At 45.6% G+C, this 125,942-nt stretch overlaps 18 protein-coding genes and 2 long non-coding RNA genes across 48 annotated transcripts in view; 10 read left to right on the top strand and 10 right to left on the bottom strand.

Annotated features, from left to right (window-relative positions):
* Positions 1-6,255: 6,255 nt before the first annotated feature.
* Positions 6,256-7,524, top strand: LOC105182199 (GPN-loop GTPase 3). The gene is made up of 3 exons (XM_011139453.3): positions 6,256-6,494; positions 6,599-6,795; positions 6,872-7,524. The coding sequence occupies exons 1-3, from the start codon at positions 6,450-6,452 to the stop codon at positions 7,446-7,448; spliced, it is 819 nt and encodes a 272-aa protein (XP_011137755.1). The 5' UTR covers positions 6,256-6,449; the 3' UTR covers positions 7,449-7,524.
* A 52-nt stretch (positions 7,525-7,576) lies between these two features.
* On the bottom strand, positions 7,577-10,258 carry LOC105182198 (PHD finger protein 12). The gene is made up of 5 exons (XM_011139452.3): positions 10,095-10,258; positions 9,753-9,952; positions 9,358-9,632; positions 8,190-9,214; positions 7,577-8,092 (listed from the first exon to the last, which is right to left on the bottom strand). The coding sequence occupies exons 1-5, from the start codon at positions 10,140-10,142 to the stop codon at positions 7,709-7,711; spliced, it is 1,932 nt and encodes a 643-aa protein (XP_011137754.1). The 5' UTR covers positions 10,143-10,258; the 3' UTR covers positions 7,577-7,708.
* Positions 10,259-10,755: 497 nt separating this feature from the next.
* Positions 10,756-16,266, top strand: Pcif1 (Phosphorylated CTD-interacting factor 1). Of its 3 annotated transcripts, none has more exons than XM_011139444.3 (7): positions 10,756-10,869; positions 11,071-11,162; positions 11,513-11,792; positions 11,862-12,017; positions 12,086-12,237; positions 12,320-13,684; positions 13,772-16,266. In XM_011139444.3, the coding sequence occupies exons 2-7, from the start codon at positions 11,074-11,076 to the stop codon at positions 14,046-14,048; spliced, it is 2,319 nt and encodes a 772-aa protein (XP_011137746.1). In that variant the 5' UTR covers positions 10,756-10,869; positions 11,071-11,073; the 3' UTR covers positions 14,049-16,266. The 3 variants fall into 3 exon arrangements, with proteins under 3 accessions (XP_011137746.1, XP_011137745.1, XP_011137748.1); XM_011139443.3 differs by having other exon boundaries at positions 10,756-10,901; XM_011139446.3 differs by lacking the exon at positions 11,071-11,162.
* JMJD4 (jumonji domain containing 4) lies at positions 15,335-18,209 on the bottom strand. Its single transcript, XM_011139448.3, has 4 exons — positions 17,741-18,209; positions 17,380-17,677; positions 16,962-17,232; positions 15,335-16,869 (listed from the first exon to the last, which is right to left on the bottom strand). The coding sequence occupies exons 1-4, from the start codon at positions 17,973-17,975 to the stop codon at positions 16,405-16,407; spliced, it is 1,269 nt and encodes a 422-aa protein (XP_011137750.2). The 5' UTR covers positions 17,976-18,209; the 3' UTR covers positions 15,335-16,404.
* Positions 18,210-18,510: 301 nt separating this feature from the next.
* On the top strand, positions 18,511-23,262 carry dock (SH2/SH3 adaptor protein dock). Of its 4 annotated transcripts, XR_849687.3 has the most exons (5): positions 18,511-18,936; positions 20,464-20,763; positions 21,424-22,355; positions 22,432-22,754; positions 22,833-23,262. XR_849687.3 is itself a non-coding variant. In XM_011139438.3 (4 exons), the coding sequence occupies exons 2-4, from the start codon at positions 20,745-20,747 to the stop codon at positions 22,651-22,653; spliced, it is 1,173 nt and encodes a 390-aa protein (XP_011137740.1). In that variant the 5' UTR covers positions 18,511-18,936; positions 20,464-20,744; the 3' UTR covers positions 22,654-23,262. The 4 variants fall into 4 exon arrangements, 3 of the variants coding, with proteins under 3 accessions (XP_011137740.1, XP_011137743.1, XP_011137741.1); XM_011139438.3 differs by having other exon boundaries at positions 22,432-23,262; XM_011139439.3 differs by lacking the exon at positions 18,511-18,936 and adding an exon at positions 19,027-19,266 and having other exon boundaries at positions 22,432-23,262.
* A 263-nt stretch (positions 23,263-23,525) lies between these two features.
* drongo (Arf GTPase activating protein drongo) lies at positions 23,526-28,359 on the bottom strand. Of its 3 annotated transcripts, none has more exons than XM_025303127.1 (6): positions 28,005-28,359; positions 25,095-25,618; positions 24,785-24,979; positions 24,474-24,653; positions 23,886-24,013; positions 23,526-23,812 (listed from the first exon to the last, which is right to left on the bottom strand). In XM_025303127.1, the coding sequence occupies exons 1-6, from the start codon at positions 28,166-28,168 to the stop codon at positions 23,780-23,782; spliced, it is 1,224 nt and encodes a 407-aa protein (XP_025158912.1). In that variant the 5' UTR covers positions 28,169-28,359; the 3' UTR covers positions 23,526-23,779. The 3 variants fall into 3 exon arrangements, with proteins under 3 accessions (XP_025158912.1, XP_011137744.1, XP_019696500.1); XM_011139442.3 differs by having other exon boundaries at positions 23,526-23,795; XM_019840941.2 differs by having other exon boundaries at positions 23,526-23,795; positions 28,012-28,358.
* A 500-nt stretch (positions 28,360-28,859) lies between these two features.
* Positions 28,860-31,060, top strand: unc-119 (unc-119 lipid binding chaperone). Of its 2 annotated transcripts, none has more exons than XM_019840938.2 (4): positions 28,860-29,276; positions 29,439-29,552; positions 29,901-30,200; positions 30,312-31,060. In XM_019840938.2, the coding sequence occupies exons 1-4, from the start codon at positions 29,243-29,245 to the stop codon at positions 30,437-30,439; spliced, it is 576 nt and encodes a 191-aa protein (XP_019696497.1). In that variant the 5' UTR covers positions 28,860-29,242; the 3' UTR covers positions 30,440-31,060. The 2 variants fall into 2 exon arrangements, with proteins under 2 accessions (XP_019696497.1, XP_011137736.1); XM_011139434.3 differs by having other exon boundaries at positions 28,860-29,304.
* A 24-nt stretch (positions 31,061-31,084) lies between these two features.
* Positions 31,085-32,885, bottom strand: LOC105182192 (protein ABHD11). Its single transcript, XM_011139435.3, has 5 exons — positions 32,570-32,885; positions 32,403-32,511; positions 32,156-32,309; positions 31,606-31,971; positions 31,085-31,526 (listed from the first exon to the last, which is right to left on the bottom strand). Exons 1-5 carry the CDS (start codon positions 32,595-32,597, stop codon positions 31,206-31,208), a joined length of 978 nt encoding a protein of 325 aa, XP_011137737.1. The 5' UTR covers positions 32,598-32,885; the 3' UTR covers positions 31,085-31,205.
* Positions 32,886-33,134: 249 nt separating this feature from the next.
* On the top strand, positions 33,135-34,465 carry LOC105182193 (transmembrane emp24 domain-containing protein 2). Its single transcript, XM_011139437.3, has 3 exons — positions 33,135-33,369; positions 33,689-34,035; positions 34,121-34,465. The coding sequence occupies exons 1-3, from the start codon at positions 33,243-33,245 to the stop codon at positions 34,268-34,270; spliced, it is 624 nt and encodes a 207-aa protein (XP_011137739.1). The 5' UTR covers positions 33,135-33,242; the 3' UTR covers positions 34,271-34,465.
* LOC105182187 (uncharacterized) lies at positions 34,294-42,558 on the bottom strand. Of its 3 annotated transcripts, none has more exons than XR_849685.3 (7): positions 41,572-42,558; positions 40,841-41,049; positions 39,917-40,110; positions 38,348-38,677; positions 37,145-37,296; positions 35,893-36,107; positions 34,294-35,784 (listed from the first exon to the last, which is right to left on the bottom strand). It is a non-coding gene; the product is annotated as an uncharacterized LOC105182187 (long non-coding RNA). The 3 variants fall into 3 exon arrangements; XR_003113602.1 differs by having other exon boundaries at positions 39,962-40,110; XR_003113601.1 differs by lacking the exon at positions 39,917-40,110.
* LOC105182188 (protein Wnt-5b) lies at positions 37,216-50,884 on the top strand. Its single transcript, XM_011139431.3, has 8 exons — positions 37,216-38,386; positions 45,141-45,248; positions 48,375-48,640; positions 48,848-49,028; positions 49,529-49,640; positions 49,798-49,900; positions 50,239-50,406; positions 50,691-50,884. Exons 2-8 carry the CDS (start codon positions 45,145-45,147, stop codon positions 50,876-50,878), a joined length of 1,122 nt encoding a protein of 373 aa, XP_011137733.2. The 5' UTR covers positions 37,216-38,386; positions 45,141-45,144; the 3' UTR covers positions 50,879-50,884.
* Positions 42,616-45,126, bottom strand: LOC109503751 (uncharacterized). The gene is made up of 4 exons (XR_002162714.2): positions 44,700-45,126; positions 44,064-44,248; positions 43,682-43,921; positions 42,616-43,578 (listed from the first exon to the last, which is right to left on the bottom strand). It is a non-coding gene; the product is annotated as an uncharacterized LOC109503751 (long non-coding RNA).
* Positions 50,587-53,372, bottom strand: mRpL18 (mitochondrial ribosomal protein L18). Of its 3 annotated transcripts, XR_003113600.1 has the most exons (5): positions 53,043-53,372; positions 52,782-52,895; positions 52,471-52,701; positions 51,471-51,713; positions 50,587-51,247 (listed from the first exon to the last, which is right to left on the bottom strand). XR_003113600.1 is itself a non-coding variant. In XM_011139433.3 (4 exons), coding segments are annotated over exons 1-4 (540 nt in total). In that variant the 5' UTR covers positions 53,237-53,371; the 3' UTR covers positions 50,587-50,867. The 3 variants fall into 3 exon arrangements, 2 of the variants coding, with proteins under 2 accessions (XP_011137735.1, XP_025158945.1); XM_011139433.3 differs by lacking the exon at positions 51,471-51,713 and having other exon boundaries at positions 50,587-50,868; positions 53,043-53,371; XM_025303160.1 differs by lacking the exons at positions 50,587-51,247; positions 51,471-51,713 and having other exon boundaries at positions 52,470-52,701.
* Positions 53,373-54,685: 1,313 nt separating this feature from the next.
* Positions 54,686-56,467, top strand: LOC105182200 (mitochondrial mRNA pseudouridine synthase Trub2). Of its 6 annotated transcripts, none has more exons than XM_019840945.2 (5): positions 54,689-54,957; positions 55,139-55,293; positions 55,436-55,844; positions 55,922-56,058; positions 56,159-56,467. In XM_019840945.2, exons 2-5 carry the CDS (start codon positions 55,146-55,148, stop codon positions 56,416-56,418), a joined length of 954 nt encoding a protein of 317 aa, XP_019696504.1. In that variant the 5' UTR covers positions 54,689-54,957; positions 55,139-55,145; the 3' UTR covers positions 56,419-56,467. The 6 variants fall into 6 exon arrangements, with proteins under 6 accessions (XP_025158944.1, XP_019696504.1, XP_019696501.1 ...); XM_019840942.2 differs by having other exon boundaries at positions 55,092-55,293; XM_019840943.2 differs by having other exon boundaries at positions 54,689-54,978; positions 55,092-55,293.
* A 47-nt stretch (positions 56,468-56,514) lies between these two features.
* Positions 56,515-62,543, bottom strand: drosha (ribonuclease 3 drosha). 5 transcript variants are annotated; one of them, XM_011139427.3, is made up of 12 exons: positions 62,495-62,543; positions 62,147-62,251; positions 60,852-61,819; positions 60,527-60,770; positions 60,238-60,432; positions 59,793-60,150; positions 59,291-59,708; positions 58,033-58,984; positions 57,731-57,940; positions 57,335-57,657; positions 57,050-57,195; positions 56,515-56,948 (listed from the first exon to the last, which is right to left on the bottom strand). In XM_011139427.3, the coding sequence occupies exons 3-12, from the start codon at positions 61,802-61,804 to the stop codon at positions 56,761-56,763; spliced, it is 3,987 nt and encodes a 1,328-aa protein (XP_011137729.1). In that variant the 5' UTR covers positions 61,805-61,819; positions 62,147-62,251; positions 62,495-62,543; the 3' UTR covers positions 56,515-56,760. The 5 variants fall into 5 exon arrangements, with proteins under 5 accessions (XP_011137729.1, XP_011137726.1, XP_011137728.1 ...); XM_011139424.3 differs by lacking the exons at positions 62,147-62,251; positions 62,495-62,543 and adding an exon at positions 62,061-62,136; XM_011139426.3 differs by lacking the exons at positions 62,147-62,251; positions 62,495-62,543 and adding an exon at positions 61,994-62,132.
* Rab9 (RAS oncogene family member Rab9) lies at positions 62,544-65,156 on the top strand. Of its 2 annotated transcripts, XR_849683.3 has the most exons (4): positions 62,544-63,747; positions 63,879-64,135; positions 64,214-64,539; positions 64,635-65,156. XR_849683.3 is itself a non-coding variant. In XM_011139430.3 (3 exons), exons 1-3 carry the CDS (start codon positions 63,322-63,324, stop codon positions 64,233-64,235), a joined length of 705 nt encoding a protein of 234 aa, XP_011137732.1. In that variant the 5' UTR covers positions 62,544-63,321; the 3' UTR covers positions 64,236-65,156. The 2 variants fall into 2 exon arrangements, 1 of the variants encoding a protein (XP_011137732.1); XM_011139430.3 differs by having other exon boundaries at positions 64,214-65,156.
* Positions 65,157-65,918: 762 nt separating this feature from the next.
* On the bottom strand, positions 65,919-74,663 carry Ctr1A (Copper transporter 1A). 2 transcript variants are annotated; one of them, XM_011139422.3, is made up of 5 exons: positions 74,399-74,661; positions 68,300-68,557; positions 68,002-68,234; positions 67,745-67,774; positions 65,919-67,324 (listed from the first exon to the last, which is right to left on the bottom strand). In XM_011139422.3, the coding sequence occupies exons 2-5, from the start codon at positions 68,555-68,557 to the stop codon at positions 67,123-67,125; spliced, it is 723 nt and encodes a 240-aa protein (XP_011137724.1). In that variant the 5' UTR covers positions 74,399-74,661; the 3' UTR covers positions 65,919-67,122. The 2 variants fall into 2 exon arrangements, with proteins under 2 accessions (XP_011137724.1, XP_011137725.1); XM_011139423.3 differs by lacking the exon at positions 67,745-67,774 and having other exon boundaries at positions 74,399-74,663.
* A 2,123-nt stretch (positions 74,664-76,786) lies between these two features.
* Positions 76,787-78,041, top strand: LOC105182182 (anaphase-promoting complex subunit 15). 2 transcript variants are annotated; one of them, XM_025303154.1, is made up of 3 exons: positions 76,787-77,074; positions 77,155-77,214; positions 77,625-78,041. In XM_025303154.1, the coding sequence occupies exons 1-3, from the start codon at positions 76,943-76,945 to the stop codon at positions 77,850-77,852; spliced, it is 420 nt and encodes a 139-aa protein (XP_025158939.1). In that variant the 5' UTR covers positions 76,787-76,942; the 3' UTR covers positions 77,853-78,041. The 2 variants fall into 2 exon arrangements, with proteins under 2 accessions (XP_025158939.1, XP_011137723.1); XM_011139421.3 differs by having other exon boundaries at positions 76,795-77,068; positions 77,625-78,034.
* A 7,974-nt stretch (positions 78,042-86,015) lies between these two features.
* Positions 86,016-125,942, top strand: part of Eip74EF (Ecdysone-induced protein E74) — a 205,822-nt gene continuing 165,895 nt past the window's right edge. Inside the window, exon 1 of one of the 2 annotated variants that reach the window (XM_011139419.3) lies at positions 86,016-86,850. The gene's annotated coding sequence lies outside the window, so the exon portion shown is untranslated. Of the gene's footprint in view, positions 86,851-102,029; positions 102,987-125,942 lie in introns of those variants that run through there. The other variant, XM_011139418.3, reaches the window with a different exon arrangement.
* Lsm11 (U6 snRNA-associated Sm-like protein LSm11) overlaps positions 120,104-125,942 on the bottom strand; it is a 25,613-nt gene continuing 19,774 nt past the window's right edge. Inside the window, exon 5 of one of the 4 annotated variants that reach the window (XM_025303151.1) lies at positions 120,104-121,121. In XM_025303151.1, coding sequence (XP_025158936.1) covers positions 120,973-121,121 — 149 coding nt within the window. In that variant the 3' untranslated portion in view covers positions 120,104-120,972. The remainder of the gene's footprint in view (positions 121,122-125,942) is intronic. The other 3 variants (XM_025303153.1, XM_011139416.3, XM_011139417.3) reach the window with 3 other exon arrangements.

Below are 125,942 nucleotides of genomic sequence, written 5' to 3'. Positions count from 1 at the left end.
AATGAAAGAATAAATCAGTACCAGAAAAATTGAAGACCGATCAATATTTAATTGTATGTATACTTTGTTGAATTCCCCTGGGGGGGTTACTAAATTCCATAAACAATTCTCCTTACTTCCTATTATACGACTCGCCCCCTATTCCTCTTGCACACACAACACACAACCACACACACACACACATCCACATCCCATCCCCTCCTCCTTAAAAACTATTTAAACAAATATCTTATGATCTACTCGCTCGCTTATCTCTATAAATTAATTGTTCGCGCTTATCATCTATTCTTATACCATAAGTATTATTTCTATATTTCTATGCCCTGTTTACTCCTATAATTCTTATATCCTAACGCCGATTTTCGCTTTCCCTCCATTCATTACATTCATTCACAATTTCCCCCCTCGCTCTCTCACTCTCTCTCCATCCTTTTAATCCTCCTCGTCCTCCCTCTCGCCCTCCTTTCCTCACCTCTCTTCATCCCCCTCTCCCTACCCCTCCTAGCAGCCTTTCTACCACCTATCCCATCCCTCTCCCTCCCCCCCAACCCATAAACGGACGACCCGTCCACAATCAATATTTATATTTTTCAGCAAATTAACGCGGATAAATGAACGATTCGTCTCAATTTTTTCTTTTCTTATACAGAAATGAAAGAGTAAAACAGTATTGAAAATGAATATTGATTAATACCATAAAATCAGTGTCAGAAAATTGTTTAAGTGCAATGACAATTTGTTCTTATTTTTCACATACTTAATCCTCTAAACTTATTCAACAAATTAACTCGGATAAACGAACGATTGGTATCAATTTTTTTGTCTTATAAAAAATGAGAAAATAAATCAGTACCGAAAACCGAAGACTGATCAATACCATAAATCAATGTGAAGAAAATTGTCCAAGTGCAATGACAAGTTGTTTTCATCTTGCAGGTACTTACCCCACTAATTTACTCAACAAATTAACTCGGTTAAACGAACGGTCCGTATCAATTTTCTTTTCTTATAAAGAAATGAGAGAATAAATCAGTACCGAAAACCGAAGACTGATCAATACGTAATTTTTCCATCAAATTAACGCGGATAAAATGAACGATTTGTATTAATTTTCTGTTTTCTTATAGAGAAATGAAAGAATAAATCAGTACCGAAAATCGAATATCGATTAATACCGTAAATCAGTGTCAGAAAATTGTCCATGTGCAATGACAATTTTTTCTTATTTTCAGGTACTTACCCCTTTAATTTACTTAACAAATTAACTCTGTTAAACGAACGATCCGTATCAATTTTTCTTTTCTTATAAAGAAATGAGAGAATAAATCAGTACCGAAAACCGAAGACCGATCAATACGTAATTTTTCCATCAAATTAACGCGGATAAATGAACGATTCGTATTAATTTTCTGTTTTCTTATAGAGAAATGAAAGAATAAATCAGTACCGAAAATCGAATATCGATTAATACCGTAAATCAGTGTCAGAGAATTGTCCAAGTGCAATGACAATTTGTTCTTATTTTCAGGTACTTACCCCTTTAATTTACTTAATAAATTAACTCTGTTAAACGAACGACCCGTATCAATTTTTCTTCTCTTATAAAGAAATGAGAGAATAAATCAGTACCGAAAACCGAAGACCGATCAATACGTAATTTTTCCATCAAATTAACGCGGATAAATGAACGATTCGTATTAATTTTCTGTTTTCTTATAGAGAAATGAAAGAATAAATCAGTACCGAAAATCGAATATCGATTAATACCGTAAATCAGTGTCAGAGAATTGTCCAAGTGCAATGACAATTTGTTCTTATTTTCAGGTACTTACCCCTTTAATTTACTTAATAAATTAACTCTGTTAAACGAACGATCCGTATCAATTTTTCTTCTCTTATAAAGAAATGAGAGAATAAATCAGTACCGAAAACCGAAGACCGATCAATACGAAATTTTTCCATCAAATTAACGCGGATAAATGAACGATTCGTATTAATTTTCTGTTTTCTTATAGAGAAATGAAAGAGTAAATCAGTATCGAAAATCGAATATCGATTAATACCGTAAATCAGTGTCAGAGAATTGTCCAAGTGCAATGACAATTTGTTCTTATTTTTCAGGTACTTACCCCTTTAATTTACTTAACAAATTAACTCTGTTAATCGAACGATTCGTATCAATTTTTCTTTTCTTATAAAGAAATGAGAGTATAAATCAGTATCGAAAGCCGAAGACCGATCAATACGTAATTTTTCCATCAAATTAACGCGGATAAATGAACGATTCATATTAATTTTCTGTTTTCTTATAGAGAAATGAAAGAGTAAATCAGTATCGAAAATCGAATATCGATTAATACCGTAAATCAGTGTCAGAGAATTGTCCAAGTGCAATGACAATTTGTTCTTATTTTCAGGTACTTACCCCTTTAATTTACTTAATAAATTAACTCTGTTAAACGAACGATCCGTATCAATTTTTCTTCTCTTATAAAGAAATGAGAGAATAAATCAGTACCGAAAACCGAAGACCGATCAATACGTAATTTTTCCATCAAACAAACGCGGATAAATGAACGATTCGTATTAATTTTCTGTTTTCTTATAGAGAAATGAAAGAATAAATCAGTACCGAAAATCGAATATCGATTAATACCGTAAATCAGTGTCAGAAAATTGTCCATGTGCAATGACAATTTGTTCTCATGTTTCGGATGTTTATCTTTCTAATTTACTCAACAAATTAACTCGAATAAACGATTGATTCGTATCAATTTTTCTTGTCTTATAGAGAAATGAGAGAATAAATCAGTACCGAAAATTGAAGACCGATCAATATTTAATTTATTCATCAAATTAACGCGGATAAATGAACGAGTCGTATCAATTTTGTTTTCTTGTAGAAGAATGAAAGAGTAAATCAGTACTGAAAATCGAATATCGATCAATACCATAAATCAGTGTCAGAAGATTGTCCAAGTGCAATGACAATTTGTTCTCATTCCCGAGTCTTTCCCGAGTCGAAATATTAATTCTACATTGATCCTGCAAATTGCATCCAATTTGAAAAATCATTGCAGAATATCTAGATGCGCAATAGTGAACAAGCTTTGTCTTACCTGAACGTTACATCTGGCTACTCTCGCAGTCTCGCCCATGATGAGTCTTCAACAGCGACGTATTCCGCAGTTATTTAATACTCGTTTATCTCGATAATGTATATGTACTTAATCCTTATATTCTTAATTTAAATGAGCAATTTTTGTTGATATTGATTATATATTTGCTTAACAGCGCAAGAAAGAGAACAAAGATAAACACGTAAATAGAACTGTCTTTGTTAGAACTGCGCGTGAGATAAATATATATGGATTAAATAATCATATAAGAATTAGAGGAAATGGGAGATGAAAAACACTTTTTATTCTCATCATTCTTAAAGTTCTTTTTTTCTTTTTTCTTCTCTTTTTTTTCTTTTCTTTTTTCTAATGAGAATGATGAGAATTGTAGCTCTCAAAAGAGCTGAAGCTGCAAAAAGACAACGGTTATGTCTAATAATGCTGTTTCACTAATAGAGATTTTAATTCTGATTCGGTACAATAAGAAAGATAAACAAGAATGAGAAACGGACATTCTAGCAGATTCTAAACGAAAACAGCAATCTGAGCATTATTAGACGAATAAAAATCAACACTTGTAAAATTTATATCAGATTCTAAGATCATTATTCATAGTTTTTTAAATTATGTGCAATTTTTCATTAAGAACATAATTACAAATTTGTATTCATAAACCTTAGCTTGCCTTAGCAACCTTGCTTGAATAGACATTCATATCTTATGAGAAAAGAAAAGTAGAACTCATGTTACGTGAAATTAGTTTAACGAATAATCAAATTTCAAGCTATTTTTCAGATGATAAACTATGAATGCTGATCTAATTTCGACTCGGGTATGTCCTTACTTCGAGTAAGGTCCGTTAAAATCAGAAAAATCTTGCGTAATAATAATGACTCGAGGTACCTCGAATACCATATATGATGTATCGCTGTCCACATCTCTCGGCGCGCTCCAAGTGTTCTCTGCATCCTGATTTCTCGATCCGACGTCCTCCTTCTGGTTACTCCGTCGCAGCACCCCCGGATACTCCATCGTAGCACTGGCGACGACACTGACTCTAGCTCTAACACTCGCGCAAGTAAGATTCGGGGATAAAGAAACGCGTATTAACCGATTACTGCGAACTCTGCGTCGCGGTATGCGCGTCGTTCGTCGGCCCGAGGCGCAATGTCCTTTCCGCAATCACGGAGTCATATATAAGCGTACGAAAACAAACAATCGGGAAGGCACGGTAACCCCCCACCAGTCGCTGACCTTGCCGATCAATGTTGATGCCTGCGTCGTCCGTTAGCTGAAAATGAAAACAACTCGTGTTTTCAAAGCATGCCTGTGAGAGACTCGCTTCAAACTTCACAATACTTGTTTACGTCTGTTCCAAGAATCATATTACGCCGAATTCAAACTGTCTCTATTGACATGACATAGACGAGATCTGCGATCGCATTATTGATCTTTCTTTGGACAAGAAAATCCTGAGAAGAACGCTGTTCGAGAATATCACATTTTATGTTTCAGGTGCCTTGCAGATTATCGAATCCGATGTAACAGATCAGCGGCGCGATTCTTTAACTCGTTATTGGAGTTAACGAAACTGTCGTTAACTCCAATAACGAGTTAAAGAATCGCACCACAGGGAATGCGTCGCTATGAATAACACGCGTGGACACGGAGTACTCCAAGTCAATCACGTTATACGTGAAACGTACGTATATTTAATATTATATAAAATTTACCTTTTTAAATAAAAAAGTAAAAAAAAGGCGCCAAGTACAAGCGTAACACGTATTGTGTTATTTTTAGAAGTATCAAACTCAAATTATTTTTTTATTGTATATATGTGTACATAAGTTTTTTTACAAGTAAAACTTATAACTATAATAAAACTCTGCAACGCTTTTCTACTGTACAAAAGAAATGATATATTAGGACAGTAGCGCCAACTGAGAAACCTAACATAACATAACTAAAACTCATTTAATACATATATGATAGCATTTTTATTATAATAAAATGTTCTTGTAAATTCTCTTTATACATATACGGCATAATGTTTTATTTAAGTTTATATAGTATTATAATAAATAAATTATAAACCTTCATTATAGAATATATTATAATAAAAATGTTGTCATATATGTATTAAACAAGTTTTAGTTCGATATAGTTTTTGATGCAGCCGCGCCAAAATTTTATGAACAATTAAACCTACGCGTAAGTTGCAAGTGCGTTTTGCATCGCGCGCTACGCGCACAATTGTTGAAACCTACGCGTAAGTTAAAAGTGCGTAAGCTGCACGCACGGTTATTAAAACTTACGCGTAATTGGGCACGCACAGCGTGCGATACAAAACGTATTTGCAACTTAAGGCCATCACACGTAGAAAAAACTTAACCGTAACCGTAAGGTTGTAAGAAAACTGACCAATCACAGTCGATCCATTCTCTTGCGACATTATAATAATCGACTGTGATTGGTCAGTTTTCTTACAACCTTACGGTTACGGTTAAAATTTTTCTACGTGTGATGGCCTTGATGGCCTTGATTACGTGTGAATTTTCTCACTTCAACTTGTTGCACCAGTTCAACAGTGCAGACAAAACGAACAGGCCTATTGTCTGGCATAGAGATAGTAACTATGGTTGCAGCACGGACATAAACTGCCTGAAAGTGGATGTAGCATGAACTTCCACCATATGCAGATTTTACCACCGAGACCTGAAAGTGGATGTACTATCGTAGTTCCCCTCTCAAAATGGATGCAGATGGCGTCCTTTCCCAGTGCGGAAAGTCGGTGTCGCAGAAAATGGCGTATTGGCCGCTCTCAGGTTACTTTCTGCTATTATCATCGCTCTTCAATTACTTCCGGGTCCCTTGGAGCCCCCTTGGTCAATACGAAAATTTACCTAGGGTTGACAGTCTTTATATTACCAGAGAGGAAGCCATCCACACGCATCGGATACTCACGTACGCACTACAAACACACACCGCCGCCATGTTTTGGCGGTCTTCATGGCCGAACCGGAAAATAGGCGGGACACAGCTCTTGTATAGGTCAAAGATCGAAGTTAGCAATCTAGTATAGTATAGACATCTGTGGCTACAACACATATTGTAGACCAGACCTTAAAGTCCACTTTTGAATAAAAGGTTTAAAGGCTAGTAGCTGTTCTGTTTAGCTGCACTATTGAACTGGTGCAGTAAGTTAAAGTGAGACAAATATAGGTTTCCTCACTCTAGCTTATTGCACCAGTTCAGCAGTGCAGCTATTGCCGTACGGAACAGTGTAGTATATAAATCACGTGCCGTACGGAACAGTGTAGTATATAAAAAATGAGATACGCACAGTTAATAATGGGACCAGCCGGTAGTGGCAAGGTAATGCATTTGAATCTTTTTATCATTAAACTTATATTAATTGGACAACAATATGTGCTAAATGAAATAACATTAAATATTCAAAATTATTTTGCTTTCAACAGTCCACATATTGCTCTGTTATGCAAGAGCATGCTGCTAACTCTAGGAGGCCAGTATCTGTTATAAATTTGGATCCTGCAGCGGAATATTTTGACTACGAACCTGCAGAGGATATAAGAGAATTAATTCATGTGGATGATCCCATGGAAGATGATGAACTTCGATTTGGGCCTAATGGTAGCCTTGTATTCTGCATGGAGTAAGTTTTTTCATATCTATAAATTTGTTACTATTTATATATCATAATCTTATATAACAAATTCATTTTTTTGCAGATATTTGGTTGAAAGTAAATGGTTGGAAGAGAAATTAGATGAAAGACAGGATGATTATATAATATTTGATTGCCCAGGACAAATTGAATTATATACACACATGATTGTAATGCGTCAATTGATAACTATTCTACAGAATTTTGATTTTCAAGTATGTGCGGTATTTTTAATCGACAGCCAATTTATGGTGGATGGGCCGAAGTTTCTGTCAGGCACAATGGCTGCTCTTAGTGTAATGATAAATCTAGAGCTTCCACATGTTAATATTCTTAGTAAGATAGACTTGTTGTCAAAGAGTGCGCGGAAACAATTAGATATGTACTTAGATCCTGATCCAGTGGCATTATTAGGAGACGTGGAAAGTGATCCCATAAATGAAAAATATCATAAACTTACAGAAGCTCTTGGTAGACTCATAGAAGATTATAGCTTGGTGCGTTTTTTGCCGCTAAATATCAAGGATGAAACTAGTATCACAGACATTAAGATAACTATTGATAATGTATTACAATATGGTGAAGATACAGAAGTTAAAGTTAGAGACTTTGATGAGCCATGTGTAGATGATAATGATTAACATAGACTTGATAATATAGATTATATATCTAATATGTGACCATGCTTCTCTTAATAAAATTATTTTTCTTTTCTTATATCCAGTTATAGTTGAGCTATTAAAGTATATCTCATTCCCACTAATTTTTAATATACCTAATTTAATATACTTAAAAACAAGAAAGAGAAGGGAGAAGAACTTTGATATACTAAGAGTTAACTTTTTGTTAACTTGTTATTTATAAAATTATTTTTACAGTCAAATATTTACAATATGAAATTTTATCTATCTACATACGTGCCTGATGTATTAAATATAAACATGAGACATCCGAAAGTAATAGTCGAGCCATGTGCAATGATTGCACTACCTTCCCATCCTTCTTCTGGATGTTTATTAGTTGTGATATCACGCTTCCTATTACATTTACATAAAACCTTATTAATTTCATGTGTATGTTGTTGCAAAGAAACTTCCTCTTCTTTATGTAGAATAGTTTTTATCATTTCAGATGTTTCTTCTTCCTTGGTGACATATGTCACTTTGTCATTCTTCTGATCTTTCGAATCTTTTTCCATGATGTAAGTATAATTAGAACAATATAATACATCATCCACCACTGTTCCATATTCACTATAATTGAGTAACTCGTAACGTTTAGTCATCTGTAATAATATTAATTAAGAAAGAGGATATAATTAATACACGTAATTTCTTTGATTCAATATATTTTGTTGAGAAATTTTCTGATATTTCACTCACCTCATCGAAAAATATAATTGCATGTTTAGATGATATGAAACTACAATTACCATAATTAGATAAAACTAAATCACAATTTGGACCATTGCCAATAACAAAAGTTCTATGAGCCATGTAAGCTGGTGGACTAGGTTTAGAATTTAAGGAAAATAACACAGCTCTAATATTTTTATGACGAGTTACTGTTTCATAATATTCACCGTCAGGATTTAATATTTGTTCTAATCTTTGTTGTGCTAATGCTTCCAACACTGGTCTCTCTAACAGCTGTACACCTTCCTTAATATCATAATCATAATATCTTGAATGAAATTCAAGATTATTGTATGCTCTAAAAGCATCTGTTGCAGCTTCATTTTCTATTTTATTCGTGCATTCATTCACATCAGACTCTTTTTCTTGATTACTTTCTCTATTTGTAGTTACATTCTTTTCTTCTGTTTTTATTTCTACTTGGCTGCTTTCTTCAGTTCTCTTATCTTCTAATCCACAATTATCCTTGTTACTTTCTATTTTATTGGAATTTGTATATTGTTCATCTCTGCTTGCAGTATTCTTTACAGGCCGTATAACAATATTTTGATTAAAATATATAGAATCCAATTTCGATGGGTTCTCGTAATGATATTTTATGCTGCTAGGAACTTTTATTCTCGGACGACCTTCTAATCTTACTTTTGTGCGAAACAATGGATTAGCAGCACGGGCTTTACGCAGGAAATCTAATTTTACCGCATGTTGATCTATTCGTTGATTGGCATATTTATCCCACAGTTTTATACGTTCTGTTACTCTACATGAAGTTAACAGATTTTGATCTATGAAGTGATTTGGATGATTAGGACACATCCATCTACCGATAGGAAAGGTAGTCAGTGGTGGATCCAAACAGTCCTGATGAAAATACAATGGACAGTAATCACATGCAATTAATGGAGCTTTCCTGCAACTACGTCCACATTCAAAACACAAACGGGCTGGTAATGGAACCATTAAGTTACTGTCCAAACAGTGACTTTTTCCAACTAAAAGAAACAAATATTATATTTAATATTTATACAGTGTAAATAATCAGAAATAATTAGGATAATTTATAATTTTTAAAATAAAATACATATTTTTCCAGAAAAAAATGAAAAAAGTATACTTATATTAATAGTATCCTTACCATTATTGCATGATGAACTTAGCTGTTTACCTCTTCTACCAGATACATAATCCATCTTATTACTACCAGGGAACATTATAGGTAGTTGTAATTCCTTGGGTAATTCAAATTCTCTAGGATTTACTAAGGAGGCTGCAAATGCCAATATTTCCAAAGCAGACATTTTCTTTTTCTTATCATTTCCTTTATTATCCATCTCTCTTTTAGCAGCACAACGACAGGTATAACACAACCATTCTCCATTAGGAATATCCATTGGGTCAACTGCAGGATAGCTAGAAAATAAATAATTTTTTAATCATGTTTCCTTCAGGAAATTAAATCGATTCAATTTCTTACAATAAGCGCTGGAATCGGTCACAAAGACGGATGAATCATACACTGGCTATACTTACTGACATTGTAAGTGATAAGAAGCTGGGCATCTGTCACAGCATATAAGTTCTCCTCCATCCTTACAAGCATCACAAAAATCATGGTTATGACCACGACCTCGTCTCTTGAAGTATGGATGTTTTTTCTCCTCTTTCTCTTTCTTTGTCTTGGCTGTTTTAGAATCTTCAGATACTGGTGGTGCTATAAGAGCTTGTATTTGCTAACGACAAGAGAATTATGTTTAAAAGAAATGTATTATTTCAGACAAAAAGGTTAATTAAAAGGAATTAACAATTGTATATCTTCTATATTCCTCACAGAAAATGTATACTGCTACTGGTAAATTTAATTGTTTTACTTACTGGCATTAATCCGCCTATCGTTGGAAAACCATATTCAACAGTACCCATTGTTTTAATAAATAGAACGATATTTAAAAAAATTAAGATTTATATCTTCGCTCTCTCCAGATTAATATCTACCATCTATACTGACACTCTACACTTGCTTTTAGGTTCTATAAGCGCGATACCAACGATCAAACGAAAAATTCTTTTTAGTGATCTATTAATTACTGCAGTTTTATGAACTGATAAGTCCCGGTCTACAATAGATGGTACAATAGGTGATTTAAGCTTTAAGCAATAACAAAGTAACCAATCACAGTCGAATGTAAGGAAAATAGTCGATTATGATTGGTTAATTTTTTACAGCTTAAAGCTTAAATCATCATTGTAGATCCGGGACCATTTTCCAGCAAGAAACGCTGTTTACATAAAACCATTTAATTGGCTATAAATTATCTAAGAAAATATTATAGATAATATATATCCAATAAAATATTAGTGTGTAACACTGTGTTCCTTAGCTGGAAAACGCCCATTATGTAGTGTTTTCTAGGAAAAAGATATCCTACATTCGACATCATTGAGTTTGCAACGAAAGCCGTGCGCGGCGTAAAGATGGTCCCGTTCGTTTCGTTGCGAATGCAACCTTACATCTTTTCTCTCCTCGGTATTTCAGTTCAAGCAAATGGCGTCGTACAGGTGGAGATCGTTGCGTCAAATTACACAAATCATGAATGAATTCTAAGTGTTGTGGCATATTTCTCATGAATTAAGAGTATTGTCAGTTCCGGTAAGCCTCCTCACGACTGCAGTGTAATTTATGTAAGCGAAACCGCTCGTGCAACAACACAAAACTTCTATTTTGTCAGACGTTTGCCTAGTATGTAAACAAACATCGTATCGCCGTCAGTGCTGTCAGACAAATTGTGAATCGTGATATTCTCCAAAACTTTGTAATTGTCGCGAAATTGTTTGTGTCCCATTTTTACAGTTTATGTCTACGATTATAAATTGGAGTCAAGCGGACAACTATATTGTGCAACCTGCAACATACTCCAGCCACAGCATCAGTACTCGTTCCTTGTAATTTCTTATTTCTATTGCATTTAATGTATTTTATTGTGAACTTGTTTCTTCTTAATGCTAATGTTTAATTGATGAAAGTGTACACAAAATATGGAAATAATATTTCATCTATTCGATAAAATATATTTCACCGATGCTATGAGCTATTATAATGGTATATGTATATATATGTTCAATTTGTGTTAGCAGAATATTTATATTTTATATATCTATACTAAATTATTATATTGGTACATGTAAATTAATATAAATTTACATATCTATCTAATCTTTTAATTATATAATATATACTTTTAGTAGATATCTCTTGTGTATATAATGCAATAATAATTTGGAATAATTTTTAGTACTCAGCAACAAAGTGCATATCACAAAATGAACGAAGTAAGCGGAGGAAAGCAAGATATACCTAATACTTCGAGTTGGGAAGCCCTGTCAGGGCAATCAGTATCTTCCTTGCCGATACATCATCATCAGATACTACAGCAAGACCCAAACTCAACAGTAGCACAAGTTATAGTTCCTACACCTGTTAAACTTCAACCACCTATGCTAACACCAGCGCAAACTATAGCTGATCACTGTCCACAACTTGGTCACATGCAACAACCACCTCTGATAACTCAAGTATACATGACATCTCATATACTTTGACAATTTTAACTGATCAGATTATACGATAAAATCATGTTGCAGGGTGCACCACCAGGAGCCTTTCCAGAACCTGAATTATCACCAGAACTTCAGCAGCAAGGATGGAAAAAATTTTGGAGCAAAAGAGAAAATCGACCATATTTCTGGAATAAGTTGACTGGAGAATCTCTATGGGTGATACCTTCTTTGAAACCACAGGTACATAAACTCGAATATAAACAAATATCTATTCTGTACAAAATATGTATATATTTATTGTCCTGAAGTTTGATCCAATCACGGATCCACTTGGCATCTGTGGTGTACCACCTATACCAGGGAACGGAGCTATTCCAGCAGCTGGTACTCCGGGTGGTACGTTGAAACGTAGAGCATCGGAAGACGGAGCAGTCCCTCCAGCAAAGAAATTTGTACTGGCGTATGTATCTTGATCTTATTGAGACATATCGCACGTATGTGTATCATAAGACGGATGAAAAATTCTATTATAATTATATTAGGGGCCCATGGGATTTGGAGATACCTACGAATGTTATAATATACGAGAGAGCGCCATCGAATTTACCGCATGTCCATCCCGAGGCGGAAGCATTGCGTTGCGCTTTATTAGCGAAATTGCGACAGTGTTACCAGGAACTGTGTCATACTCGCGAATCTATAGACGCACCGAAGGATTCCTTTAATAGATGGTTGATGGAACGGAAGGTGATCGATTGCGGTTCGGATCCGCTGTTACCGAGTCAATGTTTCCCTGAAATCTCGATGTCCATGTATCGCGAGATCATGAATGATATTCCCATCAAACTGGTGAGACCTAAATTCACGGGCGACGCCAGGAAACAGTTATCGCGCTATGCCGAAGCCGCGAAGAAGATGATAGAGTCGAGGGCGGCATCATCCGAGAGCAGGAAGGTGGTCAAATGGAATGCGGAGGACACTTTTCAGTGGCTGAGACGAACGGTCGGCGCGACATTCGACGATTTTCAAGATAGGCTCGCCCATCTCAAGCGACAATGTCAGCCGCACCTAACGGAGACTGTTAAAGCTAGCGTCGAGGGGATATGTTTGAAAATTTATCATCTTTCCACGGAATATGCAAAGAAGGTGAAGGACAGGAATAATCAGATCCTCAAGGATAATGGCTTGGGAGATGTCATACCGCTGGGCGGGCCAGCTAGTACGCAGAGGAAAGTTTGGTGTTATCCAGTGCAGTTCTCTCTTCCTACACCAAGACTCCCGCAGACGGATTATCTACCAGAGCGCGAGCAAACGATGTTACGCTTTCACGGCGACACCATGTGTATCAATAACATACATCTCACCAAGCTGGAACACTTGTACAGGTACAACTGTTTCGACGACAAAAAGTTCGAAATGTTTCTGCCACGCGTGTGGTGTATGTTGAAGCGTTATCAAACGTATCTTGGAATCAACGAGGGTCAAGCCACCCAGATGGCCCTGCCCGTTACAGTCTTCGAATGCCTTCAGAGATCGTTCGGCGTGACGTTCGAGTGTTTTGCATCGCCTCTAAACTGTTACTTCCGACAGTACTGCTCAGCATTCGCTGACACGGACTCGTACTTCGGATCGAGGGGACCGTTTCTGGACTTCAGGCCAGTCAGCGGGTCGTTTCAAGCGAATCCGCCATATTGTGAAGAATTAATGGAAGCGATGGTTAATCATTTCGAACGTTTGTTGGCTGATTCGACGGAACCTCTATCGTTCGTGGTGTTTCTACCGGAGTGGCGAGACCCAGCACCCAATGCGCTCATCAAACTCGAAGGGAGTCACTTTAAGCGCAAGCAAGTGGTGGTGCCCGCTATGGAACACGAATATAGACACGGATTCCAGCATATTCTTCCAAAGTACGTTCACAATTCATGCAATTGGCTGACAAGATGTAATATCACGCAAAAAACATGGAATCATCCTTTTCGTTCTTTCTATTCTAGAGGAGAAGTCAACATCCGAGCGGCGCATGGCACGCTGGTCGTATGGTTGCAAAACCCAGCCGGTGCTGCACGATGGGGACCTACGGAGGAGCGAGTCGAGGCCTTATTGGAAGCGTGGCGACCCGGTCGGGAACGAGAACGAGACAGGCAGGAACTCCTATCTCCGCCAAGGCAGACACATCAGCCGATACCCTCAACACCAGTGCCTGTACCAACGACGCCGACCACGCCAACAATTGTGCCACCAGTGCAGACATTACCCACTCATCCCATATAATTGTTGAATAATCTACCGGAAGAGGAAAAACACGTATATAAATAGTCTCGAAAATAAATCTGAATGATTGAGAAAAAGAGGTACGAAATTTATACCTTGTAAAATAACAAACATTCTCGTGGTGGAGATTGGTTTTATACTATTTTATTAGTGATTATGAAATTGGCAAGGGATAATGTGTGAGAAAATAGGAGAGACATTAGGCGATCATGTGTGCGAGAAAATTGCACTATAGAGACACATATGAAAACATTATTTGCTCTATAGTAACAATTTTATATTGATGACAAGATGATCCATTGTGATGTCCCTTTATGTTTCCAAACGATCTCGTAGAAATCGTTTTTATTGACAACCGATGCTTGATCATTCGGCCTCCTTGTTCTATATTGAGACGGAATCAGATTCCGTTGTCTATGTTAACAAATAGCAAAATTATTATATAGGAAGTACATTGAGGAATATGCATCTATAATTATCTGCTATATATAAATAGAGTTTACCTATCAACACGAAAACAAGCACACATTGCAGAAAGTCTAAATTTGTCAGTTTGGACAGTTAATTGTTGTCGGGATACTGTGTTGGACTTTGTGACATGTGATGCTTTGAGTAACAGTTATACTTGCTATGCAAGATAAAAAAATTGGCACTATTACAAATGTCAAAAGAAACTGAATTTACGCAAGTAACAAATGTACATGCGTATGTGTATGTGTGTATGTATGCGGGTACAAGTAGGCATACACGTTGCCTAGAAATCTGCTCGTTTCTCGTGAAGAAGACGTTTTATCGAAAAATTGTTAAGTAACATTGCTGCATTTTCAATCATGACAATCTTTTCTTTTCATACAGATGAACGCTCGGAAGAAAAGGAAGAAGTCAGCGACGCATTTTATTTTAAATAATTTTGTTGGTGCAATATTTTGTATCGATTTATATCTGAGATCTGTAGACACCAGTATACAGATTAGAGACTCCCCCTCAAGAGAAATATTTTTATTCTTTAATGAATACATGTATCATGTAGAGAGTATACTCAACGCAATTATACTTTTGTGTTATTCTTTTCTATGATATAATAGGCATTCGTATTTATCTGGTGATATGTTTGGAGTTTATCTTCTGTACATATTCTTTTGAATATTCTACGAAGTTCTTGATATATAAAAACAATTGAAATGCCATCAAGGATACATTATACATTTTCACAAACTTTTTCACATCAAGCATATCTATATTGATTATAGCGTATATCGAGAGGGTAGATAGATAGATCACTTAGAAACGGAATAATAAAGTTATATTATACGCACATTTATAAGTAATGTATCGGAGATCACATATACGTGTATGTTACTGAATTGATTTTATTAAAAATATTTGTGGTCTACAGTCTTTTTACAAGCGGTTGTCGACATGTCGGCCACTTCTCATTCAAGAAGAGAAATAATATTTACATCTCTTATAAATTTTGTATATTTTTATTAAGAGAGTATATGTGTGCTAGATGTACGCTAGAGAGGAGTAGAGTGTGTACATACACATGTGCATATAGGCGCACACATGCCCATGCGCGTGCGTGTGTATAGCCATCTTTAGCATGCGTATATTTATATATATAATATATATACATATACATATATGCTTACGCAATTGATAGTAAATAAGACAATACGTAAAATATAAGTTAAGAATTTTGTGAGATACTATATTGTTTTATAGGCAGCAAAAACGATTAGGTATCTGCGATTAGGTTATATTACAACTGTATTGTATTACAGCTTGATAGAGTCCAAGAGTAAAAAAATTTTTCTTGTAAATCTTTACATTTAGTGAATAATGTATCTTCCACTGGGAAAAAATTACATTTTCCCACGTTTAATCGTTCTATTAGATTGTAAAAGTCAATCTTACTTATCACATCCGCGCGAGCTTTTTATCATAGATATAATTACACTTATTATAGGACATGAGATAATTATTGCTTTTCTTCATGCTTTATTTTGTGTTAACATTTGCAGTTCTTTTCTTTTCCTTCTTCCTTTTCGTCGTGAATATCTCTTTCTAATTATCTCATGCATTTTACTTGTGTTTTGCTATAATTCAAGATGGCATCTAATATAGTGCTTACTGTACAAACGTAATCTTAGAATGCGGCATGGCGAAATGTTATATCTTCTAAGAGGAAATTTAAATAAAGTTAACGTGAAGAATTTATAAGAATTTAGAAATTAAGAATTCGGTACGAAAGTTGTAAAAGTGAATATCATCATACAGAAACATGAAAATTTATAATCTGCGTTAATTATTAACGATTTATTGAATATCGTTTTATATTCATAGAGAAATTACATTACATCTTCAGTGAAATTACATTTCCAATGTTACAGGATGATTCAAGAATCGAAGTAATATGTTTCAATAACGCACGGGCTTCATCATTTTTGCACATCAAATTGTGCACAGACAAATCTTGCACATCTGTGACAAAATTCTTCAGTACATTTTTTAACGCTCGTAAGTCAAATAAACAGTGATTACGTCCAAGAAGATACTTATTGAAGTTTATAATTTGAGTATTTTTTGCCATAGCATGTAGACGATTCTTAGCAATAAAAGATATAAATTCGAAGAACTGTTTGTAGTCCATGCCATATGACGTTTTTAGCATCAATTGGCAATGTTCGTTCCAATTTTTCATGTCCTTGCAATCATCAACTTCTTTCATGACAGACCTCAGTTCCTTTTTTAATGCAAGCCATACATTGATGATATTACAACCATTGATCCAATTGTGATTAATAGAAATTGTATCCCTCTAGGTAAAAATGATGCGTATAATTAACTATCCTTTAATTTATCATTAGAATTTATCATTAGAATGTTCCGCAAAATCTTACAAATATTTACCAAGTTCCAAACTTGATGATGCCATCCAGATGGCACAAATATAATCTCCCCTGCTTCTTGAATCACATCCAAATATTTTAACTTTGTGCTATCATACATCTTGTACTTTGTACGATCGTTAAGCTCCTCCGAAGCTGCATCGTATGCTAATTGTCCATAAAGATCACGGAGACGGTCTTCTTCGTGCGGAGGGAAGAGCAGCCACCTCTTTCTTCCAACTATATTTGCAGACCAGCTATATGATGTAAAAACATCTGCATGCAACGGAGTCCTGAGACATTAGTAACAGTTCAAATATAAGTTGATACAAAATAGCAATAAACTATTAAATATGACTCGTTTAAAGATGAATTCTAGCAAGTTTTACATGTTGCGTAAGTAACACAAGTATATTCTGTAACATTGGAAATGTATTTACCATGATTCTTTCGGACCCATATACACGAACATGTAATCGTCATTTAATTCGGGATGAGCGATATAGTATTCGTTCAACCAGTCAGATACAAAATATTGAGGCACTTCATAAATTGGAACACCGGGGAAGTTTTTCACGCAATGCCAATCTTTCAGGTACAACAGCGGCATCGTTTTAGAATAATTATTCCGCCTATAATTGATCCAGTAGTCCAAGTAACTTCCCACGGACATGTCATCCTTGAATTGCGAGTTGTAAAACTTTCTATTACAATCAGCAACTGGGACAACGGAGTGTCCTAGAAATTACGTCGCATTAGTAATCTCATCACACATAATCCCCAATGGAACTCTCCACCTACCGAAAGACGTGCGGAGCATCTCGAAATTGGGTGCATCTTCCAGCACCCACTCGCGCCTGCATGGCCAATTCTCGGTGGCCTGCGAACTGATAATACACGGTCTATTACGTATCAGATACTCGGAGAAGAAATCATTGTACGTCACCGTCGAATCGATCCGCTCGATCGTGTTCGGAACGCAAGCATCCTCGTTAACGGGGCACAGACTACTGTCAATCTCAATAAACGTTGACATGACCAAGTTTCTCCGGTCCTCATCGTCCGACTTGGCATGAAATTATCGCGTGTGCAACGTAAGGGCGACGAAGATGTTCCTCCTGTCCGACAACGACGCGAGTCTAAGAATCTTCATCTCACAGAGTCATCATCGACATGCATGACACTTCTCACCGCCAAGTAACACTCGCACCAATGCGAAGCTATCACGACCCTCCACGCTGCACGTCTCACGAACGACTGCGGCGGTTTTACGTCATGAATCAAACAAACGTACCTAGAATGGCAAGTGCGCTCGCGATTCTGACCTAAAGGCCTATCGATATAGAAAGATCTTCATCCGGTCGCCGCGAGATAGTGCGCGGCCATAGCGGACGGAGGCAGATGCGGAAGGCTACTACCTCCACCCAATACCCTCGGTATACACCTCCGGCCTAAGGGTGGGTCTGTCCTTCGTGCGGGAGGGGTCGCGTGAACGCGGCCGCGAGAACGTGTGTCTGAATCAACGCCGTTCGCTCGCTTCGTATCGCTTTCGCGCGACCGGCGTGAAGGAAGGGCGGTGCGCGAAGAAACGCCGTCGAACGTTTGCTCGCTTTCGGCAGCCGCTCGCATTCGCGTGTTCACGGAGGCGCGCTGCCGCCGCCACCGCCGCCGACGACGAGGACAATCGGATCGAAAGCGGATGGTACGCGGCGCTCTCCGCGCGCTCCTTCCCTGATTCCTCGCTCCTGTTCGCCCCCCTTCCTGTGACAAAGAGAGGGAGAGAGAGGGAGATAGAGAGAGAGAGAGAGAGAACAGGAGATACAGGGTGATAAGCGGAGAGAGACAGGAGAGGAAAAGAGAGAGACACACGAGCCCCCGGTACGTAGGTACGCTCCAGTCGTTCATGGCTGCGGTAGCACGAAGTGGGGGAAAACAAGCCGTGTAACAACGTAAGATCCCGAAAGCTTTATGCAGGAATATGTCAAGTTTAAAAATCGGTAAGTCCGACGATCGACGCGCCCGACCGGCCGCTCGCTCGCTCGCTCGCTCGTTCGTTCGTTCGTTCGTTCATTCGCTCGCTCGCTCGCTCGCTCGCTCGTCCGCTCGTCGCTTGCGTTCCACGCACGATGATTCGTAGCGCGTTTGTGTCATCACGTCGCTCTCGCCTGTCCTCTCTTTCTGTATTACGAAGGAGAGAGGAGAGCAGACGAGCCTCTCGTTTAGAGCCGCGGCTACTTCGGAGCCAGTTGTGCCTTGGTTAATTCCGCTCAGCGATTCCCTCGGTCACTTTCTCAATCGCCGGCGCTCCTTAGATCATCATGTGGACGGTAATCTTTTCACTAGCCGTAGTTTTGCGCATACCAATGCAACCGGGCTTCCCAAGGGGAAGGGCTCGCTCTCTCGTACGCGATCCAAATCGTCGGGAGCTGTCTCGGGAGCAGCGAGAGTGATGTACTGTGTCGATGCAGCGTTAAATTTATCATACGGAACTGACATTTAATCGATCGTGTATCCCTCGTAACCCATCTCGAGGATGCTAAGTGAATTCTCATGACGCGGAATAGAGAGGGAGAGCGAGCAAATTGGAAGATGTTAACGTTATTATGTATCTTGTTACATTTCATTGAATCAAATACATTCCTCATAAATCCTATTAGATATTGACTGTATTGAGTTGACAAGATCTATTTAAATCACAAACATGTCGATAATCATATTTTTTGAATTTACCTTGGATTCTTTTTGTCTTAACTGTTAATTATGATAGTTCAGTAGTGTTTGTGTATGCGTGTATGTGTGTGTATGTTTGTACGTATAGGTACTGTATATTTTTTTTCTATCGCATGTATGAATTTAGAATATACTAGAATAGATTGTATATTCAGTAGATATGTTGTTATTATGTTTACATACACATCTTTCTACTTTTGTTGAGTTGACTTAAGCCTAACCTTGTATTCAATTAACTGACGTATTAGGCCAAATTTTGTATAAAAATGTCATTAACTTTATATAATCTGTATTTATTGTGATATAATATTACCATCACTCTTAGTCACAGAATATATATTGCATGTTTAGGAAAATTAAGCACTACAATATTAATAATAAATTTTAAATGAAAAACAGGCACACATATGCACAGGATGAGTCATTCAACTTTATAACCTATAACATAGTCTACAAACCACTACTAGTACTATTCTTCTAGTTTTTACCATAATTAGAAATTCTTAGATGTTTACTGTATGATGTCATAGAAAGAGAGAGAGAGAGAGAGGGAGAGGGAGAGAGGAGGATACATGTCATCAATATTATCAGTAATATGAGCAATATATTAGAAAGCCATAAAATTATCTTTATTAATTTTTAGTCTTTAGTGATAAAAGATAGAAATAACATTCTAGGACAAAAAGTTAGGTGACTCGCTCTGTCTATTAATTTTTAATAACTATGATAATGTTTTCAAATTGTCTATTTGATGATCTCATGTTAATGACTGTTATTTTATTTTTTTCCCAAAGTGTTGGTAATGCACTTGCTTGCGCTACCCTTGAGAACGATGGATTCTGACCAAAGAAATCAGCAGGTGCATCAGCACTGAACAAAATACAAAAAAGACTAAATAATGAATGCCTGCTGCACTCACGCCGCCAACTCTGTACAAGCAGACTTAAGATTTGTTGAAGTAGTACGTGAGTAGCAGCTACTCACGCCACACTCTCAGCTGTATATACCAACCTAAATACATATATATACATATATTGTCACGCATATATATGTATATATATTTATTTTATCGCACATGGCAGCCATGAAGCATGGTACGTTTTATTTTCGTATGCTTTGCTTTGTATGTAAATTTCTTTCAATTTGAATCGTATACAAAAGCTCATCAGGTTCACATAGAGGCGTGTTACTTTGATTGTAACTTGAGCCCTGCATATATTTTGCAAATTTATGTATGTACTTCTTTAGGAACATTAAAATCTTTTTAGTTTTGTGATCTTTTTCCACTTTCATGCTCAGTCCACGAAATTGGATGTTGCGTGGATCAAGCATTATTGTATTGAGTGAGATGTTGCTCTATATATAAATTTATACAGTATTATATATTATTGTGTATATATTAGAAGAAGAGAGCGTGTGACAATCAACAATAATAAGCTTGACTTTATTTCCTGTGCCTGATTATGACCAAACAGTATAAGCAAAACCTGATGATCTTGTTATACTGTAACTTCACTAAAGTTACACAGTACGTGTAAATCTCTCTCAATGTTTATAATCAACAAGAACAGCTGGCTGAGAAGCTGGTAGTTTATAATCTATAATGAAATAAAAATTATATGTACGTTAAAGTCTCGATAAATATGAATGTTAACAGAAAATACTTAGTTTAGTACACAACCTTGTAGTACTCAAGCGTTCGTGCTTCGTGCGTTAGTATGCGCAAACGATATTTACTGCGAAATATATTTCAGGCAAGACGAGTCAAGACGACGTGTGTTACGTTGTCGCCAAATATGATTACGGAGCACAGGGCGCCCAAGAGTTAGATTTACGTAAGAATGATCGCTACCTGCTCCTGGATGACTCGAAGCACTGGTGGAGGGTGCAGAGTGCGAGAGGACAGGCGGGTTACGTGCCGAGCAATTATGTCAAGAAGGAGAAGCCCTCGCTTTTTGATAGTATTAAGAAGAAAGTCAAGAAGGGCTCTGGTTCTAAGACCTTGCCATCCAGTAACTCGCCATCCCGCGCAGTCGAATCGCCCGTTATGGCGCGACGACTGCCGGCTGATCCGAGCGAAGCAATCGGCACCGCGGTCGTCAAGTATAATTATCAGGCGCAGCAAGCGGACGAATTGTCCCTCGTGAAGGGTACTAGGATCTTGATATTAGAAAAAAGCAATGATGGCTGGTGGAGAGGTCAGAGCGGCACCCAGGCCGGTTGGTTTCCGTCGAATTATACTCAGGAGGAAGGCGACGCCGATGATACGCTGCATACGTATGCGATGGCCGAGAACGTGCTCGATATTGTGGTGGCCCTGTACTCGTTCTCGTCTAATAATGATCAGGAGCTATCGTTCGAGAAGGGTGACCGCCTCGAGATCCTCGACCGTCCACCGGCGGACCCCGAATGGTACAAAGCAAGAAACAGCCAGGGACAAGTCGGCTTGGTGCCGCGCAATTATCTTCAGGAGCTAAGCGAATATTTGACACAGCCATACCGCGGTATGACAACTAGTGAAGTTAGCACAGGCGATTCCTTGGAACGAAGGCCAGACCCCGGCGATCGGCCTCATCTCGTCGGCAAACCTTGGTACTACGGTAGTATTACGCGCTCGCAATGCGACACGCTGCTCAATCAACACGGCCACGATGGTGATTTCCTGATCAGGGATAGCGAGACAAACGTGAGTACGGCTGCTTTCTCAGTCTCGAAACTGCGCGTTGATTATTATTTACTTGTTAATTCTTGAAAAATTTCAGATGGGCGACTATTCGGTATCCTTAAAAGCACCAGGACGTAACAAGCATTTTAGGGTACACGTGGAAGGAGCGCTCTACTGCATCGGCCAGAGGAAATTTCACACATTAGATCAGCTCGTAGATCATTACCAGAGAGCCCCAATTTACACCAATAAACAGGGCGAGAAGCTGTACTTGGTGCGCCCATTACCAAAAGGCAATTCTAGTAGCAACGGTTGCTAGGTGAATTCGTGCCATGATGAAGGAGACAGTCCATGATGCGCTTTCAGATGTATCGCTAAGATACTCGACGCCTGCCTAGTAATATCAATATCACACATCTCGTACGTTTATACATAACAATTAATATAATTGGTCTACTCGTATATTAGTGTTTCTCAATTGTTTCTCCATTTACACAGCGACGTATAATTTATATTACTCTAAGTGATCGGTAACTGTCATACATACATAGACACACAATACACACCACACCTCGGAGCTTCCAAACTACTACTATTACTCAGCAAACGAACAAAGCATTTTTAATACGGCAGCTACGTGAGACATTCGAACTAGTTGACAACACAAGGCTTATCTTTATATTCATATGTAATTGTAAAAGGCGAAAACCGACCATGTTATTACGATTAATAATATATTACAACTACATATAATATAGACTGCAAGTGTAATGAACAAGTAATAATTAATTATGCAATTACGAATGATTAAGTGGATCTCTACTCTGGAGCTATTGGTATTGAATTATAACAAAGACTAAGTGTTCATTTGTGATTTTGTATTTATTAGAAGTTTTTAAGTAAATAAACTGTATTTAAGTGTGCATAAGACGCATCTACTCTTTCAATCTCTTCCTCCGTCTCGTGTCTACCTTATACTGGTAGTACAATATATATATATATATATATATAATCTTTGAGATGATATCGTGTAATTCCCACTATATTTCGCAATTATTCTCTTCTCTATAAATATACATATTTATATCATTAATTTATAACAGGAGTTAAAACGCGCTTGAATTTCTAATTCATTTAAACATTTGTATCACGAGGTAAACAGGAATACAGCCGTAAGTAAGACTCACGCGATTAGTAACAAATATTAATCTTTATTAACGTGTATATTATATTCATAAATAAAAGTATTATTTTATTTATATAGATATGAGATTGGTGCGCTCCTGGGGATAAAAGTTAATGGCACTAATTGCCAGTAAGGTCACGTATAACAATTCGCCTAGTCTAAATGTATTTCAGTTTCGCATTGTTTGTTCGTAAATCCGTTAAAAGCTTATGCGTACTTAATCATAAGAAGGGGTTGTTCGAATTTCTTGTCATGTTGCTTACACCCGTGCCCACCTGAAACATGATGAAATCTGAATGAACGAGAATGCGATGAACAAGATTCATCGCCAATTCGTGCGGGAGATCACACGATTGTGAATTTACCATGAATGGATTTGCGTGATACGCCGGAACTGTCGGTTGCCACACTTTATTCGCTAACGGCGTCATGAGCTGACTGAATTGGAGGACGTCTCCGTTACTCGCTGACCCGATGCCTAGCCACTGCGGGTCTGAAAATTTATTTTCAAGTTGTACAATTCAGCATTGATACAATCGTAAACTGGACTCACTTTGTAACGCGGCATTTCCCTTCCTTTTTTTTTTAATCACATTGCGCACCGACATGATGCAATTTATCAGCAACTTATCGATATTTGAGAAAGTAACGAGAGCGTAGATATGCAAAATCTAAATATAAAACACAGAAAAGGAACATCGTGTCGCGTAAGACTATCTTCACTGTTACAAAGTATTCTCTCAACTTTGCACGATACTAGGTAATTGTCGAGAGAGAGAGAGAGAGAGAGAGAGAGAGAGAGAGAGAGAGAGAGAGAGAGAGAGAGAGAGAGAGAGAGAGAGAGAGAGAGAGAGAGAGAGAGAGAGAGAGAGAGCGAGAGAGAGAGAGAGAGCGAGAGAGAGAGAGAGAGAGAGAGAGAGAGAGAGAGAGAGTTCCACCGCTGTGCGACTTACCATTATTTACAGGAAATGTAGTCGGTTTGAATGGATTTGCAGGATTGCACAGAGAGCTATCGACGGGTTGAGTATTATTATTGACTACGTTCGCAGGCGGCCGCCATAAATCGCCACCGGTGAACGGATTCGAGATGACGTGTGGTTGATTGCTCACGATGCTCCATGTGGCGTTTGGTGCTAGAAATTGAAAGTTTCACCTATTTTAGTACTTCACCTCGCGCGAGCCGCGTAACGACGAATGCGCCACGTTAACTCGGTCGATGAAGTCATTCGGCGGAATTGAAGCGGATAATCCGCTGAATACGCACCATTCGAATTATTCGCGTTCCATGTAGACGCGGATAGGGTGCCTGTGGTCTCCTCTTTCAGTTGCGTCTGCTTCATCAGCGAGTCTAAGTCTTTGAGTGCCGCGTAACGATCTTCCGAGGGTGGCGCATGTGCCCCGTTCATATTCATCGTGGAATTGCCACCGACCTGATTAAACATTGCCGACGTTTCCGAACCTCGATAATAAAATCATCTCATTACAAACATCGTCCTGATGATCTCGCGATTGTTTCTTTGGATTGTTCTTAACACGAAGAGAAGGAGGATACGCGCGGCTGGACTGCTACTCACTGTTTGAATTATTGAAGACTGGATTGTTATCGAAGTTAGCGAAGAACGGCTGAGGCGCGATCGGTTGATTCGAGAACTGGTTAGCCGGCGTCGTCGAGCAGAAGGGGTCGGGAACTTTGCTGAAGTCGGCGACGAAGTCCGTGGAGAAATTGTTCGTACTAATCGGCGCCGCGTTGCTCGTCGATCTCTGGTTGTTGACCGGTGCGGCTAGTGTCGTGGACGTGCTCGAATTCGGGACTCGCGGAATGTTGTTTGTGGACTGCGACTTCTGTTGCACCACCGTGTTTTGATTCGCGATCGACGGGTCCAGGTAGTATCTCTTCAGTTCGTACTTGGCGCTCATTAGGTCCTTCATCTTCTGCTCGTCCTTGGTGTCGAAGTTCTGGGGTGAATTCGAGTTCATCAGACCGAGCCATATTCTCTTGCAATACTCGTTCCCGTGCTCCTTTATAAAGTCTATCTCCTCCTGACTGAACGTTGCCATAGAAATGGACTTTACTCGATGCGGCGGAGTCAACCCTCGCCTGCAAGCACAAATGAAGAGTTTGTAGATATGCTGGAAACATCCCACCGAGGATATTAACGAATGCACAAAGTCGCAAGAGCGAGCATACCGGTGTAACTTTGTGAAGCGAGCATTCGTACAATAAACACGTTTTCGTGTCTCTGTGTCTTTGTTGTGTCTGTGTTGTACGCAAAGCATATTTTTCGCTATCCTCTATACACGGAAAGATACACATATGCTGCACTCCCAAATAAATATTACTTGTTTCAAGTATTTCATAAGTTTATACATTCCTCATTCTATTACAAATCACATCATCATAAGCATCAAAATTTAATCAAAATTCATTCTGAGTCCTGGTGAATCTAGCGTTTCGACTAAAATTATTCAATAGAAACAAGAACATTAAAGCAAAAATTCGACTTGTTTTTCCTATATAAAATGTTTTATAATATTCGTGGGAAGAGAACAGATTCTTCTTTTGACTATAATCTCCTGAGTATAATGAGCTTCTTAAAAACGTATGTGGTGAGTGTATCTGAAAACTATTATCAATAAATTCCTCGTTGAAAATAACCATTAATTAAAAGAAGAAAAGAGTAATCAAAGTAATCGCTTTTCTTAGCAGTAGAATATCATTCTTCTTTATGTAGAGTTCGAAACTTTCTTACGGATCCAGAGTCGATGAAAATTTCATTCTACTTCATTCATAATAAGATTCTACCGTATAATGTTAGGTGCCTTCACAAAGCTGCGTCAAAGTTGCAAAGTGGAGCACTCGGTGCGCGATAATCGACGGGAAATTGCTTTAAATTTCAAACCGTTCCAATCTCTCTCTCTCTCTCTTTCTCTTGGAAAATGTGGAATAGGAACGATGGAAATCAATAGGGGACACGCTTACACACGGTAATTATAATTACATCATCGTGTGCCTCGTATAATTAAACTCGAACACGCGGTCCACCCCGGATTTCTACCTTTCACCCTACGGCTTCCTCGACTTTCCAGCGTTAATCGGCCCAAGTGCGCGCGACGCGAATAACGCTCGCGTGCGTCTAATACGACGTAGCACATGTATATATGCTGTTAATGCGGTAACGAGATTTAAAAATCGGCACGTGTGCGCGCGCGCGCGCGTGCGTGCGTGCATGCGACCACCTCGCGCGATGCGGTCCGCGATTAAAAGAACAAGTCGATAGTCGTTCTCGCACGTATCGCGCGTGAGCGATCGCTCAATTTATTCGTCTCGTAAGAAATGAAAAGAGACGCGAAGAAAGAGAAGAAAAGAAGGATGCGCGCGATGAAGGAGAGGATTTGAGTTGAACCGAGGGAAAACGTGAAATCCGTCTTCTCTCGCTCGCTCGCTCTCTCTCTCTCTCTCTCTCTCTCTCTTTCTCTCCATCTTTCTCCCTTTCTTGGACTCTCGCGACCCATGACAGCGCAGTCACGGCAGTGTCACATATTTCGACCAATACTGATAACCAGAACTGCGCACAAAGAAAACGTCGACGACGGCTGATAGCGCTAACTTCCTGACTGTTGGACGCGCGGACGTTTAGCCCGATGACTCACTAGAGTCGCATTACCTTCTCTCCATCTCTCTCTCGCTCTCTCCTGCTCCTTTCCCTATCTATTTCTTTCTCTCTCCCTCCTCCGTCCTCCTCGCGTCCTGATATGACGCTGCGAAGAAGTCTGCACACGTGTATGCTTCTACGAAGTGATCTGTCGCATTGTAGAGACCGCGTGTCCTATATAGAGGCCCTTTAAGGACCGACACGGCGAACGACGTCGTCATCGCCGTCGACGTCGATCATCATGTCGCACTTGGCGGTCGACGAATTTTCTCTCTCTATTAATAGCAGAGTCTCTTTCTTTTTCTCTCTCTCTCTCTCTCTCTCTCTCTCTCTCTCTCTCTCTTTACATATCTATCGCGGCCAGGACCATGATTTGGAACAAAGTATGACGATATACAGTGACTCGACGAAGCCCCCCCGATGTAACCCCACAATTAACCGAGAGCCGCGACTTGGCGATTCACGCTGTCCACCTCCCCGGAACGCGAACATTAGCCTGGCCCATTGTGCCATTGATCTCGTCTCCGCTCTCCGGAGTTACGCGGCCAGGCTCCGGTGTCTCCTGGTGCGACGGTCGTCGTGAAGCTTCCCTTCGCTTCTCGCAGCGAGACGTTGACATTTGCTCAATGTCACGCTCGTAGCCGCGGGGCGAACGGTACGTGCATTTTTCCGCTCGGATAAGATCGGCTCGACCGTTGTGCGAGGAGTCGCGGAGCATAGGCGGCCGCGAGGATCCCAAGGAGAGGGTCGACGAGCCACGGTACAGGCCTCAGGACCGGTACGTCCTCGATAATGGCATATCGGAAGAGATCGGACGGAGCAGGTACTTACAGCATACCAGAGCAAGAGGTACAGACGAATGAGCCGATTGTCATGTTGACGTAAGTCGGCCCGCGCTGGTTGCAGTCGAAGCATTCCTTGTTGCCGGGCTGCGACACCAGCTCACGAAGCGTCTTCAGGTTCCTCTCGTCCTGCTTTCTCTTGGCGGACGCCATCGCGGACGCGCGGTTACGGGAGCGTCTCGGGACGGCGACGGCGACGACGACGACGACGACGATGACGGACGGACAGAGATTTGGTTGCTCTCGTTGCTGCAGAGTGCTCGGACGTGGGCGCCGAGCGGAGAACGCGCGAGTCACCTCTCACGCCGCACCTACAGAACCGACTGCGATGATGCGCTGTTCGGTTCGCGCTTCTCTTGTTCTCTCGCTCTCTCTTTCTCTTTTCGTCAGCTATTAGACATTACCGAGATGGACAACCTCGTGGGCTTTTCGGGGCAGAGAGTCACATCGCGATGGACCCAATAGGAGAACTCGTCTTCTGGAGACCCAGGCTGGTAATATTTTAATACACTGCACCTGCTCTCTCTCTCTCTCTCTCTCTCTCTCTCTCTCTCTCTCTCTCTCTCTCTCTCTCTCCTCTCTCTCTCTTTTTCCAGCTACATTCTTGTTTTTCTTGCAAATTTATTTCGTGACATATTGTTGTTATCACTTCATATCTGTTATATACACTGTAGAGATTGTATTCTCAGTTGGAGAATCATAAAAAAGATAAGATTTACGGAGAAATAGAGGGTGAGCTTTGGTGGAGAATTTTCTAGTTTCAGTGTCAGACATGCAACGCCCCCTGGTAAATGCATGGAACATGAACTTTCACATTTTTTTTCGGTTCAAATGGTGCCTCTGTGAACTTCTTCGTCACAGGATGTTTACAGCTGGAAACGCTCGCAGATGTGAGACGCGTATGACGTATTCGACGGCTTGCTGATGATTGTTGCGAGGATTCTAAAATGACAAGTTACATGGTGATCACGACGACGTGCGAGCTGACGATTCGGTAAACGTGCGAGCGAAATTTCGGACACGACGACGCCGATCGGCACTACTATCGTCATCATGCACGGCGACCTCATTCTGGCCGCTGTTTAACCGAACAACGCAATTGTCTCCGTTTTCTATGTCGCCTTGGCCCTTTGAATAAATTATGAGTGTGGACAGCGAGAATAAGTCGAATGAAGCGGCGATGGCGCCGTATGCTTCGTCGACAGAGCCGGAAAACGGCGCCGACGGATGTGTCGGAGGTGTACCTGTGACTCCAGAAATGGTGCTCCGATTACCTACTATTACAGATAGTATGACCGACTTGTTTCCGTCTTTAATTAAGTACCGTTGTTACACACCCTCAGCTTTTCGATATCTTTCCCTGTATATAATGGATTAGATCCCATGTATGATCAAGTGGTAAACCAATAACGGCTATTTTCAGAGTATCTCTGCTCGCCTGAGGCCAATATCTACGATATAGATTTCACCAGGTTCCAGATTAGGGATATTGAGACTGGTGCTGTATTATTTGAGATTACAAAGCCTCCTGCTAGTGGTAGGTACTAACAAGTTGGATATTGTGTCTTCATAGTTTATTTTTGACAGTCGTCAAATCGTAATTTTGTATCAGAAATTTTAATCGCGCATGTTCTGAGTGAAATTATGGTGACATAAATTTCTAAAATCTATCTTTGGTAAAACAAAATACAGTTAGCTAGTTTTTAAATTAAAATCGAATAATTGGCACATAAAATTTTGAATATGAAGTAAGTTATAAGTCAGTTTCTGTGTAAAATAATTTCATAATAAACAGCATATATATTTACAAACACACATGATTGTTACAAAACAAATGAAATTGAAATGATATCAATATTTCAATTGTACTTGTTACATCTGTTAGAATGTGATACCCATCAAGATCCAGAGCCAGAATGCGAAGAACTTGGATCTGAGGATGCAAATACAGGTCGCTTTGTGCGCTATCAGTTCACGCCGCAATTTCTCAAACTGAAAACTGTCGGAGCGACAGTCGAGTTTCTCGTAGGGCCTAAACCGGTCAATAACTTCCGGATGATAGAACGACACTTTTTCCGAGACAGGCTGCTGAAAACCTTTGACTTTCAATTCGGATTTTGCATACCAAACAGCAAGAACACATGCGAGCACATTTACGAATTTCCAACATTGCCTGCCGATCTGGGTGAGTCACTTTGGAAGTCTCGTGATGAATCATTGTAGGAACGTATAATTTAAGAAACGAGTAATAGTGATCCTGACAAGGCATACGACATGTATCTTTGTATCTTTACAGTTTCCGAAATGATCGCGAATCCGTTCGAAACGCGCTCCGACTCGTTTTATTTCGTCGACAATCAGCTTGTGATGCACAATAAGGCCGACTACGCATACAATGGTGGACACACGCACGATGTATTGTAGTGTGCGGCTTGTTGATTAGTACTATTGCAAATTATATAAATATTGAATTTTTTATAGTATCGCAGTTACACATGTTACAGCGTTACGATGACGTATGAGCTGCACGCGTTTGATATATTTCGTCTTTCGGCACGAGAACGAGCTTAAAGATTCTTGCGAATTGGCATCGAATCACCGAACACACGCGAGTATTGTTGCAACGGAAACGCTTTCTACAAGCTCTCTCCTGTTTCGTCGAGAAGTTTGATCGTTGAATAGTTCCTATTTTTTTCTTTATAACGCACTATTTATTTGTAAGTTATTGAGACAAAAATCGTCGTACTTAACTTTATAAGAGACTTTATTAGCGTTCATTCTTGTGTGATAAGCTCGTCCACGACAAGCATTGCCGTTCGAGTATGTGCAGCGCACCGACACATGGCCTTTAAATAGAACTACATTGTGGTTCGGCACAAGATCTGTTCTCTCTAATCTTTACAGTACAGCCTACACAGATTTTCTATGGCAATATGGAGAACAAACTGCTAAGAGAGAACGAGAAATTGACAAGACCTGTGTTCTTCGAGATTCGCAGTGGCGCTTTTCGCACCGCGACAAACCGCGATTTCTTTTTACCGGATACACGACTACGACGCGTTGTTTGGGTACTTTTCACCTTGTTCTGTAATTATTGTGAAGTTCTCACCCGAAATACATGTATATATATATTTACAAAGGATATTTTACGATTGTTCTTCACGAGTATGCGTGTATATGTTCACAAGCATCACGAAGGCAAGGGACGGTTTACAAAATTCGTTAGAACTGCGACGAATTCACTAGGATTGTCCGCGTGAACCCAGTGATTCGCTCCGTTTATATAATGGAACTCTGCGCGTTGAAACAGCATCTTAATCGCGTCGTGATCCTTCAGTTGGATGTAGTCACTGTTGCCACCGCCAATGAATAACGTCGGGCCCCGGTAGACTTTTGTACCAACATTGGGAAACACGGCTATTTGTGTCGAGAATGCCTGCTCCAGCACTGGCAGATTAACTCGCCACTTGTACTTTCCTGAATCTACCTCCACCAAGTTCGACGCTAAGAACTACACCAGACAATGTAATGCAAATATAGTCTTCTTATGATAATCTGAGCTCAAGAAGAATCTGGGAACGCCACATTACCTGGCGTAATGCGAGAGGTTTGATGAATTTAGCGAATTGCTTGTTCACCATCTGGCGTGCCTTGGATAGATTAGGACTTCCGTCCACGTTTACGGAACGCATTGCTTCAAAGATTGTTGTCATCTGCAAAAGATTAGGGCTTGCGCTTATGGGAGACATGTCGACAACCACAAGTTTCTCAACATTGTGCGGATAGTGCAAAGCGGTGTACATCATGGCTGAGCCACCCATACTATGACCGACTAAAAGAGCCTTCTCAAAGCCTAAATCATGCATAAGATGAACAATATCCTCCGCCATGTCCTTGTAAGACATGTCAGATGTATGTGGAGAATCTCCATGATTCCTGGCATCCACTGCTATGACCTGCATATTGATTTTTACTTTAAGCTTTATGAATTATTTGAACAACAATGGTTAATTGTATTACATAATTTCTCTTAATGATAATCTAGAAATAAAACCTTGTTTTCTCAAAGGAAATGAAAAGTGAATATTACCTTTTTCTTAGTACAATTTCAATTATATTTGTAAGTTATCAAGAAACTACCTTACGCTTGGTTTTTTCATGAATCACTTTTGACAGGGAGTTCCAATTGCTTTTTGAACCAAACAGGCCATGCATTATCATAATAGGAGGCTGCGCATTCTGTTCATTTTCCTTTAGCGACTCATACGAAGCATAGGCCAGTTTGACTGGTATTCTTAAAAATAAAAAACAGAGAAAGACAGGTTAAACAAACAAGTTAAGGATGAAAGTCTGAGCGAATACGACTTATAATTGAATGAATGCGTACCGTAACGGGTTACAGTGTAAACATTGGCGATAGGAAGAATGTAAGTTATTGGCTGAATAAGACAAACCGATGAGATTTCTCGTCCGTAGGAACGCCGATGCATTTCGACCTATCATCATTAACCTAATTGTAAATCACTTGTATAACTTTGATGGACTTTTATATACCTGCCGCAGAGACCTCTAACGTGCACATGATCGCAATTTGCAAATTAAACTCTGTCGGCTAAATTAAACTTTGTTTCTTTTTCTTCTCGTGTGTAGTGTGCGAATACAATTTAAAATACATTTTCCCCTTGTCCCTTCGTGTTTCGCCGGTTTATCAACGTCGGATAAAGTGCCAGCTTCAATTTGTCGACTGCACAGTTTATGCAATCGACTATTGCGAAATTCTCTAGTAATATTTTTGATATTCAATATTCATATTTGTGTCATATAAATCATACTTTTAATTTAACTAATTACATAATCAATCTGACATAATTATAATGATTCTTCAAGGAGGTTAGAACAGATTCTTTCTTTTTTTTTTTCAAGCGCATCAAGTTCATTGTTTATACCAGATTTTCAAATAAATTTCGGTAACGCAAATTTATTTAATAAAGATAATCGTCGTGGTGCTTGGAATATTATTACAGGCGACAACAATAAATTAATACTTTTCGAAAACGAGCGTTTTAAACAGATTCGCCCGCAACGTTTATTTTTGACAGCGTCACCGTCACCACGCAATTGCATACGTGGCGCTGTAGTAGCAATATGCCGCTGTGAAGTGGCAAGTGGTCGAGAACGAATAAGCATATGTCATTTTTATGATTGTACAGTGAATTCGGTGGTAAAAATGAGGTGGCTCGTGTTGTGCATATTATTTATCTCTTCCATTGTTGCAACGCATTGTTATTTCATCACTGTGGACGCACATGCCGAGGAATGTTTCTTCGACAAAGTCGAATTCGGCACCAAGATGGGTTAGTTCGACTACGTCTGAATTCCGTCTTTTCACTTTTCCTCATGATGATACAAAAACGAATAATTTTGATGAAAACGACAGTGCAAAGCGTAATTCATGATAATTTCCTACGTCGTCTTCTTATATTGTCGACAATCGACAATCGTCATTTTACAGTCTTATTTATTTTTATTGTATTATTTGTTTTATATACTTCACAATACAATTGTCAAAATTTATTTTTACTTGTACGCAATATTCACCATATTTCTTCTTTCTCTCTCGTGTTATTCATATGTTTCTTATTCTGTTATTTATCATTTTGTGTTTATTTACAGGACTCACATTTGAGATAGCAGAAGGTGGATTCCTGGATATAGATGTAAAGATAGTTGGTCCTGATGGTAAAAAGATTTATGAAGGTGAACAAGAGAGCAGCGGGAAATATACATTTGCTGCACATACTCCTGGTGTTTATACATATTGCTTCAGTAATCAGAAGAGTTCAATGACACCCAAAGTAGTGATGTTCAATATGGACATTGGTGAGAATCGAAAACCAAATGAAGACACTGCTGGTATTGAAGGTCAAGATGCAGATGGTAGTCATGGAAAATTAGATGATATGATCAAAGACTTGAGTACCAGTTTATGGGGTGTAAAGAATGAACAAGAATATATGCAGGTATTTGCAGTGGCTTGAGCCTATTTCTGTCAGTTAATAATTTCCAATAGAAGCAGCAAGAATTCACAAATTTTTGCAATTTCAGGTCCGCGATCGAAATCACAGAGCGATAAATGAAAATACAAATTTCCGAGTTGTAGTATGGGCATTTTTTGAAGCCATGGTGTTGGTCTTGGTGACATTAGGGCAGATCTTCTACTTGAAGCGATTCTTCGAAGTACGAAGAATCGTGTAATCTAGAAATAACACATAACTGAATCAATTTTATATGTAATTAAATTATGTCTAATTACACTTTACATCATCTTTGCGGTAACACACATTCTTCATCTTTTCCAAGTTAAATCGAAATTCTATGTCATTAGTATTAAGTGAAGGTGTTTCCTACAGATCCGTAAGATTTCTAATAAATGAAGAATTTGTAACAGTACAAGATATTTAATTGAAAATATCCGCTGGATTGTAAATGGTTTACCTTAATTATGTATATTAATGATACAGATCGAAGAGAACGTATATCTGTAATAAAAAAATGTACATACTACTTTCACTGTATTCGCTAGCGTTGCATTTAGACGACGGTCAAGTTTCATTTTGTGTTTATTTTCACGTCTATAAAGCGCGATGATGCGATAATAACAGCGTTGCTAAATATTGATAATCTTACGGAATGAGAGTTCCATGTCACGTGTCTCCGTATACCTGATTGATAATACCTTGATTGATGAAGAGCAGAACTAGCACACGATAATAGGCAAAAAGAGCAATCGAGAAAGACTTCCTCACGGAGAGAAAAATGCATAAGAAACACGCGATAACGATCGGACTGCGGCGGCTGGCATTTTTTTTTCGAAGGCGACGTATCGAGCCATGATAAAAGCCTTCGATTAATGTTACCCCGTTAAGCGCTGGTCGAGAAAAGGGAACAGAATCTACTGCAATTAAGGTGATCGATCGCGCGTGTCGCTTTGATTGGGGGACGGTAAAAGGGACAGATTAATCGACGGCGATTACCGTATCACTGCGCACGGATAAACGTACTTAATGCGTATCTCGACAAATTTATATCGCGACTGCGGGCTACGGCGACATGCGTTAGCGACGTTTTTCTGTAAAAAAGTAGACGCAACTTGACGGAGCGCTAAGATGTCGACAAGTACGTCGCGCGAGAAACGAGTGTTACAAAAGCGGCGCGCGCACCGTTCCCTATAATGTAATTTAATGAATTTTCGATTATTACATTGTAACCTCGAGAGTGTGACGTCGATTCGTGAGAGCCGGTGGGAGAAAATTGCGAGATTCGCGGCGGATAACGGATGCGGCGGATCGGCGGGGATCTCGAAGGAGCCGCCGCTAATTAAGGAGAACGATTGCGCGTAACGGTATAATTAGAGGGAAGAAGAAATCAAAGCGCCGGGGTGCACCGCTGGATAAACCGTATCTCTTCATCGCGAGTCGACTCTAACGAGCGGGGGATTATAAATGGTGGATGTTTATCGTCGCGCGTAAAACGCCGATTACAGACAAAGGCCCCGTGCTCACAGCGCGCGCATTTACCGCGCTAAACGCGCCCCGTTCTCCAGCTCCTTATCGCGCATTAACATCGAACGGGTGCGATCCTCGGCGATCTGGATGACAGGACGAGGCAGCTGCATTTGGTGCTAAACGCTTCTGCAGTGGCAACGAGATTCGTCTCGGACCAGCACCGGAATTGTTTCCTCATGTTGCATCGTCCAGCGTTGAACGCATCTTCGGGATTTTCGAGAAATTAACAGGTGATTTAGAAATTATATCAGAAAGTTTCTCCGACAATGAGATCTTTTTACCAACGTTTTATATTGATTAAAATTAACTTACAATCGATCCCCTCGAAGGACATCAAGGACTATCCGAGGTATCGTTTCTCAAGATTGGCGTCCGGTTGCACGAAGGCGCGGCGGGCTCGAAGGATACGCAGGATTAATTGGCGGGTCCGATCGCGCGCTCTGCTTCGCCCCCTTCGTCCCCACCTCCGCCTCCTCCTCTCCATCTCACGGCGATCCCTTCGAAGGGGTTGCACGCCACGTCGGGTCCTGCGAGAGCGGAGAGAAGAAAAAAAAGAAGCGCGCAGAGGAGGAACGAAAGAAAGGAGCTGCTAATTGACACGGGCGATTGCACGTAACGGTATAATTAGAGAGAAAGAATACGAAGCCCGGGCCGGTGCACCGATGAAACCAATGAACCAGCCACCGCACGACAAGGAGGGAGGGAAGGTGCGAGAGAAGGAGAGAGAGAAAGAGAGAGAAAGAGAGCGCGAGTAGAGTAACGAAGGGAGACGAGAACGGAAAGGCAGAAAAGCAGCAGGGGAGAGAAGCAGCCGGCGGCTTTCGTGCGACCATCGAGGGGTTCCCTCTCCAGAGAAAGAACCGCGGGCCTACGATGAGAAAGAGAAAGAGAGCGAGAGGCAGAGAGAAAGAGGAGAGAGCAAGGCGCTGGCTGGAATGAGAGAAAAAGAGTGAGAGTGAGTGAGAGAGATAGGAAACAAGAGAAGGGGTACGCGGAGGAAGCAGTAGCGAGAGAGAGAGAGAGAGAGAGAGAGAGAGAGAGAGAGAGAGAGAGAGAGAGAGAGAGAGAGAGAGAGAGAAACATGATGAGGGGTGGAGGAGAGGGAGGGAGAACGAGAAGAGAGGGACCATGGGCTCGTGGACCCTGCCGCGACCATTCTGTACCAACACGCCGCGCCGGTCGGTTTCGCAGCGTTCCTCGTGCCCCCTTCGATATTACCACGAGGAGTTCTCCAGCGAGCGAGGTCGCCTCCCGACAGGGATAGGAGAGAATCTATCCTTGAGAACGAGGAGACGTCGCCAGGACCTTATCCGCGACCTCCTCCGTCCTCAACGTCCTTCTCGCCGCGGGATGCGAGTCGCGGACCGCGACGACAGGACGCCGCAGGACGGGACTCGGGAAGTGCTCCGGTGAAAGGTGCCGCGAGAGTTCCTTTTTTTTTCGAAGGGGCCCGACCTCGCGCCGGGACCAGAGCGGCTTCTTCTTCTTCTACTACTACTACTACCACTACTACTACTACTACTACTACTACTACTACTACTACTACTACTACTAATACTACTACCACTTCATCATCGTCCGGATACGCGAATCCACTTCGCGAAGAATCTCTCACGATCACTCTGTGATCCTCCGCGGTCCTCGGCCGCGGATCTTGCGATCTTTGACACTTTAAAGGAGCGTCGCTGATGGGCTCCTGAGAGATTTCACGACCACCTGAAAAAAAGATGACGAGTTAATCTCGATTCCCTGAGATTCGCGGATCGAGAGTTTCGAGTCAAGAGACAGTTCGTCTGCGCGAATAGTTGTTGCAAACAAAAACGAATCTGCGAGTTCAACAATTACGAGCGATCCACAGGGGAGTGGATCGAAGAGTCGCAGTCACGGGCAACTTGCTGCACTCGACAACGGGTTGGTCGAGATACCAACGAATGATGCACCTAGGTATCTCGCTCGTGGCTCGTCTCGAAACATCGTAGGTCGACGACAGGTTTCCAAATAGGACGAAGGACGCATCTGCGAGCGCACCCGCGATGAACAGTGAGACAACAGGTTGAACATCTTCGATACACACCGAGCAGCAATTAACGCGAAGCGCTGACGATCGGGCGCGCATCCTCACGGTCGGTCGGACAGACAGACAGGCGGCTGGGACGAAGATCCCTTCGGAACGAGGATTTAATGGCGGTGTTTTGCAGTTAGCCGCCAATCAGTGCAGCTCGTTTGCAGTGGGGCTCGCAGCAGCGGCCGCCGAGTTCGGCGGAAATTATTCCGTCAAGATCGCAATCGCGCGCTCGCGCGAGAGCAGCCCGGCCCGGCGATCAGGTTTCGCCGCGAGAAGAAATCTCACTCTTCCAGGCGCGCGTTCTCCGTCGCGCTGCGCTGCGCTGCGCTGCGCCGCGCTGCGCCGCGTCGCGCTGGAGAAAGATCGCCGAGCACTCACCACGATCCTCGGCTCGATTCTCGCGAGAGTCGGGACCGGGAGAACTAATTATGCGAACTGGTGGGCACTGTGGGCCGCAAAATGAGACGTGAAACGGCGCCGCGTCGCGTCGCGGGCGGAACAAGAGGAACGCCCTCGCCCACGGGAAGAAGAGGACTCGCGGAAATCTTCTCGGAGAAGAGGAATCGATCCCCATTGTGATCGGCATTAGCGCGAGAGCTAGAGCGGAACGAAGCGAGACACCAGCAGCAGTAGCAGCAGCAGCAGCAGCGGGGTCATCCCGCCGTCGCCGAGTCGAGCAGAGTCAAGCAAAGCCGCAATTACCTCTCTTTGGTTTCTAACGACCACGGCTCATCCCGTTCGGTGAGTAATTATTCAATTAAATGGCGATTTGCCGAGGGTCACTGCGGCGTTCGATGTAATTGACAATTCGTCCTGGCGGAGCGGCCAACCGCTTCCCTCTCGTTAGACTCTGCGCTCGTAGGTCCCGAAAAATTCACTCCTGCCTCTCGCGATGGCTTTCCTCTTGCTTTCTCCCTTTTCTCCCAATTTGAAGATCCTCCACGAAATGCTTCTTGCAACAATTGGTTGTCGATTGCGTCCTGCATTTCGATAACAACAGCGGGAGCTACTTGGAATCTGCGTACGGGGAAGCTGAAACAAACAGGAGAGTTAAATCGCCAAGGATTGACAGAGTCACGATTATTATGATAAAGGTAGCAATAATTACAAGCGTTTGAAACAAGCGGAGATCGGTTCACGCGGGGTACAGCCTACCTACGGCGGATAGTATCGTGTCGCGTGCATAATAAACGAGCGCAGGAATAAGCAGGATGAATGCAAACCTCTGACATGAGCTCCGTTAATTATGCGAGTTAGCGGACAGTCGAGTAACTCTTATGTCACATTTTATCGCGGGTTTCGCGCGATACGCGCTAATTCGATTCTCCTCGTGGCGCAGGTCGCAGTAAGAACCCTCGTCAAAGAAACGGAGGACGAGTTCGCGAGGAGGAGGCGCGCGCGCGCGCGCGAGGAATCACGCGTATAGAGAGGCTGACTGCTGTCAGCCGTCGTAACAGGATCTCGTTAGCGGCCCAGTCGATATGGTATACACGATGATGGTGTACGGTGGCGGTCGCGGCCTGATAAAAGCGACGACCGTACAGATAAGCTTTCATCGGCGTGATCGTTCGACTGTGCCGCGCGCGATCGACGCGAGGGATCGATCGATCGGTCGATCGATCGGTCAGTTGATCGATCTCGCTTGTCCAGAGACGCGCTTTATTCTTCCGCTGTATTCATTATATTCGCAATGCTGCAACCCCAACGTTGCGCAAAGCAGAACTTTAAGTTCTGAAATCTTTAAGCTGTGCAAAGTAAGTAGAAAACAATACTAGAACTACCGAAGGAATTATAAAGTGACTTCTTCGTAATTTCGTAGAAAAATTGTTCAAACTTTTGTAAGGGTGCGTTTTAATTTTCAACTGACTTAAATTACTTTGTTTCATTGAGTTGAATTTTAATTTTTCATTTTGACGTTGAATAAAACTAAACATAAAATAAATAAACATGTTTTCCCTCTTGCGTTGCATTTTTTTTTTCCAAATTTCTCTCATTTTCATTTTGACAGCTTTGATGGAAGTGGGTCGCCAGTCGTCGGTAGTTCTAGTGTTAATAAGTTTAAATTGGAAAGTCATATGGAAGACATAAATTGCAGATATTATAATCTATATATCCGTTGAGTCGAGACGAGATAATTAGCGTGAGAATTTGTGCTTTCACCGGAGAAAAAGAATCCATCCGTGAATACTACTGTCGCGTCCACGAACGTCCTCAGAATCGAGCCTAACCGAGGATTTCCGCCTGATAATCGCTGAACCGGCAATGATTTACCGATGTCTCGGCAGATTAATAGGCAGCCCCCTTTTAACGGCTCACCGCGACTCGCCCGGAGTTCATCTCGCAAATGACCATTCCGTTATGCCTGGACTTTGCTCCACTTTGCGACCGTCACGAACAATAGCCGCGCTCCGGGAGCGTCATTGATCACCTCCGCACGAATGATTTCTCGCGATATGTAATTCTTCCTGTAAGAAATAATCGACAGAAGGTGAACGTACATCCTCAGACGCGATCAGCGTAAAGAGTCGATCGACGTCGAAGGAATGTTCGTGACGTTAACTGATCCAGTCGCCGCGAGTTTATCGTTATCGGGCTCACGCGTCACATTCTTACCGGGATATTTTCAGAACAGTGTATGCCTTTCTGCCGCTTTACTCGTCATCGTAAAATCGTCGGAAAAAATAGCGGCGATTTAATCGCAACCGTCGAATTGATCGCGAAGCTAACGCGTTCGCGCGCGGGCGCGAGACGCAGAAATAGGAGAAACTTAATCTCACCGTGCCGAGATTGTTGTGCTTTATGAAGGTGGCCGTTATCGAGTGAATAATATCGCGTCGAAACGTGCGCGCCGCCATTCCCTCGTCGATGTCTTTTAAACGAGGTGAAAAGCGTGTTTTAAAACTGTCGCGTTTTACGATCGCGCGCCATTAGCCACGCCGCGCGGAAATATTCACCGAGTGAAATATTTTACGCGGTGCATCACCGGCGAGATTACTTTTGCACGGGCCCGGACGGGGCCGTATACACGACGAACGTTGAACTGGCCCCGAAGGTGTAATCACCGGAATCATTCCTAGATCGCTTAGGGATGCGAGAGAGAAAGAGAGAAAGAGAGACGCGCGGCAGATAATGACGGCTCGCAATCTGGACTTCGTAATGCGGCATGATCGACAATGAGGCCGGGTACTCTATTACCTTAGATCAGACCAGTTGCGATTATCTTGGACAATTACCCCTCGGCTTCAGGGAGAGAAAAGTACTCGACGTCGACGTTGACAATTTGCGATCCTACGCGGGGACAATCTTAATTTTCTCCGCGTTGTTTCTGAGAGAATAATCATTGTCTCTAACGTGATGTAGCCGGCGGGTTTTGCTTTGTCCTTTATGCGTGAAGTCGATTCAAGCTGGAATTTAAAAAAATTTCTATAATGTCTACAATCGTATCATGATTTACGACAAGATATGAAAACTAAAATTCTTTTCAAAGTTTTTCATTAAGAGCAAAGACATCCTTTTTCGAGATAAAAATTTTATCAATGTTATCTACTTTTCGAGTATGTTATAGTTTGTTACACAGCACTGCTAGGAAATTCTGGTAGTAAATAAAACAGTAAAAACAATTTCTGATTTCAGTAAAGTTTTTTCGCGTCGAGTAATTGTGGATTTTTTAATGGATTCACAAGTGAAAGCACCATGTCATCGTTAAGTTCACGTGAGCTTGAGAATTTCCGAGGTGTGCGTCGTGATTGCAGTTACATTTATAATAACAATCCTCTGGAAAGAATGTACGATGCCGTTTCTGATACTTCCCAATTAAAAGCCCGTTCTCCCGGGATAAATTAGTACGGCTGAATGTTAATAAGGTACCTTCACGAAAGCGTCATAAAAGTTATGAGTTACGGCTCGACGGAGTACCGGATACCTACGCATGTACAGTGAGTGTAATCAACGATTACAATGTCCAACGAACACCTTTTGTTGTTCCTCTTGCGTACTCGTAAAAAGAGGCTATCCCTCTTGATGTACGTAATTACTCTTGCGGCGTGACTGCGATTTTTTCGAGGACTCTCATTCATCTTGGTCGACTCCGTTCATTTGACCGAGCATGTTTTATTGGATATCACGTTGCACTTTCTCGCTGAAAATATCGAAAATTACCCATTAGTAACCAGAAAGTGCTCTGCGAGCGAAACATGATATAATTAGAATTTCGTCTTGTTCCATTCCTCTCTCCTGTTTTTCGTTGCAAAAAGTAGTCCTGTATCTTGCGACAGAAAGCGAGATAGTAACGTATCGCGGATTAAGCAGGCTGTATCCCATTTCCATGGAAAAGCAAACTCTGTCTCATTTAAAACTCCCTATCGCTGATCTTCGTGCCGTTAAGGAGCAGAACGGCATTTTTATCGAATAGTTCGTTTTCCTGGAGTCAACTGGTTCTGCTGCTTGGTTCTATGATTGTTCTAGTAAGTCGTATTCCCGTGCAGGCCGTATTGACAATCGTCGACCGGTCTCACTGTACACGCTCCCCGCGCTTCTCTTCGTCCAAGTTCAGATCTCCCATCTTTTCTGCCTTCCTCCTGCCTTCTTCTTCTTCTTCTCCCTCTCCCTCTTTCTCTCTCTCTCTCTCTCATCTCGCTCCTTCGTCCCTTTCTCGCCGTTCGCACAGGGCTCCTTTTGCATCCCACCTTCTTCTCTCTGTCTCTCTTCCCGTTCCCGTCGCCCTTCCGGCCTCGTAGACAGCCTCTCGTTTTCTTCTGCGTACGTGCACCTCGAGTGTGTGCGCACCGTCCTTAGCTTCCAGCTTCGTTAAGAGGGCTCGAGTCGTCGTCTTGGCACTCTTCGTGAAAATCTAGAGCCGATTCCCCGGGGGGACCGTTCGATGCGACTCTCTTTCCCCCCCCTCTCTCTCTCTCTCTCCCTCCCTCTCCCTCTCTCTCTCTCTCTCTCTCTCTCTCTCTCTCTCTCTCTCTCTCTTTCTCGAACACTCCTCTTTCTCTCGCGCGCGCGGTCTCTTATCTAGTGAATACAATTAACGACCCGGCTGTGTATCGACGATCCTAATCCGCGCTCATGTCCCTAAGAATCTTAAATGCCTATGCAAATTTCGCCGTTTCTCCCGTTCCCTTTTTTCTGCCGTACTCCAGCCCGTGATCCAGCCGCGTTCAGTGGTAGTCCGCTCGTTTTTCTCCATCCCTCCGTGAAGAATTCGCCGGGCTGATATATCGCCGGTGCGCGGCTAGCCGACGAGGTAAATCATCGCTTCGAACGTTTTAATCTTCAGCGCGTTATGATCATTTTACGATTCGGCAGGTAGCGCGCTACCGGCTTCTGTCGCGGGGATTATGCAAGCGCTGTTGGCCGCGAGAGAAGTGCATCGTTATGCACGTGCATCTAATATCAAATGTCTCTCTATCTCTCGTTCCCTCTCGTTCTCTCCTCCTCTGCCGCCCCAGCCTCTCTGTCTTTCTTTCGCTCCGGGACCCATTATTATAACTAGACGCGTGCGCGCGGCCGCGCGTATGATGCAGCCGCGCGGAATTGGCAATCGGCTCGTACCCGTAACAGACGCGGTGGCGCTTATTGCGCTCTATATCGTCCGGTCATGTCTTGTTCAGCTCCGCGAGCCAGCGAGCGATACTTTATCGCTGATAATTCGAACCAGGCCCGCGCGGGACGTGTACGCCCGAAGAGCGCGCCGTTTACATTCCCGGCGTGATCACAAATGCATTTTATACGCCGGCTAATATCGCCGGCCGATCGCGTGGGCTAGATAGACGACGACGGTACTATATAAGCGCACGCATGTGTATACACGTGTACGTGTGTATACCAGTTCCGCGGCAGGGACGTAGCCGTCGTGTATTGTAGTGCTACTTAGCGTTCCACGAATATACCCAGGAGCCGGCGTTTCTACCCTTTCCGGGGAGAGAGTTCTGTGGAAAAAAAGATCGAGCATAGAAAGCACGCCAGAGAGACGAATTCTCGTGTGTTTCTTTCTTTTTTCTTCCAATTAGGCTTTCGTTAGGGAATCCCTACCTTCATTACTTGACCGCAACGACGATATTGTTCTTTCACCGAACCGTCATTTTGAAGAGCTCGACGGTTTTGCTCTCTTTCGTAGTCGGCAGTCGTGATCGCGACGCACATTGCTTTGTGTTGACGAGACTGGTAGAGGGAAGCTTCAACGAGGAGAGATTCGCGTGAGGATTCGCGCGCTTCAGCTACATCACTGCTCCGTGGGTAGCAAGCGAGCAGCTTCTCCGCGACCTGGCCTCGCTACGGAAAGACACCCGAGTCCAAGACGATTATGGTACATCGGTTCGACATTACACCTTGCGGGCGCCTGACGCGAGCGCGAGCGCGAGCGCTCTTCGCTCTCGCGTTGCACAAACTGTTGATACAAGCGCGGTCCACTTACAATTCATCCAGAGTCCGTCGCTTAGCCCGTTGTCGTTTGCATCACGCTTGAACACCTGAACGCGGCCTATCTGGTGCCGGAGAAGAAATCGCGACGAGCGTCGCGCGTTAAAAAGTGCGAGCTGCCTTCGGTATCTCTCGCGTACATCGTCGAGCTCGGCCGGCACGAATTGCTCGCTCGCAGACCTGCATCAAGCCAATTACGAAATGAAATTGCGAAATGCGCTGTCAATGAGTGGACAATAAGTTGATTCAGCTCTTGGCCCGCTAAGATTTATCTCTCGGAAAACTGACTCTTCAAGTTTCTCGGAGTGAAACCTCACTCGAAAAGTAGGCTGACCACTAAGTTACTCGAATTTGAGACTCGTAGGATGAGTCCCTCATTCCGAGTCGTCGAAGTAAATATTTTCTCTCGAAATTGAAAAGTGGATCTGATGTCCTCCATCGTCGCAGGAGCACACATCTCAAACGCTCGCTCGCTGGAATCAGAATCCACTGTAAGCTCGGGTGAAACTTTCGATACATTCTTGTGATTTCGCGGACGGCGATATTTTCACTGTCGCCTCGAGTGACGATGACGCCACTATCCACTTATTGTGAGTGAGATTCCATTCGAAGAAAACCAAAGAGGATATACCTGCTTCTTCGAATTCCTAACATCGACAAGCGTGATCATTCGAAAGCCGAGTTCGCTGGTCTCAGGTGCGAGGTTTCCACGCGACAAGCTCCGCTCTCCGGCGTCCGGAATCCACGAATACGGATCGCAGCGTTCGAATTCTGCGAGCGGAAGATCGCTCGCGGCGGACGCAGCCGAGCGCGGCGTTACGTTCGAGATTAAAAGCCTCGGTTTCCTCGGCCGCGCGGATCGCGGTCGTGATGCATCGATCTGACCTTGATTTCACCGTTTCGATCGCTGTTGCTTTTCGGCCGCCGATCGCATACCCAATTTGCCGGCCGCGACGCGGCGGCTTCTCCTAATGAAGCGATTAATAGGCGCGCTCGCCGCGACGAGGCGTACACGCAGATTCTCTGTACGAATGCTTGTAACGAAATCGCCGTTTCTTCTGATTGCTTGCAGAAAAATGAGAAAGATGAGGACAACGTGCGGCAACAGTTCACCTGTGGCCCTGCGATCGCTGTTGGTCGTCGCCGTGGCCGCCGCCTCAACGGTACCGGGGACCTGGATGTGAGTATCTTTCGCGTTGCATGCAGCGCATTTTTCCTCTTTTTTTCCAAGCGACCGATCGCGCGTTAAAGGTGTTAACCGGTTCCACGCGCCTATTTATAGTTAGACGGGACGTTGCTATTTTTTTCATTAGGCCTCGCGACTCTTAAAATAAGTCGGTGTCGAAGGACAAGAGGTGCCCTACATATCGCCGGCCGATCGAAGGGTGAAGTAACACGGCCGATGGGGTGTCGCCGTCACTGTGGAAACCCGATTATCCGAACTCTCGCGCTCTCGGCGAACCTTCGATTATTACGAACGCCGGTGATATCGGATAACCGGGATTTTCTATTGACTGTGTGAATGAACAATGCTGTACCGCACTCCTAGCAGCGGCTTGGGACTCTTTCACGCCGAGTCCGCGATTGCACCTCCTGATCGTGGAGCGCCGCTTCCCGCACGGATCTCGTTCGGTCAATCGATCGATGATATTAGCGCGTCGCGAGGAGACGACTCGCGACTTCTCACACGACTCTTCAACTTACGAGCCTTTATGTCCGCACAGAGAATCAGAGGTGGCACCGCGCGCACATCGTGGGAACCCGACGAGACGAGAGGAATCCTCCGTGCCCCCGAAAATCTGCCCGCGTGCAACCTCGTCCCCGTCTCGTTACCCTCGCCTCGAAACGGGAGTGTGTCTAATCTCTGAATTGCCATTCTCGCCCCTCAGTGTTCTATCCCGCGTGAGCATGACCAATCATCGAATGGTCCGGGCCGCTCGCGCCCGCGCTCCTTTGTGCGTCGCGGCGGAGATCGTCCCGTACTTTCTTCGCGTCGGATTCACCTCCTGTGTGTCCCGCAAGGAAATCCCTCGCTGTGCTCTTTCACCGTGAAGCCTCAGCCGTGAAGTCGCCCCGACTTTCGGCTACGTTCTCGCTCATCCTCGAGTCGAAGCAACGCCCGTGCGAGGCAGCGAGTCCGAATCCGCCGTTTCCGTTCGTTCCGCTCGATCTGCTCTCGCGTAGTCCGCCATTCCCGCGTCGCTTAATTCAACCGTCGCCAGTTGATTTAACACGCGCTGTCTCTCGCTCGGCTCTCCCTATCACCTGCAATCGTTCGCTCGCTTAATTAACACTGTCACATAACTTAATTATACTCGACTCGTTCGCCTTTTGTGTACACGCGTGTGAAACGCGACCTCGGCTCAGCCGCCTTCGGCTGATCGCCTCGGGACACCCCGTATATAAACGCGCGCCGACGCTGCGGATGTAGCTGCAATCTCTTAGGAGACACGGGGCATTACTTTTCGGACCCGCGGCCCACGACGCGACGACGGTGCGCCCCGCTCGCGGACGCTCTGCGTGGGCCGTGCCCCCTCGAAATATTATCGCTCTCTCCCCTCCCCCGCCCCATTCGCGATTGTCCGCGCCATTGTTTTAGGGGAGTGTAAAGCCGATGATATATCGCCGGCGGAGCGTGTTCCGGAATATTAATGTCGTCTATTACACACTCCCTAGACGTTCGCGCGGGCTTTTACGACTGTTCGCTCGATCGCGGCAACGCTCGGGCACGCTCGCGGTATCGCGACAAGATCGAGACATCGGGGAGAGGACTTCGTCCTGCCGGCCGGGAAAAACATCCCAAGCGGCCGGCGAGCGCGCTTCTTTTTTCTCGCCTCGAGTCGGCGGCCGCGATCGGAGTGTGCGAAACTGTGGGATGGCTGATCGCCTGCGCCTAATGGAGAAGCGACGGACCTCGGCTCTGCGATAACTTGCCGGTCGTCGACGCACCGGAAAACGCGTCGAACTGCCGCGTTTATCTTGGGCGACGGTCATTTCCAGTTACCGTGAGATTCGAACGCGCGCTTTATCTGCCAGAATGTTACGACATCCCAAAGGTGATTCATAGATTCGGAGGTTTCCCGTTGTCGTTCCTCAGCTAACGTGATGCACGCTGCTATGATATAGCCGAGACAAGCGCGTCGCATGACCGACAACCCCGCTGAGTATTCACCTGAGTCATGCTCGAGCAGGTCGTCCAGGTTGCACCGAGTCGCCATACAGGTTGTCGCGACTTCATCCTGCCTGGATCGCGGCCAGTGGACGCGTTCGGCTCGCTCGGGATGTAATTAACAAGTTTATCTCTGCAAGCTGCTTTAAATCTAAACTTCTCAGGCACGAAGCTTACTCAATATATGAAAGACTGTGTGACGCGTCTATTTGTCGCGTCACACTATTTATCAAACGTATTCTGTTCTGTTTGTACGTACATTCTATTCTTCTTCAAACGTGAGTGGAAGGCAGCGTGGTAACGAGCTCTTTCATCGGAACTGATGCGATCGGAGGCCGCATGAGTTACAATTGCCTGGCGGAGCGAATCGCTGGCGATTTTTCGGGGCGATTCCGCTCGGAGCTCGCGGGGATAAGCGCGGGGACGCGATTCGCGACACGGAGAACGAGCGGCGCGAGCGCGGACGCTATAGGAACGAAACCCTTGCTCGGCGTCGGCCGCCCGTTTCGAATTTCAGATTGTCCCCCCTCCCCTCCCCCCTCTCTCTCTCTCTCTCTGTTTCTCTCGGTCGCCCTTTCCTCCCCCGGCCCCCAGCTTCTGTCTTTGACGGTGCCGTTCCATCATCTCGCTCGGTTGACTCACAAATGTGCCATTAAGGATCCGGCGCGGAGAAAATCCGAGGGCCGCTCCTCGCCCACAGACGCGCGGGCCGTCCTGCGCCGCCCTGCGCCGAATTTATATAATCGGCGTAACAAATCTCCAGGAGTTAGGGTCGGCGCGGTCTCACTTTCGATGATCCTGCCGGGATGATGCACGCCTTCGGGATGACCCACACGGCTGGCTGCGTGGGTTCGTTCTCGTACCTGAGGAAAAGCGGCGAACAATAAAGGACTATAACAGATAACCGAGGAAATCGGCGCGGTTCTCGGCGTGGTAAGGAAGGTGGAAACCGCCGTAATCAAGTCTAGAATATATCGACGAAGTGACAAGTCGCGTCGAGATCGCTTTTCCGTAACGAATTGCTTTTTGCTCTCCGAACCAGCGAAATCTTCGCCAGCGAGGAGATCCGTATTATCAGAGACGATGTTGCAGTCAAGATTTCTCAAGAATATTTCTCGGTTACCTTATGCGCGACAGAAACCTCGGTCTACAACACTTCCCGCAACTGGAAGCGGCGCAGACGATGGAAACGTACGACGCGGGTGCCTCTACGATCTGCGGCGGTCTCAAGGGCTTATCTCAGGGCCAAGGAAAGCTCTGCCAGCTATCGGTAGATCACATGTCCAGCGTGGCCAAGGGCGCGAGGTTCGGCGTCCTGGAGTGTCAGCATCAGTTCAGCGACAGGCGATGGAACTGCTCCACCGTGCAAGACGAGTCCGTGTTTGGTCCTATGCTCCGAATAGGTATACGATTCGATTTTCAACGACAAGAATGTAGTAATCAATACAAGGGTTCGTCTAACGAAGATATTTGTCTTCAAATTAATAAAGAGACTTATCAGAACAAGACCTTTGTTCTTGTACTTATTTTTCTTATACTTTGTTTTCCTGTTTTCTGCCTCATCGGATACCGTCTAGAGAGTTAGAGGCACTGCGTGATGTGTGTTGCAGCGAGCAGAGAAACCGCGTTTGTTCACGCGATCACCGCCGCCGGAGTGGTCTATTCCATCAGTCGTTCCTGCCGGGACGGTCAGCTGTCGTCCTGCGGCTGTTCCAGGAGTAGCAGGCCCCGGGACTTGAATCGAGATTGGATCTGGGGTGGATGCGGGGACAATCTGGAATACGGCTATAAGTAAGCAGTCTACAGAGTCATTATGATCAAAGTGATTAAACCGACGATAGCAGTTGGACATTCGAGAGTGAAGAGACGCACACTCACTTTCGCAAATGTTACGCAGAAATGAGAAATTGTGAATAAAACATCTCCAGGTCTAATTACGTCGGGTATTTTTGTTTCTCGTTCCGCTGAGGCTTCAAATGGCCAAGTCGTGTTCATGTAAGCGGCTGTGCAGACGCGTGGTTGTATCCGCGATAGATTTCGACTACCGCAGCAACAAAACGTGTTCAGGATTAGACTGTACCCCGGTCGAAATTGAATCTCTCGCGGTCAATGCGGTTTCGCACATTTCACTGTGTGTATCATCTAGATGGAGACTTGGGAGACTTTTGCTTCTGCACAAATCAATGCTACTCTATTCATGGAACATCGGATGGATCAGTTATGTCGGTGCGGTTTAATCAAATAGATATTGAAATTGACGAGTGTGCGAAATATGTACTTGTATGTTTTAGGTTCACGCAGGCGTTCGTGGACGTGCGGGAGCGCGAACGTAGCTTCAAGAGGGGCAGCCGGGAGCAGGGTAGGAGCCTGATGAATCTACACAACAACGAGGCCGGTCGCAGGGTAAAGTTCGTTCTTTTTTTAGCGCTCGCAGAAGAAATGTCCCTTAAATGTCGCGCGTCGCGGACACGTGTATCGATTTCTCGCGATTTAATACGAATTCGCTGAAAGCCGTCGCGCCGTCACGAAACTAATGTGTGACGCCCACCTGTCCTTGCAGGCCGTCATCAAAAGGTCCAAGGTGACATGCAAATGTCACGGCGTTTCCGGAAGCTGCAGCCTCATCACCTGCTGGCAACAGCTCGCTTCGTTTCGCGAAATCGGTAGGTCTCGTTAATGTCATAAATTTTCCCACCTTCGATAACGCGAGAATCTAAAAGAAATGTCAAACCGTCTCTCACAAGTTCCAATGATCTAACAAACACGATGACGTATTAATGACATATTAATGACATCAGACGATGTATTAATCGCGTCATCATATTTGCTGGGAAGATATTAACCGAAATTTGTATTCTTCGTTTGGAGAAGATAACGTCGTTTGAGATGTCTTTTGAATATCTTTATGTGTCTTACATACTTAGACGTCTTTCAGACGTTTCTTAGACATTTATGTTCTGTAATGTTGGTACAAGCGACAAAACATCCTCGATATTTGTAGGTGACTTTCTATTGGACAAGTACGACGGTGCGACAGAGGTCAGGGTCAATCGGCGGGGCCGTTTGTCGGTGCGCGATCCGAGATTTTCTGTGCCCACTGCCAACGATCTCGTCTATCTGGACGACTCGCCGAACTACTGCCTTCTGAACGATACTCTGGGGTCACTAGGTAGCTCTATCGGAGAAAGGCATTATAAAGATGTTATATTTTTTTGCGGTCTCTTTCTCTTCGCTTATCCGGATAACAAAGGGATAATCGGATAAGTGAAAGGAGGATTATTTGTAAGAATTGTGTGAAGGATTTAGGACTGAACCTCGATAGTTTCACAAATCCCACCTCACTCCATTGTTATCGTTAGAACTTTGAAAATCTTTATTTCGAGCTCGATACGTTCTAGTCTGTTTCTCGTCGCATCGTTTGTGTTGATGTAAAATCGCTTTCTTCCTTAACAGGTACACAGGGCAGAATATGCAACAGGACGTCGTCTGGTATGGACGGTTGCAATCTACTCTGCTGCGGCAGAGGGTACAATACGCAGAAGTCGACCGTCAAAGAGAGATGCGAGTGCAAGTTCCACTGGTGTTGCTACGTTGAGTGCAAAACCTGCGTGAGGAATGTCGATATCCACTCCTGCAAGTAGAGTGCATAGCGCTGCTATTTATTTTTTATAAATTATCTTCCGTCGGGGCTTATCCTCGCATTACAGACAGTGTTATATACGTATAATTAAACGGCACGACGTATCGACGGTGATAGTGGCATTATCATCTCACACAGCAGATGAGTTCTGTTGTGACATACCACGATATGTCGTGTACTAATAATTATCCATCCTCAACGAAATCTGCACATTAAGTTCTATTACTTCAGAATGTACTACGTGTGGACTATGCAATATTAAGTCGTCTGTATCCTGTTAAACGTCACTTTGTTGCTTATCGTCAATTTTGTACATCAAGATTCGTAAATTAGAGTCGATTTTAATGAGACAGCGTGCATTATTTGCGGCCTACAAAGAAAGAAAAGAAAGAAGAAAACTTAAGCAAATAAAAACATTCCAATGGTGTATTCTTGTAAAAATTAAGCGCCTCGTGTGTTTCACGGTCGTTAAATTAACACGATTTCCCATGGAACTTTTTAAGACAAATTAAGGTTATACCCTGTTTCCTGTGAAGATATCGCATTAAATTAACGATCGTTCCGCAACAAACTAAAGGATTTTTGGTACGTACGATTTAACACAATGAAACAAATAACTTCTGGGTCATTTTAAGAGAGTATCCTGCGAATAAGATCTTTTTAATATGGATGAATATTTATTAGCAACTCGATTATGCTGTGTAATACACAGATAAGTGGTTTCAAGTTTTTTGTAATAGTAATGCTCTTCACGACGTAGCCATATATGTAAATTATTTCAAGTGTTCATTGCATTTCTATTTATTTGCACCAAGCGAACAATTTAGTTTAGTGACCTGAAAAATAGCACATAGATGCGAGTGACATTGTGAATTGGACTGATACTTAAGAATACTGTAACTCAAGTATCAATTGTATCTTAACATAGGATATATCATTATCTCACCAATATTGGTATTAAAAGCAAAAGAGGTTTTAGATGATTCATGATCCGAAATTATTTTTTTATTTTACATATACAGGCTGAGACAGGAGTACCTCTAACAATTGCAAAGGCTTGTAAGAATATATTTATATATTGTATTAATACTTCTTTACATTCAATTCCTTGTAGCAGATTCATCAATTTTTGAGATTATTTCTGTATTAACCTGTATATGTACATATATATACATATATATATATATATATACATAATTTAAATTTTCTATCATATAGTAATTATGATAAATTACTATACAACATTCCACTTGTATCACAGATTATATCTGACGGAATGTACTCTTGCCTTGGACAATGAGATAACCTGTAAGTCAGCTAACATTGTACTTTTAGTAACTAGATTCTAGATGTTTATTTATTAGTGATACAATTATTTATTTTTACTCCTAGATACTGTAATGTACAAAACTTGGCATTTCACAGTAAATAAATACTGGAATAATAAAATATCATACACTGATCATCAAGTTTGATTTCATTTCTCTTCTAAACTATGAATGCTATCAGTTGTACGTTGCATATATTGTATGTGCCATACAAACTTCCTTATTGTTCTTATTTACAGTATTATACACAGAAGGCTATACAAACTATTCAAAAATCTCCCAAGGCTTCTCTGGACGGGTTTTGCTCCAGAAATAAGGATATTTATATCTTCTTGGTTCATTCAAAATAATTCCACTGTTTTCCATTTCCTTAACTAATAAGTCAAATTTCTCTCCAGTTAATGAATAATCAACTTTTATTTCACAAATACCAGATTCCAAACAGCGTTGAGCTAATACACGTCCTACGTTAATATAAGCTGCAGCATCAATATACCTAAAATATTCATAATGCATATAATACACACAAATTATGTGAAAATAATAATATATCTAAGTCCAAACAAGTTTCTGTACCGATATAACTGTTTCTTTAATGCCCATTCTGCACTAGAAACTGTAATAACCGGTCCATTCTCAAAATGACGTACTTCTGCAACAATGTGGCGAGGCTTCCTGACCACGAATAGCCTATAAATTGAATATAAATACTGAATATAAATTGAATATAAATTGAATGGTAAAATAATAGTCAAGATTACTTAGCAAACGATCACATATATTATTCATTATATTTGTTGTTTTTACGGCTGTAATATAAAAGTACGACTAGCATACTTATGCCAGAATGTGCGACCGGGTTTATCGAGTCCATATCCTACGGGTTTCCTTGCTATTCTCAGTCGCTCCAAATTTCGCGGATTTCGATTAACGATCTCCGTGCAGTTTTCAAGTAACTCTGCGTTACTGTAAAACTCCCTATGCATACAGAACGCACGAGTCATGTGCGTGCGTGCATTTATCGCGAGCATTATTCTACAAATTATTAAAATCTCACACCGTATCGTAACACAATAATACTCGTTAACAGTAACGAACAATACTTATGTTGGAATACGACCACTACTATCGCCACGGAAGCATCGCCATGATGTGTAAAACAACGTATCGCGCCTAAAAATGGCACACGTTCAAATGATGAAACAACTCCTTTTTTGTTTTAATAGGTAGATTATTGTTCAGAATTTTTTAGATTAAATTTATTAATTTCATGTTAATAATTTTTGTATTTGTAAACCGGCGCTATTAAATTTCATGCTATGGTAAGAAGGAATTTTATTTTTTGTTGGTAATACGAAAATAATAAACTTCTAACTTATTATAGCTTTGTAAAAAATGATAGAAATATTATAATCTAAACATATTTAGAAAATAGAAACTTTATGATATGTAATGTTTTACGAACCATCTCATTGGCCGCATTCAGTAGAACAAAGTGATCAGAGAGCGCTTAGTGATTATTGTCTATGATTGGAGCATTCTTTTAGATTCTTCATAGACCCAGAAGTATTTACCAATCAGGAGCGAGATTCAGGAGCGAAGGTGGAAAACCTAGTAATGTTGTCCAACTGTTGAGTCTGCTGAATGCAGCCAATGTCATTAGTTCTACCGAAGTTATAGCCTATTTAAATTTGATGAATACGCTATTCATATGATGGATATCACTAGCGTACTAGCCAATCAAAATATTTTGTTCGAAACCGTCCGTTTCGTTTGAAATATTCCAAGTCGGCCATAACAGAAAAAATTCCCAAAACTTTACTCGACCCTCCCGACGAACAATGCACATTTTCAACGAATATTTTGTATAGTATAGTTAATAATTAAATATGTATGACTGATCATTAGTGTCGTTGACAAATATGTTTGCTAAGCATATAAGAATTGTACTATTAGATATTTAACGAAAGCTGTGCCATACCTCGATGTTTAACGATAATTCGCAGCCGAGATTCGGCTGACGAGTCAAAAAAGAAGCACTGCGAAGCGAAAATCGAGCTGCCCTTACGCAGCTGGCGCGCTCATCGGCATTCCTCGGCATTTTGACGATTCATCTCACTTCACTTCGCGCGGCGGAACAAATGTCATAACACACGCGCGAAACTTACTTTCAGCAATCCCGGTAACGATTTAAGACACGAGACTCAGCTACGACGAATCAAAATTACGAGAAATCACGGGCGACGGTTTCTCGCACCATATACAATCCGTAACCGGCGCCATAACTAAATACGAAGGCAACTGCGAACAGCGCCACAAGCGGGATACTCGGGAAGCTGAGTCGACCAATCGCGTTGATTCATTTCTTTTCGTAGTGGAACTATTTATCTGCACAAAGTGTACGAGGTGCGGTTGAAAGCAAAGACAGAGAGCGATTGATCGCCTTTCTATCTTACTATCTTCCTTAAGGAAGTAGAGTGAACAAGAACCGTGTACGCTTTGCCATTATCGTCAGAACGGGCGTAGTGCACACATTTTCTCAGGGGACGCGTCGGAAAAAACGTCCCGACGTAACCGGCCCGGTGGCCGCTCTCAGGTTTTTCTCTGCTCTAACTTATTGCACTAGTTCCGCAGTGCATCTAAAAAGAACAGACCAATTATCGTTGATCTTCAATTAATTCCGGACTCCTTGGGGCCCCTTGGTTGATACGAAAATTTATCCAGGGCTGTCAGTCTTTTTACTACCTCGTCGGTATAACTACCTTATAATTATGTAATATTCTTATAAATATATGTGTTTATTATGGAATAAATTTAGGGGAAGATATGATTAAGCAAATAGGATCTGGAATCAGTTAGGTTAAACAGTATTTATTCAAATTTTAGACAAGGAATATAGTGAACGACACAAAATTATTTTATAAAATTTCCAGTATAAAAATGAATACTCTGATTCCAAAAGTGGAACGTTTCACTTCTGATGCTAGATTAGCATGGAAAGCATTAAACGGTATAGTTGCCGTTTATAAACCACCAACGGTCACGTATTGCAATGTACGAGATACCATAATTATTCATCTCTGCAAAAGTTAGCATTATTTCACATTCATTTGTTTTACTTAAATACCTTTTTTTAATATTTTTGAAGTGCATTTAAAATTATTCTATTGCTCTTTCTTCAGAGAGCTAATAACTGACTGCCCTTTCCAAAAACAGTATTTGATTTACAGATTTGAACAATATGCACATACGTCCACCGATTAACCACGTACTCATAGAGGGTAGTACAACAGAGAAAATGAAAGTAATTGTCCATCCGAGCTATGCGGATCATCAATTAGTAGTAGGACCACGGTATCAAATTGAGGATATCAAACTAGCATGTGCTAATTACTTAGCCAAAGATGTATCAGGTCTTATGATATGTGGCATTAACAGTGGTAACAGTAAAATCCACCAGTTGAAACTTTGTCAGTTTCCAAGTAGTTACAAGGTTAGAGGCAAGTTAGGGCAAGCAACAGATAATTTCTTTTATACTGGGAGAATTGTTGAAAAAGCTACATATAAATTTATAAAACGTAAAACAATTGATAAGTTGTGTGCCTCTATGCAGGCTGAACATCAGAAGACAATGTTTGAGTATGTTATTCTTGATATATATCTCACTGTTATTTAATACTAAAATTTATGATTAATATTTGTTTCTTTTGGTACAGATTATGTGGAGTTGATATGCAAAGTCAGGCTGCTTATGAATTGGCTACAAAAGGTTTAATAAGACCCGTGGATAAAAAGATTCCAATGATATATAGCATAAAGTGTATAGATTTCACACCACCTGAATTCACGTTAGGTAATAGTCAATTTCTTTGAGATATAATTACTAATTGTCATTTTAACAAAATATAACTCCCATCAACTAATTTTTATATTTTTGATATGTATCTTTTTAGAAGTCGTTAGTATAAACGAGGATGACATGTACCTAAAATCTTTGATTCATACTTTAGGGATGAAGCTTCACAGTGTTGCTACATGCACTCAAATACAATGTTTTCAATACGCTTTATTCGATATAAATCTAGCTTTATTGAAAAAACATTGGAATATACAAAATATTTTAGATAACATGGAGCAGTGTGACAATATTCTCAATAAAAACAAAAATTTATTGAAACAAATAGATCCGATATTGACAAAACAAAATAATTGATTGAAATGATCTCAAAGCTGTAAATATATGACTGTATAAATCTATTTTATATATAAATATATATATATATATATAAATTATACATATATTGTGTCATTTCTGAATATAAATTTCCTTTACCAGTTAGGAGTGATTTTTCCTATTTGAATTCAATTCATGTGACTGTATTATACATTACCACAAGTAATATATCAGATAATCTGACTCTAAAAGAACTGTATACCTTCCTTTATATATAATGAAATAGATGACCAAAAGTCAACCCAAATTTTACATTGTTCATTATCGCGATTGTTTGACATCAAATAATACATTGGATAACAATAAAAGTAATTAACAGTCTTAACTTTCTTGGTTTGGAGCATTACGCTCTTTGCTTCGACTTCTTCGATTCTGACTAGAGTCAGAATCATCTGATTTGTCATTCGATTCTGCAGGTTTCCCTTTTGATTTCTGTTTATTTGTCCATTGTTGCATCTTCATACTCTTCGCTATTACACGTTTCTGATGATCCAATTGCGGAAACAAGTCTAAAATTTGCCAAACGAACAAATTAGAGACTTATTAACTTATAGAATTATATACAATAATTAAATTATATATAATTATTATTTGACAATTCTTAATGTACCTTGAGATTTTTCTAAAGCTTCTTTCGCGGAGTTCATTTCCGCTTCTTGAATACTATGTCCCGAGGCCTTAGCCAATCGTTTTCCTTGAAAATACACAGCAACTGTGTAAACTCTCGTATTAGTTGGTCCTTTACATTCAATAACTCTGAAAAAGAGAGAATGAATCTTTATTTTAACGTCTTTATTTTCACAAGAAACTTGAACATATATTTTCTCATTTCTCATTATTTCACATTATTAATCAAAGTGAATGTGGCGAGAAAACAGTGACCTTGAGTACTTACTTATATACCGGAATATCCGGCTCACCGCCGTCCATAGTTCTTAAAGTTAAACAGCATTGTTGTAATTTGCTCTTTGGATCGTTCCAGTCTTGATTCATGATGAAATCTTGCAAACGCGGGAAGAAGCACACGTCACAAAAGACGTGGCAGTACTTGAAACCCTTGTCGACGTAAAGCGCACCGAGGAAAGCCTCCAATAAATCCGCTCTGTCCTTCGTTTTCAGCTCAGCCTTCGGATTTCCATATAATGCGTACTGTGTCATACCCAAATCGTCACAAACAACCGCTTGTGTTTTATTATTTACAAGAGAACTCCGCAACAACTGCGATAAATACGACAAATTATTAGATTCGCCAAGATAATTCATAGATCAATTTACAAATCCTCCTGTTTACCGATAAATGTCCTTCATGATGCTCAGGGAAGAATTTATACAGATATTCTGAGACAATAAGCTGCAATACGGTGTCTCCTAAAAACTCCAATCGTTGATTCGAACCTAGTGTCAAATTAGTGTATCCTATACTGCGATCCGTGAACGCTCGAGCAAGCAAACGGATATGGGTGAACTTTATACCGATGGATTCTTCAAACTTGGTCAATTTCTGAAAACACAAAAGTCAACATAAGAACAGACAAGTAAGCACACAAGATCGGTGCTAACAAGACTGAAGACCTCGTTCGAAAAACAACGTACTTGCAGCAACTCGAAGCTAGGAATCCATTGTCTATCTCCCATTGGTTCCTGCTCCTGCAGAGGATGCCGTGGGTAATTGACCCAGACCTTGGCGAGATCCTCCTCGTCCTTGAAGAGTGTCTCACCAAAGACTCTGTCGGCTACTTCTATACCTCCGTCTAAGAACAAGGAGCCCATCAGCGCCTCGAAGCAATTTGCCATGGCGTGCCGTAGTTCCAAGTCGTGACAGAGATCACTGCCATGGGCGTACAGCATGTACTCTTCGAGATTCAGCTTCTTCGCTAACACGGCGAGATGCTGATTTTGCACGATTGCCGCCCTGTACGTGGCTAAGCCACCTTCTTCTAGATCCGGGAACATGTGAAACAGGTGGATGGATGTGAGGAATTCGACGACCGCGTCGCCCAGGAATTCCAGGCGTTCGTTGTGAGCTATCGACGATTCAGTCTCCGTTCTCGCGCCGAAACGCGACATGATGTTGATAAGGGTGTTGATGCCGCGCTTCCGTGTGTTCATGTAGTGTATTCTGCGGTCGCCGTACTCTGGCTGCCTTATACCGCAATTCGTCAGGGAGTTTCGCGCATGATCCGGATTTGTGCCGAAGTTTTCGCGATAGCTGGGATGCGTGAGAGCCAGCTGGAGCAAGTATCTGTTCTTAAACTCGTATCCCAACGTGCACTCCAGGTTGTCTAGAGACTTGTGGAACCTCAGGTGACACACAAGCACCGGTATCAACATCGCATGCTGTACGATGTCGCACATAATGCCGGTTCGGTAGAAGCCGTCCGAGGTCACGTCGACGGTGACGTCGCGTTTCATCTTACTCTGGGTACGCAACTCCTGCAGCCTGTTCTCTTTCGCCTCCAGTTTCCTCTTATCCTCGTAGGATGGTTTCGACATGTTGGCGAGCAGATGTCGGAATTTGACGTAATCTCTCCAGGCTTTTTGGTAACTGGATAAATTCATGAAGTTAGTTTGCGAATAATAAAATGCGAGTGATACGCTTTTGTCAACAAGCTGGATCAATGAGAACCATCAAGCAGCCCAAAATGACAAGACTGTAATTTCTTACAAAAATTACTCAAATTTATGTAACGATGCGTTTTATATCTTTAATGAACGCTGAATAAAACTCAGAGAAATGAATAAATATTTTTAAGCTTGAATAACATATTTTCTCATAGAACTTGCCTTTCGGCCGCTCTGAAATAGAAATAGATTGCGTTATCGGTAGCTCCAATGTTACAATAACACTTACTCTGCATTTCCTGCATAGCTAAGCTGTGGTGGTCGAATACCAAAGTGTACTATTTCCGGGTAAGCTAACACACCAGGAGGTTGGTCCACTTGACTCCTGTCCAGCTGGTCGACACGAACACTGCAAGGTTTCTTGCCAGGATACGTAACGACCATTCCCTTTACTTCGTCTGCGAAATCTTGCCACTTGTATTGCGGCATCTCGACTAACCTAGGCAAGTCGTCCGGATTTATGAGGAGAGTACTACTCTTTATCAGATAATTAAGGACCTCATTCATCGACAAAATCTCTTGGCCGTTGTCAGTCAAGTCGCGTACGAATCTTGGCATGAAGTGAAACTGTCCGCAGCCGGATTTGTCTTGTGCCGCCTGCAAGTCAAAATCTACGAGCTCCAGGATCTCTCGAAACAGGTATGTTTCTGTAAAAATGTGCAACGTTACAATTCTGGAACGAATGACAGAAGAAAAATGTCATTTATATGATAAAAGCAAGCGCTACTAACGGAAATAATCAAGTTCCTGTATTGTGAAATTTTCGGGTAATTTCTCTTCTATGTAGAGAATTGTGTATTCTATGTTAAATCTGATGACCTTGCATGTGGGTAACTTGACGAGCGGGAAGTGAGAGAGCATGGAGAAGCCTTCGAATATAAATTCATGCTCGTCGTGCTTGATAATCGTCGGTGTCTTGGTAAGGAAATTCGTCGGCGGACTGATCGTTATTCTATAGTGATGCAGCTTGTCTGCATTATTCGAATTTAGATCACATTTATTTATCACGCCCTCTCCGGCGTAAATACCATGCCTTATGCCAGATCGACGTGATTTCGCGCTGCATCTACACAAGGGACCATCGTTCATCTATAAACAGAGAAGACGAAAATGCAGAGTATCTCGGGATTTTTAAGTAGAAGAATAGTAAAACTGCGAAGCAATTTTCGACGTTACCTCACCGGGATCGTTGAACCACATTTCAGGGTGCAATCTCTGCGGATGCTGTTTCTTTGCCATTAATTCTTCCATCGTTCTGTCATCCTCGTCCATAGAACTGTCGCTGTCGCTGTCCGAAGAGCTACTGCAAGCCTCAGATTTATGACGGCAAAGACGCGCTCTGGTTTTCCTCGGAGGTGGCTTATATGGCGGCTATATGTAACAGAATGTAATTTTTCTCTTTTTTATTCCCTGTGCATATCTATAACGATCTGTATATTTGTACGATTTATAGAAATAAATGTACCTGCAAAGCCCTTGCTGCAGCTGCTCTATCAATCAACAGTTTTTTGAACACTGCACATAAATCTAAAAGCTTAGAGGTACTTCTCATTATTTTCGGATTATTTTCATCTCGACTGTAATAAAGATCTGCTGGTGCTGTGCGCGTCCATATTTTCCTTTCACTTTCCAGTATACCTTCGGAACCCATCGCCGACAATTCATCCAGTTTCCGCTCGATGTCCTTGCTCGTCGCGCAATAATTACGCCTGACACAAAAATCATTTTACATTTTTTGCATTTACTTAGATCTACATTCGGCACAAAACAAAGCTACATATAAGTATTACCTATATTTCTCCAAAAGTAGCTCTCTCTCAGTAGGACATTTTCTTTTAGTAGAATTGCTAGTCTGTGTCTCATCTTTGCTCACATGAGATTCTTGTGATCTTGATCTCTTCCTACATTTACTGCTTGCATATGTTTCTGAATGAGACGATCTGATTTGATGACTTTCGTGTCTTTTATATGAAGATCTCCTTTCAAAATCCCTGCTTTTATATTTATATTCCCTCGAACTGGATCTTTCTATATCATATTTATACTTTTCTTTGTAATCCTCACATCGTGATCTATATGATTTCTCTGATCTGCCACTACTGCTTGGACTCCTAGACCTGTTTCTGCCATTTGTATAATTTGGCAAATTTGGCAAAGATTCCTTATAATCATACTTCCATTCTGGCTTCTTTGTTTGCTGTTGAGGTTCATACTGTCGCCTTGGGTAGTATTTCTCATTATTATATGCTTTATTTGGATCATACCATGAAGTGGATGTATTTTGATATGTTGTCCAATTTGTGGTAGAATTATTAGAGGGCCATTCGTTATAGGCCTGGTTCTCATTATATACATTATATGTACCTCTGGCATTTGTATTTGTATTTGTATTTGTATTCCAATCCGCATTGTAATTCTCATTCACAGGTTGTTGCGGAAAGTTTGTATTATTTTGATACAAATTGCACTGTTGATTCATTTGATTTTGGTAAGGGACATTATGTATGTTACCAGGACCACTGTGATACACAGGAGGAGGCGCAGAGCGATACACTGAAGTTGTTGAGTCAATTTCCGACATGTTAGGAGTTGCATTGTAGGAGTAGAAGGAATCATAATTCGAGGGTTGATTGTAATTAGGCGGTGGGTAACTTGGCGTCGGATAGTATTCCATGTTCTGTTGAGTCGTCTCGGAGTTCCAGTAGTATTCTTGGTTCATGTTCATTGACGGAGGATTCGCCATCTCTGCGCGAGTTTTCTGTCAAATAATTATTTTTAATGAGCAATTATGCACACAATTCTATGTGGCACCTTATTTTACTGATAATTTCATGGTGACAGTAGGGAGTTTTTGCAATACCGTTTCTCAGATGCGGTAAACGTCGATCGTGAGTGCTATTGGTTGCGAATAACGTTCACGAGTTATGTTTACCGTATCTGAGAGACAGTATTGCAAAAACTCCCTAATATAACAGTTATTTTTCTTCTGTTTATATTACACGTGATAGATAACACAAGATACGTTCGCTTCTTTTAATTAAACCTAACCTAACTTGATGTAACTTGACCAAGAACCATGTCTTACCTAACTTTACGACACATCAGATGGCTCTGGTGACTTAAATAATTCCTGCAATAATCTTGACAACTCCAGTTTTATCTTTTCCACATTTCCACAGTTTTATCTTTCCTATATTTAAAAATTTAGTGTAAAACTTTGTATTTAAGTCCAAAAGTTGTAAAATTCGAAAGCTCAGAATGAAGAAAATTTCAAATCTTCTAATCTAAAGTTTAAAAGCTTGAAGTTACAAAAACATTTCCTACTCTTCATCCTCGCGATGGAGATATGCTTTATTTCTATATACACATATGCATATGCATATATATATGCATATGCATGTATACATATATGTATACCTATGTATATATGTACCTAAATCCGTGATTCGCAAACGGCGGCTGATATTATTTATAATCGCAGGTAGCCATGTTCGCGCGAGGGCCGCTCTCGTTCGGCCCCAACATGGGCGTTCCTTTTGTCGTCTGCAATGTGTCAAACGCCGTGGGACGGGTTAGTCGTAAATGAAGAAAAGCGGTGGGAGATTAGAGCCAACTTTGATACCGTTTAACTTGCCGACCGACTGTTAGACCGCTGTTAGAAACGCGCGAGCGCCAGTTGTCCATGCTGACGAACGTACCGCATTGTCTCCATTCGCCGCTTTGTGAGAGTGCCGCGATCATAAAAAAAGGCTTTCGCACGTATCGGACTTTGAGCTCGATAATTGAATTAAAATCCAGAAAAAAAAGACAGGCGGACGAGCGAACATCATTGAACATCCTTTTTCTTCGTCGCGACTTCGAGATTCGAGATCCGCTACGAGATCGATGAGTAATCTGGCCGACCGTGTCGCAGGGTTATGCAGCGGAGTCGAAGGAAAATAAAGACATCAAGACTTTCTTACATACTGGTGATACAACTAAGAGAGGGAGAGACAGAGCCTCGTGGATAATGAACGGTGACGCATCACCGTTGTTTCTCCACGTTCAGCAAGGTCTGAGAAATTGAAGTACTAGGTTCTCCTGTTAGAAATCAGCTGATCGACAAAGAGGCTATGAAGTTCACGATTAGGCTTTAACGAAAACAAATATTTACTTATATATGAAGGATATATGTTAAGCTTTGAGAGCCTGTTAGCGACGTGCAATTGTGTGTGATATACAAAAATATTTTTCTCGTGAGGAGAAACAAAAGGTCAAAAAATGTCGTCCGCAACGATGAGTACACCTAAAGGTAATAATCTTCAAAATCGAAATTCACAGAGATCTACTCTACTGAAAGTGGTGATTCTCGGGGATGGTGGTGTTGGAAAGTCTTGCCTCATGAATAGATTTGTATCGAATCATTTTGATGAGCACAGCTTCCATACTATCGGGGTAGAATTCTTAAATAAAGATATTGAAATCAATGGCGAGGCATATACATTACAAATATGGGACACTGCTGGACAAGAAAGATTCAAAACTCTTAGAACTCCTTTCTATAGAGGATCAGATATTTGTCTACTTACTTATGCGGTAGATGATTGGACAAGTTTTAAAAATTTAACACTATGGAGATCTGAATTTCTTAAGTACGCAGATGTTCGAGAAGCTTCTACATTTCCTTTTATCGTTATAGGCAATAAGGTAAGTTACCTATATTATCTTATTACTATTTTAATTATCTAATAGATAAAAACTTGTGTGTGTGTGTGTGTGTGTATGTATGTATGGATGTATGTGCATAACTATCGTATGTAAAACAATTTTTTTTATAGGTGGACGTCTCTGAATCAGAGAAGCAGGTTTCCACGGAGGACGCACAAGCATGGTGTTTGGAGAATGGCAATCCTCCATTAGTTGAAACATCGGCGAAAGACGCTACTAATGTTGAAGCAGCGTTTGGGGCAGCTGTCGCGGCATGGGCGCGACTGGAAGCTAGATTAGAGCGGCCTTTAGTGGAAGATACCGTCGATCTTTCTAAACAGCAATCTCCTCATCGTTCGAGCTGCTGCATGCCCATATCGGGTGCTGAGTAGGTCGCAGCTTGTGTGATTTTGACATTCTTTTTTTTATGTTCCGATGAAGTAATGCATGATAAATTCTTCTCAAGATCCTCCTTCGTGACGAGATAATTGCGATCGGGTGGTAAGAAGATAAGCACGATATGCAAACTTTACAGTGCGAATCAACGCTTGTGGGAACGGTCGTTTAAAGTTTCTTTATGTTTGGAAGCAGCACACATCGCAAATTGAACCCATAGGTGTTTATCCTGAGTAGAATTTATAAGGACACTCTGTATGCAATATAAATGTAAGGGATTATTTTTCTTTGTTTGGCCTACGCATCATTTCTTTGCACAATTACAGAAAGATACACAATAGAAGTGATTTATAGTCCATAGAGAGTTTGAACGGGCTTGCGTAAAGTTTCGAGTAGGTAAATATAATATTACTCCTCAGTTTCAGACTTAGCCATTTTTACCAATTACATTTGAGACAATTTCTCACAATAGGCATGCTTTTTTCTTCTAGGTCTAACAAAGTAATTTGAAGAGAATCTCTTGCCTGTGTCTACGATACTCTTTCTCTCTCTCTCTCTCTCTCTCTCTCTCTCTCTTTCTCTCTCTCTCTCTCTCTCTCTCTCTCTATCTTTCTCTCTTTCTACGGTGAACTTTATTCATGCTGGAATTGCGTTGGTTGTACAAAAATGAATTATAACTCAACTATAGAATTCAAAATTAAGTGAAACTTGAAAGATCGCACGGACTATGTTTGTAGGAAAATAATTAGTGATGAACGAGTGTATCCTTTGCTGGGTGGCTCACCTTTCTTCTCAATGAATCTTATCGAAGTACTCGGATGTGAAACCGCAAAGATCAGATATATAAGATAAGATAAATAACGTATCGCGATTTCCAGAATACAGCTGTAATATGTAAGGTCAGATTGAACGTCCTATTCTATCACGCTTTGTGCAGCTCTCGAGCTACCGACAGTATTTTAAGTATTTTACACAACATCGGCTTGTGATAAGATAATAATAATAATATTAATAATAATCGTGAATTGCTTTACTACATAAGAAATAGACATAAATTTGTAATTCTAGCTTTGTAATCTAAATTTGCCTTATTCTCGCGGCATACGTCTGAGAGCAGTGAAGCGACGCGAATTATTTAGACGAAATCTCGCTATGAGTATATTCGGTATTTATATATAAACTTGATGCTTGTACAAAGTGTGTGAAATACGCTTTTCTGCTCTTGGAACATTCCGCAATTGATGTCTAACGATTTTCCTACAAAATTAATTAACGTTACCGGCAGCGAAGGCTTTTTATACGATTGCCGCTGGGCTGTATGACACGTTCCTACAGTCGCAATGTCCCGTTCGAAAAATACCAAATTCTTAGGAACGCTTTGTACATGACAAACAAGAAAAAAGTATATAACACCGTTGTAAGTAAGCGGAAGATAATGTCGCGATGGCAAGATTCGGATTAGTCGTGTATGAAATGTGCATGCTGGTGCTTTTTATATAGCTACATGTGGAGTATATGAATTTATAGTGAAACAATAGAGTGATAACGTGTTGGTTAAGGATGTTAAGTGCTACAAGACTAATCATATCAAGGTGCATTCACCTCGTAACTACTGCAACATTGACATCACTCTTACGAATAAGTCTCTATATGTGCAAGATCTCTATGAATTATTTTTTAAAGAATACTGATGCACACAAGAATCAAAAAAAAAAAAAAAAAAAAAAAAAGCGCGTGCCGATCGTTATTTATTATTTTTACATATACTTGGTGTATATTCGTTTGTAAGAAGATTGCAATGCTTGCTTCGACGAGTTTCAGAAAATAGTTGGTTTATCCTTGCGATTCGATCAATTTCCATCGGAGAGGAGAGTATCGTAATCTTTTTGCGACCGAATGTACACACGTACTTCTCTTACATGACCTATATAATATGTGTGTATGCCTTAAGATTTTATAATTCCGGGGGTCGCGATTTTGCAAGGAAAAATAAACATACACTGTGCTTGTTTAAAAAGCGCTTTCTATTCCTGTATAAATTGATTCTCGCCAATGTCATTTATCCCTCTTACGAAATTCTTATTATTCATTGAGCGAGCATTTTGTAAAAATATCGATATGAGATCTGACGATAATAATGAAGTAAGGTCAAGGATTTAACGAAGAGATTAGTAAATCGCAATTATAATATTCTCCTAATTTGTTCAGATTTCTTTTCAGTTTTCTGATATTTTGGCGAAGTTATATCGCGATTATTTTACAAATAATAATCACTTACGTCACAACATGTAATAATACCTTAACTTGTAACAATATACTGTAGTGATGTTTTTATACATGGGTTTTGTTTAACATACAATGGCACACTCTTTCCCAAACATTAAAAAGTTACCGAATGTAATGTGTAAGCGTCCAAAAAAAAAAAAAGTAAAAATAATATGAAATTGGGAAAAAGTGTGTACATTCATCGACACGTTTCTTACACGATATCTTAACAATATTTACAAGTTCAAACATACTACATTTATATACCAAGATTCAGGTATTCAGTGGAAGTTGAGACTTTGCAAAGTTACCTGCAAAGTTATTACTTCGTAATAACGTAATAACAGGTATAATTAGGCGAGGTGTAATTAGTTTCGATAGAAACTCATTTGCTGAAATTATTCGAGAATGACATTGAAATCAAAATCAAGTAATTAATACCGAGAAAGGCAAAGGGCAATAAAAGTCTAAGACTTAAAATCTAGAAACGGTTCTTTTTTCTTTTTGTTTTATGAATGTCATGTTATTCATATGATATATGAATGTCATAAATTTTATAAAGGCCAATTCTCTCCAAACACTTCTACTTGGTACGTAGAACGCGAAAAATGCGCTCTTAATTTCCTTATATTCTGTCGCATATAATTGTACGCGCTTTAATCTCGTACAAATGCAGTCTACACGAAATACCCAGTTGCAGTAATTTACTAAATGCTAATGGCAGTGTTCAGTAACGTCCACGATTACTGACTTTTTCCATCCAAACAGGAAGTAACCGATAGCGGCACCCAACACTACGGCGCAACACAGCCAGACATTGTACGTCATGAAGATCAACATCAGGAAGTAGGACAGGACTATTTGCACGATGTGCAGAAACGTTTGAAACAAATGCATCCATGACAGCATGGTCGGCCTGCACAGAACAATTTGGTTTCTTTTTTATATTGTTCGATGAAGTGGAAGAGAAATTACGAAATTTGTTTTACAGTTGCAGGTGTCTGTTACTTACAATAAATTATAGCTTTGTACAAAAACATGTTAATACCAAAGTAACAAGCAAAATATCTTTACATGCAGTTTTAAAATTATTACATAAATGATATAAGTCGAAAGAATACGAAGGAGTTTTATGGTGAAAGTATTTAGCATATTATCCGTATCTAAAAAACTACTAAATATTATAGTGAAGATATTTTAATTAACGTCAACAAACGTTGTTACAACTATTACTATTTACAAGGTACATTATAATCAATAGATAATATAAGCATTAGTGGAGAAAGTCCAATGTGAAAAGACGATATCAATATCTTATGATATTCTTATTACTTACGGTTGTTTATGGATTACTTCCCCAACCATACTAAAAAAGCAAATTTAACGATTAAGTTTATTTCTAATCTATCTGCGATCTATCGATCATATCTAGCGACTCCGCGAAAAGTGTTGCTTGTTCGTTTCGAAAAGTATTGATAATAAATCTCGTAAAAGCTGATACTTTCCTAAGAACTCTCTTACTAAGCTAAACGTGAGCCAAAACGTAAGAAGCAACGCTCTTTACAGAGAGAGGAATCATCAAGCCAAACTCACTGAACGACCCGGCTATCCTCAGCTACGACATTCTTCTCATTAGGCACCGTAACACTTCTATACTGCAGAGAGTTATACGTTTTCCAAAACAGATATTCTCGGTAATACTTGAGCCCTTCGTAGAGAGCCGCCATGATGATGATACCGATCATCGAACCCACGAGACCGCCGATCGACGTGATTCTCCAACTGTCGAACAGCACCGACTCACAGACACCGGTGTGAAAAGTCATCTGTGTGAGCAAATAGAAACGATGTGTTAACAGTACCAGGTATTCGATATCTTGATCATACGTACCGACATACCATGCCCATGCATATCCATGTCGTCACACGCATTGTTCATCGAGGAAACAACTTGATGCATGCTGTTGTGATCCATACTTCCATGGTCCATGCCACCGTGGTTCATACTGCTATGGTCCATGCCACCGTGGTTCATAGCGCTATGATCCATGCCAACGTGGTTCATATTTCCATGATCCATGTTCCCGTGATTCATACCTCCATGGTGCATGTCGTGATTCATATGTGCGTGAACTCCTGAAGTGTTCATCTGGAAAAACAGGAGGACAGTTGTTGACGTTTTTGCAAATTTCAAGATTAAGTTACCAAATCTCGTTATCACGAGTCCCACCCGAGATGTGTCACCATCGCGCAGCTCTTATTTGAGAACGATTAGATATCAGATTTCATTGGAATTAATGATCATCATTGAGAGAATTCTATAGCGCTTTGTTTGACATTTTGGTGTGATAGAAGGTGATCTGCACAGAATAAAAAAATTGGTTTCCTCTCAAATCGAGGATAACTCGAATGTAAATAAGTTGGCATATTCAAGGATTCACTAAAAATATCTGAGTCTGTATCAAAACGTTTCAGTTTATTATGACGTGGGAACAATTTACAAGAAATATGAATTTTTTTTCCAATGAATAAATGCGCTCGATATACATGTCGCTTTAAGGAAGTTTCTTAATTTTTCTAACAATATCAGCAACCGGAGTACGAGCAAACTTTTTTTAAAGATCGCAATAAAGATATTGAGATGAGTATTATGTCATCACGCTTATCTGTGACATTATATTGCTCCTTCAGACGTTGTGTGACAATATCTTCATCACGTATGAAATATGCAGCTACGTGTTACGTGACCGACATTGATGTAGTCACGTGTTATATTCACCTCTATACTTTTGATTTCTCAAGTTTTATTTTCGAAAAATAATCGAAGGAAATGATTCCAATTTTCTATGAAAATAATTTTCTATGAAAGTAAATAAACGAGAATGATAAGAGCGAGATCGCTTTTATTAATGTACAATTATTCAATATATAAGGAAATGTCGAAATGTTTTAAGGATTTTACCTTTTGAGGTTTTACCAGACGACATCCCTATCTCTATATTCGAATTATTACCGATTCTCAGAAAATCTTATCAATGCATGTATTCCAAGAGATTGGCAAGCGTGGCAAAGCGAGAAACTAAACGAGAAACTAATTAAGAAAAGTTGTAAAACGGGAAGTTCTAGGAAACTTTCGGCCGAGATAAGTTGATAATACCGTACGATATCGCAAAAATGTATCCCAGTTATGTGAATATTTTTAGCAATAATATCAATAAAACAATATAATGAGTTGGATACGCGGCATTACTATACACGCGCATAAGCACCTGTTGCACGAGTATCTTATTCATTAATCAATAAGAATTCCATCGAGGACATTCCGCTAATCTCTTCTTCATCGCCTCATGCAACTGTAATAATCTTAGTATAAGCGGAGGACAGCAGTTGGGTGGTTGTAGCATCTTATCGAGAGATAAAATTTTCAGCGCGATATAATTATTTGCAGTGCATTCGCGCGCAGATAAATAAATCCGTACAGCATTTCCTGAAAGTCGAGATCCGAATGTTAACTGGATATTCACACTCTCTATAATCGTCCCTATAAACAATATATAAAATCGTATGCTTGATATACAATAAAAATTAATATATAATAGAAAACTGATCTATTCCGTATTTGTATAAATTTTCTATCATAAATAAATAGAGATTGCTTCGGAAAAATGTAGATTTCTCCTTTGATAAAAGATCTGAAAGTATTGAAAAGAATCAGTTCAGTTTTGCTCGGAATACATTTGTGCCGATTCAGCGGCTTAGTTAGACGTGATTGGACCTTGAAATGGGAAGAAACGAGCTCCCAAACGTTGTCGATTCGGCAAGTAGAACAAAGGCGACTAAGAAAAACATAAACCGTAGTACGGCGTACTTTCTAAAGTAGATCGTCTCCGAAAGGATACAGTGTATCCACATTCCGTACTAATAGGAACGAATGAAAAATGAGTCGATTGTGTGATTGCATTCTGGTAGAACAAGATTTTAATTTTTTTACATTCCTAAAAGAGAGTCGACTGACGTGATGTGTGAATGCGATCTGGATTGAGAAACGAGAAACGATGAAGAGAAAGAAATATATAAATACATATATTGAATTTTTCTTGGATGTAGTAAAATTGTAATTTGCAGAAACAGAAAAATATTAATTGTATGAATAATGAAATGAAATATTTTGCTTTGATATTCAATATAGGTACATATTACCAAGTCATTAACGAATTACGATAAGATATTTTGATAAAAGAAAATATAAGGAAAAATACAAGTTTGCTTAAATGTAATCATTTTCTGTGGAACATTTTCTCTTCTTCTCTTCTTCTTTATATCACACGCTTCACACTTCCACTTTTTTTTCTCTTTTAGTTTATCATGATATTGTCACTTCGTACGACTACCGCGTCATTAATTTTAAATTGTTTTATTCAAGAACTCAGCATATGTAATTCACGTTTTGTTTGCCGATTGTTCGATTTCATGTTACTTCGTTTTCTGCAGATACACATCAGATGCGATTTTATAATTTATTTCGCTCTTCAATCTGTGCATTGACCTTGTTTCTTCTTTTATGACCTTTTAATTATCGAACCTTTATACATACACATACATTTAGGATACAGCAGAAACATACCTTGACTGCTTATTCGGAATTAAATGTTCGCGCAAATATTATCATTACGTATCTCTCTCGCATATACGTGTGCTTGTTTATGCGTCGTTTAGATAACGCATCTTATTCGTTTGTTTGAACAATTGTTCTGCACCTACTTTAGTTAATAAAAATATTCCAGAACACTGAGTAACCATGAATGTTAAGATTACGAGCGAGAAAAACTTCAATTCACAACGTGCGAATATGACGAACTACGATGTACATGAGATTGTCATGTATGTGCAACGGATATCACTTTAGAACTGTAACGCTACTGATAAGACGCGCCCATGAACTATCTCTTTATATCAAGAGCTCTTATCGATCGTTCGATTGAACATACGCGCGATTATTCGAAAGAATTACCGCAATACTATGTATTTATAAATAACCTGTGTATTTATAAATACCTCACAACAATGTAGCACGGTGATAACGAATGAAAATAAAATTAAAATTAACAATCGAGCAGTAAAATAAAAATTCTTCTGTACAAGGGACTAGATACCGTGGTATAGGTACGTAGTAAAGAAGTAATCGATCGAGCATTTTGGCGAAGAGTCTCTGAACGAAATGTTTCGTGCTGTCCGTTTAAAAGTAAAACCACGTAAATAGCAGATAAAGATACTTTGAAGAACGTTTTTAAAAAGCCGTTTTAATCACGCGCGCACGTAGCCGGTGTCAAACAAACCATTGTTCCGTAACGCTCCAACGAAACACGCGAATTGAACACGAGAATTAAATATTGTCGCCATGAGTGTACTTGTATCAATTCTTTCCTTTTTCCGGCGATTATCTCGTTCAGGTGACAACAAATTGTACAACGTGATCCGCAGAAGTGCACAGGATCTCTCAACTTTTACTTTCACAGCATGCTAAAACACTTTGATATTTTCGTTATAAAAATCCGAAACCCGGGAGATATTAGCGCTGTTAGAAGAGGTTGCGGTTGATAAAAGCGACTCATCATTAGCACAAACGTCACTGCGGAAACCGCGCGAACGATTGAAATCCGCGATAAGGAGAAACACCTTGGCAAACAAAACAGGAAGCACCAGTGGGTTCGGAAAAAGCAACGGAAAGAACAGTGATGTACAATTTCAACGTCTCGATAAAAGACGGGACGGAAATATGCAATGAAATGAGCAATGAAAAGAATGCATGCGATTTCGAGAATGTATTTTCCAGCGAATACTCGATGAAAAATACGCTCTTAACGCTCTCACGCGTGATCGCCGACGAATTTGCCGGGTGCTGCAGGAATCTAATATCGGAATACCGCGAGTTCCCCCTTAATGGGAAGTCTCGTATTAATAATATTCTCGGGAGCGAGGTGAGATCCCGATTATCGATTGCTCCTGGCAATAATTCATTCGCGGTGCATTCGCGGTGCAGCGCGAATAAATTCGCGCGAAGCAGACTGAGCGCGGACGTAATCTGAAAGTGTCGGAGAGGTCGTTGCATCGTGTGGATATGCCATTTACGGTAAAATCTCGTTTCAGCGAACACAGCGACCTTCAAACGTTCACCCGCGAACTAATTTTTATTAAAAATTAGCGATGGAATCTTTCAGCAAAAGTTCACTTTCTCTCGTCTTCTTAAAATATTCCAACACTCGAAGATACGTACCTTACTTGCGAAGCGAAACGTAATATAATGAAATCCCAATAAAGTGAAAATCTCGCCAAGAGGCAATGGACGATAAATAGCAATTATCACGGGTTTATTTACAGCCTCGAAGTCTGGAGATTCGCAGAAGAATTCTTTCATTTTTAAATGAATTTCTAATTGAAAACTGGTAGATATATATTTTGTAGGATTATAGAACTGGAAGGAACGCGTGGGTGAAAGGGAATATGTGGCAAACTTGGAATATTTTGTCAAGCGCATAACACGAGACTCTTGCTCAACTTCGCCAAGTAAATTTGCGATCGCGAGGGCGAGAGAACGACAGGCAGATATTAACGTAGACGGATAGCTAATTACACGATGTAGCACATGCTCGTGCCGAGTAAAAGAGAAAGAGAGAGAGTTTCTCGGTCGCACACGTTCTCATTCTCATATCGTCACGTTAAAGTTCGCTGCTATCGTCAGATAATGCAAATTCTCCGTCGAGGGTTGACGATATTGACTCCAATTGAATCAATGATGGTAAATCACTATTAATTAGCGCATCAGCGTGGGGTGGTGGAGAAGAGGCGTAAATATCCGCTGCGATCGCGTTGCACAAGCGCGATTATCGATAAGTATCAGCTTCCACACACGACGTGAAGGGGAAACACGGCGAATCTGTTTCGTTTTTCCGCTCGCGATCCAGTCGAAATGGCGGAGAAATTCAAGTGTACATTTATTCTCATCTTCAAGTGTACATTTACTCTCCACTCATACGCCATCCGTATCTTTGTCATCATTGTAACATATGTCGCACTCGACGAAGAGCGACTATATCCTTCGAAGGATAAGGATAGAAGGAGGAAATTCCGCGATGGGAAAATACTCGCGAAGAGTTGTGAAGCACTCGCGAAAAGATTGCGACTTCACGGTCAACAATTGCGATTGAGTAATCGGCAAGTTTCGTTGTCTTCTTCTAAACAACGGTTCTCACCGCAGTGCCGGTAGAGAGAAAAAGAGAGAGAGAGAGAGAGAGAGAGAGAGAGAGAGAGAGAGAGAGAGAGAGAGAGAGCGAGAGAGAGAGAGAGAGAGAGAGAGAGAGAGAGAGAGAGAGAGAGAGAGAGAGAGAGAGAGAGAGAATTCGATTAAGTCACGGTTGGCGTTAATCGATCCCTCATTTAAATATAGACGAATCGCATAAGCTCTACCATAAGGAGATCCAAGTACAAGGTGAATTTTTGTAACTTAAAAATTTTAACAATACAACCAACGACAATTTCTTTCGTAGAATCAAATTAGGTCTCGAAGATTGGTGGATTAATTTAACAAAAAGTAAAACATGTTCCACGGGCTAATTCACGGTATCAATTCACGAACTTTCTCCGCGAGAGACCCGCGCTGAGAGAGAAGGGGAGAAAGGGACCTGTTTAAAAAACGCGTGAAAGTCAGGGAAGATAACAATGCGAGGTCATGAATGATTAATATAACTGTCAATATGGTTGATCACTCTCGCTCTCGGTGATTAATCTGCGACAAGGAGATTCGTTTGCGACGGCTGCAAAGAAAGAGAAAAAGAGAGAGAGAGAGAGAGAGATAGAAAGAGAGAGAAAACCGCGGAGAGATTTCCCCAAGGCTAGATGAAATACACCGACGAGCGAAATCCTGCTGGATTCGTGCGGACGAAGCGGAAAATTAACACATCGCGTTACAGGAGCGTTGCCAAGAGTTGCTTACCTTTTGCGAACGAGGTTATGTCACGCCGTGCGACAGTCAGCGACGAAGTATGCGGAGTTGAGTGACGACGACGGTGGAACGAGGCGGGCGAACCGTTGCAGTTCTCTCCACTTCTCGTTCGTCTGAGCACGTTCACAGCAACAAACTGTCGCAGGTTCACCGATACACCGCGCGACTTTCACCACTTAGCCAACACCTCCCGGAGCAGCACCAACGAAGAACCGAGACTTCGGCCGCTCGAAAGAGCGATCCAATCAACACATGACATAAGGCGGTACTGTTTGTTTATGCGACCGCTTGGTGGCAGTAGCGACCGGCGTTGGTCAGGGTGCGAGGAACTCTCGAACCTTCCACGAGACAAACCTATTTGCTCCAAAAGTACCGTTTACATTTACATTTACATCATATTATTTGGACCATCAGTCATGATGATATTTAAATGATTGCTCTATTATACGGCTAACCTGGGATTTATCATGTCGGACGTTCATCGTACACGAACACATACGCATCTAATTATATTTCCGCAAGGTTGTATGTTTCCATCCGCACATCAGAGAGATAATTGCAGGCTGAAAGTAAATTTCTTGTTTCTCGCGAAACGAATCGAGAAATCGTCGCCAAGAGCTTGTCGAAGCGAAATTATTAGCGTGTTCTGGAGCGGTCCACAGTGCAATAATGAATTGCACTCTTTTGCAACGAGTAAACGCGCATTGTGATTGGCGGACTCGCTATGCAGTATCTCGATTTTCGGACTTCGAGATTCTCAATCGTTGCAACGTTCAGCCTTTTTGGCTGCGGATCGAGGAGCAGTAGCACGGGTTCGAATAGCTCTTCCTTTCATCTGTGATTTCGGTATGTTTACGTTAGTTTTACATGCGAATCTCTATCGGAAATGTTGAATAATAAATTTCGCACGTGCGGGACGATAAAATATCGTCCAACGACGGCCAAAGTAGACGAGTATCTCACGATATCGGTAGCACCGAGTGCTCGTAACCTAATAGCGACTCAAGCTTCGACTTGCCGACCGTTATGTTCTCGATTCACCGTAATTTCGCGTACGAAATGTTGCTCGAAAATGTTAAGGGAAAGCCCTGTGCGCTCATTACGACAGATTCTCGTTAAGAAATCATAAGGGCAGTTAGCCGCGCAACGGTCATCAGTGTATCGTCTGAAGTATCGCGCGTATCAAGATACTTCGAGGTTCTCAACCATTTAGTTCAGTCGGTTACGGACAGATCGCATCGATATGTATTTTCGGAAAGCCGTCCCACGCTTGTTAGACTTGCTCCTGAGGGGTTTCGCTCGCGAGTTTTCGTCGGAAGTACCGAAAGTAAGTTTTGTACATTTGGGAGGGTAAAATATCATCAAACTATATCGCGATACGAGCGGTCGGGACTGCCGAACTAAAGGTCATTCTACAATACGTGTCGTAAGTTGTAAGCCGTAAGAACTGACCAATTATAGCCGATTATTTTTGTAATAATCGACTGTGATTCGCCAATTCTTACGGCTTACAACTTACGACACGTATTGTAGAATGACCTGAAGTGTCGCGAGTCCGTCACATAATGGCGGTTCGCTGTTCAAATTCTCGACCTTTGTACTTCCGGTCTACCGCGGAGGAGTCGCATGCACGAAATGTCGTCGAAAATGAATTTCGCGAATATTGTGATCAAATATCCGTAACGCCATGCGTTACGATATGAGTCGTCGGAAATATTGAGTAAAATATCGCGCGTCCATGTGTAATTTGAGATTCGATTTGTCAAGGACAAGTCTCGCGAGTAAGGTCGTCGGGAGTGCTGAAAGTAAGTTTCATGTGTGAAATATTGCCGGGAGTGTCGAAACTAAATTTCGTGACAAAACATCGGTAAATATCGCCGGTAACAAACATGTCACAATTGGAAGAAAATTGCCAACCATTTGTCGCATCATGGAAATTTGGCATTCGAATCGCTTTATTTTCGATTTGCCGGACGGAAAATCGGTAAGTACCAATGCAACAATAATTAGCAAGATGTTTGCGAATCGAATGCCCCACTTGCAAATTTTGAATTGAAGCGTTCGTTCATACAAAGGAAAGTAAGGGTAATATAAAATACATCGTAGATATAACTCTGGAAAAATGTAACTTTGCCTAATTTATATTATATGTTACGCACATGTACATACACTTGATGCACTGCATTATCGGCTACCCGATCTAACCGACACTTGAAGAAATGATAATATCGACGCTCTGCGTTATCGTTAGAGTCAAGAATTTTTATGTAACTGCACCTATAGATGACACTGTGCAGCAGTGTCGTTCCAATGCTTTCTCTTTCGACGTATGGATTTTTCGATAGCATTATCTCACTCTTTCTGGTGCTCTCGCTCGCTCTCAAACTCGAGCATTCGTCTATCTCACTCGAGTGAGCACATGGTGCGCGCGCATCACTCACTCAGCTGTTAAGCTTCCAAGTGTCAAGACAACGCGGATCTCAAGACTGTGACAGTGTCGAGTTTGTCCCACACACGTTTACGTTACCACTTGTTATGGCAATTAGGCCGTTGTGGCCCGATTTACGACCACGAGCGACGGACCCGTTGTGGTTTAACGCGGATCGACCGTGCGACGACGAGAGCGAAGTCGCCGCGCTCGAGGCGGAACATCAAGCGTGGGTAAGTGTACGTGCTTTCATACATGAATAATCATGCATTCAAAACGCGTATCAGTTCCGTTATGTTATTCTCGTATTTTCTTCCAGGCAGACTTTGTCCAGGTGCAGGGCTGCGACAACATTCCGATCGGGAAAACAGTGAGCGACGTGAGTTAACCTAATTCTCCAACCTAACTTAACCTAACCTAACTGGTGCGACCGATGCGTTTCCTGCGAATTTGTCGGACTCTCGTCTCGGATTAATTTGCATTTGTCCTCTCGGTTCTGGTAATTTCGAGAGAAGATATATTTTGATTTATAATGTAAACATAAAATTATCATCTTGACGAATCGCGCCACCGCGTGACTTCAACATGCACACAGTCGCATCTTTTATCATCAGTCGAATATTACCATCGGTATCGTTCGAAACGACTGGCGCAAATAATTTTCGTAATTGTTTATAATATTTTCAAACATTCGAATCAACATACTTTTATCGTAAGTCACGGATATTACACGGAGGGACAATATATGTTAATTAACAACGATTTTATCGGCGCGTGTGAAAAATCCAGTTTAGAGGATCAGAGGAGGACGAAGAGGAGGAAGAAGAGGAAGAGGGCGAAGGCGAGGAAGAGGACGAGTCAGACACCCACGAGGAGGAAGAAGAGGAGCTTGACGAGATCGACATGGAAGTGAGTTACACCTCTCATCATCCGCAGAGATCCAGCCCGACGGATCTGGTGAGCCCACCCGTGTCCATCAGGATGGTCAATGCGACGAATATAACTCGTTACCCATAGCTACGCTTTACGTTTGTACAGTTGACAACTAAATAAACCTCCATGTGCCTGTAGAAATATCTTTAATCGCAAGTCTCATATATCAACAAATCTCGATGTCTTTGTCACAATACTTTTTAGGCTCTTATCTCTAGCATCTACATTGGTAAAGTAATTTATTTAATAAAGTTATTGTTATTATTTATGTCAATTATATCGCAATGCAAATATATAAAAATTTACTTATTTCTCCATTCTCGATCGTTTCTTCGGCCGCCGTAGAGCGCCGCTTATCTCGATCGCCCTTATTTCGCAAAAATCTATCTTCTTCTTCCGTCGACTTCATCGTTCGGCGAACGGTCAGTATTTTGAAATCAACCGTCCGCTCGGCGGTGCTTAGGCTTACTTGGGTCAAGAACCCGGCGACGTGCGATCGGCTAAGCCGATGTCGAGCTAAGCGGTGCAAATTCCATCCGTGACGCTGGAAATCGCTCGACCAGCGAATTCGACGTCGTCGCGGCAGTCTGGGGCGCGGAAAGCCTCCTCTCTCTCTCTCTCTCTCTCTCTCTCTCTCTCTCTCTCTCTCTCTCTCTCTCTCTCTCTCTCTCTCTCTCTCTCTCTCTCTCTCTCTCTCGTCCAGGCTGGAAACAGTCGACAGAGTGGTACCGCGGACAGTAATGTCTTCATTCCTACGTACGTCGAGAGCCTCTTTCGAGGAGAAGAGCGACTTGCCGCGCTCTGTCCAGAGCACTCGAACAAAAGGGCCCGCCGGCCGTCCTTTTCCCTTTCCTTCGCGATCCCCTGTCTTTCTTTCTCTTCTCTTCTTTCTCCTCTCCTCTTTCTCTCTGGCTTTCCCTCTCCCTCTCCCTCTTTCTCTCCAGTTTCTTTGGAACGGACCGGCGGAGTCGGTACCCCGCCTTGCTCTTTCTCTCGCTCTTTCTCTCGCTCTCGCGAAGGGCCGTGGAACCGCGTCGTGCTCGACCGGGACACTCTCAGTACGCTCCCCGTGTACCCACCTCTACTAGGTGTAAGTACACGCGAGAATGTATTATATATCTTTATACAGGGTGTCCGGAAACACTCATGCGTAGAGACACCGTTCAGCGGAAGAGTCCGTGGGGGAAAAAGAGAAAGAGAAAAGGAACGGAGCAACGAGAGCGCCCATAAGTTTTTTACTCCCGCGTGGCGGTATGGTTGTTCCCTTCTTCCTCTTTTTTTAATGCAAGGGCTCGAAGTTTACGGCCAATCGGCCAAGCTGCGCTTAAAGAGTCGTCCGTGTGTTGATGCTCTGCGCACGACAGTGGTATTGATATTCGCGTAATTTGCGCGATCGTCGTCGTTGGACAAAAGACGCGAGCCGTAAATGAAATTTGCGCTGAACGACGAAGTATTCGGCTGCACTTTAAACTCGGTCTTTAAGTCCTTGTCGTCGGGTACAAACTGCGAACTCGAAACAAAAAGCGACGAGCACTCTCTCTCTCTCTCTCTCTCTCTCTCTCTCTCTCTCTCTCTCTCTCTTTCTTTCTCTCTCGTCACGCAGTTTTTCGTCAACTTTTTTCGTTTCCAGCCACGAATTTCCGGCTGCTCGGTAACTCTATTTTTGCATATACGTATTTTTATGTTCATGCGGCTTTATATACCGTATGTACGCGGGAATGTATTGTACATACCTTTATATATACAGCGCGCCGACTCTCCGGGCGTGTAACTGAAGTAAAGCCAGGTTGGTGCCCCCGCTAGGGTGAACGAACGGGTACGCTCAGGCAAAAGCGAACCCGTGTGCCTCCTCCTCCACCACCATCATCACCTCTTCCTCCTCCTCCTCTTCCTCCTCCTCCTCCTCCTCCTCCTCCTCTAGCAACAACGTCCTCCTCCTCTTCCTCCTCCTCGTCGGGCGGAGATCGTCGCCGCGGACTTTCGCGAGAGGAAAAATGCAAAAATCGGTTGGCCGCGCGCGCTCGGCAATTCGTGAGACCGTGATCTCCGGGCGCATCATCGATCCGCCGCCGTCGTTCGTCCGTATATTGAATCATTAAGGCGCCCGCGATATCGATCTACTTGCTGGTCCGGCCTGCTCGTGCCAACGCGCGATAAAGTCTCGCGCCGGTAATTCAGATAAACCAGCGTGATCGCGTCTCAACGATACGCGTTTCCTCGCGTATTCCGCGTGCGCTGAAATCCAGTGAATTCACTCGTTTGTCATCGCACCTTCTGTGTGTCTCATCGCGTTATCGAAGAAAACATAGTACCGATAATCCCGAAATCGGGCCGTAATAATCGAGCGAGTTTCTTTCTTCAGTATCGGAACTAAACACGCGCCGCTATATTGTTATTCGACACCCAGCCACTTATTGAAATATCTATACGTGTATGAAGGTAGATTTATGCCCGACGAGAGGGCGGAGAACCGTGACTCTTTATTTTTCGTCTTTTCAACTGCGTAAAGCTAGACTTCTGTAATTTGCCTCGGATGATATTACGTTTTCAAAGACAGTCGTATGCACGCACAAAGTGCGAGCGCGCTTCCGCGCTCGGCAACGCGTGCATAAATCTCGGGATTTATGAATCGTGGGTTTCGCGGATGGTAATACTGTCTGGATTTATGAATTAATACCGGTCATATTAGACTCATAAGTCTTAGCGTTTAGGCGAACGGAATCGTTCGCGTGGATTACTCGATCGTCTCGTGATTCATCCGCGATTCACCGATAAATTATGATCTTTATCACTCTCGAGTGTGTTTCCTCACGGCTCTTTTCTCTAATCTCTCAATGCCTCTACATAGCCTTCGTTCGTGCGGGAAACAACGCAAAGTTTTGCCGCGGCGGGCGTCTTGTATCAAACGCATAATAAGAAAATAGAATCGTAAACTTTATATATCATATATTCGTTCACTTCTTTCCTGATGAAAGATATTGACAGATTTAAAATGAATTTTGCAGCCCTAGAATTATTATTCAATGTATAAATTGGACCTTGCGAGGCTTAAGTTAAATTACAAGATCGGTGCTTATAATTGTAAATTATTTCAAATTTTTTTATCATGAGCATAATTTATTATAGATTTATATTCACATTTGGATCGATATCAGTGTGAAATAAACAGAGAGGTTGAGGAATCATTAAACATTTATGAAGCTATAATTATTTGTTAAATATAATAACTATTTTATAAATGTTCGTCTAAATTTCGAGTCAGATTATTTCATTATTCTCAATAAGTTCGTCAAATATCTATCAGAATCAGGAACCTGTATAATGAATAATTTATGTGACATATTTGTGAAAATATGTATCGTTGTTTCCTCGTTGATATCTCGGGTGCTGCGTCTTGGCTCCCGATTCTGCATTCCATCTCTTGATTGCTACGTCTTGCGTTTGATTCGAGGATATGCACGTTAAAATAACGCGAAATCGACGAGAATGTAATTTCAAGGTATTTCAAGAGTCAACGATCTATTTCAAACGTTTAACAGTAACATTCGGTAAAATATAGGAGGATAGAATTCGATCGCCTCAAATGTTCGGAATGTTTCGGTAGTGTTGATTATCGTAATCGGGCACGCTCGGTCATTCAGCCGCGGGCGACGGGCGACGGGCGGCTGCCGATTGACGCGAGATAACACAGCCCTTTTTTGCCATTATTTTGGTAGTCTTGTGCGTCCTTTTCCGTGCTTGAGCCATTGTGCTTCGTGCTTACGAGTGCGAAGCACATGTGTCGCGGCGCGATGTGTACATCGGTGACGCTTAGTTAACATTCTTTCCAATTAATGAAAATATTCCGTCGGTTTTTGAGAGATTTCAAGTGCGCTCTGTTGCGTCGCTCAGCGGTGTCGCGCGTTAATTGACATGCGTTTTTCCGCCATCCGATCGAATTGTATTTGCGCGATTGCGATGTTGCGAGCGAGTATATTACGACGAAGCAGCCAAGAGCAGGATGCTAAATCGAAAAGCTAGGATGGAGTGTCGGGACGTGGGCAGCGATACATCATCTCTATCCAGGTGCGTGAAATAATTTATTATATATGATGTTTCTGATCTTTATGGATGTTTAACGATCTTACTGAGAGTAAGGAAATATTCCGAATCGAAATTTTGGCCGATATTTATAGTCCGTCGTTAAATAATTACAAGTTAAATTCTTCTGAATTTCCAACTTTTCGTTAAGCTGTATTGATTTCAAGCAACACGAAATATAGATAGATAAATAAGTAAGTTTATTGATCTAAATAATTGATTGAAGTAAATTATATAACTAATATGTTGCTTATTGGAATTAAAAATAAAGATTAAATGCAGGCAGAATTTTGAGATGATTGAGTATTTAAAAAATTCTCAAGTTTTTCTTTATATCTTATAGCTTAACATGGAGAAAGAGGCGATAAGTAGATAAGATGTAAAATTGATATCAAAGATAGAATAGCTTATGTAGTGTTACATTTCGATATTCTTCACACTGATTCAAGTTCGACAATATTTTCAGGGAAAATATATGGTAGAAATTTCGATTCGGATGGCTCTATAAATTCTGAGTTCCTTTTCAATAGTAAAGGAGTGGAGTAATAGTAAATTTATCACAAGACTTATCTAAGTGTCTCCGCGATGTTTGCTTGCTGTCCGAGGTCGATCGATTATCTCGCCTCCGAACAAGCTTATCTGATTGGAAATTTTGCTACAAATGCGAACTCTGTGCTCGAGATGCACTAAGGAGCTCGATATAGTCACCGTATGATTTATTTAGTATTATATATTATCTGCGCTAATATCGACTTGACCTACTGACCCACATGCAGGTCGATCCAATCTCTTATCCAAGGTCTTCGGGCGATACCCTTCATCGCGTTCGCGCGCGTTCTCATCCTTGCGGGTTTACGACGAGTTTCTCTACCGGAAAACCGAAGTGGCGATTGAAAGAATGAAAATTACACCCCGACAATTTAATAGTTGTTTATGTTCCGTTGCACGCTCTCTAACAGCTCCGAATGACGAATTGATGACGTCATCGGTTATTATTCCAAGTATACTTATTTTATCAATATTTATTTCATCTGTTTTATTTTGACGACCGACATGTTATTCGGAAGATTCTCGGAAGATTCTTCACGTTTGCCTCACTTGCATTTCATATTAGTAGCGTTACAGAATAATAAACATCGTTAGTATTAAATATATACGCTGGATATTTATTCGCTCGATAATTTCATCGCGTAATTTCCGCATAAGCTAAAAATGACTTTCGATTCGAACGCACTTCGAGCTTTGCGAGCGAGTGCTCATGGGTTGAAGTTCGATCAGATTGATTTACTGCGCCACGTGGAAATCAATCGTTACGCCGGCCGCACTGATTTCTCTCTCTCTCTCTCTCTCTCTCTCTCTCTCTCTCTCTCTCTCTCTCTCTCTCTCTCTCTCTCTCTCTCTCTCTCTCTCTCTCTCTTTCTTTCTCTCTCTCTCTCTCTCTCTCTCTCTCTCTCTCTCTCTCTCTCTCTCCTCTCGCGGAACGGTGGTTACGCCGGTCTCGCAGAGGGAGGGGACAGAGGGGGACGGGCAGGCCTCTCGGCCGCTAATGCCGAGTTAAGCGCCCTAACCTGCCTCAAAAGACGCTGCGCGACGTAAGAGATAATAAATCCTGGTGGCTCTCGTGCGGCGGCGGCGGGACGATGCTCGCATGAAGAGGCGAGAGAGTAAGGGAAGACCGCCGCGACCGAAGCCGAGAGGCTGAGACTGCGTCTATTAAGCTCTGAGTGATATCTCGTAAGAAGCGTATACAGGGTGTACAGTGGTGGAAGCGGATTCGACGCGCACCTGGCGATATTCTTTGTCGGAAGCTGAAATGGTTTCGTTTTAACGAAGATTAGGACGTCGCGACGCGAATAGATCTCGAGCGGATCGAGAAGGAAGCTTTTTTTCAGGATTCGTAGGATACGACCGAGAGATACGCGCGCACACAACGTTGCGAATGGATAATAAAATCTTATTCTTTATCTCCTCTGCGGATAATTCCGCTATGCTTCGTTGAATCCCACGTGTATGTGTGATTCTAGAAACGGTTATTAAGATATTTAACGTCGAAAGCAATGAAAGATTGCGAGGATACATGGCATCCTGCTCAACTTTGCTGTAGAAGAGATCGTTTCAATTTTCGCTGGAAAAGGAAAGGCTGCGGTGGCTTTCGACATCGTAGTGCAAAAATACTTCCTGAATTTCTGTTCTCTCTATTTTCTATCTATATACGCTGCGGACGGTAGTACAAGAAAAGAGCAAAAGCTGCGCAGTTAATCATATTAAAGTTGTAGACGACAGATAGAAAAGATCTGCAGCAAGCTGGAAAATTATATTAAGAAAGAGGCTGGCAGTACTGTTAATATTATTATATTACGGAGAGAAAGAGAGAACAAGAGAGGGGGACACAAACAGGAAAAGCTTCGCGCTAGAATCGGGCAAGGTAAACGAAAATTCAGCAAGAAAGAGAGTGTGCTGTTGAAGGGGCGAAGGCGCGGGAGCAATAGCGGGGAAGATAGGTGAGGTCGTCCTCTCTTGCGATGCCATTGCTACGGTGAGAAGATATCGCGGAAGGTGGAAGAAAGTTGGAAGAGCGGAGAGAGGAAGAAACGGAACGACCAGCCGAGAAGGGCAGATGACCGAGGGCGCGGGCCGGGGGGAATCGGAGGACGAGGGGCGGAAGAGGGGCGAGAAGGCGTGTGCAGCGAAGGATGAGAAAAGAACCGGGAGAATCGATCTCTCGTATGGCAAGAGTGTGCAAGAGGATGCTTCGTGCCGGAGGAGAAAGAGAGAAAGACGGAGAGTACACGAGGATCGATTCCGCACGCATCGTAGTGAGCGAGAGCGAAAGACAGACAGAGAGAGAGAGAGAGAGAGAGAGAGAGAGAGAGAGAGAGGAGAGAGAGAGAGTGAGAGGGAGGGGTGAGGGAAGAAAAAGAGAGAGAGGAGAGGTCACGCGAGACGATCGAAAAGTGCGTAAAACGGATTGAGTAGCCGCGCGGGGGGTTTTAAAGCAGGACGAGGAACTAGTAGTTAGTCTCAGCAACGTGTAACAATGTTGCCGATTTCGATGAGACAGGCTGCCGGCTGTTACGTAAGCCCGCGGCGAAGAAAGTAGGAAAAAGTAGACGGGCAGCGTGAGTGAAAAGGGAAAAACGCGAGCGGCACGGATAGCAGCGCGGGAGAGAAAGGGAGACGGCGGGATGGCAGAGTGAGAGAAAGAGAGGGAGAGAGATCAGCGCTCAGTAACGAATTTAGAAAGGGGGACAGCGGAGGGCACGTACCTGATATTTTACATATTTGCGTTACTGTTTTTATATACTGTTTGAACAATCTTTTGTTATATACACACATCCATTTGTTATATACGTATTTATATATTAACTAATTATGTCACTCGTCTTATTCGGAGAATTGTATACTCAATGACATCAATGACGTTCTTTCGGCATGTTTTACACATGCACGTGCGCGAGATTATTCGATGGTGTATTAAACATAGCGGGGCACTATTTCACGTGTCTCGAGAGTTAGCGATTGTTTTTGCCGGCACTTTTGGTATCGAGTACTTTTTGACCTTGGCACGCTTGTCGAAGTATACGGACGACGTGTTCGCACATGTACCGTCTGCCACACGCGACGTTTTTGTTTTTCACGTTTTTCTCTCCACGACATCTAGCCTGATACAGCGACTCTTGATTCTGATCAATGTTAGCGCCCGCGGTGTACGTATATTATAGAGCAGTCACCCACAAGAAGTCATTTCTTTCCGTCAGTTGACGCGACATGTGACTCATTGACGTTAGAGCCAATTATAATCAACTTGGCAGTTGACTTGATAATGACGTTAACTATATCTCGTAAACAATAGCCTTGAAATAGCCGCTAACACTTTGACGTGCACTTTATTTATTTGCATCGTACTTTATTGTTTCAGGAACATTGCTCCTCGCTCATTCTTGGCATCGTCGCCGCAGAACGAACGGCAGAAAAAAGATGCGGATGTTTGATATTGACCGAGTAAAAGTGCCGATAGTCTTAAATTAAACATTTCTAAATGCTCGTTGGCTTTTATCGCGTGCGCGAAACTGAAAAAGGACACGATAGAGAGATAGAGAGAAAGGAGAAAGAGAGAGAGAGAGAGAGGCAGAGAGAGAGAGAGAGAGAGAGAGAGAGAGAGAGAGAGAGAGAGAGAGAGAGAGAGAGAGAGAGGAGTAAACATGAGAGCAAGCGAAACAAATCCACCGGCAATGGTGCGACAAAGATCGACGCCCACGAGGAACGAGAGCGGCATGCTCCGTCGCGAGCGCGCGACGGAGAGCGCCGATTGGCTGGCACGCGCGCGACAAGGACGAGGCGAGCAGGAAGAGCGGCGCGAGCAGCGAGAAGCCGGCGACTTCGGGGCTCAGTCGGACGCGCGATTACAGACATACGAGACGCGCGCGCGGACTCTTCTCCTCGCACGAGGACCGAGAGAGAGAGCGAATCGAAAATCGAGAGAAACCACGTGCCGGGCAAGAGCCGCGCGTCGTACCGCGACATCGAAAATCCAGATCGGAATCACACAGGCCGGTCGACAGCGCGCGTGCACCGACAGTGTGTGCCGTCAACCTACGCGCGACCTTCCGCGTGACCCTTCGGGACGATCGTGCGCCGCGGCGCGTGTCGCACGCGGCAGACCCTTTCCACCGGCCGGTGGAATCGCGGCAGCGCGATTACGATACGACGACGTTTCCACCGCGACGGCAAGGATATATATGTATACGGGAGTGTGTGAGTGCGCGCTTGTCAGGTGGTGACTTGAAGTGAATTGCGACTCGGAGAGGACAAGTGACCGTCCCGCCGCGGCTGCTGCTGCTGTTGCTTCTGCTGCTTCTGCTGTTGCTGCTACTGCTTCTGCTGCTGCTGCTGCTGCTGCTGCTGCTGCTGCTGCTGCTGCTGCTGCTGCTGTGTGCGAGCGGACGGAGCCGCGAACCTGGTGCGGAGCATCGTCCAGATGTCACGGGCGCGTCGTCGAGCGGTGAGTGAATTGTTCTAGCATGCATTTTCTTTTCGATATAATGACGAGAGTGCGCGAACAAAATGAGGATACATCGCGCGACTCACCGATTTCCTTTTTTTCCCTCGCGTGCGCGCCAGCGAGGGAGTTAGTGGATAGTGTTACCGTACTGGAGGTGGATCGTACTCGCGCGGCCTCTGCGGGGTGAAGGAAGGAGGCAAGGATGGGAGGTGTTAGGTTTCGGCTGTTACTTACGGTTTACTCGAAAATCGCGTCGTGAACGTGGCATGAAGGGGGCCGGAAAGCCGCGTGTGTAACACCGTCGTCGTGCTTTTGGGCGAAAACGGTGAAATCGGGGCGAAGAGGGATCGTTGACCCAGCGAATCAACAAGACCGACTAGGACCGACTCGGCGGCGACATCGAAAGTTTTGTCGAAAGTCGCGGAAAGAGCAAGCGTCTCGACCCGATTTTTCGCCGGCGCGCCCCACGCCGCGGATTTGAGCGATTCGCGCTTTTATTGATGTTTCGTCGCGATCAATTCGATCGCAGTTCCTCCGGCGATGCCATCCATATTCACGATTGTGTCATCCGCGGCCGTCCAACGTATTTTAATGTTGATTATACGATCACACGAGGTGTCTTATCGCTGTATAGTCAATCGATTGCACACGACAAATGACACATATGATGGATAAGCCGACATTTGGCTCCAGTATACATCTTTGTACTTTCATCATTATATGAAGTATCTAATGGTATCCAATGGCTATTTACGTAGATATTATATCTACGTAGATATTTTACTTATCTTGATACATTCCTCGGTAGTTTATTTTCTTCGTTGTTCTCGATCCGTTTCCGGTAGCCTATCCGTGGTGTCCAAAACGCGTTCGAGAGACGTCTTTTTACTTAGCGTGATTTACATCTTATTTTCCGTCGGGGAATGCGCGCCGGGACGGCGCTCGGTAGCGGCAAGCTTCTCTTTACAATTCGCGGTGATTTACAGTGCTTCGCTTTGCGCAGAACGCTGTCGGTAAAGCTTGAATCATCCGAGCGCGTACGCGGCCCCGTGAATTATCGCGGCGCGAGAGAAAGTCGAGGAGCCGAAATTAAAGCCGATTCCGCGTCCAGTCCGTCGCCGCCAGCTCGCACGGCTGAGTGCTCTAAATGCACGAGCGTCGCGGCCGCGTATTTACGGAGCACCGCGGAAATCATAACTTGGAAGACACGCGTGCACCACACGGCTGCGTATCATGGAGAAAGTCTCTCGCGGTCCTTCGTAGTTATACGCATTTGCTCGTCTCTCTATTTCGCGTCGCGCGGAACAGCACGAAAGCCAGCCCGGTCTATCCCGTGCTCCCGGTACCCTCCCCCCCCCGTAGGTGTTCCCGCAGGTTTCTCGCGCGTGACTTTTCACCGTGCGTGAAAATTCGGGATGTCATGCGGTTAACGCGTACGCTAATTATTACGACGACGAGGTGTGCTCGCTCGCCTATCGCACGTCGGCTTTCTTCGAATCGAGTTTTCGGTCAGTGAAAGTTCTACACACCGTTGTCACGTCGGCAGTTTGCACATATTTTTTTTTTTTTTTTTACAAAGAGATATACACATATGTATATGTGTGCGTATATGTTACGTATGTGTGTACGGAACGTTGCGCGTCGCAAGACGTCGTAAAAATTCGGCGATAAGAGGCTGAATGACGCGTTAAACATCTTATCGCACCTAAGCGACATTGCTGCGATCCCCGGTCGTGTAGCTGCTTTTTCGTTCGCCTTGTTCGCCTTTTTCTCTTCCCTCCCCTCCCCCCCTCTCTATCTCTCTCTCTCGCTTTATCTCGCTTTTGAACGAAAGGTAACGGAAGAAAATAACGCGACGGGGCGTTGTGTCGTGCACTCGCGGAGTGTTCTATCGGTGAAGCGAGAGGCAAGGAGAAGTGAATGACAGAGAGGTGACGCGGGCGGACAGAGAGAGAAGGAGGAGAGCAAAAAAACGAAGATAAAAAAAGAGTGGGAGAGAAAGACAGAGAGAGAGAGAGAGAGAGAGGGAGAGGGAGGACAGACTCGGCAAAAAGGGAAGAGGGCGAGTGCGAGATTTTTCCACGTTGCCGGATAAAAGGCGGCGCGATCGCAGGGAGGATTATCGCGGCATTGTCGGGTCCAGGTTCGCGATAGAGAGCGAACGAGTGGGTAATGCTGTACTCTCTGTTTGCGCCGGCCCTGCGGGGTCTCTGACCGCCCGTCCGCGCCTCTCAACTCGACTCGCTTGTCCACGTTGCCGCGGCCTACCTACGGCTCGCTCGCGCTCGGTTGAAGTCAAGTCTCTCGGTCTTTCTCTCTCTCTCTCTCTCTCTCTCTCTTTTCCTTTCCCATTTTCGACTTTCAACACTGCGAGTCGGCGTCTGTTTCGAAAAAGAAAAAAATAATTGATACCTCGTAAAAAAAAGCAATGATAGTCGTCATAAAGAATACTGATGACCATCCGGTTTCATAATCCGTCTAGAAAAAAGAAAGAAACACCGAAAACAGCGATACAAGCGAGATTTATTTTTATTACTTGGATCCGATTCTTTCTCGTTCGTTTTACATTTGCGAGCGTATGTTTATCGGTTAATACACTGAGTTCGACAGTTCGGCGCCGGATTGTACGGTCGTGTCTCTCCGTGCTGTCGGATACAAATCTCCGTTAATGAAAGTTGTCGGTGTTTTTTGTCGTGTCGTCAATTGCGCGGTCGATTATTCAGCGATCCGTTAATCTCGTAAGTGAAGCACTTCGCCACTCCAGGTAACACGCCAAATAAGTATACGCAAGATATATCTTGCATTTTGCAACTGTCCCGAAAGCAACGTACGCTTACACGCAGCGCGTGTAGCTTAAATACATTACTGTTAGATTACCGATGTTCCCTCTCTTTCTCGCGAGGGCATTCTTGCGGATTAATGCCCCGTAATACTTTCTTTTTGCCGGGCTTACGCAACGCACCGGAGTTGCATCTGCTTCGACGAACGCAGTTGCACATGCTTACTAGATACGTGCACACCTATTTTTCAACAGCCTATCCCGAGAAAATAGCCCGTCGGTTTCGTCGTGACGAAATCTCGTAGGTATCGCCAAGGGCTACCACCGGGGGCGGGCGACGGATGTCGTACGCCCGGACGAAGTGCGAAACACGAAATATGCGTGTGAAACTCGTAAGAGATTTGTGCAGTGACTCACTCTTATCGGTGACTTTCTCCCGAAATTCTTTCTTGTCACCGTGACATTTAATTCCACGTGCAAAGTAGCGCTCTCGCGTGTGTGCTCTCTCTCTCTCTCTCTCTCTCGCTCTTTCTCTCTCTCTCTCTCTCTCTCTCTCTCTCTGTCTCTCTTTCTCTCTCGTGGCCGACTGGTGGGCGCATTAGCGCGGGCTTGCATTAGCGCGCGCTGCCGAAGCGCCATTATCGCTACCGTTTCTGCTGATCGCTTATAATCATTATTACGCTTAAGTAACGCCAAGGAGAATAAAATGAAAGAAATATTTCATTGATTTACGAACTGCCGCTACGCTTGCTTCTATCTTTATAACGCGGGCAATCGTTAGCAACAGTAACGAAGCTATTTATTCCGCGTGCCGGGATGCGCGCGCGCGTGCAGTCTCTCGTGCGCGCCGCAATTTTAGAAAATTACCAATTAACGCGAACGCGTTCTGTTCCACGGTGTATGCGCAATCCAACCGCGCGCTTCCTTTTTGCATAAACAATTCGTGGCTACGTGTATATGACCTCTGTTTGCTATGCTATGTATGTATATGTGTGAGGCTGTGCGTGCGTATTGTCATCGATTACCAGGACACGGCCGACCACGTCGTCGGTTTCTCTACTTGTCCGATGATTCGTGCCACCTACTACTAGTCGACCAGCACCTACACCTTCGTGTAGGTGCGGACGATGGCCGTGGGTGGGCTTTCCCGATAAGAAACGTCCCGACCGAGAAAACTCGAGACTTAACCTCCGTTGTCGATTTAATAGCGAGGCGGAGCAACTCGGTAGACTAACGTTGTCTTCTTGGTCTAGTCTTTGAAACCCGACGTGTCAAAAATATTCAGGGAGGTACTCAGAAGGCTCCTCTAATTACTGCATCTTGCATCTCGCATGTGACTCGTGGTTTTCTCTATAATGTTTGATACAAGAAAATGTAAAGACAGCTTTCGCTCTAGGAAAGGATGATAAATTTCACAAAATATGTACGAAGACATGTAGAACGTCACTTTGAGATAGGAATGTAAGCATTCGTTTTTCGATCGGCGCATGTTTTCAATTATTCGCGAATCATCGTCATACCCATTCGGCACGCACGGAAATATCTTGGTAGCGCTTTAACGATCGGATTGACGAGCGACGCAACGATACGTCGACATCGTTCACAGTCGCGGTCGGCGCGGGCCGCGGCGACGCGAAATCCTCGCGAATCGGCGGGTTTTCTCACCGCGAGCAAAAAGCGAACCTTACGGACACCCGGTATTTTGCGGTGTAACGCGCGCACGTGCAACGCGGCGCGCGGTCCGTGTACGTGAACGAACGCACACGACGTCGGAGCCAGTGAACCGAGCATTATAGTGCCCTGCAAGAAACGCCGGCCTGGTGCATTGACCGCGGTTGACCACACGTCATCGAATGAGTGACGTCACGCGGGCTTTACTGCACGAAAGCTACGTCACGGTCGGCTGCATCGCGAAGACGCGTCCTCGAAAATCTCGGTTCCTCGAGCATCTCTCTCTCTCTTTTTTTTTTTCTTCGTCTGTCGCCGCACGACAATTATTAACCTTTGAATGCGCGATGTCTGTCGTATTCCACATGTTCTCGGTACGCGTGAATTTCACGCGTTTTCACGGAGTATCCCTGCAAAAACTGTTTCGCGTCGCGTTCGCGCACGTACGCGACGCGACATACGCGGACAGGACTGTCCTTTCGGGCTTTCGAGCGAGAAATAAGCACGAGCATTTCCCTACTCGCAACTTCGTTGCTGCGCTTTTTAATGATCTCCACCGCTTTTCATCCCTTCTTGTTTTCGCGATCTTGATTTTTCGCGGAAAATCATTGCTCTTTCGAACCGAGGAGCGAGAGCGCTCGTGTCTCGAAAAACACCGTAACCGTGTCGACAATGAGAATTTCACGGATCCCATCCGTAAATAATTTCGCTTATTCCGAGATATGAAAGGAGACCCTCCTAGAGAGGAGACCCCTCTTTAAAAGTCCGCCTCTCTGGCGAGCGGCGTCCAAGCGCTAAGAATCCGGGATTACGTTTCTCATCGAGACAGAGATGCGCGGGCATCTCTCGATGAAAACTGCGACCTATTTCCGATAGGCCGAGATTTCGAGTTAATATTGCACCGGAGCGAAAAGAAATGACGGTGCGGCTTCGGTTCGGTACCGGGCGCAGTACCGGTGACTTACGGCTATACGCGATGGCCGGGGCTGGATCCCTTTTTTCCTCCTCGGGGGCTGCGTAACCTCCGATTCATCACGGTCGACCGCGGGCTATGCGCGAAGCATGAATAGTTAACGAACGAGCGTAGGAGGGCTCCGAGATTTTCCTCTACGACGGGTGAGCCGCCCGGTGTGTAACCTGCGTTCGCGCTCGCGCTCGCGCTCGCGAGAGGGGGCGGGGGAGGGGGAGAGAGAGAGAGCATAATAGCACGGTTATACATAGAGCTCGGTGGTTCCCGGCTGTATCTATCTACCTACCTACCTACCTACCTTCGCGAGAGCGGGCACGAGTGCGGGCGAGTTCGTTCCCTCGGACGAGTAAATCAAGTCGCTGGTCCGCGAAGAGCTGAATGCCTCGCGCTCTAGAGAGCGAGCGAGCGAGCGAGAGAGAGAGAGAGAGAGAGAGAGAGAGAGAGAGAGAGAGAGGGAGAAAGACTGGATGCGCCAAGAATGGATCGGCCTTTTTGCACTCGCTCCATTCTCGCGCGTCCCGTTGGACCACGAGCGCGGGCCTGTTTGGCAGCGCGAAACGCAGCCACTCCGTTTCTAATCGTCCCGACCATTCGAGATCGAAGCGCCGCCGACCGACCCCCCTGTGCGACTTTAATCGTTCGTTGTCGGCTAATTGTTGCGTCTCCCCTCTCGTCGATTCGATTCGTATAAATTTCTTGTCGCGGATCGAAATTTTCTTTAACGCGCATGCGTAGCATCGGAGTAAGTTTCTCGCGTAGCGATTGTCGATGATAGAAAGAAAAAAGAGATCGCGGAGTATGCCTTTGTATCCCGAGCAATTTCTTCGTACTTCGAATACAAAAGCAATCAGACTGCAGACACTCGCGCCGAGTGTCTAATATCGGATCACGAAGAGATCGAGTATAATTATCTACGGAGCGGTCCAAATCGAATTAATCGAAAGTGCCTAGCGAGCATCGCTCGCGAACGCTCGGCTCGATGCTCGCGGGGGGCGATTGGGGAGGGGGATGGAGACGTTTAAGCGATTGCATCGGTCGGTGTGCAAGGAGCAAGCGGAGCTACGAGAAAGTACCCGGCAACTTTCTCCGGTGGGTTTAGTTTGCACCGCGGGTCACCAGGCACGGACATTAAGAGCGAACGAACGCTCTCTTAGCGCGCGATGCAAGGGAGAGTGCAGGTTCCGAGCGGTGCCGTTGCCACGGGGGAAATTTAAAGTTCTCCCTCCCCCTCCAATTTCCTATTCTTTCCCGTGCAACCTCCTACGGCGGTCTTAACCTTTACGCGGCTAATGAGGTACGAGTGTCCTGCGAGGAAAGTAAGCCGACGCGCATCTTGCGAAACACTTGCGAATATTCTCGTGAGAAGTGTAAAAACTTGATAAAGGTGAATATATTCGAGATGTACTCGCATCGACGTGCCGTAATTATCAATTATTTCCGGACACACGTATATCTTATGATTCCTCTATATTGATATTTTACAATAAATATAAAAAATGAAGGTACACACCTTAAAGGAAGATACTTTATCTGCGATTGTAAATACACTGCGTATATACGCAGTGGAGAGGGATGCATCAAGATCACCAACAGGCGCAATGTTGCAGCTCATAAAGTGTGTTGATGAGCAAAACGGGAAAGGGGGAGATTCATAGATACGAAAAACACGAACAAGCCCAAATAAAGTGTTATTTCGGCGCTCGCGCCGTTTCGCGTCGTTAGCCGATAGTTAACGTCCATCGTTAGACCCCGCTCTCCTCGTCCGCCTTATGAAACAAACAAGGGTGAGACTATCTCGTATGTGAGCGTACGTACGTGAGCGACATACGCATTTGATCGAATTCTGAAGGCGAGCGCGATTCGCCTTCCCGTAAGGTCGCGCGCGCCCATCAGGCGAAACTGATCGTCGCGCGTTCTCAAGGTTGACTAACGTCGTGTCGCGGCCCAACCGAAATTGCTCGCTCGCTCGCCCCGTTGCACCCGCGCGTGCCCACGTGTCGATCTTTCATTATCGCCTGTTGCCGTATACGAACGGCATTAGGCAATCATCGCGCTCAGGTCGTCCTCAGCTCTTAACATTGGCCTCAATACCGGCCGATGACTCTGCGCGCGAACGCGCGACTGTCACACTTATCTGACTCACCGAAATCCGCCGCGCGTTAATAACCAAAAGTCGACGCCGTTGCCTGACACTGGCCCACTATACGTGCGTTAACACCGGGCCAGGTAGGTCTCGTGGACGTGTCGCGAGCGAGAGATAGGGAGAGAGGGAGCGAGAGAAAGAAGGTGGCTTTCGGTTTTCGGAAGGTAAAAAGTGAGAGTGCGCCTTTTCTCTCTGTCTCTCTCTCTCTCTCTCTCTCTCTCTCTCTCTCTCTCTCTCTCTCTCTCTCTCTCTCTCTCTCTCTTTCTCTCGCTCGAGTCGAGTCATCCGACCGCCTCGCTCAAGATCATGTAATCGATCCTGTCGCCGATCGCGCTCTCCGCGGTGAAGTCCTCGAGCCTCGACGCTTTCTGTTTAAACGGCGTTGTTGAAATTTGCCGATGGTCCGTGCCGCGCGCGCGTCTGTCATCGGCCATTTCGCCGGCAGGATACCGAAAGGACACGTTTCTCGTTTGCGTCTCGTCGGTCGTTACTTCGCGATACGATTGTGCCCGAGAACGTTGAGCAATTTCCGGCGGTGTGATCACGGATGTAAACCTCGCGGCAAAATCACACGTGTTTCCTCGCGAGATCGCGCTCGAGGAGGAGCCCGAGAGAGAGAGAGAGAGAGAGAGAGAGAGAGAGAGAGAGAGAGAGAGAGAGAGAGAGAGAGAGAGAGAGAGAGAGAGACTCGCCGCGTCGTCGCGCGCCGCGCTGTAAACGTCCAATCGACGAGTTCAAATTACAAGCGCGACGCTCTTCCACCGTTCGATCAATAGTGACAATAAATTCGTTCCCCACGGGTGCGCGCGCCCCACGTGTGCGACACGCACGGTATACCGCGGCTCTCTCGCCTCTACTCGGAGAATCCCCGTAAAGCAAGAGTCCGTCGAATTGACCGTAAATTACGGAGCGATCTCTCTCGACGCGTGCTTTTGCTGCTTCGCAGTCGAAGGGAATGACCGCGCGGCGGTCCTCCGGATTGTGTTCCCGCTGCGTTCGACCATAAATGCGGAAAGTACAACCGTAAAGTTGTTATCGCTCGCTTGCGGTCGGTACGAAACTTTTGTCTCTCGCGGCGGATTGCCACGAATTACACTAATAAGAAGCGGGATTAGCCCGAGCTTTTACGCCGGAGCTTTGAACCAGGGTAGTCCCTGCGGCCCCGAAGCCTTTTTACACCATCGTCGGCCTTTTACGTAATAACCGCCCGACGACGAAGAGCTGTTGTATGCACGCGTGCGCCGCAACGGTTCGTCACGCAATATTTAAATATTTCCTCGTCTCTTCGCACGCGTGTAGCGCGAAATACCATATCCACTGTTTTCTCTTTTCCGTTTTCGTGTCTCTCTCTCTCTCTCTCTCTCTCTCTCTCTCTCTCTCTCTCTCTCTCTCTCTCTCTCTCTCTCTCTCTCTCTCTCTCTCTCTCTCTCTCTCTCTCTCTCTCTCTCTCTCTCTCTCTCTCTCTGCCTCTCTTTCTCGTGCGCGCGACATCGCGCGACGTAATTGAGCCAGAAGAGTTGAGGCTCTCTCTTTGGTGGAAACGATACACGCTGCCTCGGTCGTACTCGGCAAGGCATTAGTAATAATATCGCGTTTTACGCCGGACACATATATATATATACGCAAGAGTCCGTGTTATTTTTATCAGTCGCTCGTTATTTTTAGCTATCCTCGCGTTCGGAGCGTCCGACACGACTTGGTCGCCGGCGAGGAATCGATTAAAGTCACGTGAAGCTCGCGAAGCTTTCGTCGGTTGAAAGTGCACACTCCTTCCATTACGCGGCAATTTCCCTTAACAATCATTCCCTGTACTTTGAGATACACGTGCGCGCGGAATGATGTCTGCGAGTATTAAGTTATTTCCAGAATGAAATTGTTAATTACGGATAAAGATATGTTTGAGGGAACATGTCGAGGAGCGGGCGGGGGGGGGGGGAACACGGATGGCACGAGGATGTAGCGAGGTGGCTGTAAGCTTCTCGAAAATTTTTCGAGAAGCCTCCCTTCCCCATTAGCGAACGACTCCGTCTCTTGGTAGGACGAGCAATCGCAGAGTAGTAGTAGGCGCGTCGTTTCTCGTGAAGATATTCCTCCGAGATATTCGTCCGAGGGGGACGAGCCACGAAGTATTCGAATCGAGCCGCGACAACGACTTTTCCCTGCTTCTCGATCGAGCCAAACAGCTGACCCGTCGCCGGATCTGCGACGTTTCTCTCCGATAACATCAGAATCTTGTCACCCGGCCAGGTGAAAAGGGAGAGTGCCCGGTCTCGTACGAGAGCGAGTCTTGCACGCAAAAGCGTGTGCGCCTCGCGGCTCGCGCGGGTCCCTGTTCTCTCTGTTTCTCTGTTTCACGTACGCCGGCTCTCCACGAAAAAGAAATCCAAATTCTCCGTGTTGAATTCATCTACGTCCCTCGCGAGACACTTCCGCGGTGTCCATATAATTCCGACGTATCTCAGGTACTTTCCTCCGATCGTTAAGAGGAAGACAAGTGTGACTCGCGGGGCGCTATCGCTTCGTCCGGCCGTAAAAAAATTTACCTCTCTTCATTTCGCGGGGCACACAAATCACACGCTCTTGTTTCTCTCGGCCATGTCGCGCGATACGTGTGAATAATCGTCGCTTCGAAGGAGGACAGGGGCACGAGGAGGCGTGGAAGTTACCAAATTTATGGCAGAGCTAACGGAGAGAGGAACACAGAGAGAGAGAGAGAGAGAGAGAGAGAGAGAGAGAGAGAGAGAGAGACGAATGTGTGCGACTCACAGTGAAAGTCGAAGTCCGCGGGTGACGTTCGCGAGCGCGCGATGCAACGCTTCGTGCAATCGTGTGCGCTCAAGTATATGCGGTACGGGCGTGCCTCGCGGATTTAATGCGAGCGTAAACTACGCTATCAGGTCACACAATTTTTTTATGCGTCAGCTTCGTACATCACGTCATGTCGCGCGAAGCGCGACGATGGAACGCAGCCGCGCGGCGCAGCGAGAGAATTTTGTCGCCGCGCGCGGATCGTCGCACCTCGAGTCGATCATTGAAAGTGACCGAGCTTGGAGCTCTCGCATCTCTCCTGCGAGAGAATCGGTCACGGGGGAAGTTTCATCGCGCTCGTTCGAACTCGCGTCGCTGAACGACGACGCAAGTTACCTCAGACTTCAAATACTTTGAAATCATTTTATTTTATTTTATTTCTTCCCTCTTTCTCCCGTCGCCGAGACATCCAGCGAGGCATCCGCGATCGGCTTTACCGCGGTTTACCGTCGCCGCTAACTTTAATGAGAAAGTGTGTTTCGTTGGATGTATGCAAAACGTGAACTTTAAAAACAAGATACTTGACGGAGCAACTGGCGGCGCGTATGACTCGCGGATTTATAACCCGCGAATTTAACGACGCGCGTTAAATCGCGCGCGCGCGCGCGCGCGCGCGCGTATCTTCGTGTCGCGGCGGGAGGGGCGGGGGAGGTAAACATGACCACGTCACGTTCCTTTTTTTTCCAAGCGGATTTGCAGTCGAGTCCCGCGTCGAGGGTAACGAGCGGGATTTATTGGAGCTCGTCGAGTTTTCATTACCGACACGTAGCCGGGACGTGCATACGCGCGGTCGCTCCGCGAGTATAAAGTTGCATTATTACGTTCGTTCGGGGTCGTTAGAGGAGTTTTACGCGCGCTAATTCACAGTTTAGTATTTGTAAATAATGAGCGTAATGATTGGTAACGGACAACAAGTGGCCGGCGCGACGAGCTAATCGCCGTCCTCGCGAGTCCTTTGTGTAATAACCGAGAGCGCGAGGAATGCCGCGAGATTTTCGCTCACGAGTCCACTGCTCGTCTTCGGATTACATCACCGGCGAGAGAGTGACGGATTATCGTCCGCGCGCGCATCGGGGCGAGCCGCTCCGGCGAGTTGTCGAGGCTCTTAAAAATAGACGAAAGGAGCCTCTCGAGGATGACGGTTGAATCGCCGAATTTGCCGTTTCAGGGTCGCTCATTGCCACCGTATGATTACGCGTATCTCTCTCGTTCGCCTCCTTGTCTCACTTTCCCGTCCGTCTCCCCCCTCCCCTCCCTTCCCCCCCCGCACCTCTTTGTCCCTCTCCTCGTTCTCTGACGCGTTCTCAAGTTCAACTCTTTCGGCGGCCGAGAGCGGGCCCCCTCCTCCGGAGAGGCCCCCCGAATATTTATGTCACGGCGAGGCCCCGACGTGGGCCTTGACTGAACGCCGCGGGCGGTTCTCGTGCGTTCGCTCCGGCCGGGATCTTAGAAATGTTCGCTTCTCGAGTCATGGGCGAAGGCCGGAGCCGGGGACTTCCTAAATCGACTCGGTTGTAACGCCCCTCGCGGACCACGCTTGTCCTCCGAACGCGAGCCGCAAGGACCCTCTTGCTGCTTTCGTCGGATGCGCAGTTCGTGCGCTTGTTGACCCCTCGCGTTTCGTCACCTTTACCGCGCCCCGCGGCAGTTTCACGCGGCAGGTTTCGGTTTCCCCGAGAAACGCGTCTTACGTCTCTTTCTCACCGATGTATATCTCAATACACGTAGCCAAGTCCGCGAGGGCTTTTACAGGCGAATAAACTCAACCGTAAATCTCGCGCGTTTCAAGTATCCATCCATCCATCCATCCATCGCGCGGGAACTTTAGAAATTTCGAAACGCGACGAGCTGTCGCGTACAAGTCGCGGAGCGACGTTAAGAGCGTCGAATCCGCGCAACGTGCGGGGAACGACCGTGTGCGTGCTCGCGAAAAATGAAGCACGGCCGACGGACGTGAGTCGGAGAGACAGAAGCGTTCGACGACCTCGGCGGGAAACCGCGGAAAACGCGCGAAAGTCGCGAGACGGCGGGGACGGTTACGCGGCGGCGGTCGCCGCGGCCGGTTGGAAGAAAGAAAACACTTGCACTTTCGTTAGAAAGTCTCGCGAATCCGCTCCGCCATCCGTGGCAATCGCGCCGACCACCTGCGCGCGCGCGCGCGCTCGGTGAACGTTGCATTGGCGGCGGCCCGTCCGACCAAACGCGTTGCTTTACTACTTGTTCCGCTTCACCCTTGGCCCTAAACCCTGCCTCTCTCGCGAGTCCTCCCGGCTCTGCGCAAGATCGCGATCAAGTGTGCGATGAGAGAGACACATGATAACGCCGCAAACGGGTTAAAAAGTAAACCTCATGCGACTGTGCGCTCGTCAGCCGATTAATGTCTGTTTTCGAATTTTAGAAGAGAATTTGGCCGAGTTCAGTTGACGAATAATTAGACGCGCAATTGCGGATCAGCGTTGCTGAGCTGGCGTTAGTTTACTCGACGCCTTGTTGTAGTACAGATATTGCGCGCACGGCTGGTGTGACAATACGCAGAGATAAGAGTTCGCTTTGCGGCGGATCGATTACATCAGAGGCCGATGAGAGGCACGACGCTGATAGCGGGCTGCAGTAAAAATGATTTTCCGTCTTGCATATTTGGGTGGCTCTTGCGCGACGAGCGGCTGAGCGGCGCGGCGTCTCTCTTCCTCTCTCTCTCTCTCTCTCTCTCTCTCTACCTTTCCGTGTCGAAACTGAGGAGCAGGCACCGAATGTCTTTATCTCGAAATAGCTGGAAAGTCAGCGCGCGTTGTCGGCTGCGACTTGTGTGTGCGGACGCGCGAGAGCCGTCTTGCTCGCGCGCGCCAATGCGCATTAGACATATCGAGAAAAAACGGCGAATCGCGTCATACGTCACGCGCGTCGGCGTGACTACAAACGATCATTAATTACTTCTTAATCTAACGTTCACAGGCGCATCGTATTATTCGCGATACGTGATAACGAGCCGATTGCGTCGCGCGCGTTGCGCGTAGTTGCGAGAAGCGCGTTTCCCGTTAATTCCGAAACTAACGTTGATTTCCCCGGCAAGTTGCGACTGCCTACCGGCGAATCGGGGTCGCGTCCGATTCGAACGAATCCGAGCATCGCGCGATTTCAATTTCGAAGATGCCGACCGACGGCGCGAGAGTCGCCGAGTGAGTAAATTTCGCAAAGCGCGATCGCTCTTATTCGGCTCCGAATAAGAGCGATCGTTGCAAGTCTGCGCAACGCTTCCGGATGCAATCGGCCGATAACGGGAACGATCGAAATCAGGCGAGAGTGTATCTCTCTCTCTCTCTCTCTCTCTCTCTCTCTCTCTCTCTCTCTCTCTCTTCCGCTACGCGGACGTAGACCGCAGCGGCAGCGCGTTTTCGGATGTTGATTTACGGCACTTTCGACGGCGAACGGGTCGCGCGCGAGCGAATCGAAAGTAGCGGTCATAAAAGTGACGATTTAGACGGCGACGCGCGTCCAAAGCGTCCGGGAAACACATGTCGGCCGTAGACACGTCCTGCTATATTGCACTTCGTCGCACGCCAAGTGTGAGTTTCGTGCGAAGTCGCACCTACGCGACCGTCGAGCAGTGCGAGTCGTGCGTGCGTGCGTGTGTACGCACGCACGCGTGTAAGTCGCGTGTGCGCTACCGGGTCGTCGCCGGAATATAGAACGCGTTTATACGCGCCGTGTCTCCCTTCTTGGCACGCTTTTGGGATGGAAACGGCAAACTCGTGTCGAGAACCGCCGCCCGAGGCGGGCGTCCTCTCATTGGTCGCCCCATCGCGTGGAGCACATTCGCCTGGCGAGCACAAAAACGCTAATAATCGCAAAGTTACTGCCCATTAATTAGGCGATTATTTGGACGAAAGACCGCGCGTCGCCGTTAACCGCTTTCGACTCTCGTCCTCCTTCTCCTCCTCCTCCTCCTCCTCTCTTGGTTAATTCGCAGCTCGCGCTGCGCGCTTTATCGAAATCGTCAAGGGACTCGTCCCGCGTTCTTGCTCGTATCTTCCCAATTCCCCGCGTGACTCTCTAATCTTATAGATTACAATCGACAGTCCAATGACCAGCGTGTCTCTCCGCGAGGATGACGGATATGTCGGCGCGATCGACCGCGCGAAACGCGAAGGGGCTAGTGACACACGCGATTTTCGACGCGCGGAATCGAACGGAATCGCGTTCGCGCGCTGCACATATAGACGCACACATACACGTGCGCACATTTACATGTATACCTATATGCGTGTGTGCCTCGACTCGATGGCCGTGGCTATGGCCTTACGATTCCCCTCTCTCTCTCTCTCTCTCTGCCTCTCTCTCTCTCTCTCTCTCTCTCTCTCTCTCTCTCTCTCTCCCTCCGTTCCGAATCGCGGGCGCAGCGCGGCGGGAGCGAGAGGTTCGCGACGACGACGGCGAACGGGTGAGCGAGCGAACGAGTTAGAGAGAGAGAGAGAGAGAGAGAGAGAGCGAGAGTGAGTGAGTCGAGGAATCGCGGAGGAGTGAGAGGTAGACGGGGCGGGAGGGACACACAGAGAGAGAGAGGGAGAGTGTCGCGAGCGTGTCTAACCTAGGATAGTGGCGTTTAGTGGCGGCTAGGCTAGGCAAACCGAGACTCACCGCTCGCGCCTTGCGTTAGTGTTCCGCGCGCGCCTCCGGCCGAAGCCTCCGCTTCTTGTGTACTTGTGTTCCGCGCACGTTGCACTGTGAACGCTCGTTCTCTCTCTCTCTCTCTCTCTCTCTCTCTCTCTCTCTCTCTCTCTCTCTCTCAACCCCCCGTGCGGCACCGAGCGCGCGCGCGCGATCGAAGAACGAGGGCTGAGGGTGTGTTCGACTGCTCGTCTTTTCCCTTTCTTGTTGTTTGTTCGCGCTCGCGTGACGCGCGCGTGTGTGTCTCGCCTCGGCTCGCGGCGAGGAAAACGGACGACGAGGTGATAGTAGACGTTACTCACTCGAGAGAGTGTGTTATCTCGGAGATGTTGCACCGGGAGGGACCGCTGGTAGAGTTCGCCGCGGTATGGACCTGACCACGGGATGATTAGTGCTCGCGATACACTTAAGAAATACGCGATCGGCCGCGCGGACTGGTCGCAGGAGTGAGTGAACGCGTGGAATCGCGGGGGCGGGAAAAGCTCGGCGGAATTTCCGTTGTTGGAGATTGTTTGTCGATCTCGGGCTGACCGTCGTTCGACGGCAGCGTCTTCAAGTCACGGACACGCAGTGCGTTTCTGTTGTCACCGTGGACGGTCATCGTGGTCGCCGCGTCAGGTAGATGAGACTTTCCGCGGTTCGGTCCCGCGCACACGTGACAGCGTTCTCCGGAGCGATCCCGGGCCGACCGACAGCCAGCGTCGTCACGTTGTTCGTTTTCCCTCAGGAGATCTGAGATCCCTGACGGCCAGGCAGGCAAGGCGTGCGTGCGTGCGTGCGCGCGTGTAGGTGGACGCACGTGCGTGCGTGCGTGCGTGCACACGCGCGTGATGCAAGTCGCGTGGACCGTCGCAAGACGCGCCGATAAATAATCGCGACTCGCGCGTATTTCGTGCTCGTCCGTGTGCTCTCTCTCTCTCGCGCGCGCGCGCGCGCGGGAAGAACCGCCGCGAGCTCGTGGAGGGAACTCGTACTCGGTGGTGTTGGTGGAGTGCGGAAGGAATCAGGTGCGTTACACAAGCCTCGTTCGGGGACGATCGTCCGCGACGCCGCTCACACTTCCTCTTTCTCAAGTCCTGCGCAGGAGTTGGACGGGACGACAGGTAAGAGACCCCTTTTGCCCGCCCTTCAATCACTCTCGGCTCATTATTTCGCGACATTTGCGTAAGTCGTCGTCTGTGACGAGTCATGCGCTCTCATCGTGCGATCATCGTGAAAGCGCGGTTAATGAGAGCAAGTGCAACGGAGAGGTGACGCAGAGTGTAATTTGGAACACGCTATTTTCACGTCGACGTGGAGGAGATGCGATATGAGAGAAGAAGAGAGAAAATATTCGCATAAGCTACAAAACAATCCGTTATCGCTTGTTAGCCGTTACATCACGAGCGTGAGTCAGTTCCCCTCGCATTTAATCCGAACGACCGAAAGTCGTACGAAAGGCCGGCGAAACATACTCGACTCGCCGAATCCGAGCGCGGAGGGGCCGCAGTTGGCGGCCAACAGCCCCTGAGACTCGAATCCTCGCGCAAAGGTTAAGCCGCCGAGCGGCCGTGACAGTTAAAAGCGGCGGCGGCGGCGGCGGCGGCGGCGGCGAAGCGCCTCGCCCACGCGTTATCGTTCGCGCAACACGATGCGACGCACGGCCGTCGCGTGCGTGGGACACGCGCCGCGTTGCGCTCGTCGCGAGTATGCCGCGAAACGGCGAGAAGAAGCGGGAGGAAGAGGAGGAGGAGGAGGAGGAGAAGGCGGAGAAGGCGGAGGTTGGAGGAGGCAGACGGCCGGTTTGATAGAGGCGAGACGCGGCGATCGAATAGCCGGGTCGCCGCCGTGCGTTACTTAATAGGAACCTTTTCGCCGAGCGAAAAGCAAACGGACGAGTGTATGCGTGTGCGTGTGCGAGAGCGGATGGATGAACGAACGAATGAACGAACGAACGAACGAATGGGCGACAAGAGCCGCCGTGAAAATAGACGACTCCACACTCGGTAATCGCATACGATCGAGGAAGTGATCGCGGGCATTACGCCTCGGTACGCCGCAGAGTATTGATTTACATAGAAATCGCCGGGACCCCCTGGGTGTACGCTTACTTCGCGCGACGTTTCCACCTGGGGATGCTTAAATTCGATCGGGTCTATCGGGACGCTTTTACTCCTCACTTAGCAGTGCAGCACCGCGCAATTTCTTGCTCGCCGTCTTGCTTTCGGCTGTCGTCTGAAGAAACGCCCCGCTGATCAAATCGGAGCTTCGTGTTTGGAAAATCGAGACCCCGTGTCATGTAAGTCGTTTAACATTTCGTCGTGCTTTCTCATAAAGTACGAGCGAATGGTTGTGAGGGGCAGGGGGTGGGTCGATAAATAACGAGTAGACTAAAAGTATCAACCGAGGAAGAAATGTGGTGTGTGAATCCCCTCATCTTTGGGAAAAGAAATATAGACGTGGGCAAAGCTGTGAAACGAACAGGAACTCGCGAAACTCTCATATATACACATATATACATACACACACACACACACACACACAAACATACATATTCACGTACGTACGCACACATCCGTTGGCGTGTATTCGCGCGCTCAAGAGAGACAGAGAAAGAGAGAGTGTGAGAGAGAGAGAGAGAGAGAGAGAGAGAGAGACCCGACTATATTTTATACAAGTATTTTCAGCCTAGGCCAACCTTCGGCCCTCGAGCAGCGGTTCCCCTCCTTTTCGATTTGTTTGCGGTGTCTGCGGTTGGCTCAAACGCAGGGTGCTCGTCTCGGCTCTCTAATGTAGTTAAGAGGTTTACAGTAAACCGGCGGTTCCTCTATCTATCCTTTTCCCCCATGATTCCGCGTTTCATCTCTTCGTCTCTTTCCAACTCACGCACACTTGATACCTTTGGAAAACTGTGACTGGATTCTTTCCATTTTTCCGTGTATAATGTATCCTGGCGTAAAACTCGGGAAATTGAAAGAAGTCTCCTTTCGTTCTGGAAAAGTCTGATCTGACTCACACGCGAGGGAAATGAATCGCGCAGTTCGTTAGACATCAGTCTCGTGTAATTTCGCGAGAGAACTTTGGACATTTATTATTTTCTTGAGAGGGAAACAATTTATGGGTTATTAATAATACGCTTGATTCAGACGCGGCCGAATTATCATTTTGCCTCACCAATAAGTCCAAGTTTCGGCCGTAAAAAAAAAAAAAAAGTCGGTCGGAGGTCACGTGAGAAGAAGGGGTGTTTTAATCAATCTTGACATTAACACGACGACGACGGTATAGTAAACTCTGTGTGCTGCTTTATTCTCTCACAGTTTTCGCTCCCTCGTTCCTCGCCGAGCGGTTACGTGGCGACCTTCGTGGCGCCCAGGGCCGAGGGCCAAAACCGTCTGGTGTGTGTTTAGTATTGCGCCGTTACACGTTCGATAAATATTGCGATGGCAAGCGCCATAAGGGCCCCGTATACGCGCGAGGGACCTTGAGACCACGTGGACCCCGCCATCACGGTCGTCGTCCTCGTAAATCGAAAATCGTTCCCCAATCCCCCGACCGACGGATAAAAGCCCGCGAAACTGCGCAAGAGAATATCTCACCTCGAGGAGAGCGCTCGAATATTAAGATGGAGATAACAATTCAAGAGACAAGAGACAAAATCCCGAAAGATTCGCAGACGCTGCTCGCCGTCGAGGACTCCTCGTTTCGGAAATGTTGCTTGAAGCTTTCGCGTAAGGAAACACACCCGTAGTTCCACAGGTAGTCCTCGAGGCAAAAGTGTCCTTCAGGTTTCGGACAAAACTTTGCGGACGACTTCGCAGGGATCGCGCAGAGAGAGGCGCGCGATTGGCGCGCTTATTTCCCGAACGCCCTACTCTTCCGGAAAATTCGCGCTATCGCAGATCGAGACGCGACTCGCCGCGCCGCGTCGTATTTTCGTCTTTATGTATCTTGGCAGCGAATTGCACGCATCGCGTACGCACGGACGACCCTGAAAGGCCCGAACGCCGCGTGAATGTTTAACCATCGCCGCGCACTCGCACGCGCGCGCAAATCCTATTCCGCGTTCGCACGGTTGCCGTACGGGCGGTGCGTTGATAGTCAATAACATCGTATTCGTCGGCCGCCAGGTGTATGTATTTCCTCGTGTGTACGTCGAAACGAGCCGCCGCACCGTCCCTGAACGGCACCACGTGGGTCGCCGCGTGTGTTTCGCGTGTCCGCCGCGAAGTCGAATCAAAGTGTCGTTCCTAACTAATCGCGCCTCTCCGATCCTTTTTTCCTCTCTTTTTCTCTGTTCTCTCTCTCTCTCTCTCTCTCTCTCTCTCTCCCTTCTCTCCTTCGTTCTCTCATCCTTTTCCCCGTGTAGTTTATTTCGTCCCGGGATGTTTACTTCTCCATGAATTATCGTTTGCAATAATACACTCGGTGGGAGGCGGGCACGCCGAGAGAGATAGCCGGGGAGATTGCTCCTTCCGTCTGGCTTTCTAATTTTCGGGATACGATACGAGAATAGAGCGAGATAAAATAAACATCTCTATTATTGTCCCACGCGCAAGACCGTGGAATCGATATTTTTAACGCCGCAAATACCAGGCCGGCGATGTGTGCGGAGGGAGGAAGGAGCAGCGTTTCGTTGGAATCACATTTTCTCTGAAACGACATCTTTTTTCAAATCAAATTCTCCCCGACACCTCAATCTTACGTGAAATTCTCCTCATACGTTGCACGCGCAACGAGGCAAATAAATAGTATCAACGATAAGCGTGGATGCCGAACAGAGGCTTCTCCTCCTCCTTCGCAGAGAGTATCGACAAGATTCGCTAAAGTTGCTGTCGTGTCGTTGCCGTCAATCGATCGATCGGTCCCGTCGCCGTTCGGTCGTTCTTCTGGCCGCGCGCGCGTCTAGTCGTCGTCGAATTGCGTCTCTCGAAGCGAGACGCCTTTACGCTTTACGCTTTACGCTTGCTCCACGTGTCGCGGCAGCTACGTGCCCGAAAATAATTTGCGCCGCGTGGAGCAACAGTTCTTCGCGGTTGTTTCTCGCTGGCGCGGCGCTTGCGCAGCCGTCGCGCCGGATTATCATTCTCACGTACGCGCACAGGGCTCAGGGTTCACGCGAGTTCACGCGATCGCGGCTCCTCCTCAGCGGCGACTTTCGTGCGAAAACAGCTCACGCAGCGGCGCGGAAACGCGTGACCGTCGGCTCGTCATCAAATGCAAATCGCCCCGGAGTATCAGCAGCCGGCCAGCCGGGGGATCCTCTCCCTCCCCCGGCGCGCGTGTACGTCACGCCGAATTCGCGAATAAGTGGGAACGGCGGAATGCGTGAATTTCTCCTCGAGACACCGGCCGGCCGCGATGCGTAGCTTCGAAAAGCGCCGCGCATAATATAGGTCACTCCGGCGACGCACCTGCTCGATCCCCCGAAGATGTAAGGACGCGGCCAAAGAGGAGCGAGAGAGCGGTCCTTGAGGGAGGCTGCTGGTAAAAGTAAATGACCTTACGGAAGCGAGAAAAGAGACCGGGCGAGGGCGGTGCGCGCGCGCGCGCGTGTGCGTGCGTGCGTGCGACCTATCCTCCGCGGGTCTACGAACCCGAATTGGGCCAGGGCCTTGACTCTCGGGTATCATGGGTTCGAGGTGGTGGCCCTCTCGCTCTCACTCTCTCGCTCGCTCTTCCTCTCTCTCTCTCTCTCTCTCTCTCTCTCCCTCTCTCTCTCCCTCCCTCCCTCTCTCTCTCTCCCCCTCCCTGGCCTCCCCGACCCCGTTCCCTGGCCGCCGAATATTCGCCGGACGTGAAACTACGGCCTTCTCTGCGCGTCGCGAGGAGGGAGGAGGGGGGGGGGCATCAACTACGCACGAGCACACACGCGTGTGCAAGGCACACACGACGCTCTGCACACGCGTGTGCGTGACGCAACGAGCGGCTCGGCTCGGCTCGGCTCGGCGTGGTCGCCCTGAACGCGCGCGGGTCGCCCCGGGGACCATGGGAAATGCGGTCATGGTCAAGGACCGGTGCGCAGAGACCGACGGAGAAAGTTTTTGTATCGACCCGATCTCGTTTCGGCGCTTTTGTATCGGCCAGGGGGTGGGAGCGATCAATTTCGCTCGCTCGTAGCGCGCGCGCGCGCGCCCGGACGCGCGTTTTACAACGCGAGTAGTTGCGGCCGGAAATCGCGCGGCGGCTTAGCGGGACGACCGTGGGTCCCGTTTTTGCGAGGCTGTTTGGTTGTTTTTGCCGGACCGCTTTTGCCCCACGCGAGCATCGGCTGCGAGCTCGCAGCGAGAGAAAAGTCCCCGGGTCGTCGCACACTCGAGAATTCGTATACGTGGAATATGCGATACGATGATAATTCGGCATGTGCCGCCGGTGGAAAGATCCTCTCTCCCCTCTCTTTCTCTTTCTCTTTTTTTCTCTTTCTCTCTCGGCACTGGCGGGATTTTCCGCGCGGCATTTTCATGTAAAGCGTATGGAAACGTGTGCGCATACGCACAATGGATGAAAGGAATATTTTGCACGTTTTATTCTTCACGCGATAATTTCATGTGAAACGGAAACGTCTTCGTCGGCGAATCGAATATCGACATATTCTGTAAACTGTGGAAAGAACAACATATTGCTTCGCCGAGCGGAACTGTTTCAGGAAATGAGGTCATGCGTGAATATTTTCTTTTCTCGTCGTAAATAATGCCTCGGTAGAAATTTGCGCAATTATTTAGCCGCACGAGGCCCAATTATTTCGCGGTAGACGTTACACAAGAGACAACTGGATCCCAACAAGTCCCGCAAGTTCCATCGCGAGAGCCACCGCGATTCCACTTCGAAAATCCTTCCTCATCTCGCTCGTGAATTGAACATTGAATAATTGCTGGAGAAATTCATTGTAAGAGAGGAACGAGACGGAAAAGTCGAGGATGTGTACTCTTCGCAGCGCGCGTGCGCGCAGGTAGCCATTGAGTCGCTCGAAACGCGAGTGTGATTTATGGCCGACTCGGACCATGAATCACCTGCAATAATGTGCATCGCGCGTTGCATCGCGCGTAACAGTCGATACGCAACAACAACAACGTAAGGCGGCAAGACAAATGATCGATTTTCGAGCGGAGACGCGCCAAATTTGCGGCGCTACGCCTCGCGTATCTGCTTCTAGGATATATATATATATATATGTGTATATTCTTTCTCTTTCGCATAAATTAGCCGAATTAGGCGAATTAACATGAATGGACGAGCCGTCGAAATTCGACGGACTTCGAAGCGGGAATTGCGCGATCGTGTCGACGCCGCACGCACCGCGGGCATATTTTCCATCGCGCCTCGAGCGCGCGAGTTTGCCGAATTTCGCGCGCGTTGTATGTAGAAAATAATGCGGAAAATATTGCTGATTCGAGTGTTATTGTTGCGGCCGATTAAACAATTGCAGCCGCGGTTGCCTTCGGCTCACCTTGCGACGGTTTACCTTCGAGAAACGGCGAAATACGCGAGTATATAAACCCGTCGATCGAAACCGTTCGTTCTCTCTTTCTCTCTCTCTCTCTTTCTCTCTCTCTCTCTCGCGCGCGCCTGCTCGCTCGTTGGCTCGCTCGCGTCAAAATACGCCGAATACGCGTTTAAAGATTTTCAAACAACACTGCAAACGGCAAGAATGCACTCTCGCGCAAGTTGGCGGATAATTAACGAGGCGCATCGCGTTTTCCCCGCTGACAAATGCGGCCTTTCATTTTTCGAACGAGCGTGCTGTCTTCCGCGCGGATTAGAGCCTCGTTGCGTTTCGAGTAACATTTCTCAGTCTAAAGATATCCCTTGCTTGCGAGATTCGATTTTTGAAGCACCGAATTCGTAACCGACAGCTGTGCGACTTGGAGTTGTGCTGTTTTCTTTTTTTTTCTTTATCATAGCCATTTAGTCCATGACGAATGATCGCTAAGCAACTTGTATGCTGGTCGAGAGAGAGATATATATATATATGTATATATATATATACATACACATATCCATATACACAATATATATACATATACATGATAGTCGGCATCGGGAGAAACGAAGGTAACGGCGGATCATTAGCGCGCGGATAACATTGACACGAATTTAGCGAAGCGTCGTCGCGCTTTGGCGCTCGCAAAAAAATACGTGCACACGCGGAAATTTTGCCGGGCGATCCGTCGTTGTCGCGAACCGTGACGTCAGGACGATGTTCACACCGTCGTGTCGCACGGGAGTCGTGCGGAATACAACGAATATATAACGTCATCAGCAACACGACAACTCGCATCATAATAAAGGCGGAAGGCTGCGCGAACTTGGAAGGCCGCTGCACCAATGTTACACATCTATGCCACCTTCGGCTTAACTTCCTCCGCTCGCGAAAACGCGCACGAGGGGAAATCAAATCGAAAAGAATTGCAGTCCGTTCCACGACTATCGTCCCAGAAAACATGTCTCTTACATCGCGAAGGAAGATAATTATATATTAGACATTAATTTATATCAAAAATGTCACATAAACTCTGTATGACTCTTACAATATCTCGTTTCCGTGGTATTAAAATTTGACACTCTTAAAGTTAAATTCTTTATAATTATGATAATTATGATTCATGATTGTCGAACGAGAAGCCTCGGAATGAGAGTGTCGCGTCCAGCGATACTTGAATGAGATACGAATGGAGGAACGAAGGCAAAAACGAATGAAGTGCATCGGGCAAGTGTGGCGTCTGCCAGGTTCCATGCGAACAATCTAACTAGTTAAAGGTTAATTGCTATCCGGACTCGATAGACAAATGCACCCGCCGTTACTTAACAACCTCTGTATTCGTCGTCCCGATCTTCAGCACGGCACTTCAGAACGCGACGACGGCACATTGCACACGAAAGCGGAAGGCTGTGTGAGCCAGGAAGGACGCCGTCGCACGTTTCCTTTGCGCTAACTTTTTTTTATCTCCTCGTTGAAGAGAGAGCTCCTCTCTCTCTCTCTCTCTCTCTCTTTCTCCTCGTCTTCGGCTATGATCGCGATAAAACGACCGCTTAAGACGTGACTCCGCGATTCGAGTGAAAACCTCGCCAACTTTCCCTCCCCGACTTTAGTTATTCGATAAATAGTATCTGATTTTTTCCTCCTCTGCTCTGTCTCTCTCTTTCTCTCTCTCTCTCTCTCTCTCTCTCTCTCTCTCTCTCTTTCTCGTTCCTTATCGTTAGAAATTCCTCAGCGCGCATCCGCGGAACGTTTACGTATAAAAAGATCCGAGTCGCTTATTTCGAGCTATTTTACAGAGGAAGCGCCGAAGAGTCGCGAACGCACTTTGAAACGCAACCGATTGTCTCGTATACTTGCGTAAATGCGAATATATATTTATACGACTTATTATTCTACCTTTTCTTCTCTCTCTCTCTCTCTCTCTCTCATTTTTACTTTGCTTCTCTTGTGCACCGCCGTCGGCTAATTGGGTTAGGGTCGTTAATCGGTCTCAGGCTCGCCTCGAAATATCCACGCTCGCGAGAGAATCGCGAGGACCGTTGATCCTTGATCCGAAACCGGTTGCAACGCCGGCGGATTAGGGCATGATATGCAAAAGAGACATGAGAAAAAAAGAATACGCGCCCGACATTCGTGTTTATTGCTCGGAGTAGGAAGTCGTTGTAAATTAGCGGTGTATCAAAGTACACGCAGCTCGTACGTACCACCTCTCGACTTATTCGACCGGCGAGAATTTAACTTCAACTGTGTATATATCGGGTGAGTGCACAAGTTTGGATCTCACGATGGAAAGATATCGACCGCGTCGTGATTCCACTGAGAACGATTTATCCACCCCATCGAGTAGTCGTTATTGTTTTCTCTTATCCCCTGCGCGTCATTGTGCGTCTACAAATTTGCAAGTGGATCGATCACAGCGTGATCGAGAGACTTTTGCGCTCGCCGGCAAAAATCGATGGATTTTCGCTGGCGCGTGCGAAGAGTCCTTGGCATCACGCGGCCGTCCGCGTCCGCGCTCCGAGTCGAGTCGATCCCCGGATAAGTCACTGATGTGACCCACGAGACAAATGTGACGTGCGATAAAAGCGATTAATCGGTTCGGCCTGGAGAGCTGGGAGGGCCGGAAGGCCGATATTAATTAGCTCCTGCGGCTCGATGAATCAGCGTCTCGTCTAATCGCCTCGACTTGGCGCTCGATGCGTGGCGCTCGGCGAGATCCCGGGATCGATCAACCGCGAGATTTCGGCCTCTCGCGCGGACGCGCGCGGCGATATTAATCGATGCTCGCGCTTATGGACCCCCGCGGCTCGCGATAATTGGTTCCGCCGCCGGCTGTCCGCTCGCTTTCTCGCTGCACGCGCGTGCATTCCTAGCTGCCACGTCGTCGTCGGCGGCGGCTGTCCTGCATGACAAACCGGACGTAAGCGTGCGTAATAAAATCTAATCAACCGGCCGCGCACCGCTTGGAAATCTAATTCCGCGGTAGGTAGGGAAGTATCTGTCAATATACCCCCCCCCGCACCGCACGCCCCTCAGCGAGGAGCCTCCTCGTTCCGCTCGCCGTGCGCCGAAGCGTCGGTTAACTTAACAGCATTTAATTGGGTCCTTGAACAATTACGATTCCCGCGTTTCTCGTCTTTTCTCGTGTGTGTGGGCGCACGCGTCGAACGTAAAGATGGTAAAGATTCGATTATAACGGGCCATAACGCGCCGTAACGTAGGAGGAAATGCATTTGGGCGAGTAGACGAGATTCTCCGTCTCGTCGTCCGCAAATCCGCGGACAGGGGAAAATCGCTTGACTCGCTCTCGACGAAGCTTCCGCATCGGGGAGATCAGGAAGCGAATGTCTCTAGGCTCACGTGTCGCGGGCGCGCGCGGGGATTTTCCAAGGCGCGCATAGCTTCGCCTAATTTTTCTCGCGCCGCGCGTTTTCGCGATCACGTTGACCGCTGACGTCAACGGCTCGCCTTCGATGACTCCGTCTGTTCCCGAGCGACTCCGGCCTCTACGTCGTCGGCGACACCGAAAAACATTCCGTTCGCGAGTAAAGCCGCCGCCGCCGTCGCCGCCGCGCGCCTTGCCTTTCTCCAGCCCGAGGGAAATCAATAAGCGTCTTATATTTAGCGCGCGGTTCGCGCTATTATCTCACGTAATAAGCGTCTTCGATGAATGGGGTACGAACGGTGGCGCGGCGGCGCCACGGTGGACGTTAGTCCACCGCGTTCATTCTCGGACTGTTGACCAGCCGCCGCATGGGAACGTGACAGCCGCGGATTTGAAGCCGCGCGTTCGCCTCCGTGCGAGTTGTCAGCCGCCGAAGGAGACGCGGATTGTAAAACGCGTCCTTACGGCATCGGCCGTTATTGAGGCCCATCGAACGCATTGAAAAGGCGACCGTCGCCTTCAAGGAAGTCGCCTGCTTTGTCATAGTGATTAAGCGCGCGCGATCCGATTGTGCTCGCTCGCGCAGGCATTCAAAATAATATAATGCGCCGAGAGGAATTCCTCTCGGTCGTTAAATCCACGAGTTTGCCGCGCCGTCTAGTCTCGACGGTCAATAGTCACGAGCCGCTGCGATATTTGTTGATTCGGACGATTCGGACAATCCGTGGTTGTTAACGTCAACTGTCGCGGAAGAAGACAATGTCTCGCGACGTAACAATAGGATTTATTCCCAATAGCGTTAAAAATACTCGCGAGATCCTTGACGCTCCCCCTCCGGCTGGAAATTTATCGAAGTCGGAAATTCCGTCGTCGGGAAGCGAGAGAAAACGCGCGTGACTTTTGATGCATCCTGCGGGGAATGTTTGCGCACCGCAAACACGGGACGAGTGCACTCGGGATGCATTTGTCACAAATTATTCACACGAGCAACGCGACGATGGCCACTCGTAGTGGGTAATGTTCCCGCGAGAGACAAAAACCAGGCGGATTCCAGGCCACGGATTTTAACAGATGGCGACCCTCGGCTTCCAGCCGGGCGTGATTGCTGATTTCTTTACGCGCGTGTGCCCCTTTTTTCACGATTTATCTTACGAAAAATCGGGCAGCGTTTGGGCCTTCGTCATGGCAGTCAAGAGTGTCCGTGTATGTAGCGTCGTTGAAAGATCGAGGCAAGATTAGAATCGAGATTCCATCGGAATGCATCGGCGCGCACTTTTTTTAATTTTTCACACCGGCGTTATTTCATATTATTCAACGGGAGGAACAGCCAGATTAGCCGAATTTTTCCAACTCTTAGAGAGAGAGAGAGAGAGAGTTGCTCTCAATTTTTCGTTTTCTAAATTTCCAATTCCGTATATACTCAACCTTTTTAACTGTATGAATGTTCAACACTTTTCAACATTCAACTGTTTCTTCGTCAGCTCAGCACATGTCCAATATTTCGAGAATGTCTAATTTATTTTTAACACGTTCATTGCCGTTCACGCGATATCGCGTGTTGCGGCTCCTCACCAAACGGCCGTTCACGCGATTGTTTTCTATTATGAGCGACAAACTAGGACCCTCGAAAAGACTCAGTTCAATGCCGGTTCAATCGTGCAAAAAAACGACTAAAAATAAATAAAAGAAAAAATAACTTTGGCCACCACACGAAATTCAAATTTTCAGTTTGGCACAATGAACGTGTTAATATACAATACACAACGGGAAGTGATCAACTTTCGATCTCTTCCCACACCCTCGGCACTCTCGCGAACACGGATAGATCGGTGGTTGTCCGCGAGATTTCCGACGACGACGATTATCGCGATTCCGAAAAAGGACGTTGAATTTGTGAGGAGGAAGGAGGAGGAGGCCGCGTGCGCTCTCGAGTAATCGAGACGGAGATCCTCGCCTTGCCCCGGGCACGAACCAAGGCCCTTCTTCATTCGCGAAGGTCCCTGCCGCCGCGCCGCGCATGACTCAACCTTATTATTATTGTTAGTCTTGCACGCGCACAGCGAAGGCGCTTGTACACACATACGCACGTGCGTGCTTGCGTGCGTGCGTCCGCGCTCGGAGATGCGTGGCTGCTAAACACACGTGCGTGCGCGCACGCGAGAGAGAGAGAGAGAGAGAGAGAGAGAGAGAGAGAGAGAGTGCGTACGAGGCTCGACTAGGAAGTGCGAGTCGCGACAGCTAACATACTATTCGCGGTGAACTCAACATTCCCACCTCGTCAGGGACGTACGAGCGGTTATTTTCAACACTTGGCTCAGCGCGCGGGACACAAGTCCGAGTGCCGCGAGTCCGGCATCGCGCGCGATTGCACGCTGGAGAATTGAGACTGATGAGAGGGAGTACCGTTGGCCGGTAAGCCCTAATTCGCGAGCCGCGCGCAACCCTTAATCCCGCCCTCGTGCCGTCGTACATGACGAGCGACGTGCTTCAGCGCTGGGCGGAAACGCGCGGAGAGTCGTCATGCCTCTCGCAAATCGACGGCCCTCCCAGCGCGATTAGGTAAACACGGCTGTTTCCCAAGAAGAGAAAAAGAGAGTTTCTCTCAATTTCGATCGGAAGCGCTTAAGTTTTTCTCGGGCTAAATTTCGCCCGCATGTCTCTCTCCTGGAGATTGAACGTGAATATTTCTGTAGGAAAAAAGGAGGGGGGGCTTTTAGGACACCCGTGATTCACGAGTTTTGCGTCCCTTGCATGGTGTTTATTACGGCATAATTGCACGTTCGTCTCTCCGGCCGGAGAGCCTCTGTTCTTTTTCCCTCCGACAAATGACACACCTCCGTGCTTTGACTTGCTTCGGAACGAAAACGCGGCTCACTCTCGGCTGGTCATAATTGCAACGTTAAAACGCGCATCGCGCACGCGACGCACTCGTTATCGCGCGCGAACTCGGTAATGCGATTTTATCTCGCGTAACGTCGCGTTACGTGTGTTCGCGACAAGCGCGCATCATTCGCGGGGAATTTCTCCGCAAAAGTCGTCGAAGGATACGAGTCAGCCGACGCGACGCGACGCGGCAGGCTCGGTCGGTCCACGGCGCACGTGATAATGCCCATTATCGCGTAAATTCGAGGACGCTGCGATTGAAAATTTTCCGCGTCGTTGCCTATCGACCCGATTAATCTCGCCGCGGTGACCTCCCTACAGTTAACGCGACACGCTTTTCCGCAGACGCGTGAACGTCCGGTGGGCGAGGTGAATTCGATTCCTCCTGTGACGTGTTTTCGATTCTTTTTCCGATATAAAATCTCAGGTCCTTTCTATTCAAAAGGAAGTAAAAATACAAACTCTTTCTCTCTCTCTCTCTCTCTCTCTCTCTCTCTCTCTCTCTCTCTCTCTCTCTCTCCTTCCCAACTCTCTTCTTTTAATATAAAATAATAAAAGGCTCCTTTTGAACAAAATGAGGTTGCCAAAAATAAAAGTTGCCTCATGATTCTTTTCGCTTCGCTGAAAGTAAGGTTCTTTTCATGCAAACAAATGAAAGGTAAAAATAAGAAATCGGAGTGTCAAGCGTTCGCGACGTCGAGCGGCTGAGATCCCGATGCGTTTTTCAACCTTGCCCGTCCGCGCGATCGGCTGGGCGCGATCGGGCTCGGTTTCGTCGTGACACTGCGTGATATACACGTACCTGTCTTCTCTCGCGAGCATTGTATCGCGCGTTCGCGAAACTCCGCGGGTCTCGTGGGCCGACCTCGAGAGTTTCTACGATCGTCATTACGCCTCCAAGGCGCTCGCTCGTCGGCCCTGGACCGACGTTCTACCTCTACAGTATCTATCGCTAGTCTGGTGCACGAGCGCGAGCGAGTGAGACGGAGAGCGCGACAAAGGGAGGAAGAGAGACAAGGCGAGTCGGTGCGCTGGAGAGACAGAGACGGCTAAGATAAGCTATTCTGTGTCTGTGCCGATGGAGCACGCATACAAAACCGCGCACGGCCAATTATCGCGTACGGACAATGCGCGCCAAGGTTCCCGTCCACGAATCTTAATCGCTCGCATCTCTTTCTCCCTTTCTCCCCGTCTGCCTCTCTCGCTTTCTCGCTCGCTCTCTCTCTCTCTCTCTCTCTCTCGCTCTCTCTCTCTCTCTCTCTCTCTCTCTCTCTCTCTCTCTCTCTCTCTCTCTCTCTCTCTCTCTCTCTCTCTCTCTCTGCTTCTTAACGATGCCGTACTTTACAAGGTGTCTCCGGTACGATTTCAAGCCCAGGAAGAAGCCGGCGTCGTGATAGTCGCGCACGCGTGCCTTGTTTTTCCGCGCGAGATACTTTCCCCGATACGCGATCATCCTCTTCGCGTCGCACATACCGCGAGAGCAGCGCGCTCTCCGCACCGTGAAATCGGCCGCGCGCACGCGAAGGGCTGCGACGACGATCACCGGGATCGCACCAGGGAGCGAGGGCTCGCTCTCTCCCTCCCGAGTTGTAAAATCCGGGAACGACGTAGAGATTCTTGGGCGCCGGCGAGACCGCCGAATACAAACGCGTCTCGGGACCTGGGGAATCGCGAAAAAATTTCTACCGTGGCGGGGGAGGGACAGGTCAAAAGGTCCCTCACGGTCCGGCGCGGGCGGGCGTCTGGGCGGGTGACAAATGACGAGCAGACGCGAGGAGGGACGAGATTATGATCCCTCTTGGACGACGAACTGCGCGCGAAAGCGAGGGAATGAAGGAGCTACTTGCTCGTACAATCTGGCTTTTGCGAATGACTCTCGCGACCAGCCCGCATGCTTCCACTGCTCGCGTTGTTCGAGACATTTGCCGGCTAATTAATGGAACGATCCAAAGTCGTGGTGAGAATGTACGACCCGCCGGCAAAAATCGATGATATCGCGCGCGACTGTAAACGCGTTATTACAAGCCCGTCCGTCCGTTTGTTCATCGCCGGCAACGAGATTCCCGCGCTTCTCCAGGGCCCCGGCTAAGGTTATGGCTTGCTCTAGGAGTGCATTAACCCCTCTGATCGCGAGAGCACACCGTAGAAGAAGCGACGCACAAGCGTCGCGGGGCGGGCGCGCGGGGTTAGCCGGCGGAGGGCGGCAAGTAGTCGGGAGGGCGGAAAAGAGGGGCCCGGGACGGGGGAAGGGGGGGAGACGAAGAGAACAGGGGGGCTTCGCCGCAACAGCGTGCGGCGTGTTCTGGTCGCCGAGGCGAGTGCAATGCGAGCGCTTTTGCACAGGGTAGGGAGGAGGGGACGAGGAAGAGCAGGAGGAGGTGAAGAGGGACGACGACGGGGCGGCCGGACTTTCTCCGGAGAGCGAAAGTGAGAGGGCCCCCCGGGAGCGTTCCCCTGGCTGTTTGCGATCTAGGGGGCACCAGGGAGAAGGGGGCTGAGGGAGGGAGAGGAGAAGGAGGAGGAGGAGGACCCGTGCTTTCACCGTGCCCCGACGAGATGCACTTTTCCGCGACGCAGAAACGAAGGAGGCGCGCGCGCGCTCACGCTCGTGTCGAGTTTCGTGAGCGGAAAAATATAATCCCGGGAGTAATTATTAAGAGCGATGGCTGCGAGCGCGCGAGAAAGAAAGAGGAAGAGAGAGAGAGAGAGGAGCGAAAGAGAACGAGCGACGCGGAAACGCGCGTCGTTCTCGTGTGGGAGAAACGCGCGTCACGCGGAATATGAGAATTCGCGCCGGCTTCTCCTCTTTCTCGTCGCCGCTGCCCCGTTGGCGGAGGGACAGGGGGAAACCCTGGTACGAAAATTAATGGTGGCGCGAGTCGCGCGAGATGCAATTACGGGAGAATAGAGCGGAGCAGCGCGCAGCGTGGCGCGGCGCGACGCGGCGCGGCCGACGTGTGTCGTCGTCGCCGACGCCGCCTCTCCCCTGGTCGGGGTAAATGCGCGGCGCCGCGTCTGCAAACACGTGGAAATGGATGAACTTTGAGTACTCGCGCGGCGTCGGCATCGTCGCGGTTCTTAAATAGCCGGGGACCAGAATTCTCGTCGAGAGTCTCGCTCGAAATCGAACAGAGTCTTTCCCACCCGCACCCCCGCCTTTCCACGCCCCGGGGACACCGGGGACCGTTCATTTCCGCTGGATTCGTAAAGGATTCATCGTGTCGAATTGTCGACCGCCAGCGGATTGATGTTCGAGATCGGTCTCGCGCCAATGATATCGCAAATCGCGCGGGGGCTCACCGCGACGACACTTTCGTCGTGGCGGAACCCACTGCCGCGTCAAATCGCGGACAAAAATCGCGCGCAGCTGGTGGTGTCTGCATGCTAATACCGATGTCACGACCATGAAACGACCAGCATCCTTCTCAGATTGGCCTTTAGTAGCCGAGCGCGAGAGAAAGTGCGCCGTGCCTAGGACAAGCTCCGCGCATTTAACATACAATCTATACACGCATGTAGTCTGCATATTGAAAACGCTCTAAGCGCGAGTTCATTACCCCGAGTTTTATTATAGCGCGGTATTGTATACCGAGCGCCGCGTGCGTGCGTGCGTGCGTGCGTGCGTGTGTACGTGTATATGTGTGCTCGTTTCATCGAGATTTATCACACACATTAAGCAATTTTCCTTTCCGACGTTACAATAAGAAGCTTCACATAAGACGTTTCACCGGGAACATTGAGGTTTATGAATTTAGAGGATACTTGGGACTTGCACGGGTGGGAAGAAAAATACCCGTTTCGTCCAGATGATTTCTCGTTGTCCGACGACGAGACGAAGACTCGCGAGTAAACATAGAAAAATTGCTCCAGGAGCTTTCCGTTCGTTCGATTGTCTTCGGTTTCCTCAAGCGAACTTTCAGTCAGTCGAACTGTTGTTTCCGCTCGCGGTGACGAAGTTATCGCTTCCGAGTCGTGAGTTCCTTCTGTTTCTGGTCCCCCAAATACTTTTTTTCACAAACTTATAACATTTTTCTCTTCCGTGTACCACCGCCGTCTGTGTCAATCGTTCGATCGCCGATCCAAAAATCTCGTGAACGACCAACGACGCAATTCGGATGTGGCGAAACGCGGCGAATGAAATATTCCCTAAAAAATCAACGCGGCCTCGACGCTCCTGTGTCGGAGTAGTCGACTCGTTCGTGTTTTCTCCGGCGAACAACCTGATGACTCGCTGCCGACTCGAGGTTAATCGTCTACGTGGCGTTTCCGGACCGATTCGCGGCGTGCCGCTCCGGTACCGTAATCAACATCGAAACTTTCTTATTCCTCGCAACACGCATTCCGCCTGGTCCGCGGGAGGGAGAAAGAGACATTTACGAGGGCGACGAGCGTTGGAAGGGAAAAAACCAGTCCCTTTCGTCGCGGAGAGTGAGTTAGTCACAGCGGCGCGGCGTGGCGCGGCGCGGCGCGGCGCGACGCGACGCGACGCGACGCCGGACAATCGCGAATTAACTTTCTTCGCCGCGACTTCCTCGTCCGCGGTTCACGCGCCGCGGATTAGAGCTCAATCGGCTTTTACCGTACCTCAGCTTTACCGCACCTCACCTCACCGTACCTTACCTCGCTTCACCTCGCGCTCACCTCCTCACCTCCATCATCGCTTCCAGAGCCGCTCGTCAGTGTGGCCGAAGGCCGCGCCGGAGATGTAGATTAACGTCTTTTTTTTTTCTTCCTTTTTTTTTCTTCACTGCCCGTTCTATCCTTTCGTATTTTTCGTTTTCTCAGCGGAGTCCTTGCGTCTGCCGCGAGAAAGTCCGGCCGCGCGGCGACCTCCAAGTGGCGTTTCGATTCCCCGCATAATTTCAGGGGCGAGATGCTTTGACGTAACGCGAATGACACGCAATAATTCGTACCGCGCTGAAAAAGCGACCGTAGCCGCGGAGAGGGTGAGGAGTATATTGGTGTTTGCCGAAGTCGAATTATGCACATTACGCACTGCTGAATGATTCGGCACTGACAGGTTTCATTTTTATTGAGCACGCTTGTCGTACATGATCGTTGAAAATAAAGGGGAACGAGTCGGAAATTCGATTTGTGCAGTCGCGTAATCAGTTTGTGTGACGCTCGCGAGCTGTTCTCCTATTTTCGCGAGTGAGTGATTTCGCGGAATTTTCACCCTTGAAGCTTCCGCGATGCACGCGAGATAAATCCCGAAGAAAAGGAGCGACCGCGCGCGACGTGTGGGAATTAACGGCGAGAAAACTGCCGGCTGTGCAAGCGCGAGTTGTCGCACCCGAGAGCAGCGCGCGGTGCTGTGGACGGCCCTTAAGGCGCGATGTTGATGGCGCGCGTAAATCGCGCGCAATCAATTGAGTTTGATGATTATAGCGACCTGCTCCCCTCTCAGTAGCATCTGCCGCACGTGTCTCTCCAAGGTCTCCATCTTTCCCTCGATCTTCGTTACCGTTGCTTTAGGAACGTTCGGTGGCGCCTCCACCTTGACCGCGTCAGCGCCTGAATCAGAGATACGAGTAGTTGCGACGTCTTCCCCGGCATACATTTGCATACACGCACGCATGCACGCACGCCCTCGCTCCCTCTCGCTCTCCCTAAACGCTAAACGGGAGACGGAGCAACTGCTTTTTCAGCGTTTTAATCGCACGAATGTAAAGCAGCTCCGTTGAAACGTACCGCCTTGACGACGCCGACCCGAGCCACCCCTCTTCGTTTCGGTGGCGGTTTAGCTGAGAGATATTAGATTAGAAAAGGTCTTTATTATCACGGTCTCTAGAAATAAAGATTACTTTCGGAGTAATCTGATAAAGCGTCGAGCAATCTCGGTTAACTCGATAACGTCTACAATTCGTTATCGCGCGCGCGCGCGCGCGCGCGAGAGAGAGAGAGAGAGAGAGAGAGAGAGAGAGAGAGAGAGAGAGAGAGAGAGAGAGAGAGACGAACTTTTTAAAGACGCGTCATATCGAGATCGCCAGATGACAATTTTCTTCCATTTTTCGGACGCGAGAGAGAGTTTCCGGACTCGCGGCGAACGAACGAACGAACGAACGAACGAACGAACGAACGAACGAACAAGCTGGCGGCGGCAGGCACGTGTACGCGCGCCCGCGCGGATAATCGCGATGAAACTTTTACGCTCACTTTCGACACGGCGAAAATGCTCGTTGGCGGAAGTTACCGGAAGTACGTTCGACGGCGTGAATAAACAGCGGGGGGGAAGGGGCAGGGAGGAAAGTCGACAGGCTCACAGGGGAGGGAGTAGTCCGGAGAGGTTGTTTATGTGCCGCCAGCACGTGTCCGTACAACTGCGGAGGCCAAGAATACAGAGGGCCCGGGGCGGAGGGGCAGCGGGGAGAGAGGGCGGAGGGACAGTGGGGGGGTGGCAACGGCGGAAAGGCAGCACGAGGAGCCAACAGGACACGTGTACACGGCCAGGCATCGATCCTGTGGGCTGTTCTTCAAGGTCGCTCGGCGGCCCTCCACCCTCCCTCCCTGCCGGTCTCGTATCAACGACCTCGCGACCCCTCGCGATACGTTCCGAAGTACGTCAGTAGGCCAACTAACCCTGAACTCGGCGTACCGAAAGAGGAAGAGAGGTAGAGAGCGAGAGAGAGAGAGAGAGAGAGAGAGAGAGAGAGAGAGAGAGAGAGAGAGCGAGAGAGAGAGAGAGAGAGAGAGAGCCCAAGGCGTCCCTTTTTACACCGCCATAAACGACGTAGGAAGCAGTTCTCTCTCTGTCCCTGCCACGTGTTCTTGGCGTTGCTTCGCAACGCCTTCGCGGGGGGCTCCATTAACCTCTTCGCGGGGACAGTTTTCGTAAAATTGTAAATAAAGAAGTGAATTAGGCCTCAGCAGGTATCGCGCACAGTCTCGTCTCGGATCCCGCGGCGCATAAGAAACGTCGGTGTGATTAATAGCCAGGTGAAGCTCCAGACGCAAAGTGGTATAAATGGGAGCGTGCTCGTGCAAATTTCTCGACTCTGACACGTTCCTCTCCCTCGTATTTTTTCCTCTTCCTCCTCTTTCTTTGGTCTGGTGACGACCGCGCGCGGTAGCACCGAGAGAGCTTAATGATATTTTCCCACGGCGCCGCGCTGCTAAGCTGATCAGCTGAGAAAATGTGACGTTACATTTTCGGCCGATGTTTGTCGAATTCGAACAAACGCTCGTAAATGTCTATTTCGTTACGAGAGATTACGAGAGAGAGAGAGAGAGAGAGAGAGAGAGAGAGAGGTAGGCACAAGAAATTTATATTTTCGGAAATAATGTTTACGCGCTGTTGTTCCCGGAGGAGTCGGGCTCGCTTGTCTTCCACGTTGCCGGAAAAACAACGAGACTGATTAATCGCGCAGGTTGCCAGTGTCGTTTGCGCGCGATAAGCGAGACTGCTCGATAATGATCGATCGAATCTGAACTCCACCGTCGAGTTCGCAACTCTCACGTTCCCTGCTGACGTAATAATCTACGTGCGCATGCATAGTCGATCGAGTTGTGAGGAATGGGGGAGGGGGAGGGGAGAGGAAACTTCCGAGACCCCGTGAACTTCGGAAAGCGAAACGCATGTCGACTTTAGACGCAGCTGTACACACACAGACAGACTGACTGACAGATAGATAGACCAGTCATCATGTCTGACTGAAGTCGCGATGATTATGAACAACGTCAGTTGAACGTGAGGCAAATTAACGCGTATATTCTGCCGAAAAGGTTGCGATAAACATGGCGTGACCCCGAGGACTGTGAATCCTACATCGTACATTTTAAGCAGCGTTTTTCGACACCTAGCTCGAATCGCGGTGTCTTCCTTAAATGTCGTGTTGGGAATTTTTCGCTTGCGAATGACCGGAGATCGAGGCGCTTCGCTCACGATTGAAGCACCGCATGAAGACTCGGTGAATGGCAACATCGTATCCGCTCGTCGACATTTCCGAAACATTAAAGTTATCAAACACAGAAAGGTCTCTCTCTCTCTCTCTCTCTCTCTCTTTCTTTTTCTCAGTCGCAGATTCGCGCGGGAAAATATCGACTCGCTCGGTCATCCCGTCGCGTGCCGCTCGTACTTTCCCTCCACGCATTATCTCACGTGACGTAAGTTCGGCGAGAAGCGACCAAGGCAACAGCCTACGTACTCGCGAGGTGCAAAACTCACGGGTTCGTCGACCACGCTGCTGCCGGGCTCTCGCGTGTTCGACACGGTGCGGATGAATGAAAACGAGAGGCGAAGGTTGGAGGGCACGTGAACGAAGGAAGGAGGAAAGGAAGGACGACGCGCGAGTAGCGTCGGAGAGGAAAATCATGGCTGGAGAGGGGTCCGGGGGGGGGGTCTACGGAACCATAGGGGAAACGTCTCGCGTGGAACGTGGGGGCGAGAGGGAAAGTGGAGGTGGTCTTGGAACAGGGACGACGGAGATGACGACAAGGAGGAGAAGGAGGAGGAGGAAGAAGAGCGCGGGCGAGAAAGAGGTGCGGAGGAGAATACGAGCGAGCAGCGGCAGAAAGAGGTGGATAGAGCAGAGCAAAAGTGAGCGAGGAAGAGCAGACGTGAGGGGCCACATGGACGGACGAGCTCTCCTCGAACGCGTATCGAACGCGTTCGCGCGACGACCACTATACGTAGTCAAGGTCGGTCCTTGCTCCTGCCGCGAAGCGGCGACCTTAGTGGGATGTATTATCCCCCTTTCGCGCGATACGACGACCCTTCCTCTCTGCTCTACCACGCTGCCTGCTCGCCTGCCTGCCTGCCTGCCTGCCTGCCTGCCTGCCTGCCTGCCTGCCTGCCTGCCTGCCTGCCGCCTGCCTGCCTGCCTGCCTGCCTGCCTGCCTGCCTGCCTGCCTGCCTTCTTTCGCTGCGCGTTGTAAATAAGGACGAGCGGAGCGAGAGAGAGAGAGAGAGAGAGAGAGAGAGAGAGAGAGAGAGAGAGAGAGAGAGAGGAGCGAGCGCGCGCACATTCCCTCCCCGAGGCGAGTTCGTTAAACCCTATCGATTCGTAGCGAAAGGGGGATGGGTATCCCGCGGATTAAAAGTGAATCACTTTTTGCTCCGGTGACGAAGGCGTTTTTTCTCTTAACGATGGTCGAGGGGCGCGGGTGCGAAAGAGTGGCGCCGATCTTCGGTCCGCTGGACCGAAGGAACGGAAACTTGAATCCGTCGCGCTTCCGCGATGCGGCGTCGGCTGTGGAGAGTTAGAGCTCTCTCTCTCTCTCTCTCTCTCTCTCTCTCTCTCTCTCTCTCTCTCTCTCTCTCTCTCTCTCTCTCTCTCTCTCTCTCTCTCTCTCTCTCTGGCCGTACATTTTCTCTCTGCCTACCTCCGCTTCTCCTACGTCTCTCTCGTCCCTCTCTTTCTCTTTCTTGACATCGGGAAGCTGCTGTTGAGTTAAGGGAGTTACGCGACAGCGAGAGATCGTACAACTATTGATTCGCGTCGCGACGTGAATCGGGGCGGATGAGGAGGACGGCAGATTATCCCCCGTCAATAAAATTACTCACGTTGTTAGCGCCGCGAACGGCGATGCGTGCGCTCATCGACGCGACTGTGCGCCGCGGATCTGCACGCTGACCTTTCGATCGAAATTGCGCGCGACCGAGCCGATCAGTGACCGATAACGATGAATAATCCATTAGCCCGACCATCTGGCGGAAAAAAAGTAGTCGCCAGCTGACTCTCGCGGGAATTTCATCACGAGAAAAAATAGCGACCCGTCGCGGCCGCGTCGGCAGCGGCGGGGCGAGGACGAAGAGTGCGCGCGAGTAGTAGAAGTCATTCATGGTCGGGCGCAGCGCGCGGGGACCTCGAATGTACGATTGCGATGGAAGACAGAGAGAGAGAGAGAGAGAGAGAGAGAGAGAGGGAGCGAGACGACGCGAGCCTCGCGGCTTTTCATCGAACGCGGGCAACGCCACGCGTCCGGGTCTCGTGGACGGACGAAAATGTCCACGTCTCCTCTCCGGAGACCGGCAGCCCCGGTAGCAAACTTACATCGAAAGCGCGAAAGGAGCCGGCGGCACCTGCGCCGTTAGCGCGTCGTTGTCGCTGAAGTTGAAGCACGCACGCTCGAAGGTGCGCGTTAACGAGAGCGATTGTCGAGAGTCTCTCGAGGTCGAGCGACGCGAGCGAGGCGAGCTTGAAGCCGCCGATTTGACATGTCGACGCGACCGCTGTCGCCGATTATTACGGCCCTGACCCGATGACAAATTGTCCCCGTGGTTTCGTATCGCGGGTGCCAGGTGGCGAGCAGCGGCACGACCGAGCGGGCTCGAAGAAGGCGAATTCGCGATTTTTAGGCGTCGACCGTGTCACGCGCAAGTCGCGCAACGGCAGC

The sequence above is a fragment of the Harpegnathos saltator genome, unplaced genomic scaffold, assembly GCF_003227715.2.
Source record: "Harpegnathos saltator strain DR-91 unplaced genomic scaffold, Hsal_v8.6 scaffold534, whole genome shotgun sequence".
Classification (NCBI taxonomy): Eukaryota; Metazoa; Arthropoda; class Insecta; order Hymenoptera; family Formicidae; genus Harpegnathos; species Harpegnathos saltator.
Note: the sequence above shows the minus strand (reverse complement) of the source record. Positions and strands in the feature narration are given on the sequence as shown.

What these genes read in the sequence shown, in the direction of transcription:
- JMJD4 (XM_011139448.3), bottom strand. Translation starts at nt 17,975, where the DNA reads ATGTCAACGTTTATTGAGATTGACAGTAGTCTGTGCCCCGTTAACGAG. An exon ending in GATGCTCCGCACGTCTTTCG is followed by an intron (nt 17,678 to 17,740) that starts GTAGGTGGAGAG and finishes CGTAATTTCTAG; the next exon opens with GACACTCCGTTGTCCCAGTT. An exon ending in ATGGGTCCGAAAGAATCATG is followed by an intron (nt 17,233 to 17,379) that starts GTAAATACATTT and finishes CTAATGTCTCAG; the next exon opens with GACTCCGTTGCATGCAGATG.
- LOC105182188 (XM_011139431.3), top strand. Translation starts at nt 45,145, where the DNA reads ATGAGAAAGATGAGGACAACGTGCGGCAACAGTTCACCTGTGGCCCTG. An exon ending in ACGGTACCGGGGACCTGGAT is followed by an intron (nt 45,249 to 48,374) that starts GTGAGTATCTTT and finishes TATGCGCGACAG; the next exon opens with AAACCTCGGTCTACAACACT. An exon ending in AATCTGGAATACGGCTATAA is followed by an intron (nt 49,029 to 49,528) that starts GTAAGCAGTCTA and finishes TGTATGTTTTAG; the next exon opens with GTTCACGCAGGCGTTCGTGG.
- LOC105182199 (XM_011139453.3), top strand. Translation starts at nt 6,450, where the DNA reads ATGAGATACGCACAGTTAATAATGGGACCAGCCGGTAGTGGCAAG. An exon ending in GACCAGCCGGTAGTGGCAAG is followed by an intron (nt 6,495 to 6,598) that starts GTAATGCATTTG and finishes TGCTTTCAACAG; the next exon opens with TCCACATATTGCTCTGTTAT. An exon ending in AGCCTTGTATTCTGCATGGA is followed by an intron (nt 6,796 to 6,871) that starts GTAAGTTTTTTC and finishes ATTTTTTTGCAG; the next exon opens with ATATTTGGTTGAAAGTAAAT.
- LOC105182182 (XM_025303154.1), top strand. Translation starts at nt 76,943, where the DNA reads ATGGCAATTAGGCCGTTGTGGCCCGATTTACGACCACGAGCGACGGAC. An exon ending in AACATCAAGCGTGGGTAAGT is followed by an intron (nt 77,075 to 77,154) that starts GTACGTGCTTTC and finishes ATTTTCTTCCAG; the next exon opens with GCAGACTTTGTCCAGGTGCA. An exon ending in TCGGGAAAACAGTGAGCGAC is followed by an intron (nt 77,215 to 77,624) that starts GTGAGTTAACCT and finishes TGAAAAATCCAG; the next exon opens with TTTAGAGGATCAGAGGAGGA.
- Ctr1A (XM_011139422.3), bottom strand. Translation starts at nt 68,557, where the DNA reads ATGAACACTTCAGGAGTTCACGCACATATGAATCACGACATGCACCAT. An exon ending in TGCATGGGCATGGTATGTCG is followed by an intron (nt 68,235 to 68,299) that starts GTACGTATGATC and finishes TTGCTCACACAG; the next exon opens with ATGACTTTTCACACCGGTGT. An exon ending in GAAGTAATCCATAAACAACC is followed by an intron (nt 67,325 to 67,744) that starts GTAAGTAATAAG and finishes TGTTCTGTGCAG; the next exon opens with GCCGACCATGCTGTCATGGA.
- LOC105182192 (XM_011139435.3), bottom strand. Translation starts at nt 32,597, where the DNA reads ATGTGCACGTTAGAGGTCTCTGCGGCAG. An exon ending in ATGAAAAAACCAAGCGTAAG is followed by an intron (nt 31,972 to 32,155) that starts GTAGTTTCTTGA and finishes ATCAATATGCAG; the next exon opens with GTCATAGCAGTGGATGCCAG. An exon ending in AACCTCTCGCATTACGCCAG is followed by an intron (nt 31,527 to 31,605) that starts GTAATGTGGCGT and finishes TGTCTGGTGTAG; the next exon opens with TTCTTAGCGTCGAACTTGGT.
- LOC105182198 (XM_011139452.3), bottom strand. Translation starts at nt 10,142, where the DNA reads ATGGGTACTGTTGAATATGGTTTTCCAACGATAGGCGGATTAATGCCA. An exon ending in CGATAGGCGGATTAATGCCA is followed by an intron (nt 9,953 to 10,094) that starts GTAAGTAAAACA and finishes TCTTGTCGTTAG; the next exon opens with CAAATACAAGCTCTTATAGC. An exon ending in TCTTATCACTTACAATGTCA is followed by an intron (nt 9,633 to 9,752) that starts GTAAGTATAGCC and finishes TTTATTTTCTAG; the next exon opens with CTATCCTGCAGTTGACCCAA.
- drongo (XM_011139442.3), bottom strand. Translation starts at nt 28,168, where the DNA reads ATGGCGTCCGCCAAGAGAAAGCAGGACGAGAGGAACCTGAAGACGCTT. An exon ending in TACATTTCCTGTAAATAATG is followed by an intron (nt 24,014 to 24,473) that starts GTAAGTCGCACA and finishes ATAAATTTTCAG; the next exon opens with ACCCGCAGTGGCTAGGCATC. An exon ending in ATCACGCAAATCCATTCATG is followed by an intron (nt 23,796 to 23,885) that starts GTAAATTCACAA and finishes ATCATGTTTCAG; the next exon opens with GTGGGCACGGGTGTAAGCAA.
- LOC105182200 (XM_019840945.2), top strand. Translation starts at nt 55,146, where the DNA reads ATGAATACTCTGATTCCAAAAGTGGAACGTTTCACTTCTGATGCTAGA. An exon ending in AATTATTCATCTCTGCAAAA is followed by an intron (nt 55,294 to 55,435) that starts GTTAGCATTATT and finishes TTTGATTTACAG; the next exon opens with ATTTGAACAATATGCACATA. An exon ending in CATCAGAAGACAATGTTTGA is followed by an intron (nt 55,845 to 55,921) that starts GTATGTTATTCT and finishes CTTTTGGTACAG; the next exon opens with ATTATGTGGAGTTGATATGC.
- unc-119 (XM_011139434.3), top strand. Translation starts at nt 29,157, where the DNA reads ATGAGTGTGGACAGCGAGAATAAGTCGAATGAAGCGGCGATGGCGCCG. An exon ending in TACAAAGCCTCCTGCTAGTG is followed by an intron (nt 29,553 to 29,900) that starts GTAGGTACTAAC and finishes TACATCTGTTAG; the next exon opens with AATGTGATACCCATCAAGAT. An exon ending in AACATTGCCTGCCGATCTGG is followed by an intron (nt 30,201 to 30,311) that starts GTGAGTCACTTT and finishes GTATCTTTACAG; the next exon opens with TTTCCGAAATGATCGCGAAT.
- mRpL18 (XM_025303160.1), bottom strand. Translation starts at nt 53,236, where the DNA reads ATGCTCGCGATAAATGCACGCACGCACATGACTCGTGCGTTCTGTATG. An exon ending in GGTCGCACATTCTGGCATAA is followed by an intron (nt 52,896 to 53,042) that starts GTATGCTAGTCG and finishes TTCAATTTATAG; the next exon opens with GCTATTCGTGGTCAGGAAGC. An exon ending in TTAAAGAAACAGTTATATCG is followed by an intron (nt 52,702 to 52,781) that starts GTACAGAAACTT and finishes TGAATATTTTAG; the next exon opens with GTATATTGATGCTGCAGCTT.
- Rab9 (XM_011139430.3), top strand. Translation starts at nt 63,322, where the DNA reads ATGTCGTCCGCAACGATGAGTACACCTAAAGGTAATAATCTTCAAAAT. An exon ending in TTATCGTTATAGGCAATAAG is followed by an intron (nt 63,748 to 63,878) that starts GTAAGTTACCTA and finishes TTTTTTTTATAG; the next exon opens with GTGGACGTCTCTGAATCAGA. An exon ending in ATGCCCATATCGGGTGCTGA is followed by an intron (nt 64,136 to 64,213) that starts GTAGGTCGCAGC and finishes ATTCTTCTCAAG; the next exon opens with ATCCTCCTTCGTGACGAGAT.
- Pcif1 (XM_011139444.3), top strand. Translation starts at nt 11,074, where the DNA reads ATGTCTACGATTATAAATTGGAGTCAAGCGGACAACTATATTGTGCAA. An exon ending in AGCATCAGTACTCGTTCCTT is followed by an intron (nt 11,163 to 11,512) that starts GTAATTTCTTAT and finishes AATAATTTTTAG; the next exon opens with TACTCAGCAACAAAGTGCAT. An exon ending in TACCTTCTTTGAAACCACAG is followed by an intron (nt 12,018 to 12,085) that starts GTACATAAACTC and finishes ATTGTCCTGAAG; the next exon opens with TTTGATCCAATCACGGATCC.
- LOC105182193 (XM_011139437.3), top strand. Translation starts at nt 33,243, where the DNA reads ATGAGGTGGCTCGTGTTGTGCATATTATTTATCTCTTCCATTGTTGCA. An exon ending in CGAATTCGGCACCAAGATGG is followed by an intron (nt 33,370 to 33,688) that starts GTTAGTTCGACT and finishes GTTTATTTACAG; the next exon opens with GACTCACATTTGAGATAGCA. An exon ending in ATGAACAAGAATATATGCAG is followed by an intron (nt 34,036 to 34,120) that starts GTATTTGCAGTG and finishes TTGCAATTTCAG; the next exon opens with GTCCGCGATCGAAATCACAG.
- dock (XM_011139441.3), top strand. An exon ending in TCAGGGATAGCGAGACAAAC is followed by an intron (nt 22,356 to 22,431) that starts GTGAGTACGGCT and finishes GAAAAATTTCAG; the next exon opens with ATGGGCGACTATTCGGTATC.
- drosha (XM_011139427.3), bottom strand. Translation starts at nt 61,804, where the DNA reads ATGGCGAATCCTCCGTCAATGAACATGAACCAAGAATACTACTGGAAC. An exon ending in ACAGGAACTTGATTATTTCC is followed by an intron (nt 59,709 to 59,792) that starts GTTAGTAGCGCT and finishes ACATTTTTACAG; the next exon opens with AAACATACCTGTTTCGAGAG. An exon ending in ATCATGAAGGACATTTATCG is followed by an intron (nt 57,658 to 57,730) that starts GTAAACAGGAGG and finishes TATTTATCGCAG; the next exon opens with TTGTTGCGGAGTTCTCTTGT.